At 34.3% G+C, this 138,745-nt stretch overlaps 15 protein-coding genes across 33 annotated transcripts; 6 read left to right on the top strand and 9 right to left on the bottom strand.

The window, feature by feature from the left end:
- Positions 1-67: 67 nt before the first annotated feature.
- LOC118031102 (auxin response factor 1) lies at positions 68-10,498 on the top strand. 5 transcript variants are annotated; one of them, XR_004684457.2, is made up of 16 exons: positions 72-268; positions 1,010-1,113; positions 1,326-1,441; positions 1,610-1,705; positions 1,845-1,901; positions 2,005-2,157; positions 2,254-2,338; positions 2,955-3,045; positions 3,135-3,299; positions 3,804-3,923; positions 4,005-4,080; positions 4,292-4,457; positions 4,545-4,996; positions 9,219-9,409; positions 9,586-9,909; positions 10,286-10,498. XR_004684457.2 is itself a non-coding variant. In XM_035035394.2 (15 exons), exons 2-15 carry the CDS (start codon positions 1,065-1,067, stop codon positions 9,755-9,757), a joined length of 1,989 nt encoding a protein of 662 aa, XP_034891285.1. In that variant the 5' UTR covers positions 72-268; positions 1,046-1,064; the 3' UTR covers positions 9,758-10,125. The 5 variants fall into 5 exon arrangements, 3 of the variants coding, with proteins under 3 accessions (XP_073264839.1, XP_034891285.1, XP_034891284.1); XR_004684456.2 differs by having other exon boundaries at positions 10,281-10,498; XM_035035394.2 differs by lacking the exon at positions 10,286-10,498 and having other exon boundaries at positions 1,046-1,113; positions 9,586-10,125.
- Positions 10,499-12,129: 1,631 nt separating this feature from the next.
- Positions 12,130-22,767, bottom strand: LOC118031099 (DExH-box ATP-dependent RNA helicase DExH9). Of its 2 annotated transcripts, none has more exons than XM_035035386.2 (14): positions 22,306-22,767; positions 22,028-22,228; positions 21,735-21,953; positions 20,590-20,928; positions 20,393-20,497; positions 18,768-18,878; positions 18,110-18,360; positions 17,556-17,679; positions 16,637-16,919; positions 16,405-16,568; positions 15,302-15,445; positions 14,968-15,200; positions 13,852-14,116; positions 12,130-12,996 (listed from the first exon to the last, which is right to left on the bottom strand). In XM_035035386.2, exons 1-14 carry the CDS (start codon positions 22,606-22,608, stop codon positions 12,718-12,720), a joined length of 3,021 nt encoding a protein of 1,006 aa, XP_034891277.1. In that variant the 5' UTR covers positions 22,609-22,767; the 3' UTR covers positions 12,130-12,717. The 2 variants fall into 2 exon arrangements, with proteins under 2 accessions (XP_034891277.1, XP_034891279.1); XM_035035388.2 differs by having other exon boundaries at positions 16,405-16,559; positions 22,306-22,766.
- Positions 22,768-24,393: 1,626 nt separating this feature from the next.
- LOC118031105 (uncharacterized) lies at positions 24,394-32,367 on the bottom strand. 3 transcript variants are annotated; one of them, XR_004684459.2, is made up of 10 exons: positions 31,877-32,367; positions 31,437-31,589; positions 31,186-31,323; positions 30,889-31,047; positions 28,794-28,886; positions 28,337-28,453; positions 28,174-28,248; positions 27,698-27,921; positions 25,495-27,168; positions 24,394-24,814 (listed from the first exon to the last, which is right to left on the bottom strand). XR_004684459.2 is itself a non-coding variant. In XM_035035401.2 (9 exons), the coding sequence occupies exons 1-9, from the start codon at positions 32,228-32,230 to the stop codon at positions 26,088-26,090; spliced, it is 2,394 nt and encodes a 797-aa protein (XP_034891292.1). In that variant the 5' UTR covers positions 32,231-32,367; the 3' UTR covers positions 24,394-26,087. The 3 variants fall into 3 exon arrangements, 1 of the variants encoding a protein (XP_034891292.1); XR_004684460.2 differs by having other exon boundaries at positions 24,394-24,809; XM_035035401.2 differs by having other exon boundaries at positions 24,394-27,168.
- A 905-nt stretch (positions 32,368-33,272) lies between these two features.
- On the bottom strand, positions 33,273-35,296 carry LOC118031106 (uncharacterized). The gene is made up of 2 exons (XM_035035402.2): positions 34,840-35,296; positions 33,273-33,671 (listed from the first exon to the last, which is right to left on the bottom strand). Exons 1-2 carry the CDS (start codon positions 35,194-35,196, stop codon positions 33,642-33,644), a joined length of 387 nt encoding a protein of 128 aa, XP_034891293.1. The 5' UTR covers positions 35,197-35,296; the 3' UTR covers positions 33,273-33,641.
- An 806-nt stretch (positions 35,297-36,102) lies between these two features.
- Positions 36,103-39,382, top strand: LOC118031107 (NADPH-dependent pterin aldehyde reductase). 3 transcript variants are annotated; one of them, XR_004684463.2, is made up of 6 exons: positions 36,103-36,462; positions 36,538-36,607; positions 36,709-36,902; positions 37,529-37,701; positions 38,868-39,034; positions 39,144-39,382. XR_004684463.2 is itself a non-coding variant. In XM_035035403.2 (5 exons), exons 1-5 carry the CDS (start codon positions 36,211-36,213, stop codon positions 38,935-38,937), a joined length of 759 nt encoding a protein of 252 aa, XP_034891294.1. In that variant the 5' UTR covers positions 36,103-36,210; the 3' UTR covers positions 38,938-39,382. The 3 variants fall into 3 exon arrangements, 1 of the variants encoding a protein (XP_034891294.1); XR_004684462.2 differs by having other exon boundaries at positions 38,868-39,054; XM_035035403.2 differs by having other exon boundaries at positions 38,868-39,382.
- A 1,220-nt stretch (positions 39,383-40,602) lies between these two features.
- Positions 40,603-49,088, top strand: LOC118031108 (uncharacterized). 3 transcript variants are annotated; one of them, XM_073408737.1, is made up of 12 exons: positions 40,603-40,768; positions 41,128-41,267; positions 41,367-41,550; positions 42,203-42,285; positions 42,480-42,612; positions 44,071-44,192; positions 45,291-45,357; positions 46,292-46,342; positions 47,239-47,291; positions 47,459-47,669; positions 48,129-48,299; positions 48,879-49,088. In XM_073408737.1, the coding sequence occupies exons 1-12, from the start codon at positions 40,700-40,702 to the stop codon at positions 48,936-48,938; spliced, it is 1,344 nt and encodes a 447-aa protein (XP_073264838.1). In that variant the 5' UTR covers positions 40,603-40,699; the 3' UTR covers positions 48,939-49,088. The 3 variants fall into 3 exon arrangements, with proteins under 3 accessions (XP_073264838.1, XP_034891295.1, XP_073264837.1); XM_035035404.2 differs by having other exon boundaries at positions 40,604-40,768; positions 42,414-42,612; XM_073408736.1 differs by lacking the exon at positions 48,879-49,088 and adding an exon at positions 48,566-48,700 and having other exon boundaries at positions 40,604-40,768; positions 42,414-42,612.
- Positions 49,089-49,850: 762 nt separating this feature from the next.
- Positions 49,851-60,824, bottom strand: LOC118031109 (dynamin-2A). Of its 2 annotated transcripts, XM_035035407.2 has the most exons (22): positions 60,463-60,824; positions 60,243-60,293; positions 60,046-60,166; positions 59,813-59,905; positions 59,475-59,536; positions 58,914-59,031; positions 58,465-58,804; positions 58,061-58,208; positions 57,223-57,324; positions 57,017-57,136; positions 56,284-56,367; positions 56,063-56,190; positions 55,208-55,292; positions 54,951-55,089; positions 53,597-53,673; positions 53,031-53,087; positions 51,949-52,096; positions 51,696-51,844; positions 51,359-51,472; positions 51,199-51,266; positions 50,792-50,967; positions 49,851-50,407 (listed from the first exon to the last, which is right to left on the bottom strand). In XM_035035407.2, the coding sequence occupies exons 1-22, from the start codon at positions 60,607-60,609 to the stop codon at positions 50,181-50,183; spliced, it is 2,754 nt and encodes a 917-aa protein (XP_034891298.1). In that variant the 5' UTR covers positions 60,610-60,824; the 3' UTR covers positions 49,851-50,180. The 2 variants fall into 2 exon arrangements, with proteins under 2 accessions (XP_034891298.1, XP_073264836.1); XM_073408735.1 differs by lacking the exons at positions 59,475-59,536; positions 59,813-59,905; positions 60,046-60,166; positions 60,243-60,293; positions 60,463-60,824 and adding an exon at positions 59,314-59,339.
- A 7,612-nt stretch (positions 60,825-68,436) lies between these two features.
- Positions 68,437-75,800, bottom strand: LOC118031110 (chloride channel protein CLC-c). Its single transcript, XM_035035408.2, has 7 exons — positions 75,284-75,800; positions 74,084-74,284; positions 72,969-73,146; positions 71,319-71,581; positions 70,655-70,924; positions 69,132-70,260; positions 68,437-68,971 (listed from the first exon to the last, which is right to left on the bottom strand). Exons 1-7 carry the CDS (start codon positions 75,451-75,453, stop codon positions 68,882-68,884), a joined length of 2,301 nt encoding a protein of 766 aa, XP_034891299.1. The 5' UTR covers positions 75,454-75,800; the 3' UTR covers positions 68,437-68,881.
- A 4,728-nt stretch (positions 75,801-80,528) lies between these two features.
- LOC118031111 (RNA pseudouridine synthase 3, mitochondrial) lies at positions 80,529-84,909 on the bottom strand. The gene is made up of 9 exons (XM_035035409.2): positions 84,321-84,909; positions 84,174-84,242; positions 83,896-84,054; positions 83,578-83,625; positions 83,401-83,481; positions 82,465-82,581; positions 82,246-82,347; positions 81,953-82,111; positions 80,529-81,089 (listed from the first exon to the last, which is right to left on the bottom strand). The coding sequence occupies exons 1-9, from the start codon at positions 84,597-84,599 to the stop codon at positions 80,715-80,717; spliced, it is 1,389 nt and encodes a 462-aa protein (XP_034891300.1). The 5' UTR covers positions 84,600-84,909; the 3' UTR covers positions 80,529-80,714.
- A 1,375-nt stretch (positions 84,910-86,284) lies between these two features.
- On the top strand, positions 86,285-89,619 carry LOC118031112 (glycosyltransferase BC10). The gene is made up of 2 exons (XM_035035410.2): positions 86,285-87,308; positions 88,392-89,619. The coding sequence occupies exons 1-2, from the start codon at positions 86,772-86,774 to the stop codon at positions 89,031-89,033; spliced, it is 1,179 nt and encodes a 392-aa protein (XP_034891301.1). The 5' UTR covers positions 86,285-86,771; the 3' UTR covers positions 89,034-89,619.
- Positions 89,620-93,479: 3,860 nt separating this feature from the next.
- On the bottom strand, positions 93,480-98,277 carry LOC118031113 (pentatricopeptide repeat-containing protein At1g10270). 2 transcript variants are annotated; one of them, XR_012169730.1, is made up of 6 exons: positions 97,703-98,277; positions 96,081-97,594; positions 95,218-95,814; positions 94,860-95,137; positions 93,887-94,166; positions 93,480-93,772 (listed from the first exon to the last, which is right to left on the bottom strand). XR_012169730.1 is itself a non-coding variant. In XM_073408781.1 (5 exons), the coding sequence occupies exons 1-5, from the start codon at positions 98,182-98,184 to the stop codon at positions 94,083-94,085; spliced, it is 2,955 nt and encodes a 984-aa protein (XP_073264882.1). In that variant the 5' UTR covers positions 98,185-98,277; the 3' UTR covers positions 93,480-94,082. The 2 variants fall into 2 exon arrangements, 1 of the variants encoding a protein (XP_073264882.1); XM_073408781.1 differs by having other exon boundaries at positions 93,480-94,166.
- A 1,368-nt stretch (positions 98,278-99,645) lies between these two features.
- On the bottom strand, positions 99,646-108,109 carry LOC118031114 (uncharacterized). 2 transcript variants are annotated; one of them, XM_035035414.2, is made up of 14 exons: positions 107,682-108,109; positions 105,472-105,591; positions 104,617-104,670; positions 104,417-104,518; positions 103,664-103,747; positions 103,465-103,583; positions 103,148-103,249; positions 102,621-102,737; positions 101,717-101,782; positions 101,515-101,581; positions 101,123-101,176; positions 100,923-101,012; positions 100,316-100,357; positions 99,646-100,181 (listed from the first exon to the last, which is right to left on the bottom strand). In XM_035035414.2, the coding sequence occupies exons 1-14, from the start codon at positions 107,697-107,699 to the stop codon at positions 100,062-100,064; spliced, it is 1,155 nt and encodes a 384-aa protein (XP_034891305.1). In that variant the 5' UTR covers positions 107,700-108,109; the 3' UTR covers positions 99,646-100,061. The 2 variants fall into 2 exon arrangements, with proteins under 2 accessions (XP_034891305.1, XP_034891306.1); XM_035035415.2 differs by lacking the exon at positions 105,472-105,591.
- A 3,135-nt stretch (positions 108,110-111,244) lies between these two features.
- On the top strand, positions 111,245-116,099 carry LOC118031115 (protein FAR1-RELATED SEQUENCE 11). Its single transcript, XM_035035418.2, has 4 exons — positions 111,245-111,440; positions 112,330-113,347; positions 113,919-114,362; positions 115,257-116,099. The coding sequence occupies exons 2-4, from the start codon at positions 112,367-112,369 to the stop codon at positions 115,869-115,871; spliced, it is 2,040 nt and encodes a 679-aa protein (XP_034891309.1). The 5' UTR covers positions 111,245-111,440; positions 112,330-112,366; the 3' UTR covers positions 115,872-116,099.
- A 1,176-nt stretch (positions 116,100-117,275) lies between these two features.
- LOC118031118 (uncharacterized) lies at positions 117,276-119,698 on the top strand. The gene is made up of 4 exons (XM_035035424.2): positions 117,276-117,415; positions 118,578-118,651; positions 119,214-119,318; positions 119,404-119,698. The coding sequence occupies exons 2-4, from the start codon at positions 118,607-118,609 to the stop codon at positions 119,515-119,517; spliced, it is 264 nt and encodes an 87-aa protein (XP_034891315.1). The 5' UTR covers positions 117,276-117,415; positions 118,578-118,606; the 3' UTR covers positions 119,518-119,698.
- Positions 119,699-121,864: 2,166 nt separating this feature from the next.
- LOC118031116 (uncharacterized) lies at positions 121,865-130,808 on the bottom strand. 5 transcript variants are annotated; one of them, XM_073408615.1, is made up of 21 exons: positions 130,649-130,808; positions 129,499-129,578; positions 129,061-129,165; positions 128,245-128,298; positions 128,072-128,145; positions 127,559-127,655; positions 126,800-126,870; positions 126,544-126,644; positions 126,340-126,443; positions 126,211-126,264; positions 125,970-126,025; positions 125,761-125,799; positions 125,512-125,656; positions 125,222-125,403; positions 125,076-125,143; positions 124,818-124,890; positions 124,683-124,744; positions 124,137-124,591; positions 123,682-124,070; positions 122,630-122,920; positions 121,865-122,308 (listed from the first exon to the last, which is right to left on the bottom strand). In XM_073408615.1, exons 2-21 carry the CDS (start codon positions 129,571-129,573, stop codon positions 122,023-122,025), a joined length of 2,781 nt encoding a protein of 926 aa, XP_073264716.1. In that variant the 5' UTR covers positions 129,574-129,578; positions 130,649-130,808; the 3' UTR covers positions 121,865-122,022. The 5 variants fall into 5 exon arrangements, with proteins under 5 accessions (XP_073264716.1, XP_034891311.1, XP_073264715.1 ...); XM_035035420.2 differs by having other exon boundaries at positions 123,682-124,591; XM_073408614.1 differs by having other exon boundaries at positions 123,682-124,591; positions 129,499-129,587; positions 130,649-130,807.
- Between the last annotated feature and the right edge of the window lie 7,937 nt (positions 130,809-138,745).

Below are 138,745 nucleotides of genomic sequence, written 5' to 3'. Positions count from 1 at the left end.
TTTTTATATATTTAAAAATAAAAAATAATATTTACTCAAAAAATGAGATGGAAAGCCGACAAGAGAGCCAAAGCCAAGTCGTGTCGGCTTCGACGAAACATTGACGATATAACACACAAGCACTCGTTCTTATACTGTGGAATCTACCTTCTCCTCGATCCAATCGATTCTTCTTCTTGATTCATTCTTTCCTCTCTCGAAGCTAGCCCCAACCTTCTTCTTTACTACTTTCTATTCCCGGGTCCTTCTTGTCTGACTCAAGAACAAGGTGAAAGTGCTATGGTTTCTATGTTTTTTTTTTCTTCCGGGGTTTTAGTTTGGAGAGATTAAGAGGGGTTTTTAGTGAATTTGTAAGTGAAGTAAGTAGGTGGTGTTGCAATCTGTTTATCAGCAGATCCCTGGTCATTTCTAGTGTTTACTAAGAGAAGGGTTTTTATTTTCCCATGGTTTCTCTGTGTCCAACCATGAAGGGTTTTTCTTTTTGTAATCAGAGCTACTATTTTTGTTTGTGTACGATATTTGTATATATTGGCAGATAATCATGCTGTTTTAGGATGTGATCATGGATTTATTTTATTTTTCTGTGAGAATTTTGAATGGTTTTGTTTATATTTTCATTTTATAGTAGCTAAACTACATGTTGTGATGAAATAAATGTGGGTTTTGATCTGTGAAAATCGTGAAGGGCTTTTCGAACTTGTGAAAGGTCCATGCTTTTTGTAATATTGGGAGTTAAAGTTGATTTTTTTTTGAAAAAATGAGGTAGAAATATTTGCCAAGTCTGTTTGCTTCATTCAAGGCAAAAAGAAGAGATAGCTTTGGCGCTGACAAATGATTAGTAATTAACGCAGGCTTTTGTCTCCTTTTAATTAGGTAACACTGAATCAATCTGCATGATCATTAAGTGATAGTAAATGCAATATCTGTAATGGGTTTGTTTTTGTTTGGTGAGATAATTTATTGCTACTATTTTTTTTCCTTTCTGTTGTTGATGGAGCTGCTTTTACAGAAGGGTTTTCCTAAATTGACCTCGCTGCTAATTCAGGGGTTTGTGTGGTTTTCTCATGGCATTTGCGGCTATGAATCATACCTCCGGAGGAAATCCTCATGCAGGTTTGAGTTTTCTGTAGTTCCACTTTACAGTTTCTATAATCTTGTGGATATTTTTTTGTTTATGGAACTGGGCAAAATATGTGTTTATATGACAGGATACGTGCTGAATTTGTAACTTGTTCCTGGAAATCTGTGTTCCTGGCTTTCTATTTGCCTGTCTGCTTTTTGTTCGTCACTTAATGAAATTTAATCCGGTGCTCTCATATAAATAGGGGGATGCAATGATGCTCTGTACAAAGAATTATGGCATGCCTGTGCTGGACCTCTTGTCACTCTTCCTCGTGAAGGGGAGCTAGTTTATTATTTTCCACAAGGTCACATGGAACAGGTATTCCCAATAAAGTACAGACCAATGAATGTTGTGCCATATCTTTGTTGCCATTCTTAAAATATTCTACTCATAGATATGTAGTGAGGTTTTTATTTCGTATATCTTCTATTGTATACTCTCTCTTGCTGTTTTCTGACAGAGTTTTCATATCTGTTTTGTATATAGCTTGAAGCTTCAATGCATCAGGGGATGGAGCCTCAAATGCCACTGTTTAATCTTCCATCTAAAATACTGTGTAAAGTAGTTAATGTTCAGCGCAGGGTGAGTTGGCTGGTGATGATCTTACATTTAAATTTTGATGAATCCTAACAAATCTTCTGTTTAGCATGCTGAGAATCTCTATCATTTTTCTGCATTTTCTACATATTGGTCCATCTACTATTTTCACTGTGGATTGTAGGCTGAACCCGAAACAGATGAAGTTTATGCCCAGATAACACTACTTCCTGAACCAGATGTAAGCTCTCTATTTTTGTAGCAGACAAGATTTCTGAGTGCATTTTTATTTTGTACATTTTTTTGCTAAATCTGCCGTTGTCATCATTTCCTCCATGCATCAGCAAAGCGAGGTTACTAGTCCTGATCCTCCACTCCCAGAACCTGAAAGATGCACAGTCCATTCATTTTGCAAGACACTTACTGCTTCTGACACAAGCACTCATGGTGGTTTCTCTGTTCTTCGAAGGCATGCAGATGATTGTCTGCCTCCTTTGGTTAGCATCTAAATTTTAATGTTGTGCCATTCCTAATATGCACTGTATGGTTATTCATGTCCCTTTTGAGCTTATGATACTCTCCTTTTCATTCAGGATATGTCTCAGCAGCCACCCTGGCAGGAATTGGTTGCAACTGATCTGCATGGCAATGAATGGCATTTTCGACACATTTTTCGAGGTTAGAAAGTAGTTATTACTTGATATGACACCATGTAGTTATAGTTGGCAACTTGTTCTGTACATGTCTCAGAAGGTCTTTGTGCTTGGTTTGGCACTCGGTTTATGTAGAATTTGTATCTACATATAAGGAGATATGGTTTGTGTCCCTCCTTTTGAGCCTTTTGTTGTGAGCATCTGTGCAACTTTGATGCTGTAGCCTGATCCAACAGAGAGCACCTGTTTATGGGATCATATGAAGGCTTTGTTATTATTATTTTTCATAACACATAAAAGACCTCTTTTATTTCTAACATTTCCCAACTCAACAAGCCTTTTGGCAATTAATTCCAAAGCCAGTTTTTTAGAGAAAGCGTGCCTAAGGTTTTTGAAAGGGATTTCCTCTTCCTTCTCTGACCTTTCCCTTGCATCATGCATAATTATGAGAAGGAAAAGGGGTTTTTGGGAAAGAGATTGTTTTGTGATGCAACTTGTCTGCTATATTCACATTTTTTATCATTTGTTATGTGTGGGGTTTGATGTCAGTTTTTTTTCCTTATCACGTGGTTTATTGTTAGAAAGTATGTAAAATATTCTGTATTAACCATTAGAATGCTGATTAAAAGATAAATTTGCAGGCCAACCAAGGCGTCACTTGCTCACGACAGGCTGGAGTGTCTTTGTTAGCTCCAAAAAGTTAGTTGCGGGTGATGCATTCATCTTCCTCAGGTAAGTATGCTGTTCATGGTGGTCTTTTTTTCGCAGCAATTTTCTTGCTGAAAAGAATTGTCAATGATAGATTGAAAATTTTCTTGCAGAGGAGAAAATGGTGAGCTTCGTGTGGGAGTAAGGAGGCTGATGAGGCAACAGACGAACATGCCATCTTCTGTTATATCTAGCCAAAGCATGCATCTAGGGGTTCTTGCTACTGCTTCTCATGCCATTGCAACTGGAACCCTTTTTTCCGTCTTCTATAAGCCAAGGTTTGTATGTGTTTATTTCTATTGATCCAACTACTGAGTTCATCTGTCCAATTATCTTGTTATATTTTTGTGTTGAAGTCATTTGTACTTTGTTGTCTCCTAAGAAAGTTCAGTACTGTGCATGATAATGTGCCTAATGGTTTATGTAGAAACTATAAGTGTCAATCCTTTCTAATTGCCAGCAACCTTTAGAAAGGAGTATCATTTTAACATGTCAGTTGCTTTAATGTGCTATTGAGGAGAACTGTTAAACTGATATGTTTTTGCTTCATATTTTAGCAACTGCTGATTTTTAGGTGTTTTCCTGAATGTTTCAACAAATACTTAAACTGTATATTTTCCTTTAATTCTTGCTTTCCAATTAGTAACATTTATCAGTCCATTTTTGGGTCGATTGTTGTAGCTCAGGACCAGTTTGAGTGTATGATTTCTCATACATGTAATTCTTGTTTGAGATTTTTACATATATTTTTTTTTCTGAATAAAGTCCCTTTTTTTTTCCAGAACAAGTCGATCTGAGTTCATTGTAAGTCTTAACAAGTATCTTGAGGTTCGAAACCACAAGCTTTCTGTAGGGATGAGGTTTAAGATGAGATTCGAGGGCGAGGAAGTTCCTGAACGAAGGTATTATCTTATTCTAAATTAAAAACTTGGTTCAAGAATTCATTTACATCATTCAAATAGTTATGCTCCATTATGCTACAGGTTTAGTGGTACCATTGTCGGCGTTGGAGATAATATATCATCAGGATGGGCTGATTCTGATTGGAGGTCCTTGAAGGTTGTTTGGTTAATAGTTTATTAATTATGGATTCCGAGTATTGAGTGCCACCTGTATTTTCTTGTTTTTTTCCAATTCATTTTCCATGATTTGATATTTTCATTATAACTCTATTTTGGCTTTCCTATGATGAAACATAGTTTGCTCTTCCAATTTCCAACATAGAAGTGAATTTGCCTTTGTTCATGACTGGTATAATATTGTCTGCCAGGTCCAGTGGGATGAACCCTCATCCATCATGCGTCCAGAGAGGGTATCACACTGGGAATTGGAACTGATTGTTGCAACTACTCCTTCAAACTCCCAACCTGTGCAAAGGAACAAGCGGGCACGACCATATGTCGTGCCCTCACCAACCGCAGATCTTTCTGCACTAGGTTTGTCCGCGTTCCATTTTGTATTTCGTTGTTCCATTTGCTTGTGTTGATTTCTTGTGATAAGCTTCTTGTTACCTTGTGCATTAGGTATGTGGAAATCCCCTGTTGAGTCCTCTGCTTTATCATATGGTGATTCACAACGCGGACGAGACCTTTATTCATCACCCAATTTCTCTACCACCGCTAAGGTCAATTCTCTTGGCTTCCGAGGCAATAGTCAAGTGGCTAGTGTTTCCCATAACTCAATGCATTGGCCTAATCGAGTGGAAAGTGTCACAGACTCTTTTGCTCCAGTTGTAAACAAAGATTCTGGGGAAAGGAGACAGGGCACTGGAATTGGCTACAAACTATTTGGGATTCAACTTGTTGAGAATTCCAACACAGAAGGAACTTCACCAGTCGTTGTGTCTGGAACGGTGGTTAATGATCACCCAGTTCTGTCTTTGGAAGCCGAGTCTGATCAGCATTCCGAGCCTGAGAAATCATGTTTGAGATCTTCCCAAGAGTTGCAAAGTAGGCAAATTAGGAGTTGCACAAAGGTAACGCCCTTTTGACTTTTTTATTTTTTTATTAGAATGCTATGCACTTTATCTTTTAGTTCTTTTGCCCCTCTTCTTTGTGGAAACACTGTTAGTCAGATATGGGCTGGTATTATGTAAGGCCATATTAATTATAGGATTCTAATATGCTAATTATATAGTTGTATATATAGTTTTCATATTTAGCTAGGTTGGAGTTGGAAATTAGCCTTGTAATTAGGAATGCATTATACTATTTGGTTCTATATAATGGAAGGAACTCTCTATTGAGAGACATTCAAACAAAACCCATTGTTTCTGTCATGGTATCATGGTATCAGAGCCTAAACATTGAAATTAGGGCTGTCTCATTCTGTAGTTATTGTCAAGAGGGTTAGAATTGTTGATTGTTTGCTAGGAGGGTGATAAGAGATCATTCTATTGATCGTTTTTTGGCTGTCAGCAAATTTTGTAGCCCTTTTTAGTTGTTGGCGCAATCTTAGAAGGTGTTGTTGCCGGTATCTGGTGTCAAAGTGGCTTGGGCTTCTTTGGGTTGTCATCTACCAGGCCTGAACTTCATTTTATTTTGGTGATTTGTTGTGTTTTTGTGATTTGGGCTTGCTGACTTCTTGTTTAATTACTAGACTTTGGACTTGTTATTTTTTGGCATCATGACCACTAGTAATTCAGTCCTTTGGGGTGAATTTCACGAGCAAGAATTATTATGCCTGGGAATTCCAATTTCGTTTATTTGTTATAGGGAAAGAGTTATGGGGCCAATTAGATGGAAGTGATCCGACTCCTACTGCGGATTCAAAGTTGGCTCAGTAGAATATCAAAGATGCTAATCGTGACCTGGATGTTAGCCTCTGTTGACCCTCTTATTGTTCTAAATCTGATGTTAGCCTCTGTTGACCCTTTGTTCTAAATCTGAGGTCGTATAAGATTGCTAAGAGCATGTGGGAATATCTAAAGATAGTCTATAGTCAGAAAAACATGGCCCGGCGATTTCAATTAGAGTATGAAATTGCAAATTATACTCCGGGAGATCTCTCAATTCAGGAGTATTTTATTGGATTTCAGATCTTTTAGGTAGAATTTGCTGATATAATTTATGCAAAGGTACCTGATGGTTCTCTCGCTATAGTTTTTGGAGGTTCATGAGCAGAGCAAGAGATCAGTTTTTGATGAAATTGCGACTTGAGTTCAAGGCTTCTCAGTCTAGTTTGATGAATCATAATCCCTCTCCTTCTTTAGATATGTGCTCAGGGGAGTTACTTTGTGAAGAGCGACGTTTTGCTACAAGGCTAACTTCCAGCAAGATAAATTACCCATTAATGTCGTCTATGTTGCTCAAGTGAAAGGGAAAGGTAAAGATGTGAGAAGTTCAATGCTATAGCTGCAAGGAATATAGACATATTGCTACCTATTGTGTGAAGAAGTATTGTAATTATTGCAAGTAGCTTGGACATATTATCAGAGATTGCCCTACCCCTCCTCGGAATCGTTAGATTAGGCTAAAATTGGTTCTTCATCTTCCACTGCTAGTGATTCATCTGTTTTTACTCTTGAGATGGTCAAGAAGGTGATTATTTATGCTTTTTCAACTTTTGAACTTAAAAGTAACAGTTTCCTACCATTAAAGTCTTGGCTTGTTGATTCTAGTGCGTCTAATCATATGACTAGTTCCGTTGACACTCTTCTCACTCATTACAAACTATGATTGCTAATGGTAGTCAGTTAATTCATAATGGCAGTCAGTTACCTATTCAAGATGTTGGAGATGTTAATTCCTATGGTAACCTTCCACTAGTCTTATTTCAGTAGGCTAGTTAGTTGATGATGACTGTGATGTTTTGTTTTTTCATTATAGTTGTCTTGTGCAGAATTAAGTGTTAGGGAAGATACTCGTGAAGGGGTTTAAAGTTGGACAATTGTTTTTTCTGCACCCTTTCATTCCTCCAGTTATTTTTATGGCTTGTGGAGGTTAATCTCGACAGGTTTGTAAATCATAAAAGTGAACAATAAAGATTAAAAGTGAAATATGGCACCAATAAAGATTGCGGTAGATGTAAAGTATTTTTCGCTAGAAAATACAACAAAATAATATATATATATATATATATATATATTTGTTTTATTTTTTAAAATTTATTTTTAACATCAGCATATTTAAACGATAAAAAAACACAAAAACAAAATTAATTTGAAGCTAAAAAAAAAGTTCAAAAATTTTAGAAAGTGCGGTATAGCTGCAATCCCAAACATTGCTTGAGTTGGATTCTGACCCTATTCCTTGCCGTTCTACTAGACTTTCTTGTCCTCGTGATCCGTATTGTTTTTCTCCTACATCATTTCATGCTACTTTGTCATCTATTGCAATTCCTACATGTTATTTTGAGACAGCTAAGCTTGAATGTTGGTGGGAGGCCATGGTAATCAATCTCCACGCTCATGCCTAGGATGTTCCTTGCCCATTGACTGTTAAAGTTATTGGTTGTAAGTGGGTTTACTCGATCAAACTCCATTCTGATGGGACCTTGGATTGATATAAAGCATGGCTGGTTGCTCTTGGTAAAATATAGGAATATGAGGTGGACTATGAGGAGACTTTTGTTTTGGTTGCTAAGATGATTACACTTCGGACTGTTATTTTGATTACTACTTAACAAGGTTGATCGCTTTGTCAAATGGATGTAAAAAACACCTTTCTCCTTGGTGATCTCAAAGTACACTATCCCCTGGTCTGATCTCCAACTCTTCCTTGGATGTCTGTAAGTTCAAGTGCTCTTTATGTGGACCGAAATAGGCCCCTTGAGCATGGTTTGATAAATTTTGAGCCACCCTGCTTTAGTATTATTTTTAGCAAAGCAAGTATGACTCTTCCTTGTTTCTTTGCAAGGCATCTACAAGTATTGCCCTTCTCCTTGTCTATGTTGTTGATATTGTTATTACTGGGACAAGTTTCATCTTGATTACTTGTTTGGTAGCATCTTCAAAACTCGTTTCATATGAAGGGTATTGGTTGGCTTACATACCTCGTGTGGTTGGAGGTTCACACCGATCACTTTGGTATATTTTTGAATTAGCATAGATATACGTAGGATTTGATTGTTTTGGCAGGTCTTCAAGATACCTCATACTTGGATACTTCTTTGGAGGTTAACATGACATTGTCATGAGTAAAGCGACCCCCTTCCTGATCCTACCGTGTTTTGTTAACTAGTTGAGAGCTTGAATTATTTGACGATCACACGACCTGATATTTTTTTTGCAATTTAGCAAGTTAGCTAGTTTATGCAATATTCATGCCATCCACATTTAGCTGTTATTTGTCATATCATTTGATATCTTTGAGGCTCACTTAATCGTGAGTTGTTTTTTCCTGTCGGTACTCCTCTTCACCTTGTTGCATTTAGTGATGCTGGTTGCGTTGGATGCTTCGATACTCGTCGCTTTGTTACTAGATGTTGCATGTTTCCTGGTGACTCCTTGATCTCTTGGAAGAGTAGGAAGAGGGCATGCATGTCCAAATCCTCTACAGAATCTGAATATCGTGCTATTTTTGTTGCTTGTTCTGAGACTGTTTGGCTACGTGGTTTGTTAGTTGAGCTAGACTTCTCTCAGCTTAACCCCACTCCTCTTCATGGAGACAACACGATGACCATTCCTTTTTTTTTATGAGCGTGCAAAGCATATTAAAGTGGACTGCCATTCTATTCGGGAAGCTGTGGATACTTGGATTGTCACTCTTCTACATGTTTCCACTGATCTTCAGCTTGTTGACATATTTACCAAGGCTATGACCTGACAGCGCCATCAATTTCTGGCAAATTGATGCTTCTTGATCAACCAACATCAATTTCTTGATGCCATTCAGATATGGGCTGACATTATATAAGGCCATATTAATTATATGATTCTAATTGTATGCTAATTATATAGTTATATAAATGGTTTTCATCTTTAGCTAGGTTGGAGCTGGAAATCTAATTGGGGATGTATTATGCTACTTGGTTCTATATAATGGAAGGAACTCTCTACTGAGAGGAATCCAGACAAAATCCATTGTTTTTGTCAAAAGCAATTAGTTGTCTTGAGACTTTTTCCATGACACTATCATTACAGCAAATTGAAACATGGCTTTGGATTGATAGTGTGGATATGGAGTATGATTTCTTGTACTGTATGTAGGTTCTCTACTCCAGCTATGAATGTTTGATGATTTATGTATCATTTCCAGGTTCACATGCAAGGGGTTGCTGTTGGAAGAGCTGTTGATTTGACACAGTTTAAACGCTACGAAGATCTGCTGAGGAAACTAGAGGAAATGTTTGATATTGAAGGTGAGCTTAGTGGATCCACAAAGAAATGGCAGGTTGTCTACACTGATAATGAAGATGACATGATGAAGGTTGGGGATGATCCATGGAAGTAAGTTCATTCTACACTGATATTCTATATTCTCAAGTTGTCTTCCTTTACAAATTTTTGTTTTAAACAAAAGTCATCTTAAATATAAAATTGTCTCGGATGATTATTTTAAACATGCATAAAAAATTGGAGAATTTTATTGCTTTGATGATGACTGGTTTGCTATCTGATTGCAGTGAATTCTGCGGCATGGTGAAGAAGATTTTCATCTATACATCTGAAGAAGTCAAGAGGCTGTTGCCCAAGATTAAACTTCTAGCCGAAGAAGAGGTCAAAGGAATTGGCGACAATGCTGATGCAGCTGTTAACACAGAGGACCGCTCATCCACTATTGGACCTGGATGCTGATGCTCCAATATGCTTGTGTTTTGCCATAAATGGCTGGAATGGAAATATAAAAAGGAATGATGAAGAGAGAACTCAGCAGCCAAGGCTTTGTTTATTGCAGCGTTACAAGGAATGGCCAGTGCAGTTTCTAGACACGCAGCACTAAAATTATGGTGAGTTGGTGGGTGACTGATTATCAATCCTGTCATTTGTAGAGAATGAGACTCTGTCCTTATGAATAGGTTATGGGTTTTGTTTATCATTTTGTTTCAAGAATCTAACCTTATAGCGCTTGTTTGTTTGGATTCAAAGCAGCCACAAAGTTGTCCATTCCACCTTTTTTTCTCAACAAATGAAAGAATAGAAAATGAGCTATCATTATTTTTCCAGTTTCCTTTTGAGTTTTCTGGTTTACACTAGCTCATCTGCCTTTTGTATATAAATATATATAGCCTTCTCATGTCTCGCTTTGTTGTGCATGTGTCTTTTTAGTTTTCTCTATGGAAGAAGCTCATAATAGTGATTGTTGTATGATGCTGCGCAGTGCAGGTGTCTTTTTAGTTTTCTCTGTGGAAGAAGCTCACAGTGATTGTTGAATGATGCTGCTTGTTCTGATCCATATCAATTCAGAAGCTGCTCCACCTAAAAACACAATTAATACACCTTTATATCTTGTGCATCATGCAATGTTTTTCTTTTTATTTGGTCTTCTATACAAATCTGATACTTTTCTTCGCATATAAGAGTAAATATTTGTGTTGTGCCGGTTGTTGCAAGTATGGAGGCATTGTCAGTTGCAGACTCCCTCCAAGGGAGTGGTTGAATGGACTGTGTTTTATGTGGCTGGTGTATGGTATCACCTAAAATATTGCCAGTTTCTTGGGTTAAACCTAACCCTAAACCAGAAGGTAATTTCTTTTGAATCTATAATTTTGACCCCACGAGGATGGTGGGTTTCTGAGGCTTTCAAACTTGCCAGAGAAACCATATGCAATGCTGCAAAATGCGGCGCCATTGATTTTTTTTTTGGTCCATCACGGAATTATGTAGTTTCTGCCTTCATTTATGAAATGTTACGGACAACCATCACTTTGGGTCAAGGATTCGATGGTGAAAGTGTGAATGCTAAAACCCCATTTCCACGATCCATCAGAGCAATCTTCACAGCAAAAACGTTATAAATAGGAAACAGATTGGTCAGGACTGGCCAAGTGCTAGCTCCACCAAGTTCTTTCAAGAAATAGTAGTGGATGAGCGACGGTCCTTAGATTTGAAAATTTTCGAGTTGGGTGTAATTACTTCTATTGAAGTTGCAGGGTGCTTTTTTGTTGATCCTTAGCCGATTCCCCTCTTTCAAATGGTACCATTTCTCATGAAAATTGCACTCCTAGAGTATAGACCAGGAGGATATGATAAAAGCAGTGAAGAAGCTCAAGAAGAAGAAAAGGATGAAGACCCATCAGTATCATGAACCCTTTTACCACCATCCACCCTCATGTCATTGTTGTTGCTCATACCCAACCACACCAGCTCAACCCTCAGCTCCAACAACGCCACCGTGGCTCGAGCCTAAACTGACCTATAAGGCCATTTCTGCACATGGGGCTGGGGTGCAGCCCTTGCCAGAGCTGGTCACAAAATCGTTACAGAAGCAAGTCCCATGTGCCCTACCTACTACATTGTCATCGTATCAGCGATATCTAGTTCCAAATCCTGTTTATGGGGGGGTGCCTGTTGAGCAGAAGCCTATGAGAGATAAGTCAGCTACATTTTTCGGATGTGTTGTCAACTTTGGTGCCACCACAACTCGTTGCTTCTGTCCATGTTTTTGCATTCGGGAAGCAAGTGAGATTGTAGTGGCTTGAAAGCCTGTAAAAGATCCGCCATACATGCAATTTTCTTAATTTTACTTCGTTCTTCCAAGCTGTAGGTTACATACCTGAAGATCTAATGGAGAACTGGTTGTAATTAGATTTAAAGCTTTGGATTTTGCCACGTGTTGTCCTAATTGGACGGTCCGTAGGATCCATGGATCATACATAATTAACAAGTTTAACCACCTGAATATCAAATTATTGATGGCACTGGTAGGCGGTGGAAAATATCATCATAATTAGCCCAGGATTCAACTTGAACAAGTGTCAACGGGTCACAACCCATATGCAAATCTATCTCAAAATGACACGAACTAGAAATAACGTTTTAGAAAAGAAAAAAAATTATAAATTGGCGCAGTCAACTTATTTTTGGGCTAATCCATCGTCTTCATGAAGAATTCAAAAGTAAACTCAGCTCTGAGTGACAAATTACCAGGTTGAGTTTGATAACTATGATATAGATTAATCATGAAAATCATTAAAAAACAAAACAAAACAAGGAAAGGAATCATGGTATCAAGCTTAATCATAACTGATGCATTCATATTTTAATCAACGATCCCCTAACTAAAAGATGTTTTAGTAGGCAGTCAATTATATTCCATGAACCACGAGTTCATAGCAAAATTGGGAAGTGCAGGTTAAAAACAAAACTGCCGATTGACTACCTATATAGTACACCTACTGTGCTCCATGAGATAAATAAAAAAAAGGGTTGAAGATTAGCCAACAAAGGCTCAAAATTCCTGGTTCAGGATATGAGAGCTACACCTTGGTTGTTTCATTTCATCTTTCCTTTCTCCAAAAGGCACTCTTATCATCACAATTCTGATGCACAAGATCAGTAGGAGCATGACACCTCCGAGAAGCATGCGCATTGGAAACATGAGATTGCACAGGTGAATTCTTCAGCCATCTTTATTTCCCTCTTCAATGCAGCTTTCCCCCGTGCATCTATTGGAGATTAGTTTGCTTTCATAACAATAAAGATCTTTTCCCTCCTGTCTGGGTGCATCATAAAGAAATTTTGACTCCCTGGGAAAAACTGATCCTTCCATTTTCCCCCTCAGTTTATCCCGCTCACAGTGAAGCCGAAATCTTCCACTACAAGTATAGTGATGCTGCAAAAACAATGTCTCTCTTGATTTTAGAAACAGCCTCTTCAAATTTGGCCTCTAGCTCTGTCTCACCAATGGACTTTGCAGCTTCTATAAGCTGTTGAAGAACTTCCTCTAGTCTCCTAATTGCCCTGATCAAGCTGCCCTCAAAAACCTTAGTAATTTCCATGATCTCATAGAACTTGGATCCTTTTGCCCAGGCATACACAGCCTCCATGATATCAGGCCGAAATGAACTCACAAAATTCTCCACATCAATTTGTACCTGTCATTTTGTTTAAAAAAAAATAGAAGGGAAAAAAGAAATTGAACACTCAATCAAACGACAATGAGGAGAGATAATCAATTTTCAAATGCAATAGCATGCATCATGCTAATTTTAGAAAAGTGGCATAAAATGTGCATAAAGGCCAAACTCAATCCAAAATCTGTGAGGCACACTGCAGGTGAATCTGTAACCAATGCTAAGCATAAAAACACGTAGTAGTCTGGAAAAGTTGGGTATCAATAATTCATACAAGCAGGGGATGAAGGCCCAACTCAACTTTGCTTTCTGTGTATTTTTCTTTGAAATTTAACTACCAGGAGTTCATTTTAAAAAGATAATGGTGATGTTCTTATACAAGAGGCAACTGCCTTATGGCTACAAGGACACACTTCACCATGAATTTCTAATTAAAATTTACAAATATGAATAAATATACAGACCCCATGAGAAAATTTTAATGATAATCAAACAGATTTCAGATTCACAGGAAAATGTTTCAGCAGTAATTAGTGCCAGATGGGATTTGGATTAAAAATAGGAAAAACCAAGGATTAGCTGGGCATTGTTATAACCAGGTATGCTTCAACATTCTATGCTGCTTAACACCCCCCCCCCCTCCCCATTTCCATGTGATTCAAGAATGTGGTATGGAGCAGTGAGTGACAAGCTTGCTGACTAATTTCTACCCTTTTTACCTGTTGTTTGAACAAGTTAAGATTGTAACTTCGAAAACAGACTTCCAAAATTCATCTATATAAATCATGACTTCAATGTTATCCTGAATATCCATATTACATACAAAGCACATGAATCAAGAAAACAAAAACCCTCCAGGAAAGGTTCCATATGTACCTTGCATTCAAGCTGAAGTTTGGCAACCCTTCGAGCTGTATCTTGTAATTGTGTAAAAAGCAAGTCAAGTTCTTCCCTTGGTTTTGCAGCATCTTGCAGTTTTTCCTGCCACACAAAGCATGAGAGAAGAGAGACCATTTCCTCCACTTTTATGTCTTTGAGAACCCCATTGAACATGAGCTCTGTCAAAGTCAACTCATCTGCACTACTAATTTCACAAGCGACTTTCCCCTTCAACTCCACAACGTCGTCACTCGTGATATACCTGCAGTTGCAGTAAATCCCATACCAGAAATCTAGTGTCATTGCTGAACAGTCTAGTTGCGTAAGGTAATAGAAAAAGATGATATTGCAGACTTGTATTGTAGTTTTGCAGCAAAATGAAACAAGTTAAAGACAACTAGACACCAGTCAAAATGCAGAAGAAAGAAATCTCCTGAATAGATCAGGTTTCTACAATCATCAAATGCCATGTGCAATTTATTTAAGATTCCAGATCCCAAACAATGAGTTTTCCAATAAATACACAGCCAAAATGTAGAAAGAGATGAACAAGTATATAGATTGTTGAAGAACTTGTTTTCTTCCTTTTTGCTTGTAAAGAACTCCTGCTAGACTGTTTATATCATGCTCAAAACATTTTCTTTTAGGATTGCTCATGCCACAAATTTCAAGGAGTAATGTCTTCTACACACTTCATTGAAACACAATCCCTAGGTCATTGAGATATGAAGTTCTAGAATTTTTATCCCTGATATTGTAAAATGCAATAAGTCAAATGATCATAGCGCCAGTTACAAATGCAGATTGAGTTGCCTGCAGTGCAGACAACATGCACAACGAAAGAGGCTAGAGGTTTCTTATTCATATAAGGTTAGATGTGAGAGTGGATTCATAAAACCCAACTCTCGTATTCTTCTCAATATAACCTGAAGGGAAAAAAATAAATGATAAAAAAAGACAGAACTAATGAAACATTAGGCCCCGAACCAAGACAGAAATAATAATAATAAAATAAATCCTTCTATCTGACTTAACTTCAAGTACATGGGACCTAGTCATCTCCTAATTCTACATCATGCAGCTGTAGAAGTGAATATTTGAAAATTTTCTTACCCAAGCCTCCGAAGAACTCGTTTTCTAGCTTTAAGCTCATCTTTAAAAGCCAATGCTGAGGAAGAGCGCATTGATTTCCTGATTAACTTGATCCTGGCTGTTAATTCTTGCTTCGTGTGTAAGACTTTGAGCTTTTCCTTGATAAGTGGAGATTTTGCTATTTCATGTTTTTCAAACAGGTGCTCTAAAGCCTCTATCCGACGAACTAACTTTTTGTATGAGCTGCTTTGAATCTGAAGAATAACAAAAAAGTGGTCATGATTGAGTTTCTTATATATATAAACCAAAGCAAAGTAAATGGGAAAATAAAAAGCAGAAAAGATATAGGAAATACATTCATGTCTCCTTCAGGATCCAAGGGCAACCCACTAGGTTTTCTAGAAAGAAATTCTGAAACCTGCTTCAGGGTGTTCTCTCGAACTTCTAATGGCAAAAGATCCTTTGACATATACAAGCGAGCACTGCTCAAAATATTTATCTGTCCAAGACATAGCAATGTGAAACAATCATTCTCACTGAAGGGTAACATCGATGATTTCAGAGAAGCAAACAAGTAAAAAAGCATCAGAAAACAACTATTTTACAAAAATGTTTTTTCCCATATAACATCACAACTATTTCATTACTGGACAAAAGTATGACAGTCTTCTACATTCAACAGTGGAATTATTATTTAGTTTCACACTGAATGCTTGTTCTGACACTCAAATTACACCCCTTTAATTACCAAGAATTTTGGAGCTAACAGATTTTTATTACTGGATTAACTTAGTCAGCATAAATAGTTTTAATAAAATCTTTTTTTTTTATCAAGAAAAGTCAGCCATTTTAGTTTATGATATCTTTCTCCCATGACTAAAAAAATTTAGAGAAACAGATTCAGGTCCATTACTGCAATGCTCAATACAAACAATAAATAAATTGGAGATCGGAGCTTGTAAGCAAGTAGATTACAATCTTAAAGTTTCCCTGACTGTTTTACGGGCTCCTTCGAAGAATTAAAAGAAAGTATTTTCTTCCTTCACTCAAGTACATATATGAGAAAGACAAATTAAGGAAGCCACAAAGAACAATGATAGAAGAGTCTTTCCAAGGGCATGATTTTCTTTGAATAAAATTATAATCAGGTCACTGGTTAATGAAATAAAACAAGATTTTCAAAATTAAAGCAAAAGAACTGATATTTTTAGAATTAAACAAAATAAATGATAGAGCAATTCAATTAAATGCACTGTATCATGTCAGGAAAAAATGTACTATTGAAAGAAAATGTCAGCTGGAAACATAAAATGAAAATTACATGAGCTACATCACAGAAAAATTAAAAGATGGAAATTTCCAATATAATTTATGATTTCACCACAACATTAAGGGGCAGAATAAACAAGGTGGATATTGGAAACAAGTTTAAACAGCAGAGTAGTGAATAGGGCCTACCTGATCAATAGGAATAGAAACAATGAGAGGTTCTCCAGGTTCTTTCAATGGGACAACCTTGATTTTTTTCTTGGCAACTCCATCTTTGGTCACAACACATCTTGTAAGAACATCCGCCGTGTAATTTTCATTTTCTGGTTTTCTAATTGCATCATCTACATCAACTACTAATAATAAATAAATATGACTTATAATGACACACCAAAATAGAGACAATAAAAAGAACTATTACCATCTGAAACACCTTTCACTCGATCAAAATTGACTATCACTCCCCACGTGACTAGGTCTTCAATCAAGAAAGAAGGGGACTTGTCATCACTTTCTGTGCACTGGATACATACTAGTCTGCCAGACTGCAGATAGGACAGGCAGTGCTTTGGAGAAAACACAATATCACGAACATCCTTCTTCAAACTTTTGTACTGCTGTATCAGATCATAATAATTCTTCAGATTTTCTTCCTCTTCAATTACCATTGAATTCCTCTCTTCTTCAAGGACTTTTGCTTGTTTCTGCAAACATAACATTTACCATTAATTAAAGGGTCATTTATGTCACTGTTTGATTCTGAAAGGAGATTGAAACAGTGCACAGATAAGGCCACTGTAAATGGAAAAAACCATCATGATCAGGCTGGCCTTCAGCAAATAACAGGGATTTTTCCAGATGTAGCTTGTGAAAAAGTTAGTGGCTTTGCACACATTTTTTTCCTTCAATATTTGACCTAGGTCTCTTTTATCTACAAAGCAAAGGTGTTCCAGCTAGTTTCCTGCTATGTCCTAGATCCCTGAACATTATCCAGAAATTGTTTTGATAAAAGAATTGGAAAGCAAACCAGAATTCATGTTTACAAAAGGGAGGAGTCATCCTCCAAAAGAAAGAAATAAAAAGACAACAAAAGTCAGGAACAACCAAAAGGGGAGCTCTCGAATCACTTTGAATATTGGATAGAGAAATAACAAAAGTTGGAAACTCTTGAGATATTGTACTCTTTTTTTTTCCTCTTGATAAATTTGTTTCTGTACTATCTTTATGTGATTCTTTAATTTTTACTGTCAATGGTTAAAACTGAGTGATTATTCAGGGGCAAAAAAAAAAGATCATCCATAAAATCTCACAACTTTGATCTTCTATGAAAATCAACTGACCTCAAGATCAGGAAGGGCCCTGTCTGCTTGAAACTGAAAGAAAGAATTGCGGAGCAAATTTTCAAGATCACCATCTTCACAGCGCATTTGATTTAAAAGCATGTTGTAGCTTAGATGGAAGGCGCTGGAATTCAATAGAAAAGGAGATCAACACAAAAAACTTCAAGAAAGTTAGGAGCAACAACATAGACTAAGCAATTGAAGCTTAAGCCAACAGAACTCGTATTAGATTTCCCTTTTCATTGCATTTTTTTTACTGTTCTCTTAGAAGAAAACAGCCAAGTTTTAGCTTTCCATCCACATAAAAAACAAAGTTCAGGTTATGGAACCATTAACTTGCAGTCAAATGCTCAGCTCAGATCCAATACCAGCCAATGTCATTCAGAAAGTGCATAATGAGTATTTAAGAATAAGCCAACACTATTTTTGCAGATGCAGGAATTCCCAGCACTTGATAGCATAAAACCATTATAGAGCTAACGTGAAGCGAATTGCAACTAGAGAGACAAGAAGCGAATTGCAAAGGTGTGCAGAGCCAAAAGCACCCCAAGTACCTGTTCAAACTATCAGCACTTCCTTTAAGCATCATCTTAGCAGTTGATGGCTCAAGCTTCTCATCCACCATAAGGATGCATACCCCACGATCATCAATTCCTCGACGGCCAGCCCGGCCACTCATTTGTATATATTCTCCACTAGATAGCCACCTGAATTTGTCCCCATCAAATTTACGGACATTTGTAAATACCACAGTTTTGGCAGGCATGTTCAAACCTATGCTGAATGTCTCTGTAGCAAACAAACACTAAAGAAAGAAATTTCAATCATCACTGTGCTTGCGAAACAGGTTGGAAACAAGAAACAAAAAAGATTGGAAAAGGACAAAAATATCACATGTACCAAATAGCATTTGGTAATTAAAAATTACATTCCAAATTAATGAGCAAAAGGAAAGCATAAGCGTTCAAAGAACATAATGGCATCTCAAGACAAAAAAAAAATGAGCACCAGATCCATAAGTAGCCAATGATAACTGACAAACTGAGATAGTGTGCTCTTACAGAGCAAAAATTTCAGAACAGCCCGGGGATTCATCAATTAATAGATGCAGATTTTTCATGAAGCTGAACTATTTAAGAAATGCATAGCAACGCACATTAATGCTTGGAAGAAAAGCATAACCACAAATAATAAATTATTTATCTCCCCAACCTTGATCAGCCCTTCTTGAAACAAAATCTCAATCACTTCCTTCAGGATGGGAAGCAAGCCAGAATGATGCACACCAATACCTCGTTTTAAGAGGGGTAACATATTTGAAACCTGCACACATCAATTTAGATTGTAGATTAATATAGAATACAATACCAGCACATCAAAATGCTTGGAAAATAAAAGATCTACAAGGAGTGAATGCATGCATTTTTGTCAGGCTTACAAACACACAACATTGCTTATATTAAACCTTGCATCTTATAGACTCAAACTGTACCAGCCAAAAAGCAATCAAGTATCACACCCATAAGTCTCCTAAGAGAGCGAGAGATTCTAACTGAATATGAAAACTGCGTCCTTTATATCTTTCCCTTGTGAGAGACTGACAATTCTTCAGAATGAAATGTTGGAAATGATAAATGAAGGAATTCAATTTCAAAAATCAAGATGCAGCACATTATCATTCATAATCTATTAATGGATACAAATTGGTGCAATGACAATTAAACTTCTAGTCTCTAAAGTTTTTTGATCACAGAAATGGCAAGAGAAAAGGAAAACAAAGTTAATTTAAAAAATGGCATGTTACTAAAGCAAGCCAATGAATGCACTTTAAGTCTTCTGCTTCCCCTGTATGGCTTCCGAAAGGCAAGAATCATGATGCAGCCAAGGAAACAGAGATTTATAAAATCCTTTAGTTTGATTTTTAATTCTGTTTGTTTTAAGTTTTTCTTGTGAATCTAGAATATTTAGGAATGTCTTGGGAATCTTAATACTATTTAGAAACATGATGTATTTAGGAAGTTGGAAAATTACTTAAGTTTTTCTATTATACATGATTTCCTTTTCTTATTTGGTTTTCTTTCTAATTTTTTTTAGAGCTATTAGGGCCTTTGAACCTATAAAAGGAGCACTTAATTCTTGATAATTGTAAGGATTTTGATTATGAAGTCACGTGTATTTTGGTTTAGTTTGGGGGGTGTGGCCAACAATTCTCTCTTTTCTTTTTTCTCCAAGTGCCATTTTCTTCTTCTTCCTTTCTCTTCTATTCCTTTATTGCTACAGGAATCTCGGGTTACTATTCACAGCTGTGGCGACAACCTAAAATTCATAATTCTCCAAACCTAGCATACCACGAAACATTTGTGGGGCACAAATCCAAAGCTGTGCTACATTAAATTTCTGCTTGGGTCATAAGGCCGCAAAAACTCTACATGGGCAGTTCAACCACAAGAAATGCTAAGAACAGAAATATGAAAATTATTTTTTTGATAAAAGAAAAAAAAAACCTTTAGAAGAGAATTAAAGCTGAATTACAGAAAGATGAACAAGACATCATCCAAGGTGAGGAAAGACAAGAAAATAAAAAAATAAAAACAAGTCAGATGGAAATATTAAATATTCCATTCATGAATATGCAGGGAGAGAGAGTGTGTAGGTTAAAAAAGATAACCAAGAAATATAAACTGAGATGAATACATCAATACATCAATAACAAAAAGGGAACTCAGAGTGTCTCATATGGAACAGCCTAGAGAAAACAGCATCCTTAATTGTAATTACTAGTATTCCCCATAAATGGGAGCTCATTTGACACAAAGAAGAAGAGGCGGACAACTTGCCTGAGGTAGCTTCTTGTCGTCATCTGATAGCATGTCCATGGCACTCCAAAAGATGGTTTCTATATTAGCTTTCTCATCATCCTGATTTAGATCCATTTTTGCCATCTGTAGAATTGAACAGATGCACAGAATTACCAAAGAGGGCGAGGGAGACAAGAATAAAAGCTATGAGTTTTCATAACAGCAAAGGAACCTACCTGCATCGCAAGAAATTCACATTCTCTTTTGCTAAATGAGAAAAGAATGACAGGATCATACTGGCGGCGAATGATCATTTTTACCATTTTAAATATGTCACTTTCTTCACCAAGTCTGCTCACATTTAAGCCTTTCTGCCACTTCCCGTTCTCCCTTTTCTTTTCACCTTCAGCCTTAGGAACTAATGCATTCACCGCTTTCTGAAAGCTGTCCTCTCGAAATTTTTCCTTTTCATCCACAACCAGGTACAAACCCTCACCTCCAGAGGGAAAAATATAGTGTTGGAGGGGTGTTGGTCGATAATCAGTATAAACAATGTGACATGGTTGTTGGTGGACCTGGAGTAACACCATATAGTTAATCAAGCATATTTCTCCACTAGGAAATTAAATTGGTTTTATTTTGTTTCTTTGCCAACAGAAAAAGGGGATCCAACAATTACACAAGAATAATATATGCTAATGTACAAAGCTTGGGATAATGTCCAAAAAATGCACCCCTTGTTTTTCTTATCTCACAATATCTAGAGAATTAAGCAGAGACTGCAAACTATTGTGGAGAGCCATGTATTTGTTGGCATTGACATTCAGTTTTAACTCTTAACAAATAACAAAAAAGGGGGGCTTGAGCCGCGAACTCATTTTTATAGGTCTTTGATAATCTCTGATATGCACATATAACATGAAAAGACAAAAGACTATAGCAATCAGAAAGAATTTTAGTCCAGAATTGCCCCTCAAATTCATCTGAATCATTAATCAATTAATTTAATTTGTGGAAACAGATGATTATTTATTGTTATAAGAAATACTTCCTTTTGTCCATTGTTGAGCGTGTAAACTTGCTATGCTTTAGCATACGCATTTTTTATTTTACAAGGCTAAAAGGAAAATAGTCAATGTAGTCACCTCGAGTTAAAAACTAAACCACTAAATTTGTTAAAACCACGATACTAATAAGCTACAATGATAGCAAGATTCTCAAACATTCAGCATGGTGTCATCAACGGTAATGTAAAAGGCATCATTTTTAATTGTCTTTAGTTAGAAGCTACTTCAGTAAAACAAATTGCCAGGAGCAGCATTTTTATTCATCTTTAACAAGAAAGCTGGAATTTAACAAGTGTAAGTAACAACCAACTCACCTTTGCAACCCAATCAGCAAATTCTTTGGCATTAGGAACAGTGGCAGAAAGGAAGACAAATCTAGCATTCTTGGGAGCCATGAGAATGCTTTCTTCCCAAACCACACCTCTTTCTCGATCACGCATATAATGAACCTCATCAAAGATAATCCAAGCTACTTCCCTAGTAGTTTCCGACCCTTTATACTGCATACTTCGCCAAATTTCCGTAGTCATCACCTGAAAAACAAGCTTGAACATCTTACAAATCCTATAATCACACAAAATCTCCAATACAAAAAAAAAAAACCCACCAGGCAAGAAGCATTAGGGTCAATGGTAACATCACCGGTCATGAGACCAACATCAGAAAACTCCTCCTTGAACTCCCTAAACTTCTGATTGCTAAGTGCTTTGATGGGTGACGTGTAAACAACCCTTTGTTGATTCTTCAAAGACATAGCTATTGCATATAATGCTACTACTGTTTTCCCAGCTGATGTATGAGCTGAGACCTGTCAATCAACCCATCAAATAAAATAATCAATTAATCACTCCATTAAAAAAATTAAAAGAAAAGAAAAAAGATTACCATCACAGATTGGCCACTGTCAAGGCAACTGATGGCTTCAGACTGAAAAGGGTCGAGAGTGAAAGGAAATTCCTTTGCGGGTTTTGAGTCCTTTTGAATTTGAGTAACTGAAGAAGAAGAAGGACGGACATAATTCTCTGGATACGACACGTCGTGCAGACACGCAACTGCTTCGCCATGCCCAATAATCTTCGAACCGCTACTATTGTTGTTGCTGTGATCTTCTCTGAGTTGTTTCTGTGGAGGAAGAAGAGGATGGTCCACTTTTTGGCTTTCAATGGATTTTCTCTTCACTGAAGCCATTTCAATTTTTGGATTTGCGAAAAACTGAGAGAGAGAGAGAGAACCCTAAACCCTAATTCAAAGCCTTAGCACAGGAGGAGGAGGCTGCGTTCTGATATTGGAGGCAGGGAACGTTTGGAAACGACGGCGTTTCCAGTCAGTCAAGGCCTCAAGGGTGTTCGAAAATGTTATTTTTCTTTTTCTTTTTTTTTTTCTATGGATATTTATCATTAATACTTTTTATATTTTTTTTTAATGAAGATTTTTAGTATTCTTTTTATTGGGAAAAGTTTAATTATTGCAAAAATAATTTATTTATTTAAATTTTTTTAACTTTATTAAAATTTTCACCATTATATTTTAAAAGTCACTTTTCAAAATATTTTTTATTTAAAAATATATTTAAATAATATTATTTTTAATTTTTATATTAGTAATTCAAAACAATTAAAAATATATTAATTTAATTTAAAAAAAAATACATTGAATCATAATGTCAAATAATACCAAACTTTTTGGGACAAAAAAAAAACATTAATACAATATACATTGACTTATTTAATTATTGGAGTTAACCCTCAATTAGTTAAAACCCAATCTAACAAAATTATAAATTAATAGCTAAAAAATATTATTGATATATTAGTATTCAACAAAGACTAAAGAATAATTGAGAAGGAAAATTCATTATTGTCCATTTTATACTGCATTGATCACTTCAACAATGCTTGGTTTTTTTTTCCTTAAGGTTTAGTTTTTTATTTTTTTTAAATTCATCATTTAATGGATTTACTTGTTTTGTTTTATAACCTAGATTGCATATTTGGCACGTTCATTCATATTTTTTTTTAATTAAATTTTCTTCCTTGTAGCATTTTTTTAATATTTAATTGATTTAGAACTAGACTTTATAATTTTTTTTTCAATTTGTTTATTTTTAAGGTTATTATGATCTTATTACCTAAGTCACGAGGTTAGCGGGTTAACCCGGGTTAACTCAGGTTATTTTTTTATGTTTTTGTTTAATTGAGTTTGCCTTTTTAATTTCATTCTTCACCATTAGATTAATTAGAAATAGAGCTTCATTATTTATTTTGATTTGTTTTTTATAGAGTTATATTAGCCACATAACCTAGATTGCACATTTTGTACATTAACTTAGTTTGCACATTTTGTACATTAACTTAGTTTGTCTCAGGTTGGTTTTTTTATTTTTTAAAATTTTATTATTTAATATTGAGTTAATTAGAAATTATCTTTCATAATTTATTTTTATTTATTTTTTTATCCTCTGATCCTCTGATCTGAGTGACAGTTTTGATAAGTTAACATGAATGATCCAATATATTTTCTTTTTAATATTTTAAAAAAGATAAATTTTTAAAAGAATTATAGTCAATCTATGTTATAGATTTTTAATGACCATCCCAGATTATTTTTAGATTTGTAAAATTAACCATATTATATCAGGTCACCCCTAAATAATTTAATTTTTTATACTAGAAAACGGCAACATCTAAATAATTTTAAAAAAACTGCTAATAAAATAACAAATCACCAAGTCAAACCTTACTATCATTTTGTTTTTTATTAAAAAAAAAACCCCTTAGAATTGACCGAGTAAGTCAACCAAATTAGACTCGTGTGTCTTTTTCTGTTAAACTAGAAATTTGGTTCAAATCAAGTTTGACACCACAGAATTTCAGATAAACCTGCCCCCTTCTCTCAAACTCATCGAATAAGCTGAAAGTCTAACGCATTTACTGTGAATAAAAATTAGTCGTGCAAATGTATTAACACGTAATACAGCTAATACAGTGGTAGAAGTTGCTGTCAATTATCTGCTATTTCTAGCAGCAAGTCAAGTCTTACACTTTCAATACTTAGCTGTGTCCTTCGAAGGATGAGAAATTCCGTGACTGTGATCAAAGAAATAAAGAGCAGAGCAACCATGATAACTAATTGCAGGACAATGTTCTTTGACTATAAAATAGCAGATATCCCTTATGGATAATCTTTTTCTTTTGTTCCTGATGCGTGGGGGACAACAGCAAATTGGTGCAAATTTACTTGGAATGATACAATGTCAAAAACAGAATTTTCACCCGTCCTCTTGGTTTTTGATGCATTGAAGAGGATGAAAAACATTGTTCTCCAGAATGTCAATGGAGGATCTCATCAACGGGCTATAGATCCTGGGATGGATTCCGAAGCTGGGGAACCTTCTCTGTCACAAGTTTAAAATAAACTTGATCTAATATCAAGGCATGCATGCATGCATTATGATGATGATATATATTCTTTTTTTGGGCATGAATCGTGAATGTAAGGATATATCAAGGCATGCATGCATGTTTTCAAATTCCTCAGATGTCTGGCAAGACTTCACTCATGTTGGATCTTCTTGCCATCGGTAACTTAATTATTTGACATGCATATGTATTTGTATTGTTTGAACAATTTTCTGTCTGGATGCATGGACGGTCAGGAAATAGAAAGGTAGACAGATCACCATGGCCTTGTCTGAACATTCAGATAAGTAGTTATTGTTCAGGATACAGTGCCTAAATTGCAGACGATTAATAATGGCAGTCCCTTATCCAGTATCAGCAAGCATGGTGGGAGAGAAAATGTGGGATCCAAAGGAATGTTTTGGATTCTAACAGGTTATTTCATGACTCAACTTATAATACCAGATGTGTAATCATAATTAGTACCAAGAAATTGCAATTAAAAACTGATACAGTTCTAGTTTAGATTCACCAAGCTGATTTGGACCGTAAAAGATGTCAAGAGACACGAGACCAACGCTCTTATGAAACCTCACATGTTGCATTAATTAGAAGCAGATGAATATGATTACAAGTTACAAGTACGGAAAAGCAATATCCAACACCATAAACATACCTGCACATTGTAAGAACCTCTGATGGATAATGCTGTTTTTAACATTTGCCTTTCCATCATTACAACAGCTGCATTTCCAGATAGCCAAAACATCATTACAGACTCCCATAGTAAAATTCACGTTCTGCTGATGCCATGCAGCAAGAAAGGTTATTCTTACAGCCCAGAGCCAAACTATAAAGTTTAGATTCGAGAGTTGTAGCTTCCTAGAATTATAAATTGCATTCCTTGTCATTCTGTCTATAGCAATGGGATCTTAGCTTTGCATGCTGATTCTTGGTCGTCTTTCAGAGAATCTCTTCCCTCTTCCAAGCGTTTCAGGTATCTCTTATGCTTGTCCATTTACTGCTCCTAGATTAACTTTCATTATAAAGCTCGAAAGAGGTTTTGTCCCAGAAGCTAGATGTACCAGCATACTTGTCATTGCCAACTGTAAGATCACTTCTAGATTTGAGGTGTTTCCCAGAAGCACCTGTTTCATATTCCCATCTCCATCTTTTCATCATAAGAATAGCCTGATCTCCTATCACGCTGACTGCCAGACTCGTAACCGCCAACACTTAACAGATGTTCTTTTAAAGTTCTGGTCTTTCTCAGCTTTCAGGTTCCCAACGATCCTGCTCGTCAATTTCTTCAGAAACGTTGTATCTTGAACCAGGACTGTTTGATTCCCATCTTCCACTACATTGTTTCACTTGGCCATACACATGGTTTCCGTCTAGTTTATGACTCTCAACAGGAGAATTCACATCAACAGACTCTTTGCTTGAATAATTTCTTCTGGTTGAGTGACCACCTGTTGCGTTTCTTTGTAGGTGAGATTTTCTTATGTCAGATTTGCCAACAAGAGACTTGTCTTTTAACCTCTTCACACTTGCACCTTCATCATCTGAAAACTCCGGTTCACTGTGCTCTGAACGTTTCCTTCCACGACCAAAGTGCCTTACCCTGTCCCTGTCTAACAGATCATTACTGGAATTGGTACTATAAGTTCTGGGCCCATTATCCCAATGATTATCGGGGAATTCCAAGACAGTGTTCTGGTTTCCTAAGCTTTTGCTTATGTGATGATGGTGTCTGTCTCTGTCCCTAGGAGTCCCCTCTCTGCTGGAACCACTATCAAGAGTTCTACTCTCACCATCCCCATGATCATCAGGGGGCCTTACTCTGCTCTGGTGTCTTGAGCTTTTCCCAGTGCGAGGACGGCTTTTTTCTCTATTAATGTCCCTATCCCATCTGTATCCATGCATTCGATGAGCCTCATCCTTGCTGTCTTTATCATCATCTATAAATGTCCTCCTTCCAGAGCTTTTGGTGGAACCAAAATGCCCATGCCTGTTTCTGCCATCATCTGACAACTCATTTTGATCAATCTCATGGGACCTGCTATTGTTCTCCCCATAATCAGTTGAGAGTTCTGACACTTTGCTATGGTGTTTTGACCTTTTCCTTGCATGATAATGATGCCTATATCTTTCTCTGTCTCTGTCTCTATCCCTTTCTCTTTCTGTATCTCTATCTGACTGACACCCATCAGAATTAGATCCATCATCTTTTGAATGGCTTCTCCAGTGAGTGACTTCTGGAAAATCATCTTCAATGTCACCACTTTTATAAGAGCTATGGATTGTACGATCCATGTCTCTAGATCTAGATCTACGCATACGATCATGCCTGACAAGGAAAATTAGAGAACAATGAGGAAAGGACAAGACTTCTAAGATTGAGTGGGAGGAAGGAGAAACCTGAAATGCACACCATTTACATGTCTGTAAAGAGAGAGGAGAGGGGAAAGGCATGATGAATCTTTTCCTCCACATAATCTCGAGTGCAGAAAGATTAACGCAAATGTAAAAGTCTGTTTTAAAAGATTATAGTGGAAGGAGGCCATGATCTCAATAAATCATACAATAAAACCCTGCATTTGGCATACATGAAGTTTAATTAAACAAAGTGAAAGGAGAACATGTGTCAAGGGCTTTACAAACAAGGGTCAATTATGCCACAAATAACCTGGATGATTGAACAAAGAGCTCAGGAGCAGAATTTTACATACACAGCTTTTACCTACCCTCTAACTTTGGTGTGTGAAGTTTAGAATCATGGAATAAGAAATCTTCAGTCAAAAAGCACAGATTATAACCACAGATTTTAGAAACACTTGAAATCATATTCAGATCTTGTGCCAGAACTACAAGCACACCTGTCTCTATCTGCTGTTAACATATTGCTAGACATCCTTGTTTGCCTCAACTTTTCTTCCACTGTCTGCTTCTCATACGAAGATTCAGCAGAGTAGCCAAATAAAGAGGCCATTTTTTTCACCCAAAATCTTGGTGGTGGTCTATCCCAATCAGCCCATTCATAGTCCCCACCAGGATTGCGGAAACAATGAATAAAATTGCAAGCCGATCCATGAGAACATGTCTGTTAAAATGCAAGCACGAAAAATAGTTAAATGCTAAGGAAGATAAACCTCGAATTAGCAGGAACATAATACTTTATTACCAGAAGACGGCTTCATTTATGTACAGGAAAAACAAAAAATTGTTTCATTACTCCAAAACAAATATGAAGTCATCTATTTAACTAAAATGCAGAGGAAACCCCCTGTTGGACAGTAGAATGAAAATCACCCAGGAAAGTAAGAACAGAGAAAAGTAAGCGAGCTAGTTGCACCTTCAGCCTTGACTTCATAAACTCTCCACATATGGCAACCTTCCATCTAGTCAAATTGATAAATTCACATTTTACCTGTCAATAACCATCATGGGAACCACAGTAAATATCTTTGAAGATTGATACATATCAGTGTGATTAGACTTTTGAAAATATTTAATACCTGTTTGCCGGCAAAGTAGCGACCATTGATAGAATGATAAACAAGTATGGCTGAATCCAATGACTTATAGTGTACATATACATTTCCCCGCAAGTGGAATGAACCATTTTTACAGACCTGAGATTATATCAAATTTATGATTCCAAGGGACAAAAAAATTCAGACATCAAAGATACAGAACAAGTATATGCTGCAAAAGTAAGCGTCTGATTTATATCTCTGGAAGAAAAATAAAATCAACTTCATATTATTTAGAAAAATGATTGCTTCCTTCTCATTGGGCTCCATGTTTATCAATTTGAAAAATAAAAATCCATAAAACTTGACTTGACACAATGTTCAAGATGGGAAAGCAACTTAATAAATTCCTCAATGGTAAAAGGCAAAGAAGACTCTGAAACAAGGTAACGAATCATAGGCTAGTAGAAAGAATAGACAGCAGTAAGCAGTTAGTGACCTTAAAATTAACTATTTCTCCATACTTCAAGAACTCTGTATGCACATCCTCATAAAATTCTTCATAAGAGCATTCAACCTCCTCATCTGTATACTGAAAAGAGAAAATAAACCAGTTAAAGAACAAACATTTAGTTCAGAGATATATACAAATGTATAGGATCAAACGAATAGATCATGGATCTTAAGACTAGACTCTCAAGAAACATATTGCATAAGCCCTAAATCCTCTACAACATAAAACCAATAGCTAAGTATAAAGATGAAATAGCTTAGGCTTTTTGAGTGGTTAGTTAGAAAGATAAAGAACAAAATCTTGTCTTGATCCAAACATGTTGGGCTCCCTGGTGGCACAAGGTGAGTGCTACCTTTGATCCAGACATGTTGGCCCTCACACCTAACAGGTTCTACTTTTGCAATGGTTGGCTTCTTAACAGTACAAAGGGGTTTAACTTTCAATCCACTCACGTTGTGACTGATTGCATAAGCTAAAAAATGGGCCATCATCCTAAATGCTATGAATTAAGTAAAAAAATAAAATTAAATATGGGGGTAAGCGAAAAAATGCACGTCCTTCTCTTGGCATAAAAGAAGAATCTTTTGTAGAAGACCATGAAAACAAAAGAACCCAAGTTTTGCCAGAAGAAATTTTATAGGAATATTTTTATATGGTTATGTATTGTAGTCATTAGTCATTATCTAACTTAACAGCATCAAGCAAAAGCAATTCCATTCAACTTTCAATTCCTCTTAACACATTCTAGTCAGTAAAAGACCTCCAAAAGCATCAACATACAAATAGATTTTGCTGCCTTCAATCTGAAAACTTGGAAAGTAACAACTGTCAGCAGAACACAGCTTCAACATCCCTGGTATTCCCAACATACTACTAATTGTTAAGGAGCAAGAAATCTTATCGAATAAACCTGTGCTCATGTAATCATCAAATGTTCAAAAGAATCTCATGCTTAGCCTAGATGAAGTATTATTTTGAAGAACAGTAAGGTACGCTAACTGAAAAACATGATTAAAAATAAACAATCATTAAAAAGAAAAAACAGAATAAGGCAAGCATGTTATCATATTTCTGCTACAATCTGCAAGAAAAGTGACACTAGGAAAAGAAAGGGATGGATGAGATTAGAAATGGCAACATTTGTATGATAGGAAGTTGCATTATATATAGGCATAACAACAAAATGAAGATAAACAAATGATAGGAAATTTTATAATAGCCATCCTCGTGTCCATCCAGTAGGAATATAGGATACAGAACAGCAAAAATCTTTTAACTCCAACTAAAAAAGCCAAAACCATGATCCTCCATTGAAGCAAATCTTGTGAAGAACTTCTGCTAACTTATGTCAAGAGCAACAATAACAATCTCAAGTAGAAAAGAAAAAAATTACTACACATTTCTGACATGATATAAAACCAAACTGCAAAAAGAATGATATAAACATAAAAGTTTTAAATAAAAATAAAACCAAATTCACTACTCTAAGCAAAAATTTAAGTTAATCCGAGGTGTATTGGCAGCATTACAGTGGAACTCACTCCCTCAATCATCTCATGCAAAGCAATGTAGAATGTAAGTGGTGGAAAACTTTTCAGGGGCATGCAGCAAGATGTTGAGAACTTGTTTACCAAATTCAATAGCAAGCTCGTTTATTTTAAGACGAAAAAATTATTTTTTAATATGTGTTTTAAGAATCAATAAGGCCATCCAAAACCTTTCAGCAGGGTTTAAATCACAAATTCAAAACTTAACTTCAACTTAGATGCTAGAATAATCAACAACAGTAACTTCAGATGTACCAACTATGAAGATAACAGTCCAGCAAATTAATATAAATAACAGTATGTCTCTCTTAGATGTGCAGGACTACTGAAGGATATCCGGTTTTTATCTCTATTATTTCTGCAGAAATTTATTGATGATTTTTTTTAAGAATAGATTGATGAAATTTTCACCCTAATTCAGGTTACAGAAACACACGAAAGTTTGATTTAGAAAATCCAGCCACTTCACACAAGTTTGCCAGATTTTGTCATCAGGATACAAGAATCACATGAAGGCAGCATTTTTAACAGACCTCAAGCCCCTCATCTTGCTCCCAAGCAAGGCCAGGACCATTATACATGTTCTTGATAAGAAATGTGCATGCTTTATCAGGATAAAAATGAACTCTGCTGCAGCGTTGACCAAACCGACAAGCTCCGGTTTTTAAATGGAATGGACAATGAGCTTTATCCTGCCATATGTAAACCAGGATATTAGATAAAATCATCTTCCAGTATGATAATGACAACCACATTTACAAATTTAAAGTGCAAGAACTACCAGATTCAATCAAGCTAAGCACAATAAACCAATCAACATCCAAGCATACCTGTTCAGTTCCAAAATTTGGTACTTGTTGAGCGACATTCTCAAGCATCTGTTGTGCTGAAACAATGGACGCATTCTGATACTCAGTAAAAGCTTCAGATTGTGGAGGAAGAGGATTTGATGTGGGCCTATCAACATCCTGCAAAGCAAACAATAACACCTGCTATCTTACCCCTTCCTTGACCAAAAGGGCTAACAGTGCTAAAGTATGTCAACAATCTAAAACTAAGAATTGAACACATGTATCTCTACCTCTTTTGTACCCTGTCGATCTGCAATCTTCTTTGGAACCCTGACCTTTTTCTTCCTAACAATTATCTCATTTTCTTGCCAAATAATTTCCGCAGGCCCTTCTTCTATGTATTCCCAATCATCATCCTCATCACACTCATTCTCCTTTCCATCCTGTCACATTTGACAAACATTTAATTTTTTTAAAAAAAAAAAACGCGCGCGCACATTCACATACATAACTAAAATTCATGTCTTCCCTTGCAGCACAAATTCTTTCAAACTAAGAAATAAAATCAGTAGCAAACAATTTGTATCCCAGTTCCTAGTTAACCGCTTCATTTTCCTTTCTCATTTTCTCAGAAACCAAACAGAGTACTAAATATGATATAGGATTTAGCATCACTTCTAAAACTACAATTTTCAATTCACAAATTCATAAAAGAAAAGAAAAAAAGAACCTGAAGTAGTGTATTAACTTCCTCTTCCTTTTCTTCTAGAACCTTCCTTCTTTCTTCTTCTTCTTCTTCTTCTTTCCTCTTCCTCTCCATAACTTCCATCCACTGCCTCTCTCTCTCCTCAAACGCTTTCCTCTCCCTTTCCATTCTCTCCTTCTCCGCTTCCTCCATCTCCTTCAATCGCCTCTGTTCCTCTGGATCGTTGAGTCTCCTCTCCTCCTCTTCCCTCTCCTTCACCGCTATCTCTCTCCTCGCTTGTTTTCTCTTCAACTTCTTCTTCTCCTTCCTCTTCGCCTTCCTCCTCATCGCCGTTTTCTCTTCCTCTTCCTCTTCCTCTTCCTCTTCTTTAGAAGTCATTGTTTATTTTCTTTTCCTGGAAAATAAATTCTCAGAGAGAAATCTTAGGGTTTGTTCTTGCTGATTTGCTATGCCTCTATTGCCGTTTCTTCAATCTGAACTGTTTCAATAAAGCCACGCCGCGCATTAGACCCTTTTATTTTATTTTATAAATATCTAGTGTTAATCCAATAGTATTAACTTAGTTGTCAGACCCAGTTTGGAGACCGGTTTGAAAAAGGAACCAGGTCATTAGCTAATCGGGTCAACTCATGGGTCAATCATTTTTATTGAAATTGGGTCGTTTTGTTTTTATTTAACTAAAATACATAATGGTTAATACATAAATGAATAAACGAACTGGGCAAACTAGAATACATAATGGTGTTGTTGTCACTAAATCTTGCATTGGGGAATTGATTTTAAAGATGGCTGAAATAGTTGTAAGTAGTTTCTAGAGCTCTAAATTTCTGTCCAGATCTAAACGGTAAGGAATTTTAAAAATATGTTTTCTAAACTCAGCATAAAATTAAAAAAAAAAATCAAAACTAGTTGTTTTAATTTTTCTTAATTTAAAAATATTGAATTTTAACATTAAGAATGTGTTTTCTGTTTTTTTTTAATTAAAATATAACCATTTCTGCTTTTTCCTACATCCTATGTATACTTTTGCAACTTCGTTTTCTTTCCGTTTGATTAGAAAACGACCGATACTATATTCTTGAAAAAATTAAGTCTTAATTAATTCAAATTAATAACTTAAAATATAATTTTAAAATCATAAATTAACTCGAAGATATCTCATATCATTAAATCAAATATATATTGAGAACCTTAGCTACTTTGTTGTATGATCCTGAGCAGCATCGAAAAAGAAACGGTGAAGAGAGCATTTATTCTCTAAAAAATATTCTGGTCCCCATAACCAAGTATATCAGAGCACAGCCCATGTGTTCTATAGATGGAGATTTAGTTAAAAATCAATATTTTGAAGAAACATAACCGGGCGCAAAAACGAACAAATCTTATAATGATCCCACAAACAGTAAATTACATTTAGTAATTAACCAAGCGATTTATTTTATGTGGACTGCTTCAAAAGCAGAACCAGCCAAAAGCATTGATAATGAAGAAAAATACACAGCGAGTCTGCAAGCACAGATAATAAAGTACAGCAGGCTGCATTTTATCCAGCAACAGTATCAAAGCAGAAGCACGCATCAACAAAGAAGCAATATTGTTTCAAAATCAAGACATACGAAACACTTCCATGAAGAATTAAAACTTATGTAGCTAGCAGCACTAGCATAGTTCAAATCATGGCCTCCAAAGGGGGTATAACTCGCAAAAAATTAAGTTCTGTTTTTGCTCCGGCAGAGCTTATGGTCATCCAGAGTCTCCAATGCAGCAAGTAGAACAGACTAACATACAATTATTGCTTCTTCTCTTCTGCCTTCCTTGGCTGTGAGGGAAAAAAAACAGAGAATTATAAAAAAAGTAAAATAGAGGGAGGTGGTAACATGTGAATATGCAAAAGAAAGCATACATCATGGAAAACTAGGAGAGTATAAGCATGGCTAGCAAGCTCTAGTGAGGTGCAGAAAGAAGATGCAATCTCATTATCACCTCATTACCAAGTGTAAGGGGACCGGAACAAATGGTCAGTAAGAAAAGGCATAGCTTTGTGAATGACGCCCCTATGCACCAACTCCTATTTCTATCATTTCACAACCTCCTGCCTCATCTTTTTCTAGAGAAGCAACCCTTTTCTCAGAAAGAATCATGAGCAATCAAGGCACAACAAGATTCAAACTGGATGGTTAGAAGGCAATTCACACCACTGATTGACTGCCTAACTTACATGAAAGCATGAGTTATTGGAGCCTCCTTTTTAATGCAATTAAACTTGGCCAATTAAGTGGGCTGGCTCTGCTCCTTTTCCTTTTCTATTCTTTTATAATCTTATGAATTAAGCAGTTTTATTAATAATATTAAAAGAAACAAAGAATACCAGTGAGGATGATTGGCAAACACCCAATAAGTCAAGAACATCTGATGTCCTAAGAAAAACTCTCCCGTTCCATCCATGAAGTAACCAGCTGTTTTATTAATAAGACCATCCTGTTTCTCACTTAACCAGCTAGCCACAATGATACTCAAGCTAACAGAAGCAGATAATGGTGCATCTCTCACTGTGTGATACAAGTTCCTAATCAGCACTCAGGGCACTTGTTTGTTGCATTGGAAACCCCTGGCCTTTCAATCAAGGATTTTTTATCTCCTTAGTGTTGAAATTGGTTTGTAGTCATGTCATCAGGTCAATGGCAATGATAATATTTATCCTTTTCTTATTTCAATTCTGGCTAATCAGCCTACGAAAATAAACCAATCACTGACCTGCAACAGCGGTTACTTTCATGGATGGAACGGGAGAGTTTTTCTAAAGACATCAGATGTTTACCTAGAACTGACCCATGGATGAAAATCACAATGGATGTCAAGTTATCAAGTCCTCCCATGGAGTAACAACAAAACACACCACCTGTTCGACAAAATGTCCAAACGAGAGCAAGGAAGAAAAAACAACCTAATCAAACAACCAAAAATAAATACAACCAGCAAACACTAACCTTAGTACCGGGAGCATACTGGTGGAGCTCTTCTTCAGGGATAATAACAGGCCACTTCTCTCCAGCCTCACGAAACATTTGCTCGGTCTCAAGAAGCTGGCCCTTTTCCAAAATCATGGTCCTAATGGCCTGTGCAGGAGTAGAAGTGGCATCGAAAGCTTCCTCGACGCCGTTGACGAAAGTGACAGTGATCTGTGGTGGGAAATCGTCGGTGCGGCGCTTTACAAGAACCTGGCAAGCAGGGTTGGATTCTTTGGCCTTGCGGGCATTGCATTGAGCTAAGAACTCCATACATGAGGCCACGCGTGGGTCTAGTGCGTTGAATTCAATTTTTACCTTTGAGAGGAACTTCAACATTTTTTTTTCGTCTTTCTAGTTCTTTCGGTTTTCCACAGGGTTGGCTCCAGCCTTCTGTCGTTGTGAATTTATGAATTTGAATAATTCTTGAAATAATTTGTAAATTTAACTTGTACGTGAAATAGGGGATATGGATATATAATATAAAAAATTAATTCTAAGAAAAAAATAATATTATTTTTAATATATTTTTCAAAATTAATTATTATTATAATATCAAATACTACCTTAATAAAATTATTAACTTATTATAAAACATAATTATAAGCCCGTTAAAACTTATATATGAGCAAGTCATTAAAAATCAATATATATTAATATTAATAATTTATTGATTTTTTCAATCAAATTTAATCATCAATTTAATTAATACGATCAAAACTAAGATTAACTTTATTTATTTATTTATTTATTATTAAATAATTTCATTTCATCTTAAAAAAATATTTAAAATAATATGATTTTAGATTAATAAAAGTAAACACGCCAAATATTATTTTAAAATTTAATTTAATTAAATCTGATATTTAACGGATATAAAATAAAAAAAACTTGATTCATCTATTAAAAAACCTCATTTAATCTTATAATTTTATCAAAACATGATTATTAACTTGTTGATTTTTTTTTTTTTATTGAAGTTGATACAAATTGACTACCCATAATCTAAATTTTATCTTAAATTAATTTCTGATCAAGTTTTAAAACCATGACCCTTGATACGTGATATACTTTTAAAAATTATATTTTACTTAAAAATATATTTTAATAATAATACATAACAACTATGAAAAAAAAAAAAACTTCGAAATGTTTTTTTTTTCTTTTCAAGCTGGCACTGTTGCAACTTGCAAACACAAAATCCAGAGTCCAGAACACTCCACATCATACAGCAAAAGACAAAACAACCCCCACCACAAGACACGTGGTTTAGCTCTGCAATTTGCACCCAACTATCGCATCATATCTTATTCTTTACCTGTAACAGTACTAACAGAGCAATTTCAGAGCAGGATGACGGTTCCAACAACTACGGCGCTTGGGACAGTGAGCAGAGCGGCGGCAACCGCTGCAGCAGCAGCAGCAGGAGGAGGCAGCAAGAAGGTGATGATAACAGGAGTTGGGAAAGGTCTAGGGAGAGCATTAGCCCTAGAATTAGACAAGAGAGGTCACATTGTTATCGGCTGCTCCCGTTCCCAGGACAATCTCAATTCTCTCCAGTCTCAATTCTCCTCCGATAAGCACCTCCTCCTCGACGCCGACGTGGTACTATACTATCATCTCTTATCTTTTATTATTTATTTTCTAAATCAATCAATTATTAATTAAGTTTGGTCGCAGAAATCAAACAGCAGTGTTGAAGAGCTTGCGCGTGTTGTTGTTGAGAAGAAAGGCGTTCCTGATATCATAGGTAAGATTAGTTAATTAATTTTTAAAAGTTTTATTTATTTATTTTTGTATAGGATTTGTAGTAAAATTGATTCGGCCGGGTATTGTTTGCTGGGTATGTAGTGAACAATGCGGGTACAATTAACCAAAACAAGAAGATTTGGGAGGTCAGTGAAGAAGAATTTGATAGTGTTATTGATACAAATGTGAAAGGGATAGCCAATATGTTGCGCCATTTCATCCCTCTTATGATACCAAACAAGCAAGGGATTATTGTTAACATGTCCTCTGGATGGGGAAGGTCTGGCGCCGCGCTGGTAAGTGAGTAGAAAGCAAGTAAATTCGCAAAAAGATTACTTCTTTTGTTTTTTTCTTGTGGCTGATTTGCACTGTTCATGTTCCCTTATAGTTAACTTATATCAATTAGGAGGCTAATGAATTTTAAGATTTTATTTGTTTTTGGACAGTAACGGCATATGTCCTTGACAACCTAAGACTAGATTTTACCATGAAATACTGAGATGAGATTAAGTCCTTAAGAATTAAAGGAGAAAAGTTCAGGAAATAATGGCAGAAAAATCTTACATGTTTTGAAAAATTGTAGACCTTTTGATATATTTGAGAATTGAAAAGGAACCATCTTGTTATATTTAATCAAAACTTCGATGTTAAGGTATCTTAGAGCAAACAAATTTTAATGAAGGGAAGATCCAAAACATAAATTTAGTGTTGGGAGCTAAAGCAAACCTACCCTTGGAAAAGTGATATAGTTTGGCTTATTCCATGTATTGTAGTTATCTGCTTGCATTGATTTATTGGTATTGGGATTGTGGGGTTTCTTATTTATTTATTTATTTTTTGTGAAGTCTCTGTTTCAAAGTGGCCTTATGGTCTTCTTCTAAACTGCACTTTTTTAGTTTTTGACCAGTTTTATCTTTGACAGGTTGCACCTTATTGTGCATCTAAATGGGCTGTGGAGGGTTTAAGTAGATCAGTGGCGAAGGAGTTGCCAGAAGGAATGGCAATTGTTGCTCTTAATCCTGGTGTGATACATACTGACATGCTCACATCATGCTTTGGCACTTCAGCTTCTCTGTACCAGGATCCTGATACATGGTATCTAGTTTACTCCCTATAAGATCATCTTTGCCCTTTGCTGAATAAAGTTTAGCATAATTAATGGCTCTATGAATTTGTGCATGAGTTCTATGAGTTGTATATTTATATCAATTTTATAGGAAAAACTTGTTTCTGTTTCTGTTGGTAATGTAGTGAAATTAAATGTGTTATCTTGTCCTTTACATATATCTTGCAAGAAGTTATATTAAAATTTTGAGAACTGGTTTGAAAGGCCAATACAGTAATAGTTGAAATGGTATCAAAACTCAGTCTTTTGTTCCTGTCAAGTTTCTTCTCATAATTATTTTGCATGGATATAGTCTTCCTTATGTTCAAACACATGTGCTACCAAGAAATAGAAAACATAGCATAGGAGATGTAGCTAAGGACATGTTGAGCATCTGAAGTGAAGGTTTCATTAAGTAAATTAGTAGTGAATCAACTTGGCATAACACAAGTGTCTTGAAATTTTTATTTTTGTGTGATTGAATAATTTAATCTAATGCTCAAATTGTAGTGAACGAGTGCAAGATTTGCCAGTTCAAAATCAGAATACATAACAATTGCAAAAAAAAAAAAAAAACAAAGAAAGAAAGAAAGAAAGAAAAGGAAAGTGTATATATTAAAACAATAGAAGTAGGAATCTCTTATGAAAGTTGTTGAAGCAATCCTGTAACAGGCGAAGATGCTCAATATCCTGGTTAAGTTAACTTGCATGTTGATTTTTCAAATCTTATTTTGTCACTGTATAACATAAAACTATGTTCAGGATGTATTATTTATTGATTTAATTTGGCACAAAATGCTCTGGTAGACACTGATAGTCAAAAGATGAAAAGACAATCCTCTTACCACAGTCTTGTGCGCCAGATTTTGGTAATGTTTGATTCTCATACGTGCACAGACAAAAAGAACAGGAGATTTGAAGAAGGAACAGAATAAACAGGCATATTTCTTGTTTATCTGCAACCATAAAAATATATTGATTTTCGTGCTTAGTCACAAACTCATGGCAAGCAGGGTGATGTATTGAATTGATGTACGCAACTGTCTCGCATGCACCAACCTTACTTGTTATATTTGCTCCCTTTCTTTGTTATGAATATCCCAGGGACCATCCTGTTTGTCACTTAACCGGCTTACCCTTTGTCCATGATTATCAGGGCCCAAAAAGCAGCCACAATGATACTCAATCTAACAGAAGCAGATAATGGTGCATCTCTCACTGTGTGATACAAGTTCCTAATCAGCACTCAGGGCACTTGTTTGTTACATTGGAAACCCCTGGCCTCTCAATCAGGGATATTTTATCCCCTCAGTGTTGAAATTGGTTTGTAGTCATGTCATCAGGTCAATGGCAATGATAATATTTATCCTTTTCTTATTTCAATTCTGGCTAATCAGCCTCCGAATATAAACTAATCACTGACCTGCAACAGTTGGTTACTTTCATGGATGGAACGGGAGAGTTTTTCTCAGGACATCGGATGTTTACCTAGAACTGACGAGGCATCGAGAACCGATGAGATTTTTTCACGGGCATGATGCATATATTGGCATGAGAGTTTGAATGAAATCTGTTTATGCTCTTCAGCATGTTTTAGCTTTTCTCAATGTTGAAAGATTTGTCAAGAATTTGTTCTTGTCCGGCTAAAGAAAGTAACATTTTTTTCTTGCACTTGCATGGAAGTTTTGGTTGCACGATTCTGATGTTAGAATTAAAAAGTGGTCTTCTTGCCAATCTTGTTCCTGTATAAAATCATTGGTTGCTTCGAATGTCAACATTGTATAAAATAATTCCCCCCCAGCTGAAATCTTCTTACTTTTAAACTCTTATAGACTGCATTGATGCATAAGGTGTAAACCTCGAGACCATCACATTATATGCTATAGACACAACCATAGAATTAGTTCTACAAAGGTGCTGTAAAATGTACTAACCAAAACAGTTCTCTTTTTTATTTTTTGTTATTTTAATTAATGTAGATGTCTGAATTAGCTAATATATATTTTAATTAATTTTATATGTTCTTAAATTAATGATTATATAAGTTTTTTGTGGTTACGAGAGAATTTGACTCATGATCATTGAAGGGAAAACTCAAGATATCAAACTAAAACAGTTCTTAATTAATCTGCTCACAGTTAATATAAATATATTGGGTAACAAACATGAAGAATTCTGTGTTCGAGTCCCACAATAAGGGTTAAAGACACCAAACCTGTGCTAGACTTGCTGGAAGAAGATTTTAGCCTTCCTTCTACGCGTCTACTTTCCTTGATTTCTACTAATCTTACTCCCGTGTATAGCTTGCAAAATTACAAAATCTAAGGACTAGACTATACTTGTATTTTTACGCGAAAGGAGTTTTTCGTGTAGTTACAAAATTTAGCCTATGGAGAGGTTAACCTGGTGACCCTCTGTTAAACGATTCAAATTAAACAAAAAAAAAAAAAAAGGTTAGAATTTTTTATTTTTTTAAATATTAATCTAAATATAAGAAGGATTAAATATAAAAAAATAAAAATATTATTTTACTCTTAATAAATGAAACAAAACAAAATATATTATTTTAGCACTGCTAACCCACAAATTGATTGGAGTTGGGTTTTTTGAATCAAATTTTTTTTTTTTTTTTATCAAAACAATATTGTTTGAATTTTTTGTTTTATAAAACAAAATAACATGTTTTATTAAAAAAACAAGACAACATTAATTTAGTAAAAAATAATAATAAATCAACTAGGTATAAATGTGACTGGGACTTGAATCGGCTCTTATAAGTATGTACTTTTTTTTTTTTTTTTTTAAAAAACAGGAATGGTATTGAGAAATTGGAAACAACAAGGATGAAAGTGGAAGAATTGATGAATCTAAAAGAACATATGGCGCTGTAACTGGCAACGTGGATGAAGTTATTACTATTTTTTTCTCTCTCCATCTCTCTATTTTTTCCGGGTTTCGTAAAGAGAGAGAGCCAAGAATTTTGTGGCCATGGCAGCAGTAGTAATGAGCTACTACTGCAAGCCTTCGCCATTTCTGGGCCACTTCCCATCTTACCTTGTAAGTCTTCTTCTTCTTCTTCTTCTTCTCGTGTTTTTTACTTTTCTCTCTTGACATTTCAGGTCATTTGTAAGCTAACTGATTTGTTTTTGTCTTCAAAAAGTGTACATGATGATCCATGTTTCGTGTTTTTTCATAGTATGGAAGATGGTCTTGAAGTCATGCATTACCTTTAATGAAATTTTACTCGGAATCTAAGTTGTCTGGTTAAAGCTTGTATTCTATGTCTTGGTTGAATATGTTTGTGCACATCAACTACTGTCTGTTTCTACTTTTGTCTTAGGCTGCTATCATTTGTTACTGGGGATGTGCAAAGAGATGATGATGAGAACATATGCATCTGATTCTTGTAATTGCAGGCAAAATCATCATCCAGACAGGTTGCGGGGACTGCAGTTCAGGAATCTAAAATCAGTGCACTGTTTTGGGGATCGAAGAAGTCTGTGCAGCCAAAAGAATTGGATGTTTCAGTTTCACTACAAGATTCCATTCTAACAGGGTCAGGCCTGGAGGTTATATTTGATGGTCCCACAGAATTTGGAATCTTTTTCCTTCTTGTGTTAGCAGCTAATTGCAATCTTGTTGGTTTTAAATTCAGGGGTGGTTTGGAAAAACAAATAACACCTAAGAGGATTTCACTTTCCATCATTTCTTCAATCTCAGAAGTATCGTCGCATGAATGGGATGCCTGCAATTTGGATGCTACTGGCCCTGACAAGTTTAATCCATTTCTTAGCCATGGTTTTCTTTCAAGCTTGGAAGAGTCACGCTCGGCAGTTAAGGTTGAGAATCATTGCTTCACTCTAAGCTTCTCCAAGTTCTGTCATTAAATCAGCATAGGTCTCACTTGGACATCACTTAAGAGTAATATAATTGGCTGTCTTTCAGTTAGCCCTGAAAAATGAGTCTGTTTTGCTTCGTCATTTCCAATTTAACATAAATTGTTGGTCGTGGATATATTGCTTTGACTGATTTCCTTTTTATGTGGTGTAAATTCCTTTTCAATTACAAAATATTCCCAAACAACAGATCTCTTGTGAGCTATGTTATAGCAGTTGAAATTCCTGCTTGAAATACTGAAAATTTCATTTCGAGCTGAAACTCACCTTGGAATCGTGAAGGACAGCACTGATCAAAGGGCCACCAAAATTGTCCTTCCTCACCACATTGGATTTGCTTATTAGAAAGAGTTGCCATCTTACTTTTTTCTTGAGTCAGGGACTGCTGGTCTCATCTTGGATGTGAGTTTAATTTATGTCTGGTCTTCCTTAGTGTTGGACCAGATGATAATGAAACTGAAATACTTTAACATCTTGGTTAAGAAATTTATCTCCTTTTGGATATTGTGTGACATGGGTAGTAAACTACTAGAATAATAAAATTAAGCTTGAATGTTCCGCTGCTGTGTTAATTTTCTTTTTGAATCAACTCCAGGATACTGGATGGATGCCTAGCCACATTGTTGCTAAGGATGAATCAGATAATGTTTTGGGTGTTGTTCCACTCTATCTTAAAAGGTCTGCATCTTCTATCCTGCCCATACTGCCAATTCTCATCTACCTTGTTCCACAATCCTTTTAACAATTCAATTTTAAACACTTCTATTGGTTAGCTGTTGTTTCATCTCTTTTACTTGGATGTGCAGCCATTCCTATGGCGAATTTGTTTTTGACCATTCTTGGGCTGATGCCTACTATGGTTTTGGATCAAGGTATTATCCAAAGTTTCAGTGTTGTGTGCCTTTCACTCCAGTAACTGGTCCAAGGATTCTGGTCCGCAATACCCCCTTCAGAGATCAACTTTTTGATGTTCTAGTTTCTGCGCTGAAGGATCTGGCAGCCAAGGTGTGGCATTAAATTGATATATTAATACTGCTGCTTTCATGCATGTTTTTATTCCCTTTTCCATTACATGCAAGGTCACGAGAAAATATTTCTGGTTTCTCATGGATTCTTTCTCAATTTTATTCTTTTAACTCCATCTAAATAATTTTTTAACTCAAGTGATTAATGGGGGTTTTATTTTCAAGGAATGTGTCCAAATGTATTTCTGTAAGATGGTTAAGTGAGCGGAGTTATTGTTTCCATTTCACAATCAACTCTATGTTTCATTTCTAAAATACTGTTCAAGAATGTATTTTATCTGTAAATGGCTCTTTCATGTAAACCTGATGGTGGTTTATAAATCCAGAAACCAGCCATAAGACTGAGTGATTTTCACTGTTCATCCGTGTCATTGGCATCAACTCTCCTGTTCCAATTTGATTGGATTGTTTCAGGTAGACTGATGTTTCTAGAAGGTGGGAACTTTATTATGGATCTATAGCAGGATGTGTTCGAAAAATATTGCTTTATAATTGTGGTAGTTTGGTTAAACCATGGCCTTGATGAAATCATTCAGTAGGAGAATTGGTGTTATTGTCATTCTCTGATCACCAAAATCTTCTACAGCTGCAAATTAGTTTTCAATTATACTAAATTGTAGTTAGGAAAAAAGGAATCAATAATCATGCAACCTTAACTATCCACTGAATATTGTTTTTTCGTGTGATAAAGCATAATAGACTATTGTACAAAACTGTAGCTGAAATTTTCACAATTGTGAAAAATGATCTTTTCTCAGAGATCAAGCATGATAGACTATTGCACAAAACTGGTAGCTGAAATTTTTACAATCATGAAAAATGATCTTTTCTCAGTTTTGAGTGGAAGAATACAATACTTTGAACTCTTTTTGCCACCTGCTTTCTTTCTTTCTTTCCTTTTTTTTTTTTTTTAATTTGAGAGAGAGAGAGAGAGGATGGGGTTGGTTGTGACTTGGAGCTTATCTAAATAAGCTTGCATTTGTTGATAGAAGGCCGGAGAAGAAAAATGAGAGGAGGCAATCAACTTGAGAAAAGAGAAAATTTCCTTGGTGGAGGTGGTGAGAGATTCTGTGTTTGTTTGTGATCTGTCTCTGCATTTTCAAATGCAGAGACACTTTCACAAGCAATGCTTAGCATGGGTTTGAAAAGATTTTGAAGAGTGTTAATATCAATCATTCTGGTTGAATCTCATTTCGTGATTGACTTTAACTTTATAAGATCTGTCCATTTGTTCACAACTTCCTACATATTATTATTAGTTTAATTCAGTTTCTAGGAATCTGTCACTCTTAGATGCACTTGTGATTGTTACCTTTTTTTTATCAGAAGAACTGTCCAGTCTAAGATGTTTGGATCACTAGCAAAGGACTTCTGAAGACCATTCACTTTCCACAGAACCTGGAATTAATTTCCTGATTGCCTTTATTTCTTTTCATAGTCCCAGGTCTCATCACTGCACATCACCTTCCCCACTGAAAAAGAGTGGCACATGCTGAAGGAAAAGGGATTTCTGCAGAGGATTGGAATGCAGTATCACTGGAAAAATCGTAACTATAAAAAGTGAGTGTTTCATAAGGTACCTTGTAAAGTGAATTATTTTGGTCATTTAAAGTTCGAGTCCAGTCAAAGTTCCTTGCACTCTCTTTTAAGGTAAGTTTGCAGTTGATAATTTTAGAATTTATACAATTATGATGCAATATCTAATTATGAATTGCATCAAAGGAAAAGCCCCGCTACCAAGCAATCATTGTAAAGTTGATCTGGGAAGACAAGTCATGGTTTTCTCAACAGTGTCCGGAAACTTGTTGCCTTCCTGCACTGCAGTTCATAGAGCGTGTCTGAGATTATGCTGTGCAATATGCCATTAATAATGTCAAGAAATCTATGGCTTGTTTAACACACGCCTCTCTTACAATTTATTATGACTATGACAACCTTTTGTTTTAGTCAATTATGCTACACTGTCATCTGCACATAAGTTCCATATTAAGCGAGAATATCTCTACATTTTCTGTTTGCTATAAATCTCCATCAGAGTAAAGCCTGATCTATCTATCTTACCTTTGATGGTGGTGCCTTTAGTTTCCCTGGTCTTTTTATGTGAACTTATACGGTAATACATCCCCTTTCCAAGGGCCTTTTATTCACAACAGAAAGAAAAAGGAAATCAATAACTTAAACCTATGTCAGTTAGCTTAAACTTTTGTCAGGTAATATTATAAATCTAATTATGACAACTTGTTCCCAGCCTCCTCACAGTCCCACCAAATTTCCTTTACTTGAAATTAAGCCTACATTTTTACAAATTGACAGCTAAGGCTCTTCATGTTTTTCATAAACCCATGGCTCATGAATACTTAAACAGCACCAGTGAGTATGCGCTAGTTAATTAAGTTCCTCTGTTAGAAATACCTGTCAGATTTGAGATCTCATAGTCTCTGACTGCATGAACTCATCTTGCTCTAAATATCATGTGTGATTTTATATAGCAAGTCCTTGAAGTGCTTTTTTTTCCCTCTCAGCAGAATCAATCACCAGCCACTTCATCTTGACCTAATGCTAGATCTAATTTGTTTTTCACCCAATGCTAGATCTAATTTGTTTTTCTTGTTTATATACGGATAAAATTTTGTTTAGAATTTCCTTACATTGCTGCAGTTTTGATGAATTCTTGATGGATATGAAGCAAAGTAAAAGAAAAAATATTCGTCAAGAGCGCAAAAAGGTTCATCTCCTTTTCTTCCTTAGATCCCATCACGCTCACTCAAATGAGTTTGAATTGTGCCTCTTTACATTGGCTTGTATAGCCTATGTCTGTTGATCTGAGTGCTATAGGAAGTACACAATGCTTGCACCATTGCATGATGAGGCATGCTAGTTTATTATTAAGAACTTGAAAGTTTTCTTATTGGTCTTACATTTGGATTCTTTGTTGTGATCTAAAAGGATCAACATATGCTATTGTCAGTTAAGTTACACTACATGGAATTTTGGTCATGGTTATTTGTTGCACATATCTTGACAGAGGATGAAACTTTTTTTTTCCTTAAAGTTTGCATCTCAAATCATAGAAAATCTCAGGAAAATCCAGCATTTGAATCAGATAATGTTAATATATTGGAGGAAATCCATATCTGACACATATACGGCATTGGACTGAACCACCTGCCTGATTTTTTGCTCAATAAGAGAAATAGGTAACAAAATAGCAGAGAAGAGAGAATGCATTTGCGACATCTTTCTCGTTCATGCTGTACATTTCATAGACCTTGTAAAACTCATGGAAGCAAAATTGACCAAATTGGGGCTGACTTCTAATGTTTTTTTTTTTTTTGTGAAACTCATCATGATCAATGATCTGTAGTTATATGTTATGGCATTTTCCTCTGCACTCTCTCAATATGATGATAGTTATTGATCTTTCAGCGGGAGACACAATGCATTGCCTACTTTCAAAAAGCGTAGTATCAACATTGAACATGATTTGTTAGGTCTTGAGAATCTTGTCCTAGTTGATTATTCTTTCCCATTTACATATGATTTGGACTCTGTTTGCTCTGTTTCCTTGGTGTAATTTAGGTTTAGGTCCTGAGTGTTTCCGTAATCAGGTAGTAACATTTATTTTGACGATGCTGTCTGACAAAACTTTCTTAATGCAGGTTTCTACTCAAAACTTGAGTATGAAACGTCTTCGGGGCTATGAAATAAAGGTATTTAGTAATTGTACCTGCTAGTGATGAATATATGTTATCACGTAATTTTTTAGTCTGTAGATTCTATTTTTCTTTTTATTGTTTTGCATATCATATGGTCTTAAACATGCTAGAATCTTGTTTCAACGTGATTGATTTTCTTCATATGGAGTTCATAATGTATAGCAAAGCAACTTGTCATTTGACATTTTTATCATTGCATAAGCATTGAATATAATGTCTCTGTTACATTAGTGGTGCCTCTTGATATTTGTTAGATTTGTAGAAATATTATCAAATGAATCGAATCTTGGAAGATATGAATTTAAAGTACAGATTAATTAAAATCACATTGAACTGACATGCATTGATAAGATTCAATTTTATGTATGGAAAACAAAAGTGCCCTACAGGAGCCACTTTCTGAATATCTATATAAAAAGAATACAAAGGGAATAAGCTCTATGATCAAAGCAGAAAGATTAATTAAACTATATGTTAATTGAGCATGCCTACGCCTGGTTAAAAAATGGAATAGGCATATAAATGGAGCAGCTAAATATACCTTCACATGAATAAATGAAAGACAAAATGGGTTACAAAATGAACATGACCAAGCTTCTCAAGTTCCTTGAGCTTTTCCTATTCATTAAATATCTACTTCTAGTTCTGCTGTTGTTATCTAGCTTGAATGGTGCCAAAGATGACATCCATCCAAGATTAGGTCTTCCATCACTCATGAATAATGAATGCATAGCTTTGAGTTTTAAACGCTCTGTAATTAGGTCTTCTTTCAGAAAATTATAGCTTATGCATTGTTATGGCTACTTGAATTTGATTGTTGATTTTCCACTCCCTTTCTAGAGTAAAAAAGAAGGATTTCTTACCGTAGTATTTTGTTCATGTCTTGGCAGGCTAGGCATTGGGATACCTTCTATAGCTTCTACAGGAACACGACTGATAACAAGTTTGATCTCATCATTGAAACCTTTTTTTCTCTTCTTTCCACCAAAATTTTGTTGCTGTAGATAACTACAAACAATTAGTTCTTACTTCACATCATCATAGAATTTAGTCAAATCATATCAGATGCTTGAATAGCCACCTTGTTAATATGGTTTTGTTTTTCCATAGGTGGGGTACTCCTTATCTCACGAGGGATTTTTTTCACACCATGGGGTCAAAGATGGGAGATCAGGTGCTGCTTGTTGTTGCTGAAGAAGGGGATGAGCTTGTTGCAGGAGCTCTTAACATTATTGGTGGAGATACTCTATTTGGACGTCTATGGGGATGTCATCCAAAAGCCTACTATCCAAGCTTGCATTTTGAAGCATGCTATTACCAGGTTTTGATCTGATTTCTTGAAGTTTTTCATTTTTCATTTTCGAACTGCATTATCAACCCTCTGCTTACTTTGTACATTATAATAGAGCTCTGTTAATGATGCCATGTTGAATACAACAGTAATCACAAGTTTTAAGCACGATAAACTTAACTATGGACCCTGTTCTTTAATTTTATGTGGGCTATGCAACCAAGTCTGTTGACTTTGTTGATCTTCTGCATTTCTTAATAATAAGCTGTGGGGACCAAATTATTTTTGGGGAATCCTCGCTCCATCTTTCGCTGTGATATTCCTGGCCAAGGATAGCCAGTGTCATTGCATGTAAGCAGTTGCAGTGACACAGACACTGACAGAAGTCATCTTCTGGAGCTTCCACGGCATCGCTGTAGTCTATAGAGCATCATTTGCAGCAGTCATTAGCGACACGAGTATTTATCCACACTCGGTTATCACATGCAGGCAATAGAGGCGGCCATTGAACTTAACTTGAACACAGTAGAAGCAGGAGCTCAGGGTGAGCATAAAATTCAGCGTGGTTACCTGCCTGTGTTAACTTATAGCTGCCATTACCTCATTGATGAAGCTTTCAGGAAAGCTATAGAGGAATTTCTAGTGCGGGAATCAACTCAGGTATGGTCTCGTGCATAGCTTTTTATAATGGTAATATCCTGAGTTGAAGCTCCTTTCTTTCACCACTTAGCACGTGCACCAGTACAACTTAGGGTTTTTCTTCCTTTATGATGGCTAGTGTGAGGCATATGATCTGAATTCCATTGATATCTGTGATCCAAAACTCCATCTTATACGTATATGAGATGCCGATGAGATCAAGGGCAATCATATTCATTTAGATACACAATAATAATAATATAAGAAATCTCTATCCTTTCTTACAGAGAATTTGAAACCAGCATCTTTCCTTGCTTATTTGGGAATGTTGTCTCTTCTGTTGATACAAGTGAAAGAAACATCTGATCCGGCTCTCCATCATCCCTGAAAGATTTTTATCCTCCAGGGGATAATACAAGATTGAAATGCATTTAATGACTTGAGACCTCTAGATGGTGTTGATCTCTGAAATTTCATAGTAAATGGAATTGCCCATGGTGTTCCATTAACAATTTATTGCCTGTTTGCCATTAGTATAGATAAGCTTTCAGTAAGTTCATTGCATTTCTCTGATTAACCTTTTCTTCTTCTTTTTTGCAGGTTAAGCTTGTTATGAAACTAATTCACGATTCTGGTCCCCTTAAGGAGGGCTTAAAATAGAATCAAAATGCATTGATGTTGAAAAACTAGGATATCCTGCTACTTGTTTCCATAATCTCTGTAAATATATTTTCTGCACTTTTCTGCTCCCAACCTTTAAGGGTTTGTATATAATCACAGGAAATTAACACATCGAGGGTTTGGTCAAAACCATGGTTAAGTGTGTTGTCATCTCATCTGCTAAACCATGGTTAAGCTTTGCACCAACAGCAGCAGCAAAATTCCATTCCACTTTAAAAAAATAGATTGTAAAGAAATTTCATTTCAAATTGGTATTCTTTGACCATGGATGACCATTGTTTCTATTCAAAAAGATATGAGGTTCTCGACTTCATAATGCAAGTTGAATGCGAGCATTTAAACTAATATTTAATGAAAAGAAGGAAAAATAAACATACCATATACAGTGTGCGACACTCCACGACCAAAGTGAGAGAAAACTGATTCACCCACGAACATTTTCTATTTTGCTTTTTGTTTAGAACCCTAAGAGTGTTTGTCTACGTGTTTTTCTTTCCTCTTGCATTTCAAATTGTGCTTCAAAATTAAAAGCATCATTTAAGCTGCTTTTCATTTCAACCTTGATTTGAAACGTACAAAAATACATAAGCAGGTTATAAGATTGTATATTAGATGCTTTCTAAAAATGTGAAGTACAAAAAAAAAAATCAAATTAAAATTATTTTTAGTGTTTTCTAATGATTTTAATATGTTGATATTAAAAATTTTAAAAATATTTAAGAAAAATTCATTTTGATAGATTTTCAAATAAAACAACAATTTTCAAAAGCATATTGTACTACAATTACAAAGACTAAATCTTTAAAAATCACAGATATAGCAAATAATGATGATGGGGGAGGGGGGAATAGTCAAATTCAAGCATTTACTTCTCCATTGCAGCACAGACCATGAGAAAGAATTACTTTTCTAGTCAGATTCAAAACAACAAATACAGTCGTCAATTTGTAGAATCAGATTCAAAAATATATATGTAAAACAGATCGCCTCACCCCGGCAGCCGAACTTGGAAAGGTAAAATGGAAAATTTTAGTGTAGGTATACATCTCAAAATCAAGAACTTGCAACTGCAATATATATCTACACGCCTATTCCACTTTTACAAATCTACTAACATGATGTGAGCTTCAGAAAATGTTCTGTCCGGCTTGAGTGGGAGCAGCAGAGCATGCGGCCACCCAATAATAATGCATGAATAATGAATTTGAAACAGGCTTTTATCTAGTACCTATAGGATGAACCAGACTGTGGTGGCACGGGTGGCATTCGAGTGGGTGTGCGGCGACTGCTGTTTGAGTTTACATCACCATTCTGAGCTGGATCACTGTTTCGTCGGCTGTGAGACCTCGATGGGCCACCAAAACTGTCAGCAGGTCCATTGGCTGCCGCATCAAATGCATTTCTCCAGTCTTCTCCTGATGATGGTCCATTTGTTCTTGGGCTGCTTTCTGCATGATTTAACATTACAAAGTACATTAAAGAGATCAAATATCTGAAAACATAGCACAAGTGGCAAACGATTCTCTTTCAATGAATACATGCAACATCTGTGAAAATTAAACAGTCATCGGGAGAAAGTCAACCGTTTCAACCGACACTATCCACATTTAGGATAAGCAGGTTTCATGAAACTAGATTCAGCAGTCACCGCCATCAAGAGTAAAATACAAAAATTATGCAGACAACATATTATAAATCAGCTTCATGAAATTACCATGAAAAGGAAATACTGATGCTACTGGTTCTATTATTATGAACATGCAAGCTAAGAAATGTCTGCATAAGCAAACATCAACATAAAGGTGAACTGTACTGTTTGTAGCCACCATTACCTGCACCACCCCCACCATCAGACCAGTTGGAAGCAGCAGCTGCTCGATTATCATGGATGCTAAGTTTCCTAGTGAGATTTGAAAGAAGAGAGGATTGTTTCTGATAGCGTTCTCTCCTCCTCTTTGCATTCTGGTCCTCCTGGAGCAGCTCCTCAATCCTTGCTGTGCTTTGTGCACTAGCCACCAAAAAATGAGTAACAAGTAAGCCTTTATTGAGAGAGAAATTGGCAACACAAATAAAGAAAGAAATTAGAAATCTCAAATGTACTTGAGATGGTATTCGGTGCCATGTGCAGCACACCAACTTCCATTAAGAATATATATAATGCACTCAAAAGGTTTGCAACTCACAGGGCATAACGAAGAAGATATCCATACATTACAAAAGCAAGTAACAGTACACTGACCTGATAGAGCTATATAATTGATTAAGCATGTCTTCTTTGGCTTTCTCTACTTGGCAAAGAACAACTGCCTGCTCAACAAGAACAAAATGATAAATATTTCAAAAAATTATATCAACAATTAAAAATAATATGACGATTGGCATTCAAGAAAAAGAAATACTTTTGGGACATTGGCACCAAGGCTGTTAAGAACAGCTTCAACATAGCCGCGTACTTCTTGTGACATCCACCGGAGCTCTTCTTCAGGGTCAGCAGGTCTTCTAGCAATTGTATCCTAAAGGGTAGCAAATTAGAATAGTTCCAAGAAACAGTCCCAACTACTTCGACTTTAGGGGTGCTAATATTCTGTTTCTTAAGAACTAAAATACTAGGCACAAAAAAATAAAAAATTCCAACAATCACAAATTGCAGCAAAGGTATGTAATAATGGCATCCAGTCACCCCAGACAAAAAAAAGAGAGGTGAGAAAGAACAATAAACATCACTGGATAACTCACTAGGGAACCATCAGACATGCTATGACGCATGGGAGGCCCAGATTCACCAATCGCTTGGCCTCCTTTAGATTGGATGACATTTCTCAACTTGTTTAGCCACTCAACTTTATCAGCCACGCTCTCAGCTTTTAATACAACAGCACTGTGAGCTGGAAAAAAAAAAAAGGGATCATTAATCAGCATTTTTGTGAGTGTGTATTTTTTTTCAGGGGAGGGTGAAAGCAAACAAGATAGAGAGGCAAGTTAAATATACCTTTCAAGACAGTCTTATATTGAACTCTACTAGTTATTTTGAACACAAGACTAGGTCCTTTCTCAGAACTTGGTCCATTTGCCTTTTTATCCTTGGAACTTTTTGATGGGGTTTCTTCTTCTTCAGAAACTTCTTCAATATTGCATTCCTGATTGTCACATCCAAAGATTAGGGTAAATCAATAAGCATTAAGAGAAGAAAAAATGAAAATTAGCATTGATTTCAAGCTTGGTCACTTTGAAATTATTAGGGCAAAAGCAGTACACTAGATAATACATTCACTTGTCCCATCAAGAATTTCAGAACTTATACTGGCAGGACAACCTGAAAACTTGCATCATAGAACTTCTATTTTTAACTTATTATGTCAGAAAGAAATACCACCTGATGTCCATAGGAGTTGTTTTTCCATCTTATTTACAAAACTTGCCTTCCATCACCTGCATAAGCCTCTCTATCTCCCTCTCTGTTTTTTTCGGTCAGATTTTTACCTCAGAAATCCTATATTTTATCAAACTTTTGCTCTTCTGTAGGACATGCCTGTAAAGTTTCTGTTTTTTTTTTTTTTCAAGTCAAATGAATCCATATTTTAACCTAGTGGATTGAATTATTACGGCTGCATTATTTTCTTTCAAACTTCGTTTTGAGAAAACCCTTTCAGAGTTACTTATGCAGGCTTGATTGATTACAACTGTGCTCAAATCTTCTTCAAATTCGAGTCTTCCTTTTATATTATACAAAAGCCAATCACTTTGACATTAGAAATAGATTCCCATTTCATGCCCAGCCTTTTATATTTAAAACAAAATTGCAAATAATTTGAAGCTTATGATGTACATGGCTGTAACTATTTACACATTTCTGTAGATATCTTGTGTCATCCAAGTTTCTTAAACAAATTAGGATGTGACAAGAGAGGACTGTCAATCCTCACCAAGCATCATCCTAATAACAAATTTTTATATGTACAGATCCCACATCAATTTTAGTTTCAGCTTACTTCAATAACATAAAGTACTTAGCATTATGATTTATGCTTTTTATTATCAATTGAAATTCCCCTCTCCTGGGGAGTTCCTTACCTCCAAAGTAATAACCCCACGGAAGTGTCTTTCTTCTTGCTTTTTGGTGTAACCAAGCTGCAACAAAAGTTAAATAATATAAGCCCGCCGTAAAAGAAAGTAAACTTACAAACAAATGAGTGGTAGTGGTAGAAAAACGAATGATCAAATTCAAGGACTAATGAAGGGGGCCGTAAACATTATGCAAGACCCAATTCCTGAATGGGTGACAACATTTACCGAAGGCACCAAATAACAATTGAAAAATTCAAATGGCTTCACTATACAATGTAAAAGATGAGAATCACTGTACAATAACCTTATTGAAACTAGATAGCATTTTTTTTACTTGACATTTTAAGCGCCAAGTTCATCTCAAGCATACTTTTCTCAAGCTGGACATGATGCTCCTAAATAATAGATATGTTAATGTGGTACATGACCACACTTAAGCAAATTTGCTACATTTACAGGAGTTAGAGAATGAAGGCAATGCCCTCTTTGGTGAAGGATGATGTCAACTTCAGTGCACAGAAAATTAAATATCATACAATCACTTTAAGCTGGCCAAAACTCTATACACTAACCTTGCCACTTTTTTCATTCAAAACAAACCAACGCTTGCTCCAGCCATTAGTTTTTCCACTTTTCTTCAACAAAAACCCTGCATTCCAGAGTAATATCAATGACAAGCAACAAAGTCAAGAACATATAAAAGTACTTCCACAAGGATCTGGCATCAATCTTCTTTTCTTTATTGGGTATCCAGTGTTAGTCTTTGGAACCAAAGCTGCAGGTACAATCAAGTAAAGACAGAAAGCAGAAAACATTGGCAGCCACTAACAAAACAAATAAAAAGCTGCACATCCATCACCCCTACCCCAACCAAAAAGAAAAACTAAGGAAAGGAAAGAGAAAAAGGGAACTAAGGCTGTGTTTGATTGCAGGAAAGTGAATTCCCGGAATTCACTTTCCTGCTTTTCCTGTGTTTGGCAGCAACAAAGGAAAGTGGTCAAAGGAAAGTGGTTTCCGGTCAACTTAAAATTAATAACATTGAGAAAGGAAAGTGTTTTCCTTCCGTTAAAGAAAGGAAAACACTTTCCGATAGTGGCCAGAGGTGAAAAGCAACTGTTCATGTTAATTGCACTGTTCAATGAATAGTGCAGTTCATTGAAAAATAGTGAACAATTTTTCTTGCACTGTTTACTTGCATGTGGGATTTTTTTTTTTACAGTGTGCTATTTTTTTAATATTTAAAAAAAATAGTTTAGAGTGAATTTTATACCTTAATATTTTATCCAATTTTATTACATGCTAAAAATATTATTAAAACTATAGGTTTTGTCAGATGTATTTCGTACGTAATGGAATTATAAATAGTTTCATGGAATAGTAAAAAAAATTTCACAAGCTTATTTCTCTATAATATGATATGATATATATAGTTATATTTATAAAATAATCTATGTATGAATATAGAATATAATAAAAAAAAAAATCATCATTATACATTTTAGATTTTCATTTTTTTTTATTGTAAGTGATCATGTTCATTTTCCATAATACAACAAACACTGGAAAGTCCAGTTCATTTTCCATAACACTACCAAACATCGGAAAATACTTTTCCGGAATTCACTTTCCAGGAATTCACTTTCCCCGGAATTCACTTTCCAAAAGGAATTCACTTTCCTGTAAACAAACGGAGCCTAAGTTTTTTAAAAATAGTATTCCCTGCCCTTTTTAGGCCAAAATATCATTTTCAGGATGTTCCAGAATATAGGTCCACAGTAATTTCTGAAGGACTATTACAGCATACTTCATACACATGTTACACAGACTATATACATGCATGCAAACTCCAGCATGTTACAGATCCAATATTGATTTTTCAATATTGTTTAGACAAGACAATCGGTGTGAATAAGTTGGTGCACACACCTGCTGTTATCTCACCACCAGGCCCAGCAGTTTTCAAGGCAGATCCCTCTTGTGCATCTTTATCCTGCTGATTGGATTTATCTTTCATTGATTTCAAGCTTCCTCCAGATTGTTGAACACCTGTCTGGGGGCTGGTTGCCTATGAGATGCATTGAAGATAATTAGCATATGTAATGAGAAAAACTCATAAAGGCTTTTCTGTGTGAAGTGTGTATGGATGCAACACCAACTAAATTTCAAGAAAGTAAATAACTCGCCCTGTTTAAAATAGACTGCTCTGCATCAACTGTCTTTTTTGAAGATTTGTTCTTTAGCTCATCCTCACGGCGCTGCCTGTCCATTCTGGTTAAGAATTATGCAATGAAGGATTAGAATAGACAGAAAATCCATAAACAGCCACATATCAACAAAAGCAAACTTTAACAACTAAAACAGTATATCATTTCGGAAGAAAAGTGCATTCACACAAATTATGGAAAAAAATTTATATAAAACCTACTTTCACATATGTTAACATAAAGCTTCAATTTAAGCATATAAAGAGCTTCCCTTGCCACTGTAATTTATTCTATTTCCTGTATTTCTTTTATATGCTGACAAGCATTTGATAAAGGATGGAAAGTTCAATGTGTAATATATCACAGCATATGATTCTTTCTTGCTTGGAACTTCTGGAGAAAATTCATCCCCTTAAAATTTTTAATCTGATTAACCAATAATCAAATATGGTCTATTCTTCCAATTGGATTAGAGAGGCAGGTTTGATCACAGTCTAGTTGACACATCATATCAGTAACAAATACAGTGAGTTACTAAAGAACCTATAACCAATTACATGGAAAGGTATCAATTTTTATTACAACATTAGAAGAAAAACAATTTAAAGTTTCACATTGCAGCAACAACTAACACTAAAACTGACAAACATAAGCCAAACATGATAAATTAGAAGCTTAACCAGAAAAGGACAACAAATACAAATGCCAGAACAGACACAAACCATTATATACTTACCTATCAGGGTTAAACTTTCAAAAGCAATTTTTGCTAACAATAACAATAATAATTCCAAAAAAAAAAGCTTTTATCTACATTTAAATTTTAAAGCATACCGCCTCTGCACCAATCGGATGAAGTGTTGAGGTGGAACAAATGCACGCTCCATATCAACTAGGGCAACTACCATTTTCTTAGCTTCATTTTTAAACCCATCAAGTGCAGAACTTGCAATGGCAACAACCTGTTTGATAAAATTTTAAGAACATGATCTAAGATTCTAGACAATGAAATATCATACAGAAAGTATACAAAAATAGCAGAAAGGCTGCAGTACCTCTCTCTTGAAAGGAGGATACCTTCCAAGACCAGGAGTAGCATTTGCAGCAGAAGATACTATATCCACTAGTACGCGATGCACCTATTATGCAGCCACCCAGATAAAAGTAACTGAAGTTAATTTAACAGGTAGCAGGAAAAACTATACAAACACCCATTGAAAAACAGATTTGGATTAAGCAATACCAACAAAAGAGCAGATTAAATCATCAAAATTTAGAAATATTTTCTTCCCTAAAAAAGTTTTGCCTAGAATGTGGGCATGCAGAATATTAAATCAAAAAGAAAAAAAGATGGCATTGCTAAGGAAAAAAAATGATAGTGAAAAAGGTCAATGACCGATAAATGCCTGCAGTTTATAAAGTACCATACAGTGCATGTCAACAATTTTACTTGGGGATAAAATTTGAAAACCATTATGATGCCCCAGATTGTTTATGCCTGGTTTCTGTGATCTGATGCATTCAGATTGGTTATGCAGAATACCATGATGCAGCAAATTGCAATGAGGAAAGATATAAGCATTTTACCAAAAGAGTTGTGGCTGTGACTGACACACCACGGCTACAGGCAGACCCATAAGAGCATGCATGTTAACAATTTATAATAGCAACTTCCCCCTTCTTTTAATTGTTGGATTGAACAAGTTTTGATTTCAAGTAAAACATTTTGGTTCCTTGAAAAGAAACCATAGATGGAATATAACCAAAAGGAGCACACAAGAACTGTACCTCATCAACACATAGCTTTGAGGGTTCCTTTGCCAGCTCAAGGACACCTTTTATTAAGGACCTTAACCCCTTCTCTGGAGATATAAGATATGGTTGATAACCATCGGCTTCTAGGACAATCTGATATCAAGGAGATAATTTGAGAGCACCTCGAAACATTTCTAATAAGGAAGAGATACAGAATCAATTTAGAAGAGAAGTAATACCCGTTTGACATTGTTTATGTCAAAATGCCTATCTAATGGTAGCTGCTTGATTCTGTTTGGAAAATTACCCTCAAAACTCGCAACAACTTTCCAACCATTCCCCTGTAAATAAGCTGGGTTATTGAAACTATAGTGATTGTACAGCAGAACATGGTTTTGAAACCCTAACAACAAAGAAAATCAATACAAGTTGAATGCCAATTATGGTCCTCCTACTCTAAAGAAGTGCAGGACAGTTAACTGTGGGTACAGTCATGCTCTTGCACTGAACTAGGAGTCAAATTGATATATAACTTGCACACCCTGGAACCATGCAGTGTAGAATTATTTTTGGCTTATAAGAAAGATACCATAACTCAATACGTACAGCACATATATCCTCAGCTAAATTTATAAACTTTCATTTCTTTAAAGTCCCTATTCACATTCAACAGCCACAAAGGTTCAAATTCTTTGAACACAAGCCCGGGAGGTTTAGGGACAACATCCATCAGGATGCAAACACCACATCGGAAAGTAATCTTTCGAATTTCAGACATTTCCTTCTAAATTTGAAGAATTCCTGACATTTGAGATTTTATAATTTTCTAGCACATATAGTTCCCATATTTTTAAATTATTACATTCAAGTATCAAATAGTATCTACCATAGAAACAGTGACAGTCTAGATGACCAAAGCAAATCATAATAATATAACAGCAATTCAGAAGCCCCTTTTCTTTTCATAAAAACTATAACAATCCTAACTCAGGTAAACATCTGGAGTACTCTCACTAGTTTCTCTTGCAGTTAGAAATGAAAATGATGCATAAGATGCTTCAAAAAGAAACAACTCACTTCACCACCCATAAGATGCAGAAGAAATTTGTCCTCAAACTCACGGCAGAGCTCCAAAGCTAAAGCTCTCGTTCCTTCAGAAGAACTAACCATTTGCTCCCCAAGCCCCACCAATTCATCCTGAACTATTTGAGATTTCCCCTGAAGCCTGTATTTTTGTCAGCATATAAACAGCATTAAAGACCTAATGGACAAAGAGTGTCATCATACGGGAGAATACCAGACCTAATCCAGCAATTGTATGTCAGTAGATAATAATTTCCTAATTCTTATCCAAAAGAGGGAAAATGCCAATAAGAAGGAAGCAACGCCAAGACAGCAGAAGATATATACAACAGTTCTGAAAAAACATGGAAGTTAATAGAAACAATGATCAAACAGCAGCAGGAGAAAAGAAGCAATACCCAGAAAGGAGATTAGGAAGCCTAAGTTTCATGCGACTACGGATCTGACCAGCAAGGGCATCCACTAGAGCAACTCTCCCAAGCTTGCTTGGTGGGGCTCCAGTCAATATGGATTTTAGACTTTCACTTTCAGCTCGCCAGGCAGTTTCCAAAGAGTTCTCAGGTGCACTTGCTGATTGGGCTGAAGCAATTGAAACAGATTGACCAATCAATGCAACCCATGGAATATCAGATGTTTTTGGTGGTCCCTGATTCAAAAGAAGAGCTTGAACAGCTGCAAGAGCTTTTGACTCTGTAGCTGCTTGATCAATTTTACTAATAACACCAACTGTTCTGGTACCTATAATGCAACACAAAACATACTTAAGCTATAATAATATGTTTTCAGAAATTTAAAATTACAAATAATTTCAGCAAAAAGATAGGATGCAAGCTTAAGAATGACTCACTCTCTGCATCATATTCCTTTGCGATTCTGAGGGCTCTAGAAGAAGAAATTTCTGGTGCCTGAGTAGCAGGTATTACAACTAGCAGAATAGCATCATTGTGCTGAACATATTCACTGATCTGGGGGAGCAAAAAAATACAAGCTATTAATAAACCTTCCAACTGCATTGATTTAGAAAAGAAGGGAAAGATAAGAAAGACTTTTCAAACTACGGCATCTTTTATTTTTAATAAGCATAAAACTTCATTAAAGAGCACCAAGAGGTGCAACCCATACAAAAACAGAGTATCACAAGCTGCGACCCACAAAAACAATAACAATATTAGTATAGAAAAAATCCATTCCCAGAAGATAAAATTTACACTATGTATAGCAGAATGAGCAGCAAAATATTGCTTAACCTTTGAAGTACAGCATCTTATAAACGGAAATGATCAGCTTCCTGATTTTCTCAGAGAATAGAGTTTTCCATCTGGGCTCTAGGCCTCCAGCTAAAAATAAAAGAATCACACATGTACCTACTGCAAAAATTTGCAACCTAAAACAAGATAACACCACTCACCATTGAGTCATCTACAATTCTTTGATCCACCCCAGGCAAGTCAATCAATTTCAATGGTGGGGCTGAACATATCAAAGAAAAGAAATTAATTAAAAAAACAAGATTATGCAAGGAAAGTGCACATATATTATTTGTCAACAAGGGTGAATGTTGACCTTGTGTCTTTGCATTAATAATCTGTACTAGGACCTCATCAATTCAAGATAGGTCAAGCTATCTACTTAACTGAATAAAATTTGCTAGAAATCAAAGGAAATGCCATATGTAAATTAAATAACACCATTTTACTATCATTTCCTACAAAATCTGAGCAGACAATCATTAAGAGAGGAGCCGACCTGTACTGGTACGAAGTTTCAGATATATTTCATCACGACTCCTGCCTGAGGAACCTTTACTTAGCCTTTCCTGTAGAGAATGCCGAAGCGCACCTATCATGCACCCATATACAGAAACCAACAATAATCAGAGACAAATCCAAAGAAGCAGATGCAACATTGGATGCATGCTTCAATGACATTAAAACCCAGCACCAATTGGCCAAAAAAAAAAAAGCAATCCCGGGACTTACTCGCAGAAACCTGTTGATTTTTGCTGTCAATTTGCAAAATAATCGATTTACTGCTTAAAGAACTATCCCTACTTAGCTCGATGCTTATCGGAGCCCGAGTAGCACCATTTTCACCAGTTGGCTGCGGAAAAAAAAATTGTTGTCAGCGGTGAATAAACATCCAAATCATCAGTAGCGCATCACAAATACAAGCTTACCAAAACAGGATGTCCGATTAAACTATTCAAAACAGCAGATTTGCCGGCGCCCTGTTCAAAAACACGTCTCGTTAGCAATAAAGGCTTCAAAATTCTCAATACTCAAGCTTTCTTTCGGATTTTGAAATTCACGGGCATTGTTTCTTAATTGGAATCCAAACGCGGCCTTAATTGCACAAACCTAAAAAACAAACAGATCCAAACGATCCAAGGAACTTACGACATTGCCGAGAGCAACGACATTGAGGAAAGTGGAGGAGCGTCGAGAAGAAGACGACGTCGTTTCATCGATATCTTCATCGGCGAGCAAGGCAGATGCTTGCCTCATAGATTCCGATAGCTGAGCCAATTCATCGATCGCCTCCATAACTAATTTCAAAGATTTTGAACAGAATTCGAAATAACGAGGAAACAAAAGAAGATTTGTAGAGATCTCGAGAAACCCTAAGATTGGATCTGGATAGTGAGATTTGATTTGATTCAAAAAATTGGGGATGCAACAAAAATAATTATTAGAAATTTGAAAGGGACGGTTCGTTTGTGTTTGCCTTTTTTTTTTTCGGATGTGTGATTATTGAATTGAGTTTGAAATTAAAATCAGGAACAATCCGTGTGGTGGCAACGAGCGAGATGGAACTTTTATTGTATTGCAGAATGGTCCTCTAAGTTTGTGTTTTGTTTATCTCAATACTTGGAAATAGGAATCTTTGAGTTGAGACCGTATATATTAAACCTACGCGGTCTGGTAGATCAACTCGGTGACTCATCAATTCAGGACCTGATTTATGTTGGATTTCAAAATAAATTGTAAGATTTAACCCGGTTAAATTCAATTAATTTAGGGGATAAACCTCTGATTTGATCGATCGAGTCAAAACCATACTTAATTTTTAAAATATAATTAAAATAACATTATTTTTCCTTTAAATTTTTTTAAAAAAAAATATTATTTTAAATTAATTTAAATTAACCAGCTCAATTCATGACTCAAACCTTAAATAGAGTTGTGAGGCAGGCCTTATTTAGTAATTTTAGTTAAAACTTGAAACCATAATTATTAAATCAGAATTTGATACAAACACGATCATGATTTAAAACTTTACCTAGTTGAAGTTTTATCTTAAGCAGTATTTTACATAGATTTGATCAAATTCAAGTTACAATTCGAATTCAATTGACTTCATCAAGCTAGGTTAAATCATAAACAATGAATTTTAAAAAAAATAATAAAATAATCTTGTTTTAAATAAAAACAATAGACATGTGTTTATTGAAAGCCTGTTGAAAATGTAATTGAGGTTGTTTTTTAAAAAAACTCACTTGAAAATATATTAAAATAATTATTTTTTGATATCAATACATCAAAACAATCCGAAAATACTAAAAACAACTAAATTTAAAAAAAAAAAATCAGTTCAGCCACAATTTTGAAGAGGACTTTGGTGATCATTGAACCTCGTAATGAGTATGACATCCATGCTCGAGCCTGCTTTGATTGAACATATTTATCAAAGTGGAACCTTAATTGTATCCCTAATCTATATATTTTAGCCAATTACATCCAACGTATGTTGAGTGTGGGAATTAGGATGATACATCGTGGGCACCCATTCTTGCACGCATTTTAATGTGTCAACCGCATGGCGTTGCAAAAAGGCGACACGTGTAGGGGTTGGGCATATTGAAATATTGAATGAGTGTGGTTAGATGGCAATTTTGAAATTTAAGTATAGAAATTTGAATTTCAAAACTCCATCATTTTCAATCTGCCTTTTTTTATATATATATATTTTTATATATATTTTTTAATTTTAATATGTTAATATTAAAATATATATATTATTTTAATATATTTACAATTAAAAATTATTTTTAAAAAAATATATTTTAAACTAGTGACTCTAGAACATATCATGCAGATCAATTTACACTAATTTGAACTCATTAATATACCAAACATATGTATTAATGTTTGAAAGTGTAATGATTTATGTTTTTGGTATGTTTTATAAGTATGTTTTACTTTGATGTGCTAATATTATAAATACAAAAAAATATTTTAATGTATTTTCAAGTAATAAATACTTTTAAAAAATATTATGCACTAAAATATCAACCATGCTACTCTCATTTTGTTCTCAAAATCACAATAGCTAGTTTGTAAGTGTGATCATTTTTGTTTTTGGACATGTTTTATAAATATGTTTCACTTTGATGTGTTGATGTCACAAATAAAAAAATTATTTTGATGTATTTTTAAGTGAAAAATACTTTTAAAAAATATAAATATCAAATACACTATATTATGATCTCAAAATCATGGTTTGCATCTAAAATCATTATTTAAAAACATATTAAATTTCAGCTTTATGAAAACGAAGGTTTTAGGTTTATTGAGTTTTCAAAACTATGGTCTTTTATTAAACAGCTAATTTTAACTCAACTTGTTTTTTTACCAACTCCACTTCAATATAATATAAAATAGGCACTAAATAAATATGAAATTTCCAATTTTCTCCCAATCTGTTCACTTCAGTTTTCTCCACGAAAGGCTATTTAAAAGATTAAAAAAAAAAAACTTGTAAAAAATCAAGACATTGAAGAAGGACAATGGTTTTGAATCCTTTTGTCTCATAATGTATTTATCATCATAATTTTTCAGGTAAAAAAAAAATAAGGAAATGACTGGTCGTAAGGGGAAGATAGATGTTGTGGTTTTTAAATTTTTAGATTATAGTTCGGAACTAGAGAAAGTGAACTTTAAGTTTTGAAAATAATTTCTCAAATAATATGATTAATCTTAATTTATAAAACATAGATAGATAGCATTTTTTTTGTAAATTATATTTAAGTATGAATAATAAGTGTAATATGTCTTTATATTGTATTTTTTTACTATTTCATACCAATGATTTCAATTCATCTCAATATCACCTCTAATAAACTATATAACATATTAATTACAATAGTTAAGAGTTTATATAAAATCTAGCATATATAAATAAAAAATAGACATTTAATTTCATGTGTTTACAAATATGTGATACACTTAGCCTATATGAATAAAAAAAATAAAAAACATTTACTTCTAATGTGAGTATGATAGCCATGAAAAGCACAATATACAAAACATAAACTAATCAAATGAATAATAAACAATTATTATATCATATAATATAAATAAATTTCTTTATCATTTCATCATTTTTCTTACTCTAGTTATTTATATTAACATCATAATATTATTAATTATCTGTAACTCGCTAATCAATGTCGATATCGATATCGATATCAATATCAATATCAGATTGATATCATTAATAATTACCTCAAGTATTGTTTTATCAAGGGTATGTTGATATCAATCCATCTTGTATAATTAACTTCTATTTTATTGGATAGCTACTCAAATTTTTAAGTACATGCTAATGTCAACATGTTCACATTAACATTATTAGCTTTTTGTATTTTTTTAGAATCACAAATCAAGTTCATTCCCACAAATTCGCTTCATAGTTATGCCAATATCAACGAATCTCGTTGTTATCATTAATCTCTCATAGTAAAAATGAATGATCAAGTTCAAGTAAATATCGATGCCAATGATTCTCATTGGTATCATTAGTCTTCAATATCAAGAACGACTAATCAAATTTAAGTAAATATTGATACCAATTATTCATGTTGATATCGTTAGTTTTCCATACTAGGAATGACTAATCAAGTCCAAGTAAATTAAATTATAGCTAAAAGGGCTTAGTTTTTTACTGTGAATTGCACAGTGCAGTCCACAGTAAAAGTTGAGTTCTCTCTCTCTCTCTCTCTCTCTCTCCCTCTCTCTCCCTCTCTCTCTCTTGCTTTTTTTAAGTTGTTTTTTTCTTTGTTTTTTTTTAAATGGATATTTTTTAAAAAAAAAATTTTTTTTTTGTTAATGTTAAATTATTTTCTATCTCAAACTTTGATAACATGCATTCCGGGTTTAACGGGTTAACCCAGATTTTTTTTCTGGTTTTTCTTTTTAATTAATTTTTTCACTTAATTTATTTTTATTAAATTAATTATGGGTTAACCCATCAATTTTTTTTTCTATGTAGTTATCAAACTTCCATGACGCGAATTCTAGGTTTGACTGGGTTAACTTAGTTTGAGGGTTAACCCAGATAATTCAGATTTTTTTTTCTTTTCTTCATTAGTTTTTTTTTCTTTTCAGTTAATCTATTTAATTATCATATTTTTATGACACAACCTTTTATTGTGGACTGCACAGTGCAATCTACAGTGAAAAAGCTGATGCCTTCAGTTTTTTTTTTTTTTTTTAATTATTTTTTTATTTACTTTTTTAATATTAATTTTTTTTCTATTTAATTATCAGACTTTTATGACACGGATCCCAGATTTGATGGGTTAACCCAGTTGATTCATAGTTAATTAAAATTTTTTTTCTCTTTCTTCATTAGTTTTTTTCTTCTTATATGTTTTTTTCTTTATTTTTTTTTTTCTTTTTAATTAATATTTTTTTTATTTAATTTAGTTCATTAATATTAATTTTTTTTCTATTTAGTTATCGTTTGATGCCTTTAGTTTTTTTTTTTTTTTCTTTTTGCTTTTTTTTTAGTTTTTATGCCTTTGACTGTGGACTGTACAGTGCGGTCTACAATGAAAAAGTTGATGCCTTTTGTTTGTTTTTGTTTTTTTTTTTTTTTAGTTAATTTTTTTCATTTAATTTAGTTTGTTAATGTTAAATTTTTTTATATTTAGTTATCAAACTTTCATGACATGGATCCGAATTTGATGGATTAACCTGGTTTCACAGGTTAGCCCAATTAATTATGGGTAACCCATCAAATTTTTTTTCTTATTTAGTTATCAAACTTTCACGACATGAATTCAAGATTTGACGGGTTAACCTGGTTTGAAGAGTTAACCCAGTTAATTCAAAAAAATATATATATTTTTTTCTTTGTTAGTTTTTTTCTTCCTGTTCGTTTTTTTTTCTTTATTTTTTTCTTTTTAATTAATCTATTTTATTATTATACTTTTATGACACGACCTTGCACCAAACCCACATCCAAGGCTATTGGGTTCAGTATTGTAGTCAGACCGACTTAAACTTGGGTCATGCAAGTTTAATGTTATTATTAATATTATAAATATTACTCTTAGGCCAAGTGTTGCAGCCAAACCCAAGACTCTTGGGTATAACTTTACAGAAAGACGTAACACTTTTAGACCTTAGTTTTTTTTTTATATATATATATATTTTTTAAGTAAAAATAAATTAACGCAACGGCATCGCGCTGGTCATGTAACTAGTATCGATACTTACACAACTCATTAGTTTTCCAAACCCAGAATAACTAACCAAGTTTATTTTTAACAATTTAATTTCATTACATTGACACCGATGTCATTAGCCTCTATTTCAAGAGTGACCAATCAAGTTCTTAACAAGTATATTTCCATCAAAGTAAACATCATTATTAATGTATCACATTGATATCATTAGCTTCCAAATTACCTTAGACAACTAATTAAGTTCACATTTCTTTCTTTTCTTTCCCCATTATTTTCTTTTATTTAATATCCATGAAATACACATTCAAAGAGCTTGTGGTTACAACAATTCAAGTGATACAAATGAAATTATCAAGGTGTGAGATATTTACCTGATGTATATGGAGTTCATGCTCGTACTCTAAAATCAATGTATCACATTGATTTCATTAGCTTCTAAATTTTCTTGGACAACTAATTAAGATGACATTTCTTTTTTTTTCTTTCCCCACTATTTTCTTTCAATTAACTGTCATGAAATACACAGTTAAAAAACTTGTAGTTATATAACAATTCAAGTGATACAAATGATATTGTCAAGGTGTGAGACATTTACATGTTGCATATAAAGTCTCTACTCCTACTCCAGACTATGTTATGACTACGGTAGTATCCTTTGTTAAAACAGGATAAATTCAACATCATCATTTTATTATAACCTTTGAATCCACACTTAGGTCCCTAGAATAACATATTTCTATTATTTCAATGCATATACATATTTCACTCCTGTAAATTTATACATTTATATTCAAGTTTTATTTTATTATTTAATTCATTAACACTAGAATTATGATTACCTGTATTATTGGTTTCCATGGTGATATGGATTAAAAAAATTTTCAAATTTATTTTGGAATAACAGTACCCTAAATGCAATAGTATCCAAGTTGCTAGAATATAATAATTCAATAAGTTGCTGTAGTGACATAAGATTCAAACAAGAATAACTCACAACCAAATCACAAACAAAAAAATCATGATATGTATATAAGCATGTTGGCCAACATGTATCCAAATTTAAGTTTAATTCAATAATTAGATCTTTTTAAATTGAAATAAAACTAAACTGGCTTGAAAATTTGACGAGCTATTGTTCAACATGAATAATTTTATATCAGAGTGTTTATTTTTTATCTACACTGTATATAATATAAAGAATAACCAGGTTTGATCAAACAGTGAAAGAAAGTGAAAACATCTAACGATCTAGATTGCTTTTCATGATGTTTTTTTTTTAGAATATTTTATATGATAATTTATCTCAAATAAAAAATGATCTTGAAAATCCCTCTAATAAAATTGTAAAGAGTGAATGTAATAACAATATATCCAAAAACCAGCTCACCCAAAGATGGATGTCGGAGATATGGCTGCCTGAGTGTATTGCTTCCTATCGTTTTTTTATCTTTGTCTTCTCTCGTTTTCTACCGGCTAACCATGGCTCCAATAGAAAGCCAACAAGGTATTTATATTGCCAATCTTCTCATTAATTACAACAATGCCCCCTCTAGTCTAGTTTAATTATTTTTTGGTTCAACTATATATTTTATCTCTGCCTGCTTTTAAAATAACGTACATGAAGGTTTTTAATATTTAAAACCCACTTCAATCTATTCAATATCTCCTTATTTTATTTTCTAATTAACCCAATTATTCCCAAAATTAAATTTAAATTTTTATTAATACTAAAAAATTCAGGCCAGGGGTTTACATGACTCATCTTTGAAAATTTTATAATGACTATGGAGTAAGAAGTGACATGTTATTAGTTATTTTTTAGCTCTACCTTGAAGAAAAGGATAAAAACAAAGATTAGAGTAGAAAAAAAATTCATAACACACAAAAAATAATAAAAATACATTTACATATGATTTCTCTCTAAAATTGACCAATAAAATAACTATTAGGATGTTACTGAGCATTAAGGGTGAGCAAAAATATCAAAAAACCGATTAAACCGAGACAACCAGAAAAAAATAATTGAAAAAACCGAATCGTGAAAAAAACAATTAAAATTTTAAAAAAACCTGACCGGTTTGGTTCGGTTTTATAAACCTGAAATCGAAAAAACCGAACCGAACCGAACCCGAATAAAAAAAAACCAAGTCAAACCATTTTGAACCGGTTTTTGTACTAAAAATCCAAATCGAAACCAATCGGTTTGAATCAGTTTCAATTTGGTTTTTTTTAAAAAAAAAATTTGATGTAATTACTTTGTTTTAATAAAAATCAAACCGAACTGAAAATAATCACCCTACTGAGCTCCATAAAATGTCTTGGCTTGTCATTACCATCCATAAATTTCAAAATCCTAGCAAGTTGCTCTTCAATGGCTATTATTTCGCTTGCCATCTCTTAAAGCCTTATCGTTCGAGGATTTTTTTGCAGTATTATTATATGAATACAAATAATTATCTTTTCATAACTAGAATTTATTGAAGCATCTAACTCTTGCATGTTCCTTAATGCATTCTTAAATGAGTGGTTGAGAGTGCATTAACTCTTGCTTTTGAGTGCATTTTTAACGTGTACTTTTACTTGATAAAATATCAAAATAATATTTTTTATTATTTTTTTAATACATTATAATATCAAACACATTAGACTTCACAATATTTTCCAAAGGAAGTGATGCAAGGTCAAAGTGTGTGTTTTTAAAACCTGGTGCGTGAGGTTCATAGGCTATGCAAGGTCAAAGCGTTTGTTTTTAAAAACTTGGTGCGTGAGGTTCATAGGCTATATTTGTTTCAATGACGCGGTCTCCATTTATCCCGAACTATATATTTGAAAATATTTAATTAATCAATACACACCATAATATAATTTTATCTAATTAAAAAGCTTATAATTTATAACCTTTTTAAAACAATAACTATAAAAATTATTATAATATCAAACATACATCTTAATAGTCTGATACATGGAAGCTAGCAAATTCACATGAGCCAAAGCAGGGGCGGATTGGCTTGCTAATGTAGCTTGCTTGCCCTGCTTGTGGGTAAAAATGCCTTTTACTGCAAGTCAGGAGTCCCGAGTCGTAGATTTTTCGAGTCAAGCCAAACTGGGTTTAACAACCATACTACAATGCCCTTGCTACGCATCTTAGAATACAAATCCTCTTATTCTAAGATAAGCAACTTTCCTTACACTGTTTCATAGTTCCATTATAGTAAAATCCATTCCTTGCAGAGAATCCTTTGTCCGATAATTCCCCCGGTTTGGCAATGGCAAGGGAAAGTTTAAAGCTCCATAAGAACGAGTCCTCACAGGCAGAAAACACACAACTAAGTAGCTTGCTTGCCCTACTTGTGGGGTGTAATATGTGGGTAAAGCCCCAGTACATGTTCTGGTGTGAAGTCGTGCCGCGTCAAGATTCCAACAATTGGAGGCCTCTGCAAAATAGAGAAATTTGAGGAAATCTTTGCGCGAACATTTTTTGCATGGATTCTAGACAAACCATTAGCAACAAAAATGGATAAACACAAATCTGAAACGAAATCCAAAGTGTTGATTTGCATGTTAACATGTATATGAACAATGGGAGAGTCTTACCCCTGGCGTCTTCGACACCACACACAAGTGTCTAAGGCCAAGTTGGCGAAAGAGAACAGCAGCTTTAGCTAGAGACATGGATTCAACCACGGTGTATGGAGATGTGTTGGCAATAGGATGGAGATCAATATACATCTCCATCTCCTCCTCTGTGATCTCCAAATCTTCCAGCTTCACCCCTTTGCCCGATCCAGCCTTTGCAAAGTCATTTGCCTTGAAACCCCTCACAATATCTGATCCTATCTTTACTCTCTGCTTTGTAAACTTCTTTCCTTCAAGCAACACAAGCAGATGATACCTCAAGACAAGCCCACATAATTCTGGAGCATCTGAATAAGGCGGCTCGTTAATCACAGGGAATCCATTATGCCTTGTTACTCTCAGGACATGTAATATGTTCCCTACTTTTTCAACCCCAGAGAATGAAACTAATGGACCAGAAACAACATCACTTGCAATAAGGTGTCTCATGTATGGTTCTGCATGGGTTTCCATATAAGGCAATCCTTTAATTTTCAAAATTTGATCATAAACACCCTTATTGAAAATATCAGCCACAGATTTTGAAATGAGGAGCACGAGCATCATTAGTGGAAGCATAAGCAGATCATTAGTAAGTTCGAGAAGTATGACACAAAGAGAAACTGTCATTCTCATGGTGCCACCAAGGAAGGAGGCAGCTCCAAGAAGGGCAAAGAGACCCACATCAAGATTAGAAAGGGGACCGAGCAGTGTTCCAACAAGACGGCCATAAGAGGCCCCAGCAAGAATGACTGGGATGAAGAGCCCAGCAGGAACAGCAATGCCATAAGTAACAATGCCAAGGCAGAAAATAGCAACGAAGAAAACCAGAAGGGCGGAGAGGTGAAATTCATTTTCACTGCCAGAAGTGAATAAGATGCGGATGGCATCATCATTGGTGTTGAAAAAGAGGGAAGCAAGATTGTTGTAGTGGTTTGGTGGACACTGGAAATTCTTGAAGTTTCCAGAGCGACTTTCAGTGGGGCATTGCTCAGCCAGGTTAGGGGGGCAAGGAATGCACTGTGAAAGCCATGGGAGGCCGTAGGAGCAACAAGAGGTCAACAGGGAAATGACAATAACAAGCAGGATCTTAAACGAAGGACCTCTCCTGTAATTTGTTCAAACCATCAGCACCAGCAAATATATTGTCAGTCATCCACTAATTCATGCATTGCAAATAATTGAGAAACTAAACCAACAAATCTGTGTCAGAAAATTAATCCTGTCTTTGTAAAGCAAGAATCAAAAGCAACAAATAAAAGTTGGAAAGATGAAGTTGAACAGTCCATGTTGGAGACAAAAAATTTTACAATGGAAATTAAAAATAATAGCAGGATTAGTCTTTTCTGAAAACGTAGATATGAATAAAAATATACTTTTCCATGTTTGGTTTTAACTGTTCAAAAGCAGGATGGGTGATGAAATATAAAGCATAGCTATTCACAAATGAAATGGCGATAAAGATTAACAGTAAATAATATGAAGAGACTGTTGGTGCATACTCGTTGATGATGCTGTAAGTGCGAAGGACCTTGTCAACACAATAGTTGTAAAAGCTTCCGAAAACGCCTCCTATCACTCCAAGGAACATAACTGCTAGTAGATCTGGGGTACTGTAAGTAGCTTTTGTGGAATTTACATCAAACATGATCAGACCTCCTTGTCCAAACAGCCCACATTTTCCAGTTCGGCAAAATTCTATGAGACTTCTCAATACAACTGCCACTACAGCTGTTGTGAAGAATGTCCTCCAAAGAAGGGCACTCCTCCACCTGAATGATACAAGAAAATAATACATTTCACCTCTTTGTAGAGTAAGGAAGAAAAGAACACTCAAAAGTGGAAGTTGAAAAAAACAAAGCACCCCAATAACATCTAATCATGGAAAGCAAGGGTTACAGAAATAAGGTCACTTGTAACTGTGAAAGAAAATTGTCTGCAACCTGTTAAATGCTAAACGAGTTCTCTGGGGTTTTACAAAACATCAAGTTAGTCAATCAAAATGAATGGATCTATATGAGAATCTATTTTTGCCACGTAAATTGGAATCATAGAAGAAGATACACCAATTCAAACATAAACATAAGAAATTAAAGAAGCTACCATACCAATTGAATGATGGAGAAATGGGGAGAAGGAGAGGATGCTGAAAGAACAGAGAGGTACCAGGAAGCAGCTTCTTCAAGGGCAAATAAGACCCCGCCAACAGGAGCACGGAAGGCAGCTGCTACACCAGCAGCAGCACCACATGTGACCAAATCTCGCCGGTCTCGATCATTTTTGAAGTATCTCAGCCATTTCCATGTCAAATGATACTTACGAGAACCTCCCTGTCCAAGAAAGGAGGCTATGCAAGCACCAGTATGCACCATGGGTCCTTCTTTGCCAACAACAAATCCAGCAGCAACTCCAAATATGGACCCAAATATCTGAGAAGTTCAAATTAAAGATAAAAAAGTAAATAACCAACAATTTAGAGATTCCCTAACCACCCCATAAAACTAGATTCCCCCCACTCATGTCAGTGATGAATTAGCTCATCATGATGAACTAAAAGCAGTAGTAAGGAAAGACAGTCAACAACAGAAGGCAGGAAAAATGTCTGTGTTAGAAATCATAATTGCTAGCTTTTCCAAAGCAATGAAAGAAAGTAGATTATTTCATGAATAAAGGAAACACTCAGCATAAAAACTATTTGAAGCAAAAGCTTCTCAGATTAAGACACTAACAGAATTCTTCTCTTCGTTTAGCCTTTGCTTGTGTTCTGATGAAAGGGTCAATGGGAAGAACTAATGCAAATGATTTGTGACTTCTAGTTTCACCCCATGTATCCTGACAAGGCAGCGTATTCACATCCAAACTCATCAAACATGTAAATAAAACCAATGTGGAAGGCAATTTCACTTTAATTGGGTTTCAAGGAGACATATACTGGCTGGTCACCAAATATTCATTTGCATGCAGAAAAATCAATGGATTTCTTTGTTAACTGCATGTTTTTTTATGCCTCAAAAACAATATTCAAGTTGTTGCATATAGCATAACCTGAGTGATCCATTCTACTAATGGCTAGAATATGCAGAAGAATGGCAAGCTTTCTATTTAAAATAGTTGAATGAATAGCTTGGACTTGTACAAAAAATGCTAGGTTTGGAGTAATGTTTGGAGGCTAACCAATGAAGTATTAGAATGATTTGACTAATTTTGATGCAGTCTAGTAACAAGCAGATCATAATTTTTGGATTTATCTACAGTCTGTTGAAAACATGAGAATTGGACCTGGCCTTTATGCCTTTGTTATCATCCCCTATCTGAGAGGTGACCTGATGCTATGTTGATAGGCAAGTTTCTCACCTTTCCGCCTTTTCTTTATCTTTGGACATCACTAGCTATTAACAAACTATTACCCAACTTCATAAGCTAGGGCCTGTTTGTTATTGTGTTTCCAACTGTGTTCGGGTGTGTTTGTCTTTAAAAGGCATCAAATTAATGTTTTTTTTAGTGTTTTCCGATAATTTTGATTTGCTGATGTCAAAAATAAAAAAAGATTTGAAAAAAATTATTTTGATACATTTCTAGGCAAAAACTACTTTTGAAAAGCACCCAACACCACAATTCTAAATGGTGTCTTGAAATTTGCAATAAGTGGCCAAAAAACAACTAGCTGTGGTAAGGACTTAAATAAATTGTATAATTAGAGGAAACAACTTGTACAACATTCAGACAATCACTAAATTCAAAAAATTGTATAGAGGGAACCAATATAACTTCTGAAGTTGGTGAGAGAGAGAGAGTTGTAGATAGTTTGTTATTCACCTTTACAAAGAGGGTAGCAGGTGCCAAAATAGAAGGAGCATCTACACCATTGAGGTATGCTTTAACCTCTGGTATACCAGATCCTGCTGCTGCAGGAGCAACATAAGCACATAGGGCTGCAGCAGCAATAGCCAAAACCACATTGCAACCAGCATAAGTTGCAAATGCCTGAAAGTACCTGTACTGGAATAAGAATTATTCATAGCATGTTTGATTATAAGAAAACTCACAAAAGTATATATCTTGTTGTTTCATGATAAAATATAGCCAAGTATCACTGCTAAGATAAGACAAAAGTCTATAACAACTTGATTTGCAAAATAATAGAAAACTGAAGCGCAGATATTAACTTTGTTGTGTAACATATATATAAAAAGTGAAAAAAAACAAAAAAAACATGTTGACATAAGTTAAAATATCGAGATAGAAGCCAAAGCCAATCACAAGTAAAGGTATCCTAAACATGGAAATATGTTGTTACCAGGAACAAAAAATGGGGGAAATTCAACAGAATGTGAAGGAAAAACAACAGTTCTCGTGCACAAGAACTGCATCACCAAATGTTCAACGATTTCTTTGAATAGATCCAACTTTTTATAGCTCTCATAATCATGGCGGTGCATGCACCCAAGCCTACTTATGTAAGGTCATTACTGCCCAATAATATATCTTGATATTTCAAACTGAAAATGGTAATCAGACTTGGGGGCACATCAAGCATGGAGTGGACTTAAAAATAAAATTAACAATCATACTCAATGTAGATTGATGGGATTCGGATGGCTATCATGATTGATATATTTTTGAAAATGCAAGCTCAAAAACTAGGATAGGTTATCACAAAAATAGAAGGAAAAAAACTGTCATCTTTGTAGAATTGTGTCCTCAAAGGCACACCCAATACTAGATCTTGGGTTCCAAATGGGGGTCATATGTTGTGGAACGGGCATGGTGTGGGACTAAGGATTGCTACCCTCTCAATGCCTAATGGATCTCCAAATGCAGCAAAAAGTTGTTCATAGTAGTATAGAATACGAACATAGTATAATCTCAAGCTGAAAATTAGTGCAGTTTCAGCATGATAAAGAAGACACTTTAAGTTAGATTACGCTTACTTGTCCTTAAGCATGAGATTGTTTGTCACAAGAAGTTTGAAACCAGCTATATTCTCAATGGCAAGGTTATTGAAAAAGCCGACAAGCCCTGTACCTAACCCAATGAGGAGAGCAAGTGTCCATTTGAGGACAACATACTGAAATATCTCAGCCTTCTTTCGCGACCTCCAGTCCTGTTTAAAAAGTTCGTTCTCAGCAATCCTGCAAAAATACATAGACACAAGTGGGTCAGAATGCAGTAGCAATCGAGCATTACTTCCAGCACAAATGGCATACTGCTTAGAACTTCTAACAATATATTTAAGACTAAATTATTATGAGCATTTCTGAACTTTAATAATGTCTTTCCCCCTTCAATACCATAACTTAAAGCATTTCAGCATTTCCATTCTCAGTAAGGAGAGCATGAAGGCACCAGTGAACATCCTAAGGTTACTGAAAGGATAGCTACGGTCACCAACTGAAAGCCATAGGTGGACTGCAGGATGGGAAGGCAAGCCTAGGAAAGAGGGGTGTTCCCCACATAACTTTAACAGCCCAATTCTATAAGACCAATCACAGCCTGAGTACACTCACTGAACAGTAAGAAACACAAGATCATGGTCGTCATCCTCTATCATTACTTGTAACTAGTCAACCTTTACTTGCCTAATGATAAGAGTCCAAGAAATGCTTCTTATTGAAACTAACTCCACAATTAATTTAGTTCTCAACAACTACTAATAAAAAGAACAGGCAACCACATCCACATCTTGACTCACTCGAGAGCGATCTTATTTGTTCTAAAGCCCAATTCAAGCATTAAATTAAATCCCTTTTCTCCTATATTGTCATTGCCCGAAAAAAAACATAGAACACAATATACAAAAGTTCCTTCTTTTTTGTCATTTTCCTTCAATTTCTAGCTATCCAGAACGAGAACAGGAAAATTGATATGATGGGAACAATTAAAACAGTAAATGAAGAAGCCATCAATACCTTTTCTACTAAACCAATTCAACCTTCCATATAACAACAACAAATCAATGCATTCTCTGGTGATCTACCATAACATCAACCCAGGTGATCATTGATAAATAAGAATATTGGTAAACAAATGGAAACTGAAAGGGTAACATTAACAATGGAGATTAACATAAAAAGAACAAAAAAGACATAAAATTTAGCAGAAAGAGAGAGAATAAGAATATTGAGACTTACTCATAATCAAGGCTTTCGATGGGGCAGGTATTAGCACCAACAATGGCAATCTGTGAAGTATTGTTCTTTCTATTCCTAACAAGAAATGGCTCTCTCAACATTGACACACTGTGTTCCTTATCATCATCTATCTCTAAATCATTATTTTCTCTATCACTGTAACCCTCCATTTTCAACCCTTTTCTTCTTCTTCTTCTTCTTCTTCTTCTTCCTCCCCCCCTTTTCCTCCTCTCTGTCAAAGTTTCTGTGTTTGTATTTGCATGTCAATTACATACAACTTTCTAGACATGGGGCAGCAGTAAATTTGTTTCCTTTCAAACTAGATTTTCAAGTTCAAATTATGAGCATCAAGACCAAACCACCTCTTTTCTCTTTTCTGAACAAATTATGAACAAATAAATGGAGGGGACGTTTATTCATTGACCCAGAGCTTTTGTCATGTGATTTCCTCCTTTTGCGTCGGCTTCGTTGGCCGACCACATTCTACCACGTATTTGAGTGGTTTCATTTATTGTTTATTATCCTCGCCTTCACGTATCAATATGGTGTCACGCCGATCCTATCCTTTCTTTAGTTATGGCTGAGAATTGAGATTGTGTTATTAAAATATCTTTTAATTGTAAATATATTAAAATAATACATTTTATTTTTTAAAATTTATTTTTAATACTAGAAGATCAAAACATCCAAAATCATAAAAATAAAAATAATTTGAAGTTAAAATTTTTAAAATTTTAAAAAATATTTTTTGAATTTAAAAACAAACACACTTAAAAATTGTCGTGGTATGACTCGATGTTGTAAATTAACCCACAATCAAGTCAAAACTAGATTTTGAACTTTTTTTAAAAAAATAATATTTTTAACTTTTTCCTTAAAAAATCTTAAAATAACATAGTTTGGGATTGATTCAGGTAAATACACTCAGCCTTTGACCACGGCTCTTTGGCCAAGTCATGAGCCAAGCTTGCTTTAATAGCTTTTGTTTCATTTGTCTATTTAGTCAACACTAGATAATTGGTTCGCGCTACACTTTAGGTTAGATCAGTTTTTTTTAAGGTAAAAAAATGTTAAGGTATTTTTTTTTTCTAGTAAAAAAAGTTTAAATTTTATGGGGATTAACTCAATTAACTTCACAAATCAAAATAACTCATGTCAATCGTTAAAAACATAACTTGACTAAAAAAATTCAAGAAAATATCTTTTTTAAAATTTTAAAGGAAAAAAAAACTTATTGAATCGATTCAATGTCAATCCAGGTTAACATGATAAATTCACAACTCGAATCATGAGATTGGATCAATCTTTAACCTGCTAAATCCATCAACCAAATCATAAGATTGAGATGAACCCATAAAAAGCAAATAAAAAAAATAAAAAAATTAATTTCCAATCAATCCAATGTTAAATGATGAAATTAAAAAAAAATCAATTAAAAAAAAAGATCAAAAAACAAACAACTCAAGTCAACCCTAGTTACTCTGTCAAAGCCTTAACTCAAGTCATGTGATTGAAATAACCTCACATAAAGCAAATCAAAACAAATTATGAATCTCAATTCTCAATCAACCTCATGTTAAATGATGAAATTAAAAGATAAAATCAATTAAAATGACAAAAAAAAAATTACTACTAGACCTATGACCCATGTAATGAAATCGGGATAACCTCATAGAAATTAAACTAAAAAGGATAAATCAACCAAGTGTTAAAGAAAAAAATTAAAAGAAAAAAAAATCAACTAAGAAAAGGACAAAAAACCCTGAGTTTACCTGTCAATTTTGCGACCTGAATCATGAAACCTAGATAGATAAATTCAATATTGAATGATAAAATTAAAAAAAAAACTAAAATAAAAAATAAAATAAAACAAATTTAAGAGGGGAACAATAAATTCCCCTCCTCAATTAGTTTATACTAGATTTTTTTTCCGCGCTATTGTGAGTCGGGTCAATTTTTTTTTTCTAACATAAAAAAATATATTCAAACAATGATAACCTGAGGGAATTTAAGTTAATTTGACTAACACAGTAAATATGAGATTGAGATACCCTGTATAATGGAAAGTAAAAAACCCATAAAGTTTTAGGACCCAACAATCTAATATCAAGTGATAAAACTATAAAAAAAAAATGCGAAAGAAAAAAATATGAGTCAACACAGGTTCACTCAACAAACTCCCTGCCCATGGCATGAGATTGAGATAAGAAAATTATTTTTTAAAAAAAAATGACCTAGAAAAAAGGATCTTAAGTTAAATAAATAAATAAATAATGAAAAAAAAAAATAATCACCTTGGGTTAAGCTGACTACATTGCAATTAGAGATAACCCTATGTAAAAGAAAAATATAAAAAATCACAAAACTCAAGACCCAATAGCCTAACTTCAAAGAATAACATTAAAAAACATTGAAAATAATTCTATAACATCCTATGTTAACTTGACTAACCCATAACCTAAGAAAACCCATGAGGAAGAAAAGGTAAGAAACTAGAAAGCTCAAGACTCAGGTAGTGTTTGGGAACGCGGTTCAACCTGCGTTCCCAAAAAATTTGAAAGGTTTTTTTTTTTTTGCTAAAATTGAGTGCGGTTTATACTTTTTGAATCGTTTTAATGTGCTGATATTAAAAATAATTTTTAAAAAATGAAAAAACATCATTGACATGCATTTTGGCATGAAAAGTTATTTGAAAAGCAACCGTTACCACACTGCTAAACACGCTATTAATATCCTCATGTTAAAAGATGAATTAAAAAAAATAATTTCAAAAAAGAATTGAAGTTAAATGGAGCCAATATTTAAAATCAACAACTTGAGTTATGAGACTGAGATAACTCTGCATGTATGTTTGTTTTTGTAGTTTGATATTTTTTTAAAAGTGCTTTCAATTAAAAATACATCAAAATAATTGTTATTTTATTTTTAATATCAACATATCAGGAGATCCAAAATCACTCATTAAAAAATACTTTTTATATTTATGTATTTTTAGATATTTTTTTGATAATTTTAATATATTAGAATATAAAATATAAAAATATTATTTTAATATATTTTCAAATAATAAATATTTTTACAAAACATCGTACACCAATTATTAAACACATACAAAATCACCATTAAAGATCGTGTTCCTTGTTTAGGTTGCTTTGCTCTTGGCATATGTTGACTTCTTTTGCTGACCAACCAATTGGTAGCCGCCATGTGCTGAAAACAAAATATATGATCATGATTTTTTAATTGGTAAGTGATTGGATTCCAAAACTCAACCTAGCCTTGCATGTTGACCTAACCCCTTGTACAGTTGTACAAGTGTGTCTTGATCGCCTTTTTTTTTTTTTTTTTTAAAAAAAATAATAATATTTTTTTTAAATTAACTTATTTAATTTATAATCTAGATCTATCTTGTACCTTGTACTGAGTTAACATTTGATGTAATAATTATGACTTGTTTAATATCCTGTGTGGTGTGTGTTTGATAATTATGTAATGATGTTTTTTAAAAATAATTTTTAATTAAAAATATATTAAAATAAATTTTTTATATTTTTTTTATATTAACTTATTAAAATCATAAACAAAACATCAATTTAATATAATTTTAAATTAAAAAAATTAAAAAAAAACTCAAATCACACAAATAAAAAATCAAGATGCAAGTGGTCTTAACGCATTGATGTTTTTATTTGTGTGATTTGAGTTATTTTTTAAAAATATTTTTTATTTATAATTCTAATAAGTTAATATAAAAAAATCAAGACCAAATAAAAAATATTTAAAGAAGTCAACATATGGAAAGAGCAAAGCAACCTAAACAAGGAACACGATGTTTGTTGTGTACAAGTAATTAAAACTAAATTCTTTTTATAAATTATTATTTGGTCAAAATAGGTTGCTTTACATGTAATTTAAAACGGATATGCAAAAGGTTGTGATTAAATTGAGGTTTTAATAATAATAATAATAATAATTTGCCGGCATCAAATTTAGAAATTCAAAAGACCTTTTATATTATTATAACTAGGAAATCATATCACATAGGAAGTGTTAATGCCTGATATTATTTTTAGATTATTGATACAATAATAGAGACCGGCAATTTTTATTTTATAGGGATCCACGAATTTATATGATTTTCTCTTGACAGCACAAGTAGCCGGTGGTCTAATGACATCACTTGAAAATAAATTAATTTTGAAATAAGAACTTGTTTGTTTTTTTTTGCATTTTAAAAGTGTTCTAGAAAAAAATTAATATTTTTTTTTTTACTTTAAATTAATAATTTTTTTAGTGTTTCCTGATCATTTTGATGCGTTAATATAAAAAATAATTTTTTAAAAAATAAAAAAATACATCATGTTAATGCATTTTTAAATAAAAAAATACTTTAAAAAACAACTACAACCACACTCCCAAATAAGTTTTAATTAAAAAGGTAATATATGGCATCATTCCCATGTTTTCATTTGATATTCGAAGTCTAAATGAAAATATAAAGTAATCTTTAAAAGTTTGTTATTAAGAAAAGTAATTTTCTAAAATCTGTGTTTGTTTCCTACAAAAAACATTATTTAATATATATATATTTTTTAATAAGCTATGATGTCTCTTATTCTAGAAGAACAATTACATGATTTTTCTATATCTCTATATATACAAAATATATCCTAAAGATCTCCCAATGTCTCTAAATATATAAAATATCTCCTAAAAAACCCACTACACATAACATCTTATTAATAATATGTAAAAAATATTTATTTTTTATTATTAAAATATACAAGATTTCAACTCCTTAATACCACGAAAAACAACAGTTTTTCTAATCTCTCTCACCTAAAAACAACAAGATTTAAAAAATATAAATATACTTCAAACCATTCAGATAAGAGTTTAGAACTTTTATCACTTAAAAAAACTTATATTCATTTAAAAACATTAACCATTTTAAAATTTTACTTGAATTTAATTTTTTTTTAAGCTATTTATTGTTTTTTCCATAAAAATACTGACTTTGAGATTGTTTTAGCAGGTTAAGCTTTCACCATTAGTTTGGTGTTCCCTGATCTAATGAGAATAAAGCTTCCTATCTAGTTATATTAATTAACCAATATCCTAGATACTAAATAACCTATCATTTATATACTTGGATTTTGGAACATCATGAGCGTGCCATCATCCCAATCTGATCTCTGTAATCTTCTCATCTGAAGTTACTCTCCCAGTTCACACACACAAGGTAAAAAGAAAGCAGATTCATGCATCATGATGAAATTTGGGAACCATGTTTCACTACTGATGACCTAATTTATAGAATTTATCCTCTACATATAGCAGCTTAATTACTTCTGGCTGGAGTAGTTAAAATATCCAACGCTTCTGAGCTTTTTCAGGTTTACATGACTAACGAAATCAGCTGAAATATTTGTTATACCAAGAAGGAGGACATGAGATTCCAGCTAATTTTCATGTGGGAAGGCATCGACGCCACAAACCTTAGAAGGTCTGGTCTAGTGCTAAGTGCAGGATGCACATTTTCTGATTTCCCGTCCAAAACATCAAGGAATTTTGCAATGTTTGGGAGCACGAGTTCCCTGCAATGGAGATGCAATAAGGGGACTTTTGCCAGGACACTTCCCTTTTGAATATCCACACCTTCTGGCCACCGTAACTTGTATGGTTTCCCAGAAGATGGTTCTATATCAACTCTAGGCATTTGCTTCCATCTCCGGTGCACAAACCACCCATACTTGTAATCACCAACAATTGGAGTTCCGAGAGCTTCCGCACAATGGACACGGAGCTGTATATTGAAGAGAGAATCAGAAATTCTTCAGATGCAAAACCATACTTCATTCTTTATTACACTTACAAAAGAATGTGTGGAAATAAATAGAACCATTATGTTTCTAAATTCTGATGTCAAACCACCATAGAAACAGAAAGTTGGCAGGCATTCTATCTCTCTTACACATGTCCCACATACTGGGTTGATTTCAATATTGTAGGTACTGACATTACAGACCAAGGGTATTTGACACCGCCAAATTTCTTCCTTGTGGTTTGCTATTGTAGTTGCAGGTAAAATTAAGCAATGCGTGGATAAACTGTTTTGATAAAAGAAAAACAGTAATGATGAAAATCAACCAGAACATAAAGATTGTTCTTTGTAGATTCATTCTTGTACTCTAGGCTCAATATGATAACCATATAAATTTTTGTAGGTGTGCCTATATGCCAACAAACATCTGCAAACAGCTATCATGTGCAAACAAAGCATGGATTGCATCAGGTACACGAGTGCTGTTGTGCCATCAGAAACCGAACACCTTAATAAACTTAGTGGCCAATAAATTATGCCTTTTCTACCACTTTAGAATTTAGTAACCCAAATGCTATTCTGTTCGGTCTTTTGGTCACGTGTTGGCATCATGATAAAGGCTGTTCTCATCATCCCATCTCCCTTCTCTGGTGAAGATGGGGTTTCATCACCTTGTTTTCAACCCTTCAAGTAAAAAATTGACTTTGAGATTATCCCCATTCAATTTGCCACTTTTGGGAATTAACACTTCCACCTTTAGATTGCTTCCCACCCTACGCCCATGACTTGAAAAAAGAGTATAAGAAGCTTTACTCAATTTGCGAGTACTCAAGTAAGAGGCTTACCTGATGCTTTCGACTAGTAAGTGGACGCAATTCGATCCATGAGCATCCATTTATTGTAGGACCTAAGACTCGATATTCAGTTACAGCCTCTCGGGATGGTTCCAAGCTTGAATGCTGGGCCAAAACAACTCTCTCTGTCTTCCCATCATCAAGAAGCACCTACAATCAGTAGCAACAGGTACACAATACAAAGGTCAAGTACTTGGATGTCTCATAAGATTCCATCTGCAGTTTCCACAGTGATTCTGCATGCATGTGCTAGTGCCAACACAGAAAACACAGAGAGAGGGTACCTTCGAAAGACGTGCACTAATTAAGCCTTCCTTGTCCTTTGGAGAGCCTATGACCAATGCCCAGTATCGTTGATATGTTGCCTCACATGCATCATTCCACGCCTAAAATTTCCCAAAGCATGTCATAGCAAACAAAAGGGATGTAGTCATTTAGCCATCTGCTGTGTTGTGTTCTGTAAGTAGCATTCACTGCCCTCATGCTGTATGAACATAACTTACCTGACACTTGGATTGTGCTTTATTTATGTAACTAAATAACAACTGGAGATGAGCTATACTTTCTTTTGTTCGACCCAATAAGAGGAGGCCACTGCTCTCTCTGTCAAGTCGGTGCACCTGATGAAAGTATGAGAAAACAGTATGTACAGTTAGAAGATTTATGATGACTGCAAGTGATTCAACAACAAATCCAAGACCAAAATTAGCTTCATCATGCAATAGGCAGGGTTTAACACCAAATCCACTAAGCCCTAACCCAAGAAACCCAAGAAGATAAGGTGTCCACGATTTATCTCCCCCAAAATTGTTTCCTGGATTATGCCATTTCATACTGTCTCAACAATGTTCAAGAAATTTAACTGCATTTACATTAATACAGTATAAAGCAAATATTTATGCATGCATCCATATATATAAATACTATAGTAATTAAAAAAAAATAGTACATCAAAGGGGACAAGCAGACCACTGGTTTTTTTTTTTTTGTTTTATCAATCAAGATGACAAATTCTCTCCTGCAGCCCTTTTGTGATGTACACGAGCAAGAGGGAGGGAATTCTAACTTTAAATACAACCTTGGTACCTTTAAATACACATGTGCTCAAGGTCCTCTAAACCTCAAGGCAGGGAGGTTAGCTACCCACTGAAAATAAAACACATCAATTCATTTGTTTAACTATATTACTCAAGGAATTAGCCAAATTCTATTATCTTTTCATGTACAGTATCAGATCCCTGAGCTATACATGGAATCGTATAACTCCTGATCCTAGATATACAACCACAACTACCAAGTATTCAATTAAATGTTGCCCAATTGTCCTTGAATTTAAAATAATCCCTACAAATACTAACAAGATAAACTGAAATGTAAGGTTACAGATTGAACTACATAAATGACTAGATGAACACAATTGTCTAGAACTAGAAGCATACCAATTTAGGACCCTCATCATAACCATAAGACAAAGCTGCAGCTGCCAAAGCATCCATGCTATTGTGAATTGGCATGTTTCCCTAAAGCCATTGCATTATGGAAATAAATCAATGGCAACAAAACATGCCGAAACATGCCGAGACAACCCAGTAAATAATGGGATTTAAGATTCTAACCTTGACTGGAACCTTTGGCGGCTTATTTAGCACAAGGAGAGCAGAGTCCTGAAAATTCACCAAACAATAATTAAAAAAAGAAAAACAGAAACATATTTGGAAAAACACCACAAACGCATCATAACATCTTTGTATATGGGCATCGACAAGCAAAAAGCAGCTCAGGCAAAACATTCAGAAGTTTTAGCAAAATCAAAAGCAGCGCAAAAAGGAACAAGTATAAGGCAGTAACCGGCGTTTAACGATTTAGCATCAGAACTACTTGTTTGCACACTAAAATAACATGAAGAGACAGAAAAGCAGCCAAGTTAAACATGCCTTGTACTTGACAAGCCTTTGCAAATACTCTATCTCATCAGCATTTGGGTACAAAGTTCCACTTGGTATGGTATCAAACCTCTTGGAAATTGCAGTCTCAGCAACTGATACAGGAATATGAATTCTCGCCCCAACTTCCATGACATCACTTGGTTTAATCTGCACACGAGCTGTGTTGTAGAACATTCACTCACATGGAATAAAAGATTCATAAAAAAACCTCCTTTATAATCAATCTAATGCTTTGACAATCGAACACCACCTAAATTTAAACAAACCTTTCTCATGGATTTTCCGAGCCCTTCCTTTTCAACAGAGTCACTAGAACTGGGGCACTCTATTTGAACCTAAAGCAAGGCAATAAATCAAAATATCTCAACAAAGAAAATCAGAAGGAAATGCAAACGTTTAAAAGAAATACTCACGAGGGACTTGTTAAAATGAGACTGAATGACAGAATCTTGGATTTCATCGAAATAGTATTTGACCCAGCTGATAGCAGTGACATGACAAGCATTAAGAGACTTCTTTCCAGGTAAAGGAAAACCAGGAAACGGGGGCAAGGACAGGAGCTGACGAGGTTTTGGCCCCTCTTTTGGAGAACCCAACTTGGCTACACTCTTGGCTGTCACTCTGACAACTTGAGGCGCAACTCTTGAATACAACCTCACCCGAGATGACACTAACACTCTCTGTCTCCACATTCCGTTTTTCCTTCTCCTTCTGCTACTTTACGTGGAATTTAAGCCCTAGAGAGGAACGTGAACATGATTTCCCATTTCCCCTTTTTGTTCTTCTGTAAAGAATCAAACTTTGTATTGCATTGAAGGAGAATATTATACGAGAGGTTCTGTCAAATCCCTAGAAAAGAAACTGACTTTGTGAAGGACATGGCTTTCCTCTATTTTTAAGAATAATAAAATTTATTCAGCCATTAAATTACAAGAAAATAAAAATTCATATATTTTTTTTCCTTTTCTTGTTCTTTCTTCGTTTTTGTGTTTTCTTAAATAATCAAACTTTGTATTTTATCAAATATAATTTTATTTAAGAGCCTATATCAAACCCTAAACCAGGTTTTCATAAAAGAGACAATTAAAATTGACTTTGTGACTAACATGATTTTCTCAGCCATTTAAAATCGAGGTTTTGATGTTTTTAAAGTATGTTTTTAGCTAAAAAAAAAAACATTAAAATAATATCTTGAATATATTAATTTTTTTAAAAAAATACTTAAAAATAAATTAAAAGCATCAATTTTTAGAAAAATACAGTGTCAAACGTATTACCAAACAATTCTATATTAATAAACGAACAAGCACAACCAATAATATCAACCATGGCCAAGTTAATAAAGCTTAATAATTAGGAATATTAACTGCATCATTTACTCGTGCTATGCTTTATATCGGATTAACTTTTTTAAGAGTTGAAAAGGTATTTATATATTTCTAATAGATTTCTCTTTGTAAAAAACTAATTTAATATGACCCAACAAAATAAAAAAATAACCGAATAACTAGAAAAAAATATAATTTAATTAAAAAAATTAAGATGATATTGTTTTTAACATATTAAGATAACAATATACTGGATGAACCCGAGTTAATATGTAAAATCTATGATCCGAGTTATGATACTGTAATAATCTCATAGAAAATAAATAAATAAAACATATTAAATTTAAATTCTCAATCAATCCATTAAAAAATAAAATGAAAATAATAATTAAAAAACAAAAAAGACCCGAATAAACTTTGATTAACCTGCCAAACCTGAATAATGAAATAAGAAATAATTCAATAAAAACAAATCAAAATAAAAATAATTAAAATAAGAATACTAGACTTGAATTTGACTTGGAAAAGGGTTTGGGTTATTGGGTTGTTAGATTAATTTACAAGTTACTAAGTTAACTTAAGTATTGTATTTTTATTTAAAATAATATTATTTTATTTTAATTTCTTGATTTTAACTTAGATTAAGTTTAAAAAAAGTATGCGAGAAACAACCTCTAATTTCTTGATTTTCTTTCTATTTGTTTTATGAAAAATAGTTTTTTTGAATTTAATTTTTGAATTTTTGAATTTTTCTATATTTTATGAACTTAAAAAAAATTAATAAATATAAAATGATTTTCAGTCAACTTGTAAAATAAATATTTTTTCTAGAAAAACGTTTTCCTCTTTCTAACAAAAAAAAAAATTCACTTTTATTTATTTATCATTTTTTATAAAATTATTTTCCTGAATAAAACTACTTTCAAGAGAACAAATAATCTTTTTAACCGTAATAACTTACAAATACGCAACACAAAACACAACGGAAAAACACAATTGTGTGTCGTCTTTGTCATCTCTCTTTCCTTGTTCCTTTCCAAGTTTCTTTTCTCTCGTGTCTCCAGTCTCCACCAATACAATAAACAACAAACACTCGGATTCTCCCGGTCTCTCTCCCCTCAAACGACAAATCGTTTTCAACCTCAGCACATTACTTTCCACAGTAACACTTACCTATAAATCTCCCTCAAATAATTTCTTTTTACGGTGATTTCGATTCTTTTGCTTTTCTTTGACTTTTACATCTGGGTTTGATCTCAAAGACCTGACTTTTCTTTTGTTTTTTTTTGTTTGATCTTCCTGCACTAGTTTCGAATTTCAGAACCCATCTCTTGAATTTCTTGATTTCTTTGATTTTTGGGGTTTAATCAGTGTTTTAGTTGGTGGGTTTTCCTTGTTTTCCTTGACCATCGCTGAAAGTTGTAGTCTCTGGATCGTTTGTTGACGGTTCTTGCAGTGGAAGAGTTCAACTCTGATCGAGGAAGAAAATTAGTTGGCTTTTCGGTTTCTTTGAATGAAAAGTGAGAAACTTTATAGATGGCAAGGAATAGATGGGATAGAGAAGATGCACCAGAAAAGCACATCGGTTTGCTTCAACTGGTTCAAATGTTGTCATTGCTGGTTATTTTTGTTGCTGGTATAATCATAGGCATAGCTACAAGTCCTCACATCAACCGATACTTTGATTCGCTAGCACAGTTAACTTTCACTAACAACATTGCTTCTCCTAAGATCTCTGATGATAATTGTACGATTTTGAGGACTTGTGAGAAGGTTGATTGTTTGAGTATGGAGGGGTTTGTTCATCCAGACAATTTGAATCATAGTATGACTGATGACGAGGTCCTTTGGAGGGCTTCTATGTTGCCATATAAGAAAGGGTATCCCTTTGATAGAGTGCCTAAAGTTGCTTTCATGTTTTTGACTAGAGGGCCTTTGCCTCTGTTGCCTTTGTGGGAGAGGTTCTTTAGGGGTCATGCCGGGTATTTCTCCATTTATGTCCATACTCATGAAGATTATGAGCTCAATGTTTCCACTGATTCTCCATTCCATGGAAGAAAGATTCCAAGTAAGGTATGAACCAAAAAATATGGTTTTTAGGTTATGGTAATTCTTTATTCTTGCTTATTCTGATATCTATTGGAAATATACTTGACATTGCCATGATATGGATGCCGCAGATGTAATATCTTTCTAAATTGAGTTGGATAGGTTCAGATTCCTAATGAATTTGCATGTGAATGTCCTTTCTGGAGAAAGTTTGTTGATGAATTTTTCACAATTCCTCTCTTTACGCATGCGCTCGATCTGTATAGATACACACCCTTCTCATTTAAGCTTCTTCTCATTGTTCTAGTGCTATATTTTTCACTATTTTGGGATGGTTGATGGATTATCACTACTGGAAATAATATGTAGATGGAAGCTTGGTGAATCTTTGGACCATTTCTGACAAGAACTATCTCTTATAATGTGTTGGACATGTGTGTTGCACAAGTCAGAGTAAAACAACCATATGATTGATCACCTTTCAGTGGGACCATTTCACTCGTTGCCATCTAACTGCTGTTTCTTAAGAATTTAACAGCGTAATAAATCATCAGGATCACACTAAACATCAATTCGAAGATTGAATGGGCCGCTCATGAAATCATGCACATCATTTTCTTCCTTGTCAAATTACTCTATGGATTTTGCACGGAGCATCTCTTCGCAAAAGTGCATGATAAGCCATCTATCACATACATGAATGCTATTGCTCAGTACAGAGACTTGCCAGCATATAAATGCATGCAATTGATTAATCTGCCAGTTTGCATTCATACGAAAAAGTGATATTGGAAGCTTTCTGCAGTTATTTACTCTACAGTCACAGTGGTTAGCTTAATAAGATGCATTCTTACCAAAAAATATTTATGGTTGATGGTTGTTTTTTTTATGAAGAAATCCTGTAGTTACTGGAAACTAATTGTTTGTAATGGACTAGCTATTGTTGTGTTATTAGCTTTGTGTTACCTGCAAACAGAGCATTGCCTTTGTTTGTTTGGCAAATGCACCTATGTTCTCCCATGCGCATTTTATATCTGATAGAAGTGATGCGCACATGATTTGCATTTTGTATTTGCTTATGAATTTCTTTATTTTTCCTCTCTCCAGGATGTTGAATGGGGATCAATATCAATGGTTGATGCTGAGAAGCGCCTTCTAGCCAATGCCCTGTTGGATTTCTCAAATGAACGTTTTGTTCTCCTGTCTGAGAGCTGCATCCCTATCTACAAATTCTCTATTGTCTACAAGTATCTCATTCGTTCAAAAGAGAGCTTTGTTGAGTCATATGATGCACCTACCCGCTATGGACGTGGTCGTTACAACCAGAAAATGCTTCCTGATATTCACCTGTATCAATGGAGGAAAGGGTCACAATGGTTTGAGATCCAACGCGACCTGGCTGTTTATTTAGTTTCAGACACCAAGTACCACACCATCTTCAAGAAATATTGTAGGCCTGCATGCTATCCTGACGAGCATTACATTCCTACTTACCTAAACATGTTCCATGGGTCACTTAATGCGAATCGGACTGTGACATGGGTTGATTGGTCAACCGTTGCACCACACCCACCAACATATGATGGCATCGATATTACAGAAGGCTTTATAAAGTCCATTCGGAACAAAGGGAAGCTATGCTCCTATAATTCAGAGATGACATCTGTTTGTTACCTCTTTGCTCGGAAATTCGCTCCAAGTGCGTTGGTTCCCTTGCTTAACCTAACCTCAACGGTAATGGGATTTTAATTTTCCTTTTCGTATCTTGGAAGAGTTAAGATATGATTTCTATAGCATTCTTCCGTTTGGGAAAGTTGTGGTTGTGGCGTTTAAAGCTACAAATTGTAGCTTCTGCAAATAAAACATGAAAGAAGCTGTGATATTAGCTTTCAAAGTATTGCTAAACACCTAAAAGCCACAGCTAAAAGCTACAACCACAATCAAATCATTGATTCCCAAACGTGCACTGACAGTCATTGGTGGGGCTGCTGTGCATTGGTGAGGCTGTCTCACAGCTCTCCAAAAAGTTTTGGTTTGGGGACGTTGTACAGTTAGTTTTCATAGAGCATTGAGGTTTTTGACCATTGAGGAAATTACAATTTGTTCCACACATTTTTGTGACAATACTAGGCAGCTTTTCAAAGAAAAGCAGCAACAACACAGAATTTAATATTTTTTTCTGCATTTATTCCAATAATGATGCAAAAGGCACACTTGAATGTTGATTGATCTCTTATTGCTTAGATGAACTTGTTCTTGTTACATATGATTTTGGTGCTCTAGACATACAAGTTTCCAGTGTCAGCTTATCAATCCATTTTATTCTTTCTTGAAATTATGTTAGCAAATGCGTTTCCTTTTGTGTTAAACTAGTCAATCAATCATGTGTTTCATGAATTTATTGAAAATTCCGAGTTAAAATATATTTTTAAGATGGCAAGTTCTTTGAAACATCATTAGTGATATAATCTTCTCTCTTGTGCAATGAATTTATATTAGAGTAGGTTTTGACTCTTATCAAAATGTAGAAAATCGGATCGTGATGATGATACATAAAAGAATGATTAAAACTCTATATTCATGCAAATAATTATTAAATTAAATATTATCAAGAAAAAATAATAAAAATATGATTTATTATCCTACATGATAATACTGAAATCAAGATAAATGCTCCTTTTTGTTTCAATTTTTTTAGACGGTTATGAAATTAAAATTTTTATACCATTCACATAGTAATTATTTATATTTTTTCTTAGACACAAGACAGAGAGAGAAACAAGAAAGCAAATAAAAAATATTTTATAATTTAGATTAAAATGTTCTAATAATGTTTTGTTAAAATTTAGTTAGTATCCTGGATGCCAGAAGATACGATGATAAGATATAGAAGAGAAGATAGAGATATGATTAATTGTGTTTGTTAACGATATTGTTTGTTTTATAGTGAAAACAAAATAAAATATATAAAAAATTATTTTATTTTTAATATATATTACTAGCAAACTTATGTATTTTTAAAATAATAATAATAATAATAATTATTATTATTATTATTATTTTAGTTTAGTTTATATTGAATATTAAAATTAATAATATTATAATAACTTTAATTATAAAACTTGAACTAGCCTAATGAGTTGACTTGGGACTTGGTCAGCTCGATACAAGAACTGGTCTATGTTTAAAAATAAATTAAGGAAGGATTGATCTAGTCAAAGACTTGGGTTGACCCGTCACATAATTGACTTGGGTTGACCCGTCACATAATTCAGGTAGAAAACATGTTAATTTTTTTTTTTTTGTTAAAACAACATCATTCCGATATTTATTTAAAAAAAAAAATTAGGGCTGACCCATGTCCTCTCAGGTCAACCCTCCTAACTTGTGATTAGGGTCTTATCTCGGAAAAAGTTTTAAAACTATAATAATAATTATTTTTATTTTTATATTTCTTAGTTAGATAATATTGAAAATAAAAGTTTTTTATATGATATTTTAGGGATAAAAAATAATAAATATTGTTATATATATATATATTTTTTTTCTTTATATTTTTAATTTTAAAAATATTTAAATTCATTTTAAAATTATCATAAATAAATTTATTTTTATGTAAAGATTAGATGGAATATTGCAAGTATTTTTAGACATCTATTGAGCTTTTATAGAAGACATCTAGCTTTGTTTACACGATGCACATTTTAATACAAGGAAACTTATTTTTTGTAATATAGAAAATATGGAAATAATATTCAATCATAGAGTCCAAAAAAATTATTTTCCCTAATTTCAATGAATTAGTTAAATAATGAAGTAATATCCTTTACTTTTTTTTTCTTCATGGAATCAAATAATGTAATCTTTCATTAGATATATTAAGAGTCGCCCTATGCTAATTTATAGAGATAAATTCACGTTTGTTTTAATATTAAATGCCATGGGGTTTATTCTTAAGAACACGTTTAAAATCAATTTATTATCAAAATTAAATTAAATTAAATTATTTTAATTTAATTCAATTGAAAATAAAATTAAATTTATATGAGAAATTTTATCATTGACTCAATTTAATTAGTTTTTAAAATTATATAAACAACTAAAATAAGAGTATTTACAGTAGCTCCTCTTATTTTCTATTCACCGTAATTTCCCATAAAACATTGCATGTCTTTGGACAAAAGTTACTTTGGTATTTTCATGAGTTGCGTTAATCATTACTTTTTTTTTTTTTTTTAAATTCAGACTTATTAGTTTGTTTTATTATTATTATTATTATTTTTTTTGTGTTAAGCCCATGTAAGATTTTAGAGAATGTTTAGGAATGTAGTTAAAACCGTGTTTTTAAATTTGTTTTTTTTTTAATTATACATATTTTTTTTATGTTTTTAGATTGTTTTGATGTGCTTATATCAAAAATAATTTTTAAAAAATAAAAAAATATTATTTTAATACATTTCCGAGTAAAAAAACATTTTAAACTGTAACTACTATTATATTTTCTAATATCCCCTTACTAGAAGACCTTCTAGCTTTGTTTACATTTTCATATGAAAAAACTTATTTTTGAATATATAAAATATGGAAATAATATTCCATAATTCTTTCCCCTAATTTCAATGAATTTGTTAAATAATAAAGTAATATTCCTTTCATTTAGTTTTCCTTTTCTTATTGAAATCAAATGTTGTAATCTTTGTTCGTTCACTATAATAAAAGTCAACATATGCTAATCCATATACGTTTGTTTTAGGACTAAATGATAAAGGGTTAAATTATCAATAGCATATTTGAAATAAATTCATTATTAAAATTAAATTTAACTATATCGTTTAAATTGAATTAATTAAAATTAAATTCAATTTATTTTCTATATTTTTTTTTTATATTACCTTCATTTCTTTTATTTTTTATTTTTTTTTTATCAAAAGATCTCTCGATAGGCACAATAAGTAATCTACCTCCTTCAATCACCACAAACCCCCTTTTCTTTCTACCTTCAATTCTCTTTTATTACCATCACCATAAAATTATTAATATTCTAGGAAATTGATTGATTTATAAATCCATACAAATATGTATGTTAATGACGAAGACTAAGAAACTATAGAAATAATAACCATAAATATCCAATGAATATATAGAAATAATAGCATAACATCTATAGAGGGTGTAAAATTATTTTAGATATTGATTACAAATATTTCAAATAGGATGATATTCAAATTGGGACATCATTTGTGGCTATATATTGGTAGAATTACCATAAATCTCTTAATTATATTTCAAATATAAACCCCTTGTATTCATACTACTTAAATTATCTAAGAAATACATTTTGTTCTATTTTCTATTAGACAAAAATCTAGAAGAAATCTTTTATTTGTCTTCATTTCAATGGATTTGTTAACTAATATGGTAACTTTGACTTTCTTTCCTTTTCCCTTTTGTTTTCCTTGTATTCTTAGTTCAAAGAATTTTATGGTGCTCAAGCTATAACTAATATATAAAAATTTACTTCTTGTTTTTTTTCCTCAATGTTTTTTTTACTTGATTTGGTTTCAAAATTATTGTTCTCTCTTAACTCTTTCAACAACTGTTGAAGAACTTTGTGGTCTGCCTCTTTGATGCCATCCATACAAGGAAGACTATCCCTTTGATAGAGTGCCTAAAGTGGCCATTTTTCTTTTAACTAGAGGGCCATTGCCAATGTCGCCATTGGAGAGGTTTTCTAAAGGTTTCAAGTATAGTTATAAAATCTAATTTAGAAGTTTACTCGGCTACATGGTTTACGGGTTGACCTACGGGTAATTGAGTTATCCCAAACTATGATTTTTTATGGAAAAAAAACTAATAACAATCACATTTGAGTCCAAAAGAAAGATAAGTTTGATACCTAAGCTCGATTTATTATACTGGACAGGGTTTTATAATTATAATTCCAATAAACTGTACTCTATTTATGTCCATGCACATCCAAAGTACAAGATCAAGGTATCTGAAGACTCGGTAGTTCCATGGAAGGCAGATCCAAGTCAGGTGTGTATATATGCTGACAATATTCATCTTGGTTACACGCGCACACACTGACATGGGATTACTCTATGAACCTTGTAACCTTTTGGTTTTCTTTCTGCAGGAGGTGAAATGGAGACGGATGTCAGCAATAGATGCTGAGAATAACATTAAGGAAAATACATCAAGCCAACAAGCCATTACATTTACATCATATTAACTCCATATGCAAGCCAATACATTCATATCGTTTTATGGGGTGTAGAATAACATCAAGGAAAATACATCAAGCAAGGAGCGTTCAAGTGCTGTGAAGCAACTTTGGGAGAGCATCACATCCAATGATCCCACATTCCATAGTATGAATTCAGAAAAAAAGAGAAATTAACCCTCCCATAAGCTAATGAAACAGGTTCAAAATTGTTTAGTTTAACTGTTATGATATTCAGTGGCCGCACAATTCACCTGATGAGCTGCAAATTTACATGGATGATTATTACACAAGAGTCTCTCTAGCACTAGTCAAGTAGATTGACGTTGACTAATCAATGGGATATCTTTAATAAATATAAAGGGTCAAAAAGTACCAAGAATAATTGATCATCGTATAAGACTCATGCATTAAGCACTTACTAAACACAGTGGCACTTCTACCATTTATGCTTGCAAGTGAAACCAGCAACCAGGGACAATCCCCACACATTTATCGATGATGTAGCATTCCTGTCCCAACTCAAGATCAATCCCTGAAAGAACCAGGATCAAGTCACTCCATGCCTGGAATCATGCTGCTGCCTGCTGGTGGCTGAGTTGCCATTCAAGGGCTCCCGCTGAATGCTGTTCAGCCATATCTGAAGGTCCATTAGGCTGGCACAGAAGAAGAACCATTACAATATAAGTAGCATGAGGGAATTTAATCTAATATCCAGGAAACATACAAGAACAGCCAGGCCAAATTTAGGTCACTTTCCACAACACCTAAGAGAATCTAAGCATGCACATCTACACTTACAGATTTTGAAGTGAATGACAAATTATATAAAATTTCTACAGAGGTTTGTAGATACACCATTCTGTATGCTATATTTATAAACATGGTTATGGTCAACTACAAACAAATTACAGAAAGATAAATGAACCAAATGTTAGAAGAGTAGACGAAACAAGTGTACTGCAAATGAATTAGCTCAATGTTTTAACTTTCTTTCTTGCTATTTGCACATAATCTCGAAATAATTACTTTCAGTGAAGTTTGGCTTTGTTAAGGGAACACATAGAGGAAATCAAATCCATCTGCAATTCCTTTTCAGATGGATAATTGTCTGAAGGCTGAAACAAAAGAGGCTGGTGAGGCCAGATTGAAACTCCATCTAAAAGTGACAAATTTACCACTAAGTCCCTTCCCAGGTCTTGACCAAGGATTTGGTACAAATAGGGGAGGTATGACTTCCCTTCAATGAGCAATATCTACTCAGCAACAACAATGATCTAGAATTTTCTGTCCAAACAAAAATTAAAACAGAGCAGAGAGGATTTCATATCAAGGATTCAAGCTGTTACCTGCTGCTGGTTGTCTTCCCCTTGTTGTTGTCCAGCCATCTTAGAGGATCCTACAGGATGGTGTCTGACCACTGAAGGTGATCCATTAGAATATTGTCCTCCATTTGGTAAGGATCCTACAGGATGGTTTCTGACCAGTGAAGGTGATCCGTAAGAATATTGTCCACCATTCTGTGAGGATTGAAAAGGTGCATTTGGTGAGGATCCTACAGGGTTGTTTCTGACCACTGAAGGTGATCCGTAAGAATATTGTCCACCATTCTGTGAGGATTGAAAAGGTGCATTTGGTGAGGATCCTACAGGGTGGTCACCACTGATCCGTAAGAATATTGTCCACCATTCTGTGAGGATTGAAAAGGTGCATTTGGTGAGGATCCTACAGGGTGGTTTCTGACCACTGAAGGTGACCCATAGGAATATTGTCCACCATTCTGTGAGGATTGAAAATTTGCCTGTCCTGACATCTGTGGAGATTCATTTGGATGGCATTTAATCATATGAGAGGTTCCTGGTGGCTGCTGTTCCATATTACTGGACCCTAATGCCTGCTGTCCCCCAGTTTCAGAGGACCATGATGGCTGATGCCCTCCCCTATCAGAGGACCATGATTGCTGCTGTCCTCTTGTTTGAGAGGACCAAGATGGCTGCTGGCCTCTTGTTTGAGAGGACCAAGATGGCTGCTGGCTTCCTGATTGAGAGGACCATGATGGCTGCTGGCCTCCTGCTCGAGAGGACCATGGAGGATGCTGGCCTGTTTGAGAAGAATGTGACAGCTGCAGTCCAGTTTGTTGTCCTGTATGGGAAGATTGTGACAGCTGCTGTCCAGTTTGAGAAGAACATGATGACGGCTGTTGACCTCCTGTTTGAGAAGAACACGATAGCTGTTGGCCTGCTGTTTGAGGAGACCATGGTGGATGCTGGCCTCCTGCTTGAGAAGACCATGAAGATTGTTGCTCTGCAATTGTAGTTGCCAATATCAATCAATGATTAAAGAAACAGAATGAACATAATTCGTCATAGCTGAAATAAGTAGCATTCAAAGAGATTTAAGGAAAACAAAAGAATTACATTTTTTTAAAAAAGTTAAATATTACGAACATCAAATAAAAATAAAAAACAGAATAAGGTAAGATAAATAAATAGATCGCTATTCATCATACAACAACAAAAAGGAAAATAACAAGATTATAAAAGTTAAATCTTCAATTGGATAGTCACTACCTTGGTAAGGTTTTGATGGCTGTTGTTGATCCATATTGTGGAATCCCGATGGCTGTTGCCTATTATGAGAACCTAGTGGCAGCTGCCCAGTCATCTGAGGAGATCCTAATTGTGTTTGTCTTGACATTGGATGGACTCCAAAGGCCTGTGATCTTGAAATCTGAGGTTCACCTGAAATTGATTTTCCCATCAATGGAGAAGGCCCTAATGGCCACCCATTTGCCATTTGAGTAGGTTCATGTTGACTTTGAGGCTGTCTTGGATAAGCAGGTCTTGAATTGTTAATCCACTTACTTTGATCCAAAACACTCTTAACCTCACTACCCCGTCCAGCATTTTCAAAAACCTCAAGTACAAAATCCTTCAACACAGGTGGAACACCAACACCATATTTCATCATTTGGTCGACGATATCCTTGCCCATGTCAAGTGCACCAGCATTACAAAGCCCCCTAACCACAACATCATAGATTGAGGAGTCTGGTTTTGGATCTTTGTTTCCCATTTTGGTCAAAATCTCTGCAGACTCCACTGCCTTGCCATTCTTAATCAACTCACCAAACACCCTAGTCCCAAAGCTTGCCACCACCCTCAAACCAGCATCTGCCATTTTATTGAATATTCTCAAAACATCATCAATCTCCTCCATCTTCAAATATGTATCAATTAATGTCCTAAAAGTCGTGACATCAGGAGTCAAGCATTTGGCAGATAATGCTGCAAAGAACTCCTCTGCCTGCTTCATCATCCCATTCTCGCAGAACCTTGCGATAATGTTGTTGTACCCCGCAACATCCATTTGAAAAGGCTTAGATCCAGGCTTTGTCCCTGCCTTTTTAAATGTATTAATTGCCTCTTCAAACTCCCCTTCCCTAAAGCACTCATTCACCATTGTATTAAATGTATCTGAATTTACACCTTGGTGGGTCGGTGGGGTATGATTATCCAGCATATGGTCAAACAAAGCCCATGCAGCCTCTTTCTTCCCATATTTAACTAGAACCTCCAAAATGGTATTACACGTTGCAGGTACCACCTTAAAATTCCTATCCTGCCAAGACTTGTAACTTTCCATAGCCTCCTTATCCTTCCCTTGTTTAAACCACCAATCCATATACGTGGCATTAATCACTCCATCATAAACCAAACACCTCTCTTTCAACTCATTGAAGAACTCATCAGCCTTCTCCAAATTCCCCAACTCCAAAAACCCTTTGATCACATTATTATAAACCAACGAATCCGCACCATGCCCTTTAACCAACATCTCCCTCAACAAAGCAACCGCATCCTCCATCCTCCCAGCATCAATCAACCCTTTAGTTAAATGCCTGTAAGTCACTGAAGACGGTGAAAACGGGGCTATCTCAATTATACGCCTATAAACCTCAAGCCCCACATCCACTCTCCCCTCATCGCAATGTGCATTAATCAAATTATTATATGAAACAACATTAGGCACTATATGATGTTGTTCAAAAAAGAACTTGAACAGCGCAATCGCATCGTCATATCTGCATATCAATCACAATACAATAATTCGACATCACAAATTACATTCAAAACAACAACTTACAAAGAAAATGCTCACAATTTATTTACACTCTAATCAAAGAACGTACCTTTTGGCGCGATACATAGCAGCTATGATGGCGTTGCAAGTAAAAACAGTGGGGCGAGTACGTGAATAAACAGAATTGCGAGCAACATGGGATGCAGTGTCGAGATCGGAAGCGCGGATTAGGGATTGGACTCGATTGTGGAGGTTAAGGCGATTACCAGTTAATGCGCTTGTGGAGTCAGGGAGGCGAGGAGCGTTGGGGTCACGAGGGGGAGGATTCGGGTTGCGTTGCATTGCTTGGAGTGGAGGTTCGATTCGGAGGCGGCGCCTTCTTCTTCTACGTTCTGCGGCGGCTTCTTCGGCTGAGGAAAAGGAGAACGTGCGAGATGATGGCAGGAGTGGGGTGGTGGAAATTGGAGGGTTAGGTTTTGGGATATGATGGAGGGGAGAGAGAATGAGGTGGTGGAGAGCTCGAAGTAAGGGATGATTGGTGGTTGTTAGAGTGGAAGAGGAGCGGCGAAGGAGGAGGAGATGGAGGGACATTTTTTTTTTTTTGTGAGCGGTTTGAATTTTGTGAAAGCGGAATTAAACCCAAAAGTGGAAGGAAGAGGGGCAGAGAGGAGTGCTTAAACCCTGAACTCTGATGTGAGGATTTAACATCAAGTGGGATTAACACGCCACTGTGTGTCATGTCGTTCGCTTTATTTTTTTTCTTTATTATTTAATTCAATGTGGAGTATATTTAAAAAAACAATTATTTTTTTATTTTAATGCAATTATTTTTTTATTTTAAATTAATTTTTTATAGTGTTTTTAAATCGTTTTAATGTACTGATATTAAAAATAAATTTTAAAAAATAAAAATATTATTTTAATATATTTTAAATAAAAAATAAAAAAATAAACACACTTTTATCCGTAAAAAAAAGCCTTTCAATGTTGGAACTGGCAAAAATGATTTTGAAATGTTGCCTTATGTTTGAATTTTAGTGTCTTGAGTAGTGAATTGATGCTTATATTTGAGCTGCGTTTGAGCTCAATATTTCTTCATTTTATTAGTTTAACATGGGATCATCTCATTTGTTCTGGCTTCTCTCTCCATTACTTAATAGAAATTTACTAGATGAGTGGTTCATGATCATGGATTCATCTTTTATTTTTATAAAAAATATTAAAAAATTTTTAATATTTAAAAATATTAAATCTGACTATAATATCAAACTTAAGAGATTTAATATATAAGATTGTTTGATTTAACTGCAACGTCAAATCCAATAATAATTATTATAATATTAATAATAATATTTAACTTGTTTGTTAAAATTTTTATTTTTTTTTATCTTTCAAAAAACAATTATGGTTTTTTCTTCAATAATAATAATAGTTTTTTAAAATTTATTATTAATAAAATAATTTTAAATTTGAAGTATGATTGTTTTGCAATATTGATAATAATTTTATTCAAATTTATTAATTATTTTATTAATATATTAATTATAATAAAAATAATAATATTTACAACACAAACAATATCATTTTTAATATTTATACTTTTAATTATAATACAAATAATTATATTTAAAAATTTAAGATCCAAAAACCTTAAATCTTAATACCGGAGCCAAGAGAATTAGCACTTAACATAAAACTCAAGAAAATTAAATCCTAACATATAACCTATTAGCCTTGGTGCTAGATCCAAGTAAAACCTAAGTAAAACCTAAGAAAATTGGATCTTAACACTAAACCCAAATGCAATGGATTCCCAAGAAAATAATTAAATCCTGACACAAAACCTCAAAGCATTGCATCCTAAAACAAGACTCATTAGTCTCGGATGCTGATACAAGACCTAAGAAATTAAATCCTGATAAAGAACCAATAGTCTTTAGTCAGGACTTGGATTTGAATCTAGCCACACCCCCAAGCTATTCCTCAAAAAATGCTAGATCACTTTCCTCGCGGTCACATAAGCAACAACACAGTTTGTTGATACACAGAGGCTTGAATGAGATGACTGGTTCCAATAAATCATCAAGAAAGATGTCAAAAACCAATCCTTCAAAACCAAATCTATATGCATCTCCAAGACCAATTGTATTACACCATTTAAAGAATCACTCCCCTATCTATGAAAATCAACTATTAAATACATCTGGGGAGGGAAGATGGGACCGAAGAATCACAACACTGCAACAAGCTGTTTCAATGTTGATTGAGAACCATTCGCCGTTCGGGGTTCTTCGACATTATAATATAGACAATCATCAATCACATCTCAGAATCCTCAGTGACTTTGATGTGCTGGGACTTGGCGGTTCGGAGATCTTTTGCTTGTGCAGAAAATGTGTCAGTATTAACATTTGTGGCTATGTATGAAAGTCGTGTGATGCTTGGTTAATAAAACAAAGTTCAGAAGTTCAGTGTCTGGTTTGGTTTGAAATAAGTTGATATGGATCAACCCAACATCTGTCCTCCTTTATCGCAGCTTCCCATCTCTCGTGGAAGATATTCATTTCAACAGATGACTGTGTCCTAACCTGCACAAGAACCGTGCTCGCTTAGCAAAATGGTTGTAGATGAGGAAAGTAGATCATGAGCATAGACATTGAGAAGGAGAAACATAAGGTTACAAGATCTATAGTTGGTTAAAAAGGAGAAAAAAGTAGCATACTTCGGGTCTTTTATCAACTTCCTTGGACTTGGACAGCAGTGCCTACAATATACAAAACATGAACAGTCATTATTCATGGCAAAGAATTATGGGTCACAACAGCAAGTTCAAACAACTCTGTTAAGCTACCTTGTTTTCAGAATAATACTCAAAAGAAAAATTAACTCAGGCATCACAATTTAACAGCATGAATGAGTTCATAGGACAACATGAGGGAGAATCCTGGCATGTTCAACATCAGTGCAGCAGATTATCCAGCATGTTGAATCAATGAGTGCTTTGATATTTTATACATGTAATATTTAACATGAAATGTTAAATAAATGTTATGATGTCTAATTCATAACATATATATATATATATATATATATATATATATTAAAACAGCAAAGAATGACACCAGACGAGGCTTTGACCCGTACAAAGGTCTAACTAATGCAGGAGGCAAGTGGCACACCAGTAGAAATTGGACAGCATAAGAGTAAGTAACACCAGACCAACCTTTGATAATGAGTTCAAGAACAAGGAGAAGAGCAGGAAAGAATAAGCAGTTACAGCAATCCATTCCTACAATTATTCTATGACAAGGAACATAAGAAATACTTACCTCACTTCCATTGAAGACGCCAAGGGTTGAAAGACCAAGATGAACTATGTACTCAGCATCAACCACGCCGACATTTTTTGTCCAATCACCCTAAAATAGTCAAAATGTCACTACCACAGCCAAGCAGAGTTTTTATTTTTTCCTGTTGAGAAGCAGCGAAGCCAAGAGAATCACAAATTGAATAGGAATTAAAAAGTTACTTGTGCGCAATAACCGAGTTTTCTATCCAGACCCCATGCGTGGATTAAGTCATTCTGCAAAGGTGAAAAGGCAAATTAGAGGTAACGAAGCAGCTAAGTAATAATTAACCTGTCAAGCACAAAAGTAAATTGTGATGAATTATACGGCCAAGCCAAGTATGGGGTGTCATTTTAAAGGCTAAGCACTCTGCTCTAACATAATGATTAAGAAACAAAGAAGACCAGCCACCTATTACGATGCATTCAATCTAATTAGCAAGATAAGCTCTTCTTACTGTGACAAAGTGGTCAAGTTTTCAATTTATTGTAGGATTTAACTACTAAGTTCACAATTTGGTCAAGTGCCATGACACAATCTCTGGAAAAGATTCGATCATTCAAAAATTCAATACCTGGATCATGTACCATGTGCATTGCCAAGCTGCCTTTGAGAAGACAGGTGCCATCATTTCCACCCAACTGCATAGAAAGCGAGTATTTTCACCACATAAGCACTGCATATTTTTAGCAGTTTGATAAGAAAAAAATATTTTTTTTCCAACAGAAAGGTTACTCTTCTGCAAACTACAGAGTTGGTCAACATTTTAGATTTACCCTGTGCATGGAGGTGAAGTGCTGTTGCCATAACACTTTGTGTTGCCTCTGAACTTCAATATTTTCCTGTTGAAAAAATCAGCCTAAAACAGTTAAGCTAGAATTTTTTTTTCTATACTATGGCAATCATGCAGTACAAGCATAACCACAACACATTACATGGATTTTTTCTATGATCCTAAGGTCCCATATCCCCCTTATTTGATAATCATCCCTTTGGATTCATGGTGCACAGTACACAAAACTAACACCATCACAATGTGAAGAAAATAGTCTTTGTTGCTGAAAGCACAAAGGAATTCAGAATCATTAGCTCCATGATCAAGCTGGCCCAACAGATTACAATGATTCCCTAAATCCTACTGCACCCTGTTATTTTGAATTTTCGTAGACTGAGTAGCATTAGAAGATTGAACAACTGCACCTTTCATAGATATTCCTAACATTTAAAACAATCTCATCAGGGAAAATAACAGCACAGACAGATGAGTGAAGTTTAAAGATGAAGAAGAAGAATATGAAAAAACACTTCACATCTTAAAAGTCTCCTTCATTAGCACAAATCCACAGTATGTGATTGCTGGATAACCTTGAAAAGTAGGTAACTGAAACACAACTAGACAAGTTAAAGAAAATTTTGTGTTTGATTCAACCAGCAATAATTTGGATTCTTAGTAATTTCAACACCAAGTGTGCTTGAAATTCTTGGATATTAACAATCAAAGCTCTTTGCAAACAAAGACGCCAAGTAGAATTTGATTAAAACGTTCATATCCAAGCAAAAACCTTTTTTATGCTCTTCATCTTCTCATAAAAAGTTGGTGGTAACCAATAGCAATACAATGATGATCAGTGTAACCATTTAAATCATCCCAGAAAGGAATTTATGCTAGTTTTCACAAACCTGTGCACGATGGAGTTCCTTATACGAGCAGTAATTTGATGATGAACGGTAGACTTAGAAGGATCAAGTGCTGGCTGTGATACTTCTAGTCCCTCATCCTTGACAATTGACAGATATCTGCAAGAAATTCAACACGTTCGATAATGTTCATGAAATCACACTCCATAAAACCACTTGTAGTCCAATTCAAAAAGAAAAGGAAGAAAATAGGAGGACACCCACTTAAACCACATGGTATTTAAGATGTTTAACTTGTTTGACCTAAGTAGCAGGGGCATTCAGTAGTGAAAAGACACCTATTTCCATTACTAGAAGAAAATAAGAAGAGCGACAGGAAAAAAGCATCTAGCAGAGTTTTCACTGTTTTTAAGAATTTCACTAGATGTGAATATTTTACTCGTATTTTAAAAGGCGGGCACCAAGACCATTAAAGATGGTCATCAAAGTAGTAGTTATAAACAGTAGGATACTGTTTTTAGGAAACAAAATAGAGAAACAGTACCATTTTCATTTCTAAGCATGCTTACCTTCTAGGATTGAAATTCTCAACTCCAAGGTCTTCATCCCAAAGAAATATATAATTGTATTCAGCAACTATATCTGGATGCAGGAAACGCTTGGCAAACCACCTGTGCAATCAAAGTAATTGTTCATCTAAGGATGGATGTTATGAGATGGCACGGACCATGCATAAATAAACACATGCACATCAACATGAACTAATGCATGGAAGCAAATACTCAATCCTGGGATGCATGTAAGCAGATATGTGCCAGTCTCTGTGCACATCACCAAATCCATTTGCGTTTCAAGGCAAAAGCAACTTGGGATGAATGAAGCTCACCATTTTGTTTGATTTACTGCAGACACATGGATGGCACTGTTGCTCCATGATAAATCCCTCCAGTCATCCACAACACCATCATAATGAAAAAGCATCACAACAAAATCACTTAAAGGGAACTGCAGGAGAAAGATAAATATTTGCACAAATGAGCACAAAACATTTATGAAGCCAATAACATATCAAGATTGAAAGTCACCTTTTCAACAATTTGGTTCACTATTGCCTTTTGCTTTATCCCAACTGCAATTGCTAACAAGCTCATTGAAGGTAGTGGATTGTCCTGGCAAAAAATAAAGCCACATTTGATAAGGACAAAAGATAAGATTTTCCACCAGGAATACAAGAAACCATATGTGAACGTTGATTGTCTAGTTCTGGCTACTAGAAGAAAATACTCATTTCAATTTTAGATCTCAGCACACTTTGCAAGTTAGTCAAAGACTACTTTTCCGAGTCAGTTTAATGAGGACTATATTCTCACATTTGGATGCCCTATTTACTCAAGTTCATGTTCCAGATCTAGTCTGGAAGATCAGACCAACCATAAAAACAAAACATAATCAACTAAGTTTTGAGCTAGTATAAGTAAACACTGTGCATGTTCATTGTCCGTGCAGTGTACTAATAAAACTTGGGAGTAGTTCATGATATCATATCCCTGGCCTATGATGCAATGCAAGATCTTCAATGTCCACCAAATCACACTTCTCATGTAGAGGAACAATACCCATGACCCTTCATAGTAAAGCAATTCAAAATAGAATGAGCTAGAAAACAATGATATAAATGACGAGCAGAACATAAAGACTAACTCATGAATATGAGGTTCCTTGCACCCACTAACAAATCTGATGAACCTAACGATGTGTTTCCTTGCATCCACTAACCAATCTGATGAACATGAGGTTCCTTCTCACATATATTGAGCATCAGAATGGAATTCACTTACATCTTTCAAAGAAGAACCCCATAAAGGCCGCATTTTATAGTTAGATTTTTTGGTCACTATTCCTTGAGGCAGTGCCTCACTTCCAGATGGCCTGCAATGATCCTAAGCAGAAAAATGATAGAAATTAGAAAGAAATCCAAGTCACTGGTGTGCCACTTTAAAGTGTCTTTTCATTTTAAACTTTTCTAAAAGAGACAAACCTTGCATATGTCAGATGTCTGCATCGCCTCAATCACTCCCCATGCAGTTAGTCTCTGCATGGATAGAAAATCATCTTGTAGGTACGTTTTTAAATCATCTAAAAATTTGAAGTCACGTTTGAAACAAACTAAGGCCATACAAGATAAAATTTCAATCACTTGGATCTTTATGTCTAGAACAGCTTGATTAGTCTACAACTAGAGCAGACACAATTTTAGTCTACAACAGGCACATGCAAGCTACTGTCACTCCATTTTAAGGTTGCAGTTCAAGCCTAGATTTCCCAATTCAAAACTCACATATCCCAGGTGCTTTCAATTTACATGGAGGCAATAGCTCTAAGCCTCTTGCCGGTAACTTTCATGCTAAAAAAATAATAATAATAACTACACAAGAATTGGTAAGATACCAGAAAATACCCCTTGCTTTTAATTTCCAGTGTTTCAGTTCTTTCCAGTGTTTCTAACTTCATAATGTAATTTTATCTCTTCATTTATAGGACAGTCTATCATATGACAATTGACTGTTTTAACCAAAAGTACTCAATTTCAGCTTCTAATGAGAATCGATTGAGTCAGTACTAAGTGGCACTATTGGGACAAAACAATGGTAGAAACGCAGAAGAAAAGGTACCTTAAATTTTCAAGAACAAAGCTGACATAAAAATCTTTCATCTATTTGTAAATAAACCTCATTCAAGATCTTCCCTAGAATATTAAAATCCTCTTAAAAGAACATACGCCATCATGTCACAATTAATTTTTTTTTTTTGCAAATCTACAGGTTAAACAAGGCCTATGATATTGTTTTATGCAAGTAAATTTTAACAAAACACCACCATAACATACACTTACTTCTTTGTATTGCTTCCCAAAAAATGCAGAACCAACAAAGTAAATACTACATATCAAAGAAAGTGCAATTAAGAGGCTGCAGAGGTATGATCCCCTCTTGGGATCCGATGTTGCAGAAGCCTGAAAAGATAATGGAACATGGAAACATGAAAAGTTATAATCTCATTTTGTTTCATAGAAGCACGGCCGTAAGTGGCTATGCATAGGACAAAAGGTGCATTAAACCAGTTTGTGTTGATGAAAAAGAAGTCTTATAATCATAAGCATTCTTCCAGATATATTTGATGTGACAGCATTATACTTTTTGGAGGATAGTCCATCAACACAAACTCAAAATTCACCGGGTCTGCTTTAATATAATGATGCAAGACCATTAAAAATCACATTGAGGTTTGGGTGACCTCCATATTTCTCTTAGTATTTGGTCATGGCCAGGAAAAAAAGCAAAAGAAAAAAAAAGTTTCCTTAACACCCAGAAAATCAAGAACTTAAGAAAGCAGTCATCAAGTCACCAACTCCCAAAAATGAAAATATAACCAAGCAATTCACATGCAGAAAAATCAAAATCAAATGAAAATATATATTTTTTCAAAATTATTTGAAATTGTCTCGTAACAAACATAGAACATGTTTAGAGAATTGAACACATAACTCTTTCCATGTCCAATCACTAAAATAAACGTCTTAATTCAAGCACCAAGGCAATTTACAAACAATGACCCCCGTTTCTTTTTTTTCTTATATAATAGACAAAAACCTCTTTGGTCAAAGCTAAAGTGAAGAAAACCAAAAAAGATTATTTCTTGCATAAGCAATAGAAATTCTAACTCGAAATATCTTCCACTCGACCCTCTGATATAAAAGAAAGAGAGAAAAGTAACCCTGTAAGAAGTCCCACTTTCACTTCACAAATAACAAACCTGCAAGACCAAAAATTTTCAATTTTCTCCGCGTCTCCTCCTTTTTCTCAGCAACCAAACAGAAGGTCAAAGAAAATATTTCCTAATTTCCAAACAAGATGTCATCCATTTCCCATCCCTCTTTAATTATAATAAAATAAAATAAGAACCAAAATTGGCTGCAAACCCATTGAGTAACAACGGTGTCCAAATATATAAGTCAATATAATCAATACTAAGTGACACTCTTGTCACGAAACAATCGATGGAAACATACTGAGGTTCAGGTGACCTCAGAAATCTTTCTGCTATTTTTCCACGGCCAAAAAAGAAAAAGAAAAAAGAAAAGAAAAAAAAGGTAGCCTTAATACCCAAACAATCAACAACTAACGGAACCAGAAAGCTATCATCAAGTCATAGACTACCGAAATACGAAATTATTAGAAAAGGAATGCACTGTTAGAAAAATAAAAATCATATCTTGAACTGATATCAAGTAAAACGGTCAGCTAGTGAAGCATATCATGGACAACTTCATCTTGCCATCCAAGAACCGTCGAAAACGACTGTTCTAAAACTCGAAATCCATAGTCTGGTCTCTAAACTTTAAGCCCGTAATCTAAGAATAGCAAGTATCATCATTGCGATTATTCCATCAACTAGAAAACTGAATAGCTAGAGACCAAGTCTTTTTGTCAGAATTTGAAATTGGCATAGAAGTCAGTCACGATACAAAGTTTAGACAACAGAGCATATAAACATTTTAAAGTTCTTCATGAGATTACAATTCCTATGGGATAACAGTTCGAATCCAACCATCCCCCGCCCACGAAAGGAAGAAAACTAAAGGGACAGAGAGAATTGCAAGCAAAACCTCTTCAATTACAGCTACAAGAAAAGGTCTTTGTTTTATTACCACTTGGCCTTTAAAAAATTTGAACTTGGAAGTTCAATTTGGATTTACATAGACAATAAAAATTTGAGGCTTTTTCCAAGGGATCTTGTAATAAAAAAACAAAACAAAAACCATAAAAATACAAGAATTTCAAACTTTCTCAGCAACCAAACACAGAAGGGACAAAAAGTCATACTTTCCCAGTTATCCCTTTCTAATTAAGATAAAGTAAAACAAAAGCAACCATCATCAACTATGAAAACACCAACATACACACACGTAGAGAGAGAGAGAGAGAGAGTTACAACTAGTCAAGTTCACAACCAGTTCCCAAAATTTAAACAAAAAGAAAGGGAAGAAATCATCCGAAACCCACCAAACTCTGCGTGTGTGCATGAGGGATAGAAAGAGCTTACACAACTAAGAGTCTTCATTTTAATGGAACAAAAGAGCAGCAGCAGGAGAGACCCCAAAAGATGGAAAAAAGGAGACCCTTTTCTGATTTATATTATAAACTAAAAAGAAAAAAGAAAAAGAAGCCCTGTGTAGTTGGATAAAGCAAAGAATCTCTCTCTCAAAGACAGGAGAGAAAGTTGACGAGGGAAAGTAATGCTAAAAGGGCAACCACAACAATAACTAAACCCCATCAAACACACACCCACTTTGTCAAACTCCCCTTCACAACCGCCACCGTGTCTGAGAAGCCTAAAGCAGCCTTCCTTTCAAGAGGAGACGAGAGAGAGAGATAGGATTCCATCCAATGACCAACGAATAAAGTTTGGATTTTTGTGTTTGTGTTTATAGTATAATAGAGATTGTGGGGCTATTTTTAGTGCCTAAAAACATAAACATGCAAGAGAATGTAGGGGGGAGTGGTGGCGAAGCGTGCGTTATTGGAGTTTAATGTTAAGGATAGTTTCGATTTAGTCTTTTAATTTTGAATTTAGTCTCAATGTGGTCCTTGGGGTTTCTTAAGTGCCAAAAACACAAGCATGCAAGATAGAGTGAGGGGAGTGCTGGGGAAGCGTGCGTTTTGTAGTGTAAATCTAATTTAAGGGTAGTTTCGATTTAGTCCTTCAATCTTGAATTTAGTCTCGATGTGGTCCTTGGTGTTTTTTTAAGTGCCAAAAAAACAATCATGCAAAGAGAGAATGAAGGGGGGGTGGCGGGGGCGCTTTATGGTAGTGGAAATCCATTTTTAAGTATAGTTTTGATTTAGTCCTTCAGTTTAAATTTAGTATCAATATGGTCTTCCAATTATTCATTTTTTAACTCAATCCCTAAAGTGTAATATAATTTTTTATTGGGTGTTCTTTTTTAAAATCTTGCTTCTTATTTCTTTTTCCAAAAAACAACATTACTCGTGTTAAAAGGAATTGATGATGGGATTCAATTGAAGAATGTATACTACTTTGGAGACTCAATTAAGATAATTGATGAGAATTGGTAGATGGTTAGCTTAGGTTAGCCCATTTAGGCATGTATGTGGCGGGGCTAGTTGAAGTCTTTGAATTTTCTAGCTTGGCTAATTTTTTTGAACATATAAATAAAATTTATGGCAATAAGTTATAATTATTTACATTTTATAGTCTGGTTTTATTAATTAATATGGGACGTTTTTTTTGTTTTGGTGTGGATGGCTAGGAATTGCAGACTCGATATAAATAGCTAAATCTTAATTTAGAATACGGTCCATATGGTCCAAGAAGAAAAAAAAAAGCTTGGAAATTATAGGTTTGTGTCGAAATGTAGTTGTGATTATTTTTTAAAATGTTTTTTTAGGATGAAATGCATCAAAATGAGTTTTTTTATTTTTTTTTACAATTATTTTTTAGATTCAACATATCAAAACGATCCAAAAAAAAAATTTTAAAAACAAAAAAAAGTAACTTTTTCAAAAACGTGGGGTCAAAACGGTCCAAAATACAAAAAAAAAATTAAATTTTTTTGAAAACACGGGTTAAAATACAAAAAAAATTAACTTTTTGAAAATATGGGCTGGCTTGTTTTTCCAAACGCTCCTAAAATAAATATTTATCATGCTTTTAAAAAATAAACTTATTATTAGTTCTGAGAGGAAGTCCAAGAACGTGAGAATTTTTTTATATATATAATTTTTTTATTTGGAAATTATGATTTTTTAGGAAAAAAAAATAGATGAATTTTTTTTAAAAAAACTCATTTTGGATATTTTTTTTTAATGAAAAATACAAAATTTCCCAACTACGAACCAATTCTCAATATAGTCCTCAAATTATTGATTTTAGCAATTGGATAAACTAAAAAAAAGAAGAAGCCTACGTAGTTGGATAAAGCAAAGAATATCTCAATGAAAGAAAGTTGATGAGAGACGTAATGCTAAAAAAAAGGCAAAACGACAACCCACCAAAAACAAACTACTCTCCCTTCCAGAAACGGCACCGTATTTAAGAAGCCATAGCAGACTAACTTAACAGATAAGAGTTTGGAGAAGAGACAAAAGACCCTTTTTTTTTTTTTTGGCTCCCATTTTTTATTTATTTATTTTATTTTATTTTATTTACATTTTCCTAATTTTATTCAAACAATTTGAAGAAATTACCCCCTTTCCTTTGTGACCACTTGGGCGAAACTTGGCATGAAAAAAGAAGGGCAATATTTTTCCTCAATTATTTTAATTATACACTTGTCCTATAGTTTAAATGTGCTCATTAGCATGGTTTTAGGATCAAATTAACAATTCAAACAACTAATCCCCTAAACCCTCATTTTCTTCATACAAATTCCATGCCTTACAAATCGAAAATCAATAAAATATCTTAATTGATCTAAAAGCAAGATTTATTACCTTTAATGTGAAGTAATCAAGAAGAAAAACGAGAAGAAAACCTTGATTTCTTCTCCTCGTTTCCTTCTCCCTCAAATTCACCAATTCTTCTCTCTCCCCTAAGCTTTAATTTCCATCAAATTATATTAATAACATTCCCAGATCATCCAAACACTCATTTTCATTCTTTAATTTAATTGTTTTCATGTTATTTATGAAAGGATTTTTGAAGAAAATATGAAAAATTTCCCTTCCCCTCTCCTAGTAACATGGCTGGCTGTAGTTGGCTTCCTAAGGACGCCGAGTGAGCTATTTATATCAATTCCAAAGTCCCTATAATAACTATTACAATGCCACTACAAATTAATTCGGGTGTTTTTCGTTCAATCAAATATCTGGCATGTTTTTTAATAATCAACCATATATAAAAGTTTTAGCCTTAAAACTTCAATTTTAATTATTTATCATTAACCCAGTTATTTATTTATTTATTTATTTTTTATAGGAAATTACAGCCTATGTTATAAGTTTGGTTGGATAACTCTGATTGACTCATGTTTTTTTTAATTTTTTTTAATTTAATCCTTCAATATTTGATTAATTAAAAATTAAGTTTTATAATTTGTTTTGATTTGTTTTCTATAAAGTTATCATGGTCACGTGATCTAAATTACAACTTTGACAAATTAACCTGAGTTGACTGAAATTGTTTGTTTTGTGGCCTTTTTTTTAGTAATTTTTTTTTTTTCATTTTCATGCTTCATCATTGGTTTAATTAAGAATTGAGTTTTATATTAGATTTTAATTTGTTTTATATAATGTTATCTTGGTCTCATGATTTAAACAATAAATTTGGTAGGTTATCCCAGATTAACCTAGACCTATTAATATGTTTTTTTTAAAAAAAAAACATGTTATTTTAAATTTTTTAATCAAACTAAGTTTTCAATAATTTTTGAGTTATTTTTAGATTTTTCAAGTTGATAGGGTTATATTTGATCTATTTTGTATGATTTAAATTTTTTTACTAGAAAACATATTAGTAAAATCTATTTTTTTTTATATTAAAAAAATAATTTGATTTGCGAGTAAAATTACTTTTTTTTTTTTTTCATCTTTCTCATGAACGTATTTGTGTAAATCTGGAGTTAAAAAGGACGAAGGGCTGCGAAGGAGGGTATTTGGTCATACACGTAACCGAACCCTTCACCTGGACAGACAGGTAATCTGCTTGGAAACCGAGAAGGCGTAGGATAAGAAATGTGCGCACGATATATAAAAGTGTCCTCATCACCTCCCTGCGCAAATTAGGGCTGGTCACTTGCCAAAAACGTTTTCCAGAATTGTAGTTTCACGCCACAATTGATTGGTACCCCACTTCTCCTCTTTAATTTTCTTATGTGATTTTTGAAGTGAAACACGAAACCCATATTTGTTTTAGTGTTGTTGATAATGGGTGTGTTCAAGTTTGAGAATTTATTGCTAATATGATTGGATTTTGCTGTGTTGTGTTGTATTCTGCTGCACATGTCTGTATTGCATTTTTCTTGTAGTGTAGAAGGGAGATTGAAAGGTGGAATGGAATGATGGAGTGATTTGGTGAATTGGGTAATTGATATTTTTGATTCACATGGGCTAAATGTTGTGTAAATGCTTGTTGTGTAACATAGGGAGTGAAAAGGAGAAAAATGGAGACGGAACCTTTTAATGCATTCATTTTCTAGGTTGGAACATCTTGAAATTAGTGTTTTTTGTTAGGTGACGTGGAAAAATGGGAATCATTTTGTTTGCATGTGGAGTAAATAATTCTTGTACTTGAGATGGCTGTGATGCTGAGGAAAGGAGAAAGAGAAAATGTCTGAAATCTCTGAACTTGGAAATAGGCATCCAGTGTTGAGCACTGTGGAAGGTTGGGAATTTAGAGTGAATATGAGTGGATCTTCCTCCCTAGCTATGACCTTGTCAAGTTTACAAGTTGCACCATATTCTATTTTCATCATTGGATGGAATAAAACATTTTCTTGCTTTTCAATGCTTGAAAGGGGCAGGTTTACTTGTCCAGTTCTTACATCATTTTTATGGATGCCCCAGAATTTAGTTGTAGAACATGAGAATATTGTAATTTTAGTTTTCATCAGCTGGCCTTTGTGCTTGCAGCCTTGTGTTGGCGCATGTATGTTGTTGCTTTCTATACTGTAGTGTTTATTTACATATCGGAATTGAATTGGTTGTTTATATTTTTGGCATATTGGATGCAGGGCCTTAAGCTGATCTTTCATAGGTTAATGAGAAAATATGATGTCTGAAGAGGCTGGCCAAATGTTGGTTGTTTATGATGATCCATCGGACCAGCGATCTTTATCGTTGGATGATACAAGCAGCGCAGAGGAATCGCCTGATGAAACCAGACTATCACTAGAAACACCTAATGATGCAATTCCATATATTGGACAAAGATTTTCTACTCATGATGAAGGTTATGAATTTTACAGTGAATTTGCAAAAAGATGTGGATTCTCAATCCGTCGTCACCGCACAGAAGGCAAGGACGGGGTTGGAAAAGGGCTAACAAGACGTTATTTTGTCTGCCACCGTGCTGGAAACACCCCTGTCAAAACCTCAAACGAAAATAAACCTCAAAGGAATAGAAAATCGTCTCGATGTGGGTGTCAAGCATACATGAGGATTAGCAAGGTCACAGAGTTAGGAGCACCAGAATGGCGTGTCACAGGTTTTGATAATCACCATAATCATGAACTTCTAGAACCGAATCAAGTTCGGTTCCTTCCTGCATATCGGACCATATCAGATACGGACAAGAGCAGAATCCTCATGTTTGCCAAAACTGGAATTTCAGTGCAGCAAATGATGAGACTCATGGAGCTTGAAAAATGTGTAGAGCCAGGATATTTGCCATTCACTGAAAAGGATGTGAGGAACTTGCTTCAGTCATTTCGAAAACTGGACCCAGAGGATGAGAGCGTAGACTTATTAAGAATGTGCAGAAATATAAAGGAGAAGGACCCCAACTTTAAATTTGAATACACACTCGATTCTGACAACAGGTTAGAGAACATTGCCTGGTCATATGCGTCATCAGTCCAATCATATGAGATCTTTGGTGATGCAGTGGTATTTGATACAACACATCGCTTAACTGCATTTGACTTGCCTCTCGGCATATGGGTTGGAATGAACAACTATGGTATGCCTTGCTTCTTCGGATGTGTAATTTCACGAGAGGAAAATTTGAGGTCGCTGTCATGGGCATTAAAGGTAATAGAGTAAAAATAATCTCTCTTGTCGATTAATTACCCATATCACCTTGTATTGCACATGTAGCGCCTTTAAGTTTACTTGGACCAGTCCATTAATTGCCCCTCTCCTTTTCATATTCACGGGTGCAAAAAGAATGGGGAGGCAGAGGAATATAGATTCTAAATAGCAATACTAGTTGGATGTTTGGCAAGGGATAGTTGATGAGGCATTTGAAATAACTGGCCAATGAGGTTATTGTAGCATTCACAAATACAGATTGGGCACATAAATTAAGGTTCTATTTTCTTATCCTTTTGACTCATTTTTGAATGTTAGGGGCATGCCAGACATTCACTAACACATGCTCGTCAGATTTTCCAGTAAATCCTGTTGAGCTTCTTGATATGTGTCATTTGCCAACTAGTCTGGTTTCTGCAATTATATCTTCCCTGAATGATATAACTATGGCTTCACTATTGTCAATGATTCGTGGTCACACACACAATCAAAGGCACATGTTTTCTTTCTCAAAGAGCTTTTATTGGTCCCAAATTGACATTTTTTGTTTCTGTAATCTTTATGTCAAAAGGCATTCTTAGGATTCATGAATGGAAAGGCCCCACAAACAATATTAACTGACCAGAATATGTGCCTGAAAGACGCAATAGCTAAGGAGATGCCTTCAACGAAACATGCACTTTGCATATGGATGATTGTGGCGAAGTTTCCATCCTGGTTTAATGCTGTTTTGGGGGAACGTTATAATGATTGGAAAGCAGAGTTCTATCGACTCTATAATTTGGAGTCAATTGAGGACTTTGAACAGGGTTGGAGGAACATGGTCAATATTTTTGGGCTGCATACAAACAGGCACGTTGCCAACTTGCATGCCTTACGCAATCTTTGGGCTCTTCCATACTTGAGAAGCCATTTCTTCGCCGGAATGACTGCAGCTGGTCATTCAAAATCAATTAACGCTTTCATCCAAAGGTTTCTGAGTGCTCAAACTCGGCTTGCACACTTTGTGGAACAGGTATGTTACAAGTTACATGCCTGATTCAATAGCTATGTTTTGGCCCTTGGACTGCTCGTACTTGAGGCAGAATACACATGTGGGATCTAATATCTTCACACATCAGATTTAATTTATATTTTTTGCTATATCAGGACATGAGCAATGATTTTTACCTATAGACGTCCTGAAAAGCAAACTATTATTATAATTACAAAAGGGCTCCTTTATCTTTCTAAGGAGTTTTTGTGGAACAATCCAGTGCTGTGATTTGATCTATCTATCATTTATCCAAGTAGATGACATGCCCAATTCTATGATAGGTTTTTTTAACTGTTGGAATCAGCCATCTTGTCAATTTGTTTTGCTTGAGATGTCATGCGAGGGTGATGTTTGTCCATGTAAAAATAGTTTCCTTGAGAGAGAAAGGATATTTTTTTTTTTGTTGATGTTGAAAAGAAACATGCAGCTTGCGAAAGCAATGATCAAAAGGGACATTCAAGTTTATTTCCCCTAGTTTGTTTAGGTTTCCAATTTTAACACAGTATCATGATCATTTCTTACACTTGATAAATCAATGAAATCATACAGTTAGTCCAGCTGGGCTGGGCTGGTCTTCCATCTTAGAAATTCGAAACTTGTAATCTTCATGATCATGTGCTATTGAAGTTGTTTGACTTGTGAATGTACACTTATTTGGATATTGATCTTTCTTGCCAAAAATGATGGTTTCTATATGTACTTAGAATTTCCCTTGGATTTCCTGTTGGTTTAGAAACTCCACTTTGTGATTCCAGTTATTGTTTATGATACATTGAAACTTTCTGCCACTATAACCATTGGTGTAGCGGAAATCCCACTGTAGTTTTTGTGGAAAAGCTTTTCTATGTTCTTGACTCATCTCTGCACAAGCAGGTTGCTGTAGCTGTAGATTTTAAAGATCAAGCGGCTGAACAGCAAACAATGCAGCAGAATCTGCAAAACATAAGTTTAAAAACTGGGGCGCCTATGGAATCCCATGCAGCCACAGTCCTTACTCCTTATGCCTTCTCGAAGCTCCAAGAACAACTTGTTTTGGCTGCCCACTACGCATCATACCAGATGGAGGATGGTTTTCATGTGAGACACCACACCAAACTTGAGGGAGGCCGGAAAGTATATTGGGTTCCTAGGGAAGAAATTATCAGTTGCAGCTGCAATCAGTTTGAGTTCTCTGGAATTCTTTGTCGACATGCCCTTCGAGTTCTTTCCACAGGAAACTGTTTTCAGATCCCAGAAAGGTACCTTCCTTTGCGTTGGCGTCGGATTAACACATCTAGTGCAAAGCTTCTTCACAGTTCCAATGATCATGGTGAAAGAATTCAGTTATTGCAGAACATGGTATCAAGTCTCATAACTGAATCTGCCAAGTCGAAGGAGAGACTGGATATTGCAACCGAGCAGGTTTCCATTCTTTTATCTCGCATCAGAGATCAACCAGTTCCATCACAAGGTATACGAGATTTTACCTCCATTCACAGAAAACTTTAGCCCTACCTCGTATACTCAGCAGTGACTGAATTCTTGGGGATAGCCGAGGGAAGCACACCTCTTATTTAAAGAAAGCAAGTTTGCTGAATCTGTAAATGCATGCTCTTGCTTCATTGTGGGGCAGAAGTTTATTGAGGGTTCTGTAATGTTCAAATATATATAGAAAAAAAATAGATATTGATGTATGATCGTGTTCTTGTTTAAAGCAGATTCATGTTCTTTTCACAAGGGAAATTGTTCCAACCAGATAAAATAACTCCTAAATCCAAGTGAGCAATTGATTATCATTAATCTCTTGTTTCAACAATAAGGCTGTGCAATTATGCATGGTTCTAGGTTGTATTAGGAGTTAAAAACTTCGTTGGTAGTGGTGTTTGAGATTTGTGATGTAGATAATTTTTAAAATAATTTTTTTTAATTTTTAATATTAGTATACCAAAACTATAAAAAATATTAATTTAATAATTTTTTTTTAAAAAAAAACCCTTTAAAAAAATATATAAAATCAGAAACGAAAGCTTTTCCAAACACTTTTGTTGTCACATACACCAGTGTTTGATAGTGGTGTTTAGATGGAATGATGAAAATAAAAATATGAAATAAATTTATTTTTAAAATCATTTTAGACTAATTTTTTCTGTTTTAAAATACAAAGGTTATGTTCTCTATTTTTACTATTTTGAAATGAGATTAAAATGAGTTTTTTTTATTTTTATATATATATATATATCCATTTTGAGATAGTAACTAAATGATGATTTGTGGTATGATTTTTACAAATTAATAATTAGATACTTAAAATTGGAATGTTAAGGTATTGTTTTATCCTTCCATCCAAAGGTTAATATTCCGTTAATTTTAACTTTCCATGTCTTCTATTGGATATACTTTTAGAAAATAAAAAAATATATAAAATATAAAAGACAAAATACAAAAATAATTAATTTTTAATGTTAATTTTTAATTTATTTAAGCTGGATAATTGATTTAAAATTTTATTAATATATACTATCTATCTATTTTATTTTATTTTAAAAGGCCAAGAAAATTCAAAATTAGTACTCTTTTTTTAATTTATGATTTTTATTTTTATTTTATTCTAATAAAATAAAAAAATGGCTATAAATAATTAAGCTATTAATTTTTTATTTTATAACTAGCTATAAATGCAATTAGATTTTTTAAACTATAGGGACTTGAGAGTGTTTGGCATTGCGTTTGTAACTGCGTTTCGTCAAATTTTGAAATTTTTTTTTTTTTTTTTTGCTAAAATTGAGTTCGGTTTGTATTTTTTTGGATCTTTTGATGTGCTATAAAAAATAAAAAAATATCATTGGCATGCTTTTCGACACGAAAAGCTATTTGAAAAGCAACCGCTACAACACTACCAAACACGCTCTAAGTTATAATTAACTCTCTAAGCTATAACGACTGGCTCTTCTGTCCCTGGAGTTTCATTTTGCCGCTGTTCTGGCCCAGTTTCCCAACCAGAGAAAGAGGAGGAAGAAGCTATCACCCTTGCAGCCGCAGATCACCTGAAAACGGTGCGTTTCTTACCAAACCATCAAGTTTAGAGACTGTTAATCTATCATGGGCTCATCTTGATCTGGGTTTTCTTTCATTTCTTGACGGATTTTCTCTTTCTTTGTATATATATATTTTTTTTCTGGTGATGGGTTTGGTCTTGCTGGATATGGAGTCCCATGTTTTGAAGATTTCTTTTGATGGGATTTTTCTTGAATTGAATCATTTACAGACCATTTGTAATCAATTTTCTAATGTAATTAAATTCAATTATAATGTTTAAAAATGATTCCAAACACGAGATTTCATTAAAACTTCCGAAAAGATATTTCTTTTTTAAGGGTAAACAGATGCTAGTTTATTAATCATGTTAAAGCATGTCTTGTGGGATTAGGGTTTGAAGCTTCATCCGACAAAGGAGAGGATGGAGTGTAAGTGGGATTTTTAACTGTTTATCACTTGGGATGAATGCTGTGCTGTTTTCTTTTCCATCCCTCTTAAAGACTGGTGCTTTAATCCTCAAGAAATTTTAAAATGCTCAAGCTGTAAATGGTTACAGCTTAGGAGAGAAAGACATAAGGAGATAAAATCAGGCGAAAGGGAATTAAAACAATATATCTTTTCTCTCGTCGTTTTATCTCTCTGACTCTCTCCTATGCTGTAAAAATTTGTAGTTACCATATAATTTTCCTTTAATCCTTTTTGCTTCACACCTGAGAATATCTGAACTGAACCCTAGCCAAGGAACTGGAATGGCACCTCTAATTAAAGTCAGTAATCCTTGTCATTATTTTGGTTTCTTAGTTGGTTTCGTTTGGTCTCTGCAGTTTGTGCATTGCGGTGGTGGTCTGTTATGTCTCCAGTTGTTAGTTGAAGTTCTTTTGTTCTTGGATTCCTCTGTTTTTTTTTTTTTTAATAACCTTGTCTGCTTTGAGTTTTCTTTCTCCTTGGTTGCTTGCCATCTGCTCCCAAGGTGTTTAATGAGTTTTCATTGGCTTATAAAGAATGAGAAAAAATAAATAAAATTAATTCCATGGTAAAAGTGCATGTAGCAAGGATTTAATGAATTTCAGGTGATGTTTCAATCTGTTCACCAACATTCATGTCCCTATTTAACTTTGTTTTCCCTTCAATTTCTATGTCTGCGTGAGACTAAAAAAATGGCTTTTATGTGTTTTGCAGGTGAAAGTGCTTGAATTATTTGCAGGAAAATGCATCCTCCTTTGACATTACATAGGCACCCGATGTGTGTTGAAGTGAGTTTGCTTCCTTCATATGTTATGATATATCCCCTGAACTAGTTTTAGTGAATTGGAATTCCTTATTTCTCTAGTTGTAGATGAATGGCTGTTAACAGCTATTTCCCTCTTTCCATTGAAGTAGGGAGGGCGTCTCTTGCTCATATCCTTGGATGGAATTTTTTTTTCCCATGTGTTTGTTGATGTGTGGTGGAGTGGAGATCAGTTAGGAAATGATTGTTTCTCTCCACCATAGTAACATGCATCATCTTTTGATGCTTCTAGTTGCAACTTGCTTGTGGTAGATGGAAGGCCACCATAAGGATAGAGGAGAATGCTAACGAGGACTTGTACAACAAAACTTAAAACTAGTTGGTATCTATGGCTAGTAAAGAAAAAGAGGGTGGGTATAAGATTGTAGCCATAATATGTTAAGAATAAGGTGACCATTTCTGAAATTTTCAATGCAGATGTTTGGGAAGAGACATCAGCATGACATCATGTCTATGGTGTGCTATTTTCTGGAATGAACTTGTGATCTTAACTTTTTGCTGAACCAGGAGACAAAAATATTTTGCAGATTATTGAGCAGTTTCAAAAGTGTCATTTGGACCATCCTATTGCTAAGTTCTTTGGTGAATGCACAGAACTCAAAGTAAAACTTGATCGCTGTTTTCGGGAGGAAGTGAGTTAGCATTATGTTTGTCCTTTTTTTTCCTGGCTAAAATACCATTTTGATCTGGCAGTAAATCCTTAAGCTTTTTTCTCAGAAAGCTGTGAAGCGTAAGGCGAATTTTGAACAAAGCAAGAAACTTAAGGAAAGGCTTCAAGCATTAAGGAAGGAAGCTGCTGAGGGAAGTCCTGAGAAGAGCAACTTTGTGTAAGCGTAATTATTAACTGGAAGACGAAATTTTGTCCGCTGGCTGCAACATGAATATAATGCATAAAGTGATTTAGTGTATGACTGGACACATGCATTGAACAATACATATATCACTGCAAGATGGTGAAAGAATTCAGATGATCCATAGTATATTATGGGCAATATAATGTCATATTTCTTCATTCAGCCTGGCACTTTCAAGAATGATTTAAGATGACAATATGCGATTTCAGGTTGTTACTCTACATTCTTATTTTATGTGCTGTGGTCCCATCGCATATCCTCATGAACAAAATCCAGTTACTAGATGTAAATTTCATGTCCGGGTTTTATGCTGTGTCGTGAACCAGTAAAATTCTTGTCCCTAATCAATCAGAAGGCAGAAAGGATGTTTTCTGGTTCCCTACTTCACTTAAAATTTCAGCTTATTAGACAAAACTGATCTGATATGAGACCACAGATGACACTGCCTGCCTCTGCCTGGTCAAAAGCATCATCACAAAGATCATGCATGCAGGCTGCTGTTAGTTTTGTTCACAAGATGTAAAACACCCCCTGACCTGATTATTCATTATTATGCCCTGATAAGGAAGGGACAGCCCAGAATGAAATACAAGAAACCAAGGTTGAAAGCGCAACCGAGTCTTCCAACCTGCCTTCAATCTCTCCAAGCTAGTTTCATCCAAAACTGCAATAAGTTCAATCCAAACTAGCTAGACATTATGCCCTGCACTTCTCAGTTGAGCTTCCTAATATGTGTTATTTGCCAACTAGTCTGGTCCCTGCAGTTATACCCATAATTTTGCCTCTCAATAAGAAAGGTTCAAATTTTTCACCCTTTTGTCTCTTTTTTGATGGCAGGTGACTGCCACATGCTTGTTAGATTTTCCAATAAATCCAGTTGAGCTTCTTGATATGTGTTTTTTGCCAGCTAGTCTGCCCCCCCTGCAGTTATACCTTCCCTGAATGATGTAATTGTGGCTTCACTGCTGTCAATGATCCTTAGCCACACACACAGAGTCAGAGACACCCATGCTCTTTCTCAAAGAGCTTTTATTGGTCCCAAATTGAATTTTCTTGTTTTTGTTATCGTTATGTCAAAGTCTTTAGGATTCATGAATGGAAAGGCCCCACAAACAATAGAATATGTGTCTGAAAGGAGAAATGGCCAAGGAGATGCCTGCAATGAAACGTGCACTTTGTGCATGGATGATTGTAGCAGAGTTTCCATCCTGGTTTAAAGCTGATAGTGAGCGGAAAGCAGAGCTCTGTCGACTCTGTGATTTGGAGTCAACCGAGGACTTTGAACTGGGTTGGAGGGACATGGTCAATAAATTTGAACTGGCAAGGAAGGGAGATCCAAGAAAGAAATACAAGAAACCAAGGCCAAAAGTGCGAGTGGGTCTGCCAAAGAAAATCTGTCAATATCTTGATGTTCGGATTGGAAGGGAAGAAAATGAAGTCATTGTTGTTTTAGGAAGCAGAGGCGATTCGTTTTGCTTGGCTCTGAGATTTCTTAACAGCAATTGGGTGCAGAAACCTGTCAGCACTCACTTCCAAGATAAAACCTGGAGAATGGCATCAATTTTTTTTTTTTTTTAAAAGCTTCTTCCAGGCTCTAATTCTTGTGATGCAGGGGAAGCACAATCAAGGACAGCAGCAAGAGCTGAAATGGGGTTAAAACACAAACAACTCTGAAATCTTATTTTATTTCTGAAATATTAATATGATAAAGTTTGTCTCTCTATAAGGTTTATAAATCTTTATACAAGTAAAACACCGACCTTAACAATGTATGCAGAATTAGAATCCTGAAACATAACAAAACAAATAGATAGCTAAAAATAATAAAATCTGGAATAATCAAGAAAAATAGCAAATCAGAATCTTCAAAGCCTAATCTAAGAAAAATAACATTTATATTATTTTTCAAGAAAATTTTTGGTTAAAAATATATTAAAATATTTTTTTTTATTTTTAAAAATTTATCTTTAATATTAACATATCAAAACGATATAAAAATATTAAAAATAATAATTTGAAATAATTTTTTTTTTAAATGTGACTAGACGATGAGAACAAATATAGTTTAAGTTAAAATAAAATTCGATTTTGTATATAAAAACGTGTTTCATAGCGCATCCAGTCATCCACCAACGTTGGGGTTTGCTGCACTACAAAATATAGCGTTAGCCTTCACACATTACATACAAAATTTTCCAACACTCTACCCTTCCACCATCAACTACAACATTAGCAATTCAAGCACAATTATATTATCTTCTATCCAAATCATAATTGTATTAAATAGAACATTTTCATAATAACATCCAGGATGCTATCATGTCAGGCTTAATTTATTAATGGTATAATAAACTAAAGCTACTTAATAATTTCTTATTTCTGATTAACCTGTTTCCCAGTAAAAAAAAAAAAAAAAAATTGCAGCATAATATGATAGCATGTAAACATATCAATACTTAAAAGGAAGAAGAAAAATCTAAGTCTAACCAAACTTCTTGCAAGCATAGTCGAACAAGGACTGCGGGTAACTCACAGATGATTCCTCTTCTGGCAACTTGAGAAAGCGAGCAACTTTTGCAAATCCAGCATGGTGCCGGTGCTGCCCTAGGAGAGAATCCTCCTGCTTGACTTGGAAGTTCATTTCCTGCTTGTGAAGTTTTGGCCTCGATAAAGTCCACTGCATTGCCCAGATGGCCAAAGGCCTCATGTAGCCTAGAGATCTATACTGGCCATTGGTGTTCCAGCCTTCCGGAGTTTGAAAAGAATACCTGTAATCAACACAGTACCAACCTGTTACTCAGCATTCCATGGTTCATGGCTTCTTACGTACTTTCACAGTTATAAAACCCGGTCCGGCTCGGCAGGTCAAGCTAGGTACTGGCTGATCCAGGAGCCTGGACCGGGCTCTTTTTTATGTCGTTTTGTTTTTTTAAAGATCTTAGCTTTGGTTGACTTACGAACTCACAAGTTAACCTGTTTAACCCGTGATCGAAGCCTTTGACCGAGTCGATGCTTACTTGCCGGGCTGCTATGAGATTGAAAAACATGAAGACAGAAGAAGAAGGAAGAGGTGAAGATTTCCTACGTACCCAAGTCCTTGTTCAGCCCACGCAGCCTCATAGACTCCGCTTGCTGTATGAAAAGCCATATCCATCAAACCTTCCTGCATCATTGTTGCGGCAACTGCGTAGGTGACCCCAGACCATATTTCTCTCGACTGCATGTCTGACATGTCCACTGTTCCATCAGGCAGCATCCCATTTACAGCCCCTCGTTTCCCATCATGCACCTTCAGGAAGTTGTAATTATAAATCTTCTCTAATGCACTTCGTGCTTTGTCCTCGTCAACAATCGGCAAAAGTCCGCATGCTCGTGCATACCTACGGCCACCACAATCGATTAGTAGCTAAACCTTTGCCGTAACAAAAATAATGTGTTTCCCCATAATTAGAAACCTACAGTTCTGAAGCCTGGATGGTTCATTGTCATGCAAGTAATCTACAGAAATATGAAGTAATTTCTTATCTACCTCCTGTGCTTTTGAAAGAACACAGAGAGCTATTTCTACTGCTTTCAGAAGCAAGCACAGGGGGCTGAGGAAGAACATCTAGTGGATAAGTTCATGGATCAAATAAACATAATGAAAACTAAGAATAAATCTTAATGCGCTAAACAACTTTCTAATAAAAATAATTATAACTTTTAATTCCATCGTTAGATTAAGTTGAAATAAATTTTATGTAACATTCTTCGAGCCTTGTTCTCAAAAGGGTCAGCTTAGATGAGGTCATTTTATCCCTAAATTAGGCCCAAATGATGCTTTTTTTTTCATTTTTATTTTTGGATTTTTTTTCATATTTTCATAGTTTTTCCTTTATAGACTAGATCGGTTTAGCTACCATATAATCAGTTGGAGTGCTTTGTTTTCAATCAATTTATGTAGAGTATTGAATTTCAAAATATATCAAAGTTTTCTCTATAGTTTAAGGCTAAAGCTACCTTAAAACTTGTAAAAACCCTAGTTCTATCTTTGCTATAAGCTTATCATAAACTTCGAAAACTTTAACCAATCAAATCTATATTAATGATCTAAAGGAATTTGATGTTCAAAATGATTAAACAGGGCATTATTGCAGCATACCATTGTCCGGCCAACTGATCAGCTTGAATGGATGAGCTATTTCTACCATCGCTGTTGTCATAATTGAAGTAAGAACCATTCCATAACTTGTCATACACAACCTTTGCCTTCTGAAACCTAAACCAAAAATATTCTGCAGAATCCTTGTCTCCTACTTCCCATGCCAGGGCTGATGCAGCCTGTAAGGCCGCCACCCATAGCCCACCACAATATGCACTAACTCCAGACACAGACCATGTATCATATGTCTGATCGGGAAAACCATCATTCTCAATCATCCCGTCACCATCCTTGTCAAACTGATCCATATAAGCCATTGCAACATAAACTGATGGCCAAACAGCTTGTGCGAACTTCTTGTCTCCTGTGGCAACTACATCTCTGTAAACCTGGAGAACAAATTTTGGATTCAGGTCTTTCCAGCGATCAGTATTGTGAAGGTTATAGGCATTTACTTCAAACCACGGGTCATCGATCCCAATGTCATGAGGGACGGCTCCAAGAACCTTCCTGGTGACGCACTGTCCATCTCGTAGAAGGTGCATCTTACTGGGATCATGCATCATAACTGCGGCTGCAAAGTCCCTTTGAATGCTGAGCTCAAGTTTGGGAAACAGCATAATTAATGCGAAAGATGCGTAGAAGTGAACATCATAGGTGTTCCACATGGGATACTCGATCCCTTCTAGATAAAGGAATTGGCCGACGTTTTCTTCTCCTTCTTGAAGCAAATTCGCTCCTAAAGCAGAATTGGTTGCTAAAGGAGTGTGGATTTGCTCAAGCACAGAAGTCATCCTTCCAAGAATGTCAACAGAAGTATCGCCTTGGTGGCCTAAATCAGAACCTGTCCTATCGAGAGAAAACTTTTTTCCTCCAACAGTTGCCAAACTATGCAACGGGGGAGATCCATCTGAAATTAAACAAAATGTTATTAAACTGTGTTTAAGACGTTCATAAACATGAGTTGGGATATGAGAGAAGAGGATTCATCATCCACATACCTGTCCAAATTGTTCCCCCTGAATTAAGATAATAGAGCTCATTAAAGAGAGTGACAGGATACCTGCAAGGAATCTTCCAAGTAACTTCAGAATCTGGGTTTACATGAAATGAGAAAACTACAGACCGAAGCTCACCATTCAGGAAGCCTCTTGTCTTCAAGAATCGGTCTCTGCCAGGCTTCTATCTGGGAGTCCCAATGGCCATGTCCTATATTTTAAGGAAACAAGGAATTCAAATGAATTTATTAGCTTTCCAGCGCAGGATTGTGGTTTCCAAATGTAAAATCAATCTCCATACTTCCTATTCACAGTCTGGCTTTAAAATATTTATGTTCCATGATTGCACTTTTTAAGGCAACCAGTGTCATCAAAGAGGACAGAAAAAGACTTTACCGAGAATAGCATCATGAGCAATATTTGCAGCGGCATCTCCATGAGTGCCATAGAATTTTGTGTAACGCCTGTTGATGGACGCATTTTAGCAAACCGATAATCTTTCAATTTGTAGTCCACTTCAGATAAAGTATTCGGCAACCTACCTGTGATAAGTCCTTCCACTCGCAAAGTTTACTTCAGGACAGTCCCATGCCAATGAAAAAGTAACTGTACACACAGAATCTGGTGGAACTGTTGAAGTAGCTGCAATGGCTGCCCCAATAGATGATCCTGGTTCTGAAGGCACTGGCTTTCCAGATGAGTTGAGGTTGTCGAAGGATCCATGCTATTAGAACACAAATCAGTGGAAGTTTAGGTAGGTTTTGTTAGCAGAAGATGCAGACTGAAGCATTTGAGAACATTTTCACAAAACAAAAGGTACGAGAATGCCAACCTCTTTTACTTCATTCCACATCTCTTTTGCTGTAACACCTTGCGAATTTCCAGATATCAAAAAGGAAGGGCATTTTGAGACACGGACACCGGGAGTCTCTTGTGCAGCGATTGCAAAAGTCACTGGGGGAAGCTCGTTTGCTGTCCTGTATTGTAAACAATACAAGAAAATTCTGACACGTGCCATAAACATACAAATCAATCCCTCCAAATCCAGAAACAATATGCCTTTCCAAGGAAAGGAACTTACTTGTGATATAGAAGTACACAATGCACACCATCATCCATCCTAGAAAATCAATAATCTTGCCGATTAGCATTGATTACAACCATTACATGCACATCCACATGCTTTATACACATAGAAGCAAAAAAGAAAAGTCTTGTATTAGCAAGTAGTACAGGAAATTAGAGCAATACAATGACATTCACACACACACACATGACACAACGACTTACATTTTTGTTGAATTGAGGTGCTGGCCAGAAAATTCAGAAACCCCTCCAACAGAATTCTGAATAGGCACAAATCGACACAGAGGTGTAAGTCATGAGTTTCAGTTGCTTCTCAATTGTCAGACTGTTTTAAAGGATCTTGAGAAACATCTTTACCACTCATTTGCAGATGAAATAAACAAAGAAACCAGGAGAAACAACACAGAAGCATCAATGCAGAGGTTAAAAAAATCAAAGTACTTACTGCCCATGTGAAAAGCAAGGTGACATCAGCTGCAGTCTCTCCAGAATTATAGAGCTGAAATAAACATTCCACTCTTAGTAAGAGGGCAGACTGCACTTAATGTCCAAGAATCAAGTTTCCCGTTCCTACCGTGAAGGTAAAAACTGAGACAGGAAAGCTGCTCTCCTTGTAATTATGAGGAATAACAGGTGAAATTTGACGACAAACAACCCTGAGTTCCGGATCAGGTTCGCCTGCGCTCGAGGAGGAAGGCAGCCAGATATATGATAATATATCCAAAACAGAGTGCATAATAATCTAGATGTATACATACTACTTGCAAATGTAGGTTACCCTCGTATACAGTCCAAGCCCTGGGGTATAAAGCATGATATGTGGATTTATCTCCCTTCAGATTCCATTCCCAAGATTCAATCCCTGAACCTGCAGGTTCTCTGAGTACATGGACAACATCGGTGACTGTTTTTCCATTTCTTTGTCTATATTTCTATCAAAGTTCAAACTCAATCTTAACTGATTTTCAAGTTGAATTAGAAACAACATTCATGCATCCATTGTAAGCTAATCAGGCAATAATGCAATCACTTACTCAAGCTTGTCTGGACTCCTTGAGCACAGTACGCTACAGTATTTTTTACCATTTGAGCGGGAAACAAAAATCTGCACGCAATAGCATTCAAATTAAGAAACCAAGTCACATGCAGGCAAGAAGTAGAGATTTATGCGTTTTAGTCTGATATCACAGAAATAGTAGCGTATAAGTCTTTAGTCTGGCATAGAGAAACACAAACATGACTGCTGTGTTCTGAGACAGCTAGACATTATCAAACACAGGAAAACCAACCTCTCCATCTTGTCTTACTTGGACAAACTACTACCAGTGTCATTGATCCCAAAATAGAAAGGCAAAACAAACATGTTCCCCCCCGCAGCTATTAGACCCGGCCCAGCCCGGCTTGTTGATCCGAGAAACCCGTGATCTAGACCGGCTGAATTTTAAGTAAACCAAAAAAAGCATTGATCTAGTGAAACCCAGGTCATCTTAGCAAGTTTTTAGTGATCTAGCCAAACCTGGCCAGTAAAACTCCAAGGAAGTCTTTTTAAGAGAACAAAACAACACTATTTTATGTAAAGTGACTCAACGACCCGCAGATTAACCTGTTGACTTGGTGACCTAAGACCCTTTTCTGTGTCAATTTCTAGGCCAGGTCTGGCAACCATGGCTTCGCCTCGTCCATTTTGTGTCTGCCATCTGAATCGGATGATTTCCATTTAACTTCCCAAAGAGATGAAGTGTAAAATAGATGCATTGGCAATTCTTTTTTCCAGGGATTCGTGTTAAACTTACAGAAAATTGATTTGCTAAAACAGGTTTTTCTTCTACTTTGGGAAACAGTTGCCAACGCTGAAATTCACCTTTGCAACTCCTTCCAATGCTTCCTGAGCTGTACATTGTTGATTTTATTAAAAGAAAACAGGCATTAGAAGAGAATTCATTAAATGATCAATGAGCTTTTACAACAACAATGAACACAGATGATGCCTTGATTTCAGGTTGCATCTTCTGATAAACTCCTGACAGCCACAGGCTCGGTACAGTTTACCATGAGTGCAAATTTACCTATGAACATCCGATGATATGTTGCTTATTACCCAAGACTTCCACATAAAAAGACATCACATTGTTTTGATAAAAAAGGAACTCAGTTTGAAGTAAAACTCAGCCCGAGATATGTTATAGGTCCACCGATCACCAAGTTGACTTCCCAGGCCAAGCCTGGTTTTATACTTGTGTTCCTAGCTATACAATGAACAAACATAAATGTGAATTCTTTCTTGTTTTTTAGGAACTGGCACCTACCCAACACCACCTACTGGAATGCCATGAGAAGATGTAACATAGCGCTTTGCAAATGGATCCATAAAAATACCATTCTGCAAAAGGTAATAGCCAAGATTAGTCTGTTCTTTGTGGTTCCTCACCAAAGATAACATATCGAGGTACAATGAGGCGATTGTGATAAAAGTTACTACCTTTTTTTTGGCATTTTCTCTGACATGACGCCATAGCCGAATACCTATAGGGGCCTGCCAAAACAAAGAAACCATCTCTTCATGGATATAGATACCAAGGACAAGGATTTCCCACCTAAAAAATATTGATGATAGAGTAATAACAAGGGATGTTATGATGAAGTCTCAGAAGTGTAGATTTTCCCTTCAGCCTTTGGTGTACGTGTCGTTTTTTTCTTCTTCTTCTTTTTATGACGGGCAATTAAGGAAAAATGTCGGAATCAGTTTTGGTTTTGAAGGGAAGACGATCTGAAAAATCATGCAGTATCTTCTGCCTTATTCTCTTCTGTTTTTTCAGCCTCTTTTGCCTCGAGTTTTGCATAGTTTTCCGTCTATTTTTCCTTATGTTCTATGTTCCTTTGTAAAGAGATGTCGAGTTCAAATCTTCTACCAAAAATTCCAGAAAAAAAAAAAAAAAAAACAAATCCATAAAGAGAGATGTCCATCACTGCATCCCTTTTCTCTTTTCTCTTCCTCAATCTTCTGCAACCTCGTGCTTCTCCTTTACACGAAGTGGATTATGCCTTACTACCACAAGAACAAAAGAGAACCGTTCAGGTGTGCCTACGACTCTAAACTACCTTCAACTTAATTTTTCTTGAGTTACCATATCTACAACTTTTCACCACTGCTTCACTTGCTAATGTTTCACGCACAGTATTTCAAATATTTGTACAAAGATTCACTCCAGACCTGGGCCTCAATTCCATCACAGTGCCTTGGCATGGACATAATAGTAAGTAACGATGTAGGGCAGAAGGAACAACACTCACTTACCATACGAAGTATCTCTTGCCAAGTTAAAGTGAACTGTGAAAGGACAGTTTCACTGGTGTCTAATCTCCGCTGCCAGGTCAGTGGTGCAGGTTTCCCAGGATCAACCTTAATACAGACATTCAAAAAGAAATCATATACAAGATTAGCATTGAAAGGTTTAAGCATCGAAGAACTATACTTAGAAACGAAAGAAAAAAGGGGAGAGACCAAGAAGGATGAGAAGCTATGGTGATCATTTGAACTGACCTGCATGTTCATTGCATAATATACATACATGGAATCTTAATTGAGTGCTTGAAAGAAAACAGAAGTAAAATACATAATAATCTGTTTAGGTTGTAAGAAATTCAACTAAAAACCTTGTTAAAATCTAACAGACGCAATATATACAAGCCTTCCAACCACGCAGAGACAGTGTCTCAATTGGCTACAGCATACCTTATCCGCCGGAGAATTTAAAGGTTCTCCTTGTTCTTCATCGAAACCATTCCTTGATATCTTACTTTCCGTCATCTTTCCTGCAATAACTAGAAACTCAGTCCATATCAATTTAGATAATCAAAATAAGATGCAGGAGTTTCTTTAGAAATTTTTTTTTTATTATTATTGGTTAATATTATTTTGTTATGCTTTAATTTCTAGTTTTATTTTTTCTATTTGAAGATAATATTTTTCCTGGTTTATTTTTTTCAAATAGGATTTTTTAGTTTTTTTCTATATAAAGTGCTGTAATAACATTGTAATAAGTAGAAATTAAGAATTTTTAATGGTATTATTTTTTATCTTTAAAATTTTTAACAGGTAACAAGCTTCTTTATCCTTTGATCTCGTCCATGTAGAATTCATAGCTGAATTTCCATAATAAACAGCACCAAATTAATTATCCCATCTGTTTTTTAGAAAATTAAAAAACCTATATATATATATATATATATATATATCCTCGAATCATCACCTACACAGTGACCACCGACAGTCATGCCCAACACTAGCAACCTCCATTGTATTAATTATAATAGATGAAACGTAGCTAGACAACTCAAGATTTATTAATTAGTTTAATTCATAATTATTTTCACAAACCTTAAGCATCAATACTAGTACACCAATCGCCGGATACAAACATACATACACATCAATAACTAATACGTGATAAATCTATTTTTAATGGATTTAAAAAACTTGAAGCACATTTAAGAAAATAAACATGCCGGATACGGGGGCTTGACATACTACCAAGCCCGGAGCATACCGGACCAGACCTAAACATGTTTGAATTTGATAACGTGTAAAGCCTAAGAAACACTGGTTCTGATACTAGCCAGATTGCGGAATATACACGAAGACATGTATACATCAATGATTGATATGAACATGTGTTGTCTGTGAATTCTTGTAGTGAACTGAATGAGAGACATATTCCAGTTGAAATCACAGCATAGATGCATACTTCACAAGAATAAATGAAGCCTTGACAGAACACAGAGAGAAATACAAGGAATCATGAGCTAGCTAGCAATATATATGCTTGTGAAACAGTACTCGGAAGATCTGGAACTGATAGAAGAAGAGGATGGAGAAAACTAACCTCAAGAAAGAGAAGTAAGATTATACAGATGGTCTCCTCAAGGCTAAAATGGGTTTGGAGAGGGAAAGATTTGCGAGGAAGATGGAGATCTTTATATAATGTGCTCAGCTTGAATGTAGCCTTCGTTTGATAAGAAACCAGGTGCTGTTTTTTGTTTTTTTTTGTTTTTTGTTTCCTTGTAATAATAATAATAATAATTGTTGTGTTCTGGTCCCACATTTCAATTTGATTATGAGGTTTGATTATATTATTACCTAATCTCATGAATTTCTAACACTTCACTTGGTCGCTGTCAGGAGCTAACATTTTTGTCTTTTAAAATTATATTTTAAAAAATTTAAATTATTTTTATTTTTTATTAACTTTAAATTAATATGATTTTAGTATTTTAAAATCATTTTAATATACTGATGTCAAAAATAATTTTAAAAAAAATAAAAAAATTCATTAGCATGTATTTTGATACAAAAAGTTATTTAAAAAGCAATCACAACTATGTTGTCAAACACCATATATTAATAGATTGTTATGGTTGAAATTTAAAGTATGTTTTATTTGAAAATATATTAAAATAATATTATTTTTATTTTTTAAAATTTATTTTTAATATTAGCATATTAAAATAATTGAAAATATAAAAAAATAAATTTTAAATTTTAAAAAATATAATTTTAATTGTGTTTTCAAATACTATTTTTAAACTCAAATTATTTTAAATTACTACCTGTCTTTTTTTTCCTTGTAATAATAATAGTTGTTGTGTTCTGGTCCCACGTTTTTATTTGATTTTGAGGTTTCATTAAATTATTACCTAATCTTATGAATTTCTAACATTTCACTTCTAATGTATCTACGTAGTAGTTTTATTGATGGCACTATAACTATTAACTTGTATTTTATATGGATAAACAGGTATATTTTATAAATTTTTTTATTTTTTTTATATACTTTAAAAATATATTTTATCACATTATACAGCAATGAATATATATAATTAAAAACTTTTTATTAATTTTTTAGGTGTTCACGGCGTTTAAACTTACATAAAAAAAAATAAAGACAAAAAAAATGATAAATAAGCTAATTGAAAAGTTATATATATATATATATATATATATAAGAAATTTATTTTTCTATAGAACCCAAAAAATTACAAATTTACTAAAAAAATGCAATTAGACCGTTTTTATATTTGTATAATGGTAATAATAATTAATTTATACATGATGATGATACAGGAGAGTGAAAATAATTAATTCCAAATGATTGTTGGCCTTGGTCATAGGCTCCAATACTTTCACGTTATTTAAAGTGTGTTTGAAAATATAATCATAGTTGTTTTTTAAATAATTTTTCATATTAAAATACATGTTAATAATATTTTTTTATTTTTAAAAAAATTATTTTTAATATTAGTATATCAAAATGATCTAAAAAATACAAATTATATTATATTTTAATAAAAATTAAAAAAAAATTAATTTTTTTAAAAACACAATACCACGTTGCCAAACCTGCCTTTAGCAGCAGGCAAAGCTCAATTTTCCAACTTTTTTATTCAATCACAGGTACAGCCACGATTATTGATGGGGCCCATCATAATAAAAGCTGATTGTAGCATAACCAAAAATATAAAAACTGTGGCTTACTTTAACCTTATATGTAGCCATTCTGGCACCTAAATTATTTTTTATTTAATTTTAATTTTAATTTTAATTTTAATCAAATACATATTTTTTAAATTAATTTTAATTAAAAATATTTTTTATAAAATATTTTTTTTAATTATAATCACAATAGCCACCACAATACCAAATAGAGTCTGTCAAGGAAAAATGTTGATGAAGTTATAGTTTAAAATATTTTTTATTTAAAAATATATTAAAATAATATATATTGTTATTAGTAAAAAATTATTTTTAATATTAACATATTAAACTGATTTAAAAAAATAAAAACAATTAAAATTTTAAAAAATATAATTTCAATTATATTTTCAAATGCTACATTACAATAAAAAAAAAAAACTCAAAGGTTACGTGATAAAACATATATATTTTCATATATTCCGTGTTTTAAAAATATAAGAATTCATCACAAAAAAAATTTAAAATATTTTTTTATATATTTATATCTTTGTCTTTTCAATTTTTTTTGTATTTGTCATTTATGTTATGAAACATTAATTAAAATAACTATAGTGTGATTTTGTGGTAAAATTATTTGTTTTTTATTTTAAATTTTCAAGTTTGAAACTTAGAATATAGAAATATATATTTTTTTAATGTTTGGAGGTATATTAAAGAAATTTAAATTATATTAACTCACAAATTAATTTGAGAATATTTTTTATTATTATTTTTAACTCACAAATTGAGATTTGTTCGAGATTCCACAATTTTATTTTCCAAATTAATCAAGATCTGTATTAAATGTCATGTAAACTCTATAAATATTATTTTTGGAGCCTGTTTAGGGAGGGCACATTGGAAATGAAACGTACGGACTACATTACAAAACAAAACAGGCAATTAAATAAATAAATGATGAATAATTAAATACAAATAGAAAAGGATTAAATTAACATTTTTTTATTATTATTAATGAGGGTGTCCAGATCAACTTGTATGTGACTTAACTAATCTCACGGATCCTGAAGTTAAAAACCATGTAATCTTCTAATGATTATTATATTAACGACCACAAAGCTCGAATTTAAAACCATGTAGAAAACAAATCTTTTAATTTTAAACTCTTATAATTGCACTATCTATTATATGATTTTTTGTATCTTTCTCACTTAATTTTTTTTTTTGGATTTATCTCTCTCTCTCTCTCTCTCTCTCTCTATATATATATATATATATATATATATATATATATATATAAAAAAAAAAAACTGAATTTCATGTTTTTATTAATGTTGCCGACTTGCCGTCCCATTCATTCGGCAAATTCGCACCCCGAGTTTTATAAAAAATTAAAGAAAAGGCAAAGATTTCGGTTAACTAAAATTAAAGAAAAGGCAAAGTTTTATATATATATAGCTCACCTAGACCAAATTAATAAAGAAACTTGGTATTCTTTCATTAACTAAAATTTTTTTACTAGCTCACCAACATATGTACTTAAATTTAGTTTTAATATAACATAAAATTTATCATTGACCTCGAATCAATAGATTGAGTCATAACATCTTTTTTTATATAATATACTAGAGATTTATTAAATTAATTGTTATAGTCATTAAAAAAAATAAAAAAACTATCCAACAAAATTAAATAAACGATTGAATCAAGTAAAAATACCCAAATAAAAAATGACGCTATAACCAAGTAATGAAGTCAACTGCTCTAAAATCTTCTTGCTTGGCTAAATCATCCGTAAGATGATTATTTTTTTATGATTATGATCAAAACACACAAAATGAATCCTATTGCATGCAATGGAAATCTCATTGAATTATATTTGAAGGCGTCAAGGAAGGCTGCATGTTTTTTTTCTTTCTTTTAATCCAAGTAATTGTACTGTAAGAATCTGACTTCACAGCCCATTGATTTGTGGAAGCATAACACCAATCAATACTTGAAAACATAATTTTTTTAATTGCAAAGACATCAGCTTCATTAGAATCCATATCGTGTGATCTAGAACCTTGATGAATACATTTTTTCTTGTTTATTAGAGTCAGAAATAGGAGTAACTTTTGTATTTATGAAAATTTATTACATGATTTACGGTATTTTACTCAATCATATAAACACAATTTTTAAAATACTGTTGGTGGGTTGTTATTCATGAGAGACGTAGGAGGATATCTCTCATCTTTGAAGTTTCTTTTTTTATATTTTTATGATTTTATTTTTTTAAATATAAGAGAGTGTAACTCCAAATCTACAAGAATGGATATATAGAATCAAAATCTGCCGAGTTCCTCCCATTATTCCCTCACTGAACCAAAAGTTCTCCATACAAAAAGAGTATAAAAAACATGTTACGGTAACTCTAAAAGGTATAGAGTACTTGATTGGATTCTAAATTTATATGATTGTTAATTTTAAAAATTATAAAATTAATTAAAATATATATAAATTAACTCGAAAAACCACGTTGACGATGATCATTTTAAATTCATGAACATGGCCTCGTAGAAGAGACGTTTCCCAGGCTCTCAGCTCCCAAGCTAAGAGAGCAGCTAGCAGTGTCCGCTCTGGTCTCAAATATTCCAACTCGCCTTCTCCTCAACGAATCCATGGTGGAAATGGTAAACAAAATCATCATCTCTGTGCTAATCAAAAGGATTATCAGGTTTTTTTAAAAGTTTATATAATTATTAATTTTAAAATTTATAAGATTAGTCAAAGTGCACGAAAGATGATCCAAACATTCATATTAATTCAAAAAAAAAAAAAAAAGAGATTATCAGGCAGTCGATTCCTTCATGTAAGCAATGAGGTCTGCACGTTTCCTGTGGCTTCTTCGGTCCATGGAAGACCATCTTCGTTCCCAGAAACGTAGTGCAAAAGGTGAATCTCTTTAGCTAATAGCACCCTCAGTTATTTACATTAATATTTGAGGAATTGGGTCAAGTTGTCGAGGAATGGCCCAGCCTGATCTTATATAATTCAGCTAATTTTGTTCTTGCAAAATAAGATAGTTTTCAATCTGTCATAATTCTAATAATATTTTATGACCAACCACCGAAATCAATTATGTGATATACACATAGTTTTTAGACCCAACCCGGTGGTTGGCCCCGTCCAAAGCCCGGGTTTCAGGTTCTAACCGGGTCATCGGGTCGTTTGAGTTAATTCTTTTTTTTTTTAAAATAAAAAAGATATTGTTTTAGCAAAAAAAAAAAAGTTAACCGGTTGTAGACGGGTTTTTAACTGGGTCACCAGGTCATGCTGAACTTTTTCTTTTCTTATTTTTTTTTTAATTCAGTCCAATTCCAATTTCGGATCAACCCGTGGAGCCGGCTTTTAAAACTTTATATATATATAGAAAATAACTTTTTAAGGGAGAAAGAAAATTAGCCCAACTTGTACTTGGAAGTATGTTTGTGTTAATATTGTAATAATACGTGGTAGATAAGGGTGATCATTTTTTGTTCAATTCGGTTTTTATCAAAAAAAGTAACCAAGCAAGTTTTTTAAAAAAAAAACCAAAAGTGGTTCAAACTGACCGATTTCAATTTGATTAGGTTATTTTAGAACAAAAACCGGTTTAAACTGACCGATTCCAGTTTGGCTCGGTTTTTTTTCTAATTTGGCTTTATTTTTTTCAATTTGGCTTGGGTTTTTTTTGGTTTGGGTTTGATCCGGTTTCAGGCTTATAAAACCGAAACTGGTTGGTTTTTTTTTAAATTCTAATTGGTTTTTTTTCATAGTTCAGTTTTTTTAGTTACTGTTTTTAATAGTTTTGTCAGTTTAATTAATTTTTTAGTTTTTTTACCCACCCCTAATACCAAGTACCAGATACTTAAGTCTCTATATTCTTTGATTTTTATTCAGAACTTTTATGTTATTTGAGTGTATAATTTTATTTTATTTTTCTATTTAGTTTCGTCCCACAATTGACTTTGAAATTGCTAAAGTAATTGAGCTCCAACTAACACGTGAGGTCTCTAAGTTGTACATGACAAAAAATAATCTCACCGGTATTTATTTGGAAAAAAATAACATATATATATATATATATATATATATATATAAACAGAATAGGTGTTATAAATTGTAAAAAAAAAAAAAAATTAAAACAATAAAAAAATCAAATATGAAAACTTGAATAGGAGGGAAAACTTAATTTTCAATTTTGAAATTTTTATTTGTTTTGATGTATTTTTTTTATTTTTTTTTATTTTTATCAATAAATTGGGATCTAGTTTTTGCCACGTGTTAATTGATTTCGGCCATATTAGCACTTTCCAAACTCGGGTAAATAAAAATAAACATAAAAAGTTCATCAGTCAAATGGATAAAATAAAAGATTAGGTACTTTAATATAATAACAATATAAAAAAAGTTGGGAACTTAAATTGATTTTTCTTTAATATGGTTTGACCAAAAAATTATCATGAGAAATGTAGCTATTCTCTAATTTAATTATATTAGATACTTTTAAAAAATTAACATAAATACTCTGATTTGAAAAACTCAAACCCTATCTAATTTATTCCATAGAAATAATTTTGAAAAAAATTACATTTCATATTATGTTAAATTAGATTATATTTAAATTTCTTCCACAGAAATACTTTCAATTTTTCTCATAATGATTTCTTAAAAATAAATTAAATTATATTTAAATTTCTTCCTAATAGTCAATAATCAATCAATTCATTATTCTAATATATAGAAACTTAAGTGAAAAGTGATGAATAACTATTTTTTGTTTTTCCTTAATACTCCTTTATGAATAAATAAATAAAATTTAGGGTGATAAATCATAATCTATGTACTCCACTAATTGTTGAGCCAAGATATATACGGATCTAATAAATTATCAAACTCACAATCTCCCAGCTCAATCAAGCATTAAGCCCTGACTTATGTGGGTCTGGAAAACCATTAAACCCACCATTCCTAGACTCAACCAAACGCTAAGCACATATATATATAGGTTTAGCGAATTGTCAGACCCATTGTTTTCAAGCTCAACCAAGCAACAAGCCCAAATTTACATGGGTCTGGCGAATCGCCAACCCCACCATCATTGAGCTTAACTAAGTGTCTAGCCCAAACATGCATGGGTATGGTGAATCGCCAAACCCACCATCTCCAAGCCCAACCAAGTGATGAACCCAAGTATGTGTTGGTCTAACGGTTTATCTCCAGGCTTAACCAAGCATTGAACCTAGACTTGTGTAGGTTTGACGAACTGTCAGACTCGTGATTAGAAATATTTTACTATGGTGAGTTAAGTATATTTTATCCTAAAAGGGAGACCTTAGAAGTTATAAAAGGGACCAATATAATCTCCACGAGGCAGGTTCGATTGTTCTATACTACGAATAACATATATTTATTTCTAGGGCTTTCTTTTTAAAAAATGACTGTTTTTTCTCTCATATAATATTGACTTAATTATTAAAGAGTACTCAAACTTTAAAGAGGGGATCTTTTGTTGGTACTGAGCATAATTTATCAATCATTTCACCAAGAAAAAATAGATCAAATTGCTAGAATCAAGAGATTAATAATCTTATTTATGCCTCGGCTTGGCCTTCAAGTCCATAGGATAAAATTGGACCTCATCAAAAAGTTATGTTAAAAGCAGAATGTAAGGGAATGATATGTATAACTTTATAGGGTTAAGCAAGTTCTTATACAAAGTATTCTCACCTCAAATGATAGCCAATGTTATTGTTCGCAGCATTCAAATTAGGTCTTGCAATTCTTCATCCTTTAATAAATAACATTTCTTCACCAATAGTAGCATTAACTAACAATATCTTTAGCTACCTACCTTGTTTATGATCTACACCTTTTGACGAACTAGGGAGTTCATTCCTCATGAAGAAGACTAGTGTTAAACCCCTCCCTAAAAAAAGATGATTTAGGGCGGACCCAACTTATCATGGGCTCGAACAAATGTTGAGCCCATGTGCCAAGAGGACGGGCCCCAAGACGAGCCTAACTTGACATTAGTTCAGTCAAGTGTTGAGCCTAAATACCAAGGGGACATGGCCCTGGGCAAACTCAACTTGGCATGAGCTCGGCCAATTGCCAAATTGACCTACCCTAGGGCCGACCCAACTTAGCATGGGCTCAACCAATCATAAAACCCAAGTGCCAAAGGGACTTGTCCCTGGGCAAAACCAACTTAGCATGAGCTTGGCCAAGCATCGAGTCTAAGTGCCAAGGGGACGTACCCTAGGGTAGACCTAACTTGGGATGGTCTCCACCAAGCGTGGGCCCAAGTGCCAAGGAGACCTGCCTTTAGATAGATCCAATTTGGCATGAGCTTTGCCAAGTGCTAAACCCAGGTGCCAAAAGGACTTGCCTTATGGCAAACTCATCTTAGCATGGGCTTAGTCAAGTATTGAACCTAGGTGACAAGGGAGGCCCTTAGCAGGCACCAATTAGTAAGAATTCA

This window comes from Populus alba, chromosome 4 (genome assembly GCF_005239225.2).
Source record: "Populus alba chromosome 4, ASM523922v2, whole genome shotgun sequence".
NCBI classification, from domain to species: Eukaryota; Viridiplantae; Streptophyta; class Magnoliopsida; order Malpighiales; family Salicaceae; genus Populus; species Populus alba.
The sequence above is the reverse complement of the archived record's forward strand: the minus strand, read 5'-3'. Positions and strand labels throughout refer to the sequence as shown.

Excerpts from the sequence above, each read along its gene's own strand:
- LOC118031102 (XM_035035394.2), top strand. The coding sequence starts at position 1,065 with ATGGCATTTGCGGCTATGAATCATACCTCCGGAGGAAATCCTCATGCA. Across the intron at positions 2,158-2,253 it reads ATGATTGTCTGCCTCCTTTG|GATATGTCTCAGCAGCCACC; the intron begins GTTAGCATCTAA and ends CTTTTCATTCAG. Across the intron at positions 4,997-9,218 it reads AAATTAGGAGTTGCACAAAG|GTTCACATGCAAGGGGTTGC; the intron begins GTAACGCCCTTT and ends TATCATTTCCAG.
- LOC118031099 (XM_035035386.2), bottom strand. The coding sequence starts at position 22,608 with ATGGCTTCAGTGAAGAGAAAATCCATTGAAAGCCAAAAAGTGGACCAT. Across the intron at positions 16,920-17,555 it reads GGGCCCTTCCTGATCTTGAG|AAACAAGCAAAAGTCCTTGA; the intron begins GTCAGTTGATTT and ends TTATGTTTGCAG. Across the intron at positions 16,569-16,636 it reads AGTGAAAGGTGTTTCAGATG|TTGATGTAGATGATGCAATT; the intron begins GTAATAGTTCTT and ends TATTATTAGTAG.
- LOC118031105 (XM_035035401.2), bottom strand. The coding sequence starts at position 32,230 with ATGACTTCTAAAGAAGAGGAAGAGGAAGAGGAAGAGGAAGAGAAAACG. Across the intron at positions 28,249-28,336 it reads GCTACTTTGCCGGCAAACAG|GTAAAATGTGAATTTATCAA; the intron begins GTATTAAATATT and ends GGTTATTGACAG. Across the intron at positions 27,169-27,697 it reads TTAACAGCAGATAGAGACAG|GCATGATCGTATGCGTAGAT; the intron begins GTGTGCTTGTAG and ends TTTCCTTGTCAG.
- LOC118031106 (XM_035035402.2), bottom strand. The coding sequence starts at position 35,196 with ATGTTGAAGTTCCTCTCAAAGGTAAAAATTGAATTCAACGCACTAGAC. Across the intron at positions 33,672-34,839 it reads AGTATGCTCCCGGTACTAAG|CCAAGGAAGGCAGAAGAGAA; the intron begins GTTAGTGTTTGC and ends TTTCCCTCACAG.
- LOC118031107 (XM_035035403.2), top strand. The coding sequence starts at position 36,211 with ATGACGGTTCCAACAACTACGGCGCTTGGGACAGTGAGCAGAGCGGCG. Across the intron at positions 36,903-37,528 it reads GAAGGTCTGGCGCCGCGCTG|GTTGCACCTTATTGTGCATC; the intron begins GTAAGTGAGTAG and ends TATCTTTGACAG. Across the intron at positions 37,702-38,867 it reads TACCAGGATCCTGATACATG|GGCCCAAAAAGCAGCCACAA; the intron begins GTATCTAGTTTA and ends CATGATTATCAG.
- LOC118031108 (XM_035035404.2), top strand. The coding sequence starts at position 40,700 with ATGGCAGCAGTAGTAATGAGCTACTACTGCAAGCCTTCGCCATTTCTG. Across the intron at positions 42,613-44,070 it reads TGAAGGATCTGGCAGCCAAG|TCCCAGGTCTCATCACTGCA; the intron begins GTGTGGCATTAA and ends TTCTTTTCATAG. Across the intron at positions 45,358-46,291 it reads TTCGTCAAGAGCGCAAAAAG|GTTTCTACTCAAAACTTGAG; the intron begins GTTCATCTCCTT and ends TTCTTAATGCAG.
- LOC118031109 (XM_035035407.2), bottom strand. The coding sequence starts at position 60,609 with ATGGAGGCGATCGATGAATTGGCTCAGCTATCGGAATCTATGAGGCAA. Across the intron at positions 60,294-60,462 it reads TCGTTGCTCTCGGCAATGTC|GGCGCCGGCAAATCTGCTGT; the intron begins GTAAGTTCCTTG and ends GTTTTTGAACAG. Across the intron at positions 59,906-60,045 it reads AAATCAACAGGTTTCTGCGA|GTGCGCTTCGGCATTCTCTA; the intron begins GTAAGTCCCGGG and ends GGTGCATGATAG.
- LOC118031110 (XM_035035408.2), bottom strand. The coding sequence starts at position 75,453 with ATGGAGGGTTACAGTGATAGAGAAAATAATGATTTAGAGATAGATGAT. Across the intron at positions 74,285-75,283 it reads ATCGAAAGCCTTGATTATGA|GATTGCTGAGAACGAACTTT; the intron begins GTAAGTCTCAAT and ends GTATTTTTGCAG. Across the intron at positions 70,261-70,654 it reads ACTTACAGCATCATCAACGA|GAGAGGTCCTTCGTTTAAGA; the intron begins GTATGCACCAAC and ends AACAAATTACAG.
- LOC118031111 (XM_035035409.2), bottom strand. The coding sequence starts at position 84,599 with ATGTGGAGACAGAGAGTGTTAGTGTCATCTCGGGTGAGGTTGTATTCA. Across the intron at positions 83,626-83,895 it reads AAAGGCTTGTCAAGTACAAG|GACTCTGCTCTCCTTGTGCT; the intron begins GCATGTTTAACT and ends GTGAATTTTCAG. Across the intron at positions 83,482-83,577 it reads CGCCAAAGGTTCCAGTCAAG|GGAAACATGCCAATTCACAA; the intron begins GTTAGAATCTTA and ends CAATGGCTTTAG.
- LOC118031112 (XM_035035410.2), top strand. The coding sequence starts at position 86,772 with ATGGCAAGGAATAGATGGGATAGAGAAGATGCACCAGAAAAGCACATC. Across the intron at positions 87,309-88,391 it reads GAAGAAAGATTCCAAGTAAG|GATGTTGAATGGGGATCAAT; the intron begins GTATGAACCAAA and ends TCCTCTCTCCAG.
- LOC118031113 (XM_073408781.1), bottom strand. The coding sequence starts at position 98,184 with ATGTCCCTCCATCTCCTCCTCCTTCGCCGCTCCTCTTCCACTCTAACA. Across the intron at positions 97,595-97,702 it reads GCTATGTATCGCGCCAAAAG|ATATGACGATGCGATTGCGC; the intron begins GTACGTTCTTTG and ends ATTGATATGCAG. Across the intron at positions 95,138-95,217 it reads AGGATCCTCACCAAATGCAC|CTTTTCAATCCTCACAGAAT; the intron begins CTTTTCAATCCT and ends CACCAAATGCAC.
- LOC118031114 (XM_035035414.2), bottom strand. Across the intron at positions 104,671-105,471 it reads TTGGGAAGCAATACAAAGAA|AGACTAACTGCATGGGGAGT; the intron begins GTAAGTGTATGT and ends CTATCCATGCAG. Across the intron at positions 103,748-104,416 it reads GGGGTTCTTCTTTGAAAGAT|GACAATCCACTACCTTCAAT; the intron begins GTAAGTGAATTC and ends ATTTTTTGCCAG.
- LOC118031115 (XM_035035418.2), top strand. The coding sequence starts at position 112,367 with ATGATGTCTGAAGAGGCTGGCCAAATGTTGGTTGTTTATGATGATCCA. Across the intron at positions 113,348-113,918 it reads CGCTGTCATGGGCATTAAAG|GCATTCTTAGGATTCATGAA; the intron begins GTAATAGAGTAA and ends TTATGTCAAAAG. Across the intron at positions 114,363-115,256 it reads TTGCACACTTTGTGGAACAG|GTTGCTGTAGCTGTAGATTT; the intron begins GTATGTTACAAG and ends CTGCACAAGCAG.
- LOC118031118 (XM_035035424.2), top strand. The coding sequence starts at position 118,607 with ATGCATCCTCCTTTGACATTACATAGGCACCCGATGTGTGTTGAA. Across the intron at positions 118,652-119,213 it reads GGCACCCGATGTGTGTTGAA|ATTATTGAGCAGTTTCAAAA; the intron begins GTGAGTTTGCTT and ends AATATTTTGCAG. Across the intron at positions 119,319-119,403 it reads ATCGCTGTTTTCGGGAGGAA|AAAGCTGTGAAGCGTAAGGC; the intron begins GTGAGTTAGCAT and ends CTTTTTTCTCAG.
- LOC118031116 (XM_035035420.2), bottom strand. The coding sequence starts at position 129,573 with ATGACGGAAAGTAAGATATCAAGGAATGGTTTCGATGAAGAACAAGGA. Across the intron at positions 126,026-126,210 it reads CCTTGCTTTTCACATGGGCA|AATTCTGTTGGAGGGGTTTC; the intron begins GTAAGTACTTTG and ends GTGCCTATTCAG. Across the intron at positions 122,921-123,681 it reads GATCAGTTGGCCGGACAATG|GTATGCACGAGCATGCGGAC; the intron begins GTATGCTGCAAT and ends TGGTGGCCGTAG.